General features: G+C 42.9%; 8 protein-coding genes and 2 long non-coding RNA genes across 28 annotated transcripts; 7 read left to right on the top strand and 3 right to left on the bottom strand.

Annotated features, from left to right (window-relative positions):
- Positions 1 to 33,293: 33,293 nt before the first annotated feature.
- On the top strand, positions 33,294 to 48,640 carry LOC105693339 (neuroendocrine convertase 1-like). The gene is made up of 15 exons (XM_012413181.2): positions 33,294 to 33,617; positions 34,709 to 34,889; positions 40,147 to 40,251; positions 41,125 to 41,439; positions 41,974 to 42,120; positions 42,257 to 42,323; positions 42,729 to 43,000; positions 43,814 to 44,026; positions 44,827 to 44,927; positions 45,731 to 45,796; positions 46,810 to 46,962; positions 47,636 to 47,802; positions 47,904 to 48,037; positions 48,098 to 48,229; positions 48,428 to 48,640. The coding sequence occupies exons 1-15, from the start codon at positions 33,595 to 33,597 to the stop codon at positions 48,560 to 48,562; spliced, it is 2,211 nt and encodes a 736-aa protein (XP_012268604.2). The 5' UTR covers positions 33,294 to 33,594; the 3' UTR covers positions 48,563 to 48,640.
- A 1,311-nt stretch (positions 48,641 to 49,951) lies between these two features.
- LOC105693345 (ankyrin repeat and death domain-containing protein 1A-like) lies at positions 49,952 to 64,105 on the top strand. 5 transcript variants are annotated; one of them, XM_012413188.3, is made up of 14 exons: positions 49,954 to 50,175; positions 56,189 to 56,922; positions 58,074 to 58,177; positions 58,282 to 58,380; positions 58,884 to 58,982; positions 60,582 to 60,788; positions 61,116 to 61,313; positions 61,559 to 61,657; positions 61,812 to 61,910; positions 62,013 to 62,111; positions 62,224 to 62,319; positions 62,399 to 62,633; positions 62,915 to 63,043; positions 63,124 to 64,105. In XM_012413188.3, the coding sequence occupies exons 2-14, from the start codon at positions 56,817 to 56,819 to the stop codon at positions 63,207 to 63,209; spliced, it is 1,656 nt and encodes a 551-aa protein (XP_012268611.1). In that variant the 5' UTR covers positions 49,954 to 50,175; positions 56,189 to 56,816; the 3' UTR covers positions 63,210 to 64,105. The 5 variants fall into 5 exon arrangements, with proteins under 5 accessions (XP_048516077.1, XP_048516079.1, XP_012268611.1 ...); XM_020856659.2 differs by having other exon boundaries at positions 62,903 to 63,043; XM_048660120.1 differs by having other exon boundaries at positions 49,952 to 50,175; positions 62,903 to 64,105.
- Positions 64,106 to 65,465: 1,360 nt separating this feature from the next.
- LOC105693414 (heterogeneous nuclear ribonucleoprotein 27C) lies at positions 65,466 to 93,828 on the bottom strand. Of its 6 annotated transcripts, none has more exons than XM_048660123.1 (9): positions 93,667 to 93,827; positions 90,631 to 90,690; positions 88,010 to 88,220; positions 87,731 to 87,917; positions 86,638 to 86,720; positions 84,853 to 85,243; positions 82,596 to 82,796; positions 79,580 to 79,735; positions 65,466 to 66,080 (listed from the first exon to the last, which is right to left on the bottom strand). In XM_048660123.1, exons 1-9 carry the CDS (start codon positions 93,702 to 93,704, stop codon positions 65,944 to 65,946), a joined length of 1,464 nt encoding a protein of 487 aa, XP_048516080.1. In that variant the 5' UTR covers positions 93,705 to 93,827; the 3' UTR covers positions 65,466 to 65,943. The 6 variants fall into 6 exon arrangements, with proteins under 6 accessions (XP_048516080.1, XP_048516082.1, XP_048516085.1 ...); XM_048660124.1 differs by lacking the exon at positions 65,466 to 66,080 and adding an exon at positions 66,355 to 66,880 and having other exon boundaries at positions 93,667 to 93,828; XM_048660127.1 differs by lacking the exon at positions 65,466 to 66,080 and adding an exon at positions 66,887 to 67,807.
- A 3,500-nt stretch (positions 93,829 to 97,328) lies between these two features.
- Positions 97,329 to 108,884, top strand: LOC105693498 (chondroitin sulfate synthase 1). 9 transcript variants are annotated; one of them, XM_048649089.1, is made up of 6 exons: positions 97,329 to 97,457; positions 102,163 to 103,476; positions 105,378 to 105,521; positions 105,630 to 105,810; positions 107,063 to 107,419; positions 107,485 to 108,884. In XM_048649089.1, exons 2-6 carry the CDS (start codon positions 102,631 to 102,633, stop codon positions 108,450 to 108,452), a joined length of 2,496 nt encoding a protein of 831 aa, XP_048505046.1. In that variant the 5' UTR covers positions 97,329 to 97,457; positions 102,163 to 102,630; the 3' UTR covers positions 108,453 to 108,884. The 9 variants fall into 9 exon arrangements, with proteins under 9 accessions (XP_048505046.1, XP_048505045.1, XP_048505047.1 ...); XM_048649088.1 differs by having other exon boundaries at positions 97,388 to 97,521; XM_048649090.1 differs by lacking the exon at positions 97,329 to 97,457 and adding an exon at positions 97,668 to 97,944.
- On the bottom strand, positions 108,773 to 110,701 carry LOC105693499 (lysozyme-like). The gene has a single exon (XM_012413473.3). It carries the CDS (start codon positions 110,605 to 110,607, stop codon positions 110,149 to 110,151), a length of 459 nt encoding a protein of 152 aa, XP_012268896.2. The 5' UTR covers positions 110,608 to 110,701; the 3' UTR covers positions 108,773 to 110,148.
- An 808-nt stretch (positions 110,702 to 111,509) lies between these two features.
- Positions 111,510 to 113,957, top strand: LOC125499746. The gene is made up of 3 exons (XR_007276729.1): positions 111,510 to 112,853; positions 112,945 to 113,308; positions 113,436 to 113,957. It is a non-coding gene; the product is annotated as an uncharacterized LOC125499746 (long non-coding RNA).
- A 3,893-nt stretch (positions 113,958 to 117,850) lies between these two features.
- Positions 117,851 to 119,489, top strand: LOC125499745. Its single transcript, XR_007276728.1, has 2 exons — positions 117,851 to 119,045; positions 119,130 to 119,489. It is a non-coding gene; the product is annotated as an uncharacterized LOC125499745 (long non-coding RNA).
- Positions 119,490 to 124,409: 4,920 nt separating this feature from the next.
- On the top strand, positions 124,410 to 126,634 carry LOC105693359 (glycine-rich cell wall structural protein 1.8). Its single transcript, XM_012413206.4, has 2 exons — positions 124,410 to 124,560; positions 125,156 to 126,634. The coding sequence occupies exons 1-2, from the start codon at positions 124,543 to 124,545 to the stop codon at positions 125,720 to 125,722; spliced, it is 585 nt and encodes a 194-aa protein (XP_012268629.1). The 5' UTR covers positions 124,410 to 124,542; the 3' UTR covers positions 125,723 to 126,634.
- A 2,705-nt stretch (positions 126,635 to 129,339) lies between these two features.
- LOC105693373 (immediate early response 3-interacting protein 1) lies at positions 129,340 to 130,053 on the bottom strand. Its single transcript, XM_020856575.2, has 3 exons — positions 129,893 to 130,053; positions 129,489 to 129,590; positions 129,340 to 129,415 (listed from the first exon to the last, which is right to left on the bottom strand). Exons 1-3 carry the CDS (start codon positions 129,981 to 129,983, stop codon positions 129,360 to 129,362), a joined length of 249 nt encoding a protein of 82 aa, XP_020712234.1. The 5' UTR covers positions 129,984 to 130,053; the 3' UTR covers positions 129,340 to 129,359.
- A 1,557-nt stretch (positions 130,054 to 131,610) lies between these two features.
- LOC105693368 (bumetanide-sensitive sodium-(potassium)-chloride cotransporter) lies at positions 131,611 to 139,954 on the top strand. 2 transcript variants are annotated; one of them, XM_048658582.1, is made up of 19 exons: positions 131,611 to 131,998; positions 132,852 to 133,139; positions 134,769 to 134,928; positions 135,019 to 135,114; positions 135,211 to 135,402; positions 135,472 to 135,648; positions 135,721 to 135,860; positions 135,936 to 136,289; positions 136,346 to 136,571; positions 136,659 to 136,780; positions 136,873 to 137,008; positions 137,069 to 137,280; positions 137,376 to 137,617; positions 137,697 to 137,857; positions 137,969 to 138,016; positions 138,275 to 138,602; positions 138,712 to 138,866; positions 138,945 to 139,053; positions 139,186 to 139,954. In XM_048658582.1, exons 2-19 carry the CDS (start codon positions 132,873 to 132,875, stop codon positions 139,319 to 139,321), a joined length of 3,261 nt encoding a protein of 1,086 aa, XP_048514539.1. In that variant the 5' UTR covers positions 131,611 to 131,998; positions 132,852 to 132,872; the 3' UTR covers positions 139,322 to 139,954. The 2 variants fall into 2 exon arrangements, with proteins under 2 accessions (XP_048514539.1, XP_012268640.2); XM_012413217.3 differs by lacking the exon at positions 137,969 to 138,016 and having other exon boundaries at positions 131,625 to 131,998.
- Positions 139,955 to 143,562: the final 3,608 nt, after the last annotated feature.

The raw sequence follows: 143,562 nt of genomic DNA, 5'->3' as shown, positions 1-143,562 counted from the left end.
CTTGTTTGTTTTTTTATTTTTGTTTCATGCGTTGCATTTTATTTTCACGTGTAAATTTTACGGACCATGAAACTATGCGTAACATACTTAGGCGAGAGTCATTCGCGACACTCTGATTCAGGTAAGACTGAAAAAATTGATGTCGAGTATCGTCGGAGCATCCGTACAACGGTAGGGTGGTCAGACCTGCGAATCTTGGGGAAAAAATTCCGCCGAAAAAATCTCATCGGACGCGGGGCGCGACTCGCTCATGGGGTTGGAACGAAATCGATAAATCGTGAATTTTTAGTTCATCCGGCGGTGATTTCTTGCGATGAAATTCTTTTAGCGGTAGCGAATGTGGAAATTTCGAATTTGAAAAGCCGCGATAGAACATCTCGCCTCTCGCAGCTACGAAATATAGCAGCGGCTGTCTTACAGCAGAAGGAGAGTCTAGTCAGGTCGTGGAATATATGGCGAGGAACAAGAGCCGCCGAGAGAAAATAGGTTGGTACATGAGGAAAAAGCATAAAGAGAACCGAGAAAAGCAAAGAGAGAGAAAAAAAAAAAAGAAAAAATCAACGTAAGCGGGACTGATAAAAATACAATTTCCGGTTTCGAGATTGACATCTTGTGGATCGTTTTTCACGGTTTCTTGCAAACCGCACCGCAACCTCGGCGTATCTATACGCATACATTGACGCAACAATTATCTTTTTTTTTTGACATTGTCTTTTGGAAGTATGTCGTGCAAATTCCATCGGTGCGATGAAACGAAAATATTCCGCACGAACGAATCCTATTTGCATCGCCCCTGACGAGAGAAGAGATCAAAATCTAGGGGTTTAACTTTGATTGCTAATCAACGATGTTTATTTTATCGAAGAGTCGAGGGGGTGGGGGGGACGGCAACAACGATTTACCGAGGCCAAAGCTGGCTCAGAATCGAGTTTTGGACGGTGGACTCCGAGTGGTTATCGGACAAGCGTTTCGCATGAGCGTCCCAAAAAGGTAGCTCGGGTCCGAAACAAAAGCTGAGAGTATCAACAGTTCCGGTACTTGATAAGGAATCGGCGGACCAGGATCAACTACTTCCTGTCGGAACTTACTCCGTAATTAAAACCGGCTGTTTGTCTTGAGCCAGGAAATGACCGGTAGCCGGCGAGTTTCTTCCCGGTGTAGATAAATTGGTAAAACGAAGTATCGGAGCATCCTCGCTCTCCTCCCACATCCCGGCCCTTCATTTCCTCCGCGTCGATCATAAACGACGAGAGCTTGTACCGTGACAAAATAGGAACCAGCCCTTTACCTTGATATTCGATTAATTTCAGAAAACCTCCTCACGAAGCGTACATAAAATAGGTAAATTCAACCCGTAAACGGGGCGAAGTAAAATGCTGACGTCGGGCTTTTTTCGTACGAGAAATCACGATCCGGACCGTCGAACAAAAAGTAGAATTCGTCGATCAAATTAAGCCACCGACCAACATGTCATTTTTTCTGCTCCAAAATGCGAAAAATTACAGTTCAGATCAGTTCAGTCAGCTCGTACGGCTGATCTGTGAGCGGGTAATGTCCATTGGACAATAGCGACGGTTGCAAAAAAAAAAACCCGACTATTTTCAAACTCGTATATCATACGATGTTGCGCGAGTAGAATCGAGCTTCGTAAGAGGATTTTACGTTGGAGGTTGGAGCGTGTAGTTCAAACGAGGCCTTCGCGATCGAGGAAATCGTCGCAGTCTTCGTCGTACGGTCGTTTCGTCGATTTGCCGGGACGTCATTCGGGTGTGACGTAAAACGGGAAGGGACAGGGATACGGAGAAACGGGTAGGAAACCAAGGGGATAACCTCGGTAGGCTCGGAGGATGGTTATGTTACGGCGAGAATCGTCACGTCCCGCGTATCGTCCCCATAGACTCGCGATGGTTTTATTCATGCATCGAAGCTTAGGCGAACGAGAGACTCCGATGAATTCCATACCGATATCACTTTGAAATTTGATTCCAAGTTATCTCATAGGGGATCCGTGAAATTTACATTTAATGTTTTTTCCCATCCCCAACGCCCTTTTACTACTCCTGGACTGACCGCCGCGCAATCGCTGGATTACCGTCGACTATAGATTGGCCCGATCGTATCTCGCAAATGTCGATACGACATAAAAAGAGAAAATAAATAAATGAACAATCGATCGTCAAAATTAATTTCCATTGAAAAAATTTACCCTGCCCCGATGAGATACCAAATTATACAACTCGAGTAATAAATTTCGTAGGACCCGTAATGATTTAGAGGCGAGTAAATCCGTTACATACGTCGTTTATCGTTCGTTGTATTCGTAAAAAGGTATTAAGCAGCTAGAATTTGCATACGTATATGCTCTGATTCGAAGCGCACGGTACATCTGGGATTGCAAACGTTCAAATCCTTCAACTTTATTTCAATTGATTGACGAGGAATCGGGCTTCAAAATACGCCAGGGCTATTACCGTTGGCTGGAAATTTGATTCGAAACCATTTCGAAGGTTGCGCGCGTTAAGATTCCCCGGGTCTTCGCGTCCTCCCCGCAAAAAGCCGAACCGACTCCCCGCTGCGAACCCGAATTCCGATCAAACGACCGATCGACGCATTAGTCTGTAAGGGTGTTTTCTCGCCAGATAAGTTGTGAAAATATCACCGCACGCCCTCGCTTGTTTTTATTCCCTCGGGTATATCCCCGCGAGGACCACGCTATAAAAATATGCATATGTATGTACGTGTACCTAATACGGGTATACGTTAAGCTTTCTACGTCGTACATAACTATGGACGCCTTTATTCCCCCTTCGTCACGAATACGAATACACATCTTTTTGCACTGCCTCACTTGTTTCTACTACCCCGAGCGCGCATCTATATGGGACTATGTGGCAATATTTTCTTCAAATGAAACCACGTGGTAAGCCAGGGTATAATTCGGCACACCCACCGCCCTTGAACGGCGCGAGCTTATTTCGCACCCGAAAATCCAACTCCGCGAACGTTTCTTTTTATTTTATATAGAATTTTTACTCCTCTTCTTTTATCTTTTCTTCCTCTGAACTCTGCGTGAAAGAACTTTGTCTCGTATACGCTTGCACCGCGCGACTCCGTGATTATATAGCTAGCAAAAATGAAATAATATAATAAGAATAAAACAAACATGTACAGAAGTTGGAAAAGTTTACTCATTTCTTTTTATCGTCATTATTATTATTGTTATTATTGTTATCATTGTTATTATTCTTGTTGTTTTTGTTGTTGTTGGTTATTTTTCTCTCCAGCGATGGCACAAAACGCATTTCAATGACCCGCCGGTAAAACTCTTTCGTTCGTTCGAATAATTTGAACACTTCTTGTAAATGAGAAGCGGCGGTAAAATAATTACTGAAAGATTATGGCGGACCATTACAACGTTCACACTCTACCGATATCACCGTGTATACCTATGTTAAAGGCGCGAGAACGAACAAAACGGGACGACCGAGGCGCGCGCGACTTCTGGAGAGATGAAGATTTCCGTAAGGGAGAAAAACCGTCGGACGGACAGGCGGACAATGAAAGGGACAATGCCTGTTGTACTCAAGAACGAAGGACTACGTCGTCGCGCGTTATTTATATATTCCTCTCCTTCCTCCTCGAATAAAAAAAGAAATAAATAAAACAACAGGATATACGCGGTTGAGGCGGTTCACGAAAAATCCCTCCAGCGATCGTCAGATTCGAAAGCGTCTTAATCCTTGAGCAGACGATTAGCCTCGGCGCATCCTTCCGAGGCTAGCTGTAGTGTGGGGTGAAGATTGGTAAAGATAAAATTGGTAAAGATGAAAAATAAATTGGAATTGATTCTGTTATTCTTTGGCAGATAATGGGACGGAGTAACGAAAGAATTAGACGCAGATATCCGTGCGTGCGTAAACATTTATTTTATATGTAACATAGATTAACGTGTGCACGTTGCGCATGACTTCCTTCGGTTCGTGGTCCATCGAGATCTCCTACTTTGAATGGAAAAGCTCCAGCTTGTACGGGCGTACCGCCTGGACTATATGGAGTTACGGAATAAGGAGAACCGAATCATTCGGTCATTTATAAACGGAGAATCGAAACCGATCGATACGACGCACGGAGGGAAACATCGTCGGAGTCGATCTACGAAGGGGAGGCTAGTTTTGTTGTCTCCTTTTTTTTTTTCTCGTCTCTTTTTTCTCATCGATGAATTCTCCGTCAACAGTCGCGCCAGATAATATGAGGCACTAAATCAATAAGGAAGTAAGTAAATATAGATTTATATAGATATATAGGTGCCTATATATGAATAGCGACGTATATAACTTCTATGGGTGGATATTGACTTGGTCAACTTTTACAAATGGCTCCTTTAGCCGAAGAATCCTGTAGAAAATAGCCAGTAACTGGTCCCTCGATGGAAATCTAACGAGCAATAATTCGCCAACGTAACCCCAACAAAGCTATTGGGAAGGGTCGTCGAAGAAACCCGCAGCCATTTTACTCCTGCGAAACTTATACTTGGACTCCGGGAGGCGCGGTGAAGGAACGATGAAACGATGAAAACCAAACCGAACCCTCTACCCGTAAACGTGTGTATAGTTATATGGGTAGGTCTAACCGAGGACGTTGGAGGCGAAATGTCGTAACTCCGTTCTCGAGCCGGAGCTCAGCTTCCGCCGGCGACGACGCGGAGTTTTTAAATCAAAAGGACCAACTTTGACCAGAAACCGGATGTACACCCGGATCAGAGCAATCCCAAACTAGCGGGGGCCCCGAACCGCGTTTACGACCTACGGGAGGACCTGAAACTTTGACTAGCTGGCGGGAAGATCCCAGAACTTGCTCAAAATCGGCTCAAGGCTCGAACGCCGACGAAGTATGCCGCTGCAACGAAGAATTTCCAGAGTGAAGCGATTTTGTTGTCGTTGGTCGACTCGTTCCGAGTCGTTACACCGAAGATTTCGATCACCGAAGAAAGAAGCGGTTAATTGGGCCTAAATTTCGGCGAATTTCGTTTACCTGTTTCTTTGTACTCTTGATTAGTTTTTTGCGCGTGTTATGAAATACTTTTTCACTCGTTCTTTCGTATCCCATTTTAATGATCCGTCCGTTACGACGGTTTGCGAGGAAAAACCGTCGAAAGTTCACTCGGTACGTGTAAAACTTGACTTCGAAAGTCTCGTAATGACACATAAATATCGACGAGTAGAAAGCATCGTTATCCCGAATTCGATCAAGTTCGAGTTCAAAGGATGAGACCCATTGGATCTCATTATAATAATATATTTACACGCGGAACCCGGTCCCGACATTTCGTACGTACGCGCATGCATCGGTAGGTACGTACAACGAACGGTTCGTCGAATTACAAAATGTCGAATGATATGGGTGGTGAGGTCCGATTACTTACCCATACAGACGATGAATCTAGGAATAGGTAAAAGAGGAGTGCACTCAATGGCGAGTTCATCGAGCGGTATACCTGTATACGTGTAACAGCGTCGTGAAAGTTTTCCATAGTTGGAAATCGGCAATAGTGATATAATTGTGAAAATAGGGAATTGAATAATTGCAACGAGTTAGGGGAGCGGAGCCAATTAAACTAAAATTACACCGGAGCTTATAGCTTATCGTTCGTACCAACCTGCGGGTGTATACAGGTATACGTATACCTATACGTGAAAAACTTGAAAATTTCAAAGTTTCGTAAGACCCGTTCGTAAGACCGGCGATAATGTGGGCTTAAAAAATTAATTTACCTTCGTAACTTTCTGCTGGATTTTCATTTTGCAGTTATACAAGAAACTCCACGCGATGCGAATTGATCGCCCTGCTTTGGCACGGGGTATTATCGTTCCCGACGTACGACCAGCGGTATTTTATTCGACGCGAAATTATTCAGCGGTCGAATCAAAGTTTGAACTCGGGGTTTCACCTGCGGCTCGACGACCGCTGGGCGGTACGAAATTTTTCTTCGAGAATTCCGAGCGGTGTACGAGCTGCACGACGGACGGAGCACTTCGTTGCCCATGAAAATTGATAGGTATATTTTCAACCCATTTTGCAAGTTTTTTTTTTTCTCCACAGCTCCCGCGACGACGCGCAATCTCCGGCAGATCCAATCCCTGACTACGCTCTCAAACGATTAAATTATACCTTCTACGCCGTACCGGTGGAAAGTGTAAACAGCGAGATTCGGTGTTGGGACGCAACAACAAAAACACGAAACTACCGGAGCCAATGCTCGGCCATTGACTTATATTGCCGGTGTGCTATACGTTAAAATAACTACACGCGACGTCTTTCGACGTTGGGCGACAAGCCCCGAAGATAAAACATTCGCCAAACTTTCCCAATAAAATACTTTGAAAAAAAAGAAAAAAAAAAAAAAAGAACGAGGAGAGGGGAATGATTCGCAACTTTGACATTGTAAAACTAAATTGCGAGAGGGAATTTTCAAAGACTCGAATATCGGTGTGTGAGAAGCAGAAAAATATAAAAGTTGCCTTATAATAGCCATCTGATAAATCGTTCGCCTCAATTTTGAAAAAATATCATACCGCTGCGACGGAATTGAAATAACTCGGAGTTTTCTTCATTTTATACCTACAAATACTTATCTCGTTTCGAGCGTATTCGGTTTTTCTTTGGGTAGAACCATAGCGGGCCGGTACGCAGTTTAGTTTCCCCTTGCAGTAACTGCGAGAAAAACTTGAGAGAATTTACAACTCGCAATTGCAGCAGCAGCGCGAATTGGAACGACGCATCGTTATATACGTATAGTATAGTACACGGTCGGAAAATGTTTACGAATGATCGGGTTCCGCGAGAGGTGCAAGTATTACAGAAACGGATTCGCTGAAAACGGGAGAGATGTACGAACAAGCTTCGGTGAGCATGGAAAGATAGCGTCTTTCGAGAAGACGTCCTCCCAGCCGTTATACCCGCGACCTGCCTCGACGGTCGGCCGTCTCTTTCTCCCTCGCTTTCGGTGAGAACTTTCTTTCATCTGTCCGGGGAACGAAAAAATTCGAAAAAAATCCTCGAATTCCGTGGTCGGTAAAAAATTAGGCGCTCGGATTTTAAAATCACTAAATGTCTGTAATACATTTAGTAGGTACATATATTTCCCAGTTATATATATATATACTCGATTATCGGAGAAAGAAAATTCCGACCCCCCCGACTCGATCGTTGGCGAATATATTAAATTCCGTTTACATTTCGAAATTGGATTTTGTACCGACCTTTCGCAGACGACGATATACGAATGACAAATTCAAAATTCCCGAATTAATTTATCACGATTATTATTAACTTTCATCTTTCATTAGCACACGTATGACCGTACCGCCGCACGGTCATTTGGATTCGATAATTTCACGACGTATTAACGCGGATTTCATCCACTGTAGAATACAATATTGAATAAAAAATACCTGGAATTCTATCGGACGGTAATATCGCGCGTATCGATTATTGTACGGTCCCGCTGCCGAAATGCCGAAATCAGAGTTCGATGAAAATGTGATGAACGTGATATTGAAAAAGTGCACGTAGTACGGAAGCGGAAAAAACGCGATACGACTAGTTTTTTTTTCCATCCACACCCACCGCGTAGTCGATAGCGACGGTAATAACCCCAGCGCGAATGGGTCGGAGGTGTAGTTTAGCATATCACTGGGACTCGAAGATGGTGGTTAGAATTAATAACATTGCCCCATACCACCAATCACGTGACCTCGCACGGGCTAATGACGTCATTACGTCAAACTAATAGCCAACCCCTAACGGGCCTCAGGGATGAAACTAGTAAACCTGCCACGGCATCCGCAGCGGCAACCGACGTAGGTGTACACACCTGTACGCCGTTACATCACGCGTACGTATACAGGTAAAGCTTTGGGGGGGTGTGGTCGGCAATCTTGCAGCTGAAGTTGTTGCCCCGAGCGACTTATTTCAAGGATTTGGAACCTACTTTTCGCGGGCTGACGCTAACCCCCTCGATCAGACATCAAACGCGGGGGCTGAGAACTCCTCGCTGCCGGTGCGCCGGTTCGCTCGAAAATTACTCTTTATATTCTTCCTCCTCCCGTTGCGTCGAGCTCCCCTCTTTTTCATTTTTCTCCCCGAGTATATTTCTCTCTGTTCCGCTTCACCGCCGGCCGCGACCCTCTGCCCAAAAAATTTCAACTTTTCGAGTTATTTTAAAACTTTTCCTTCATCCGTCCTAATTACCCAATAAGTCACTCCGGCATGGCTGCACGATTCTCGTTACACCGGAATGGAACGAGTGCGGTCCACGTTACGAAGACGTCCGCACCGGAACGTCGAAACATCCGTTGGTTCGATTCGTTTCCGTAGGTACGTCGGATTTTCGAGCAACAATTGCGGCGAACCGGTCACCAGAGCCGTAAAAAAGCATTCAAAAATCAGCCGAGTTATGCGGGTGGTATCGTATCTCCCCGTAGCTTCGAAGTTTTTTTCTTTCTTTCACCCGAGTGACGCGACCAGGTATTTCCAACGAGTGTTGTAAACCCCGGAGTAATTAGGGTCACATCGTAACATACGCCCCCTGCACTTAAACCATACCTCGCTGGGTATATGGACGAAAATAATTTAGCGCCAAGAGCATTTAACGTCATCCACAAATCCGGATAAAATATAAGATTCCGCGATCCTATCTCTATAATACTCGGAGCGCGTTGCTCCGTAGCTGCAGCGGTACACGTGGAAATAATCGTGACAGAGAATCTAGCCCGACCTGCGACGATGGTTCCGGTTCAGCCCCGGGGCAAATACACGGCGTTAACAGACCGGAAACTGGATCTTGTACGGACAATGGTTCTGGCTCACTCAGTTCCTCACGTGAGGCACCTACGTAGAATATGTATAAACCATACGTGGTCTCGACGTTCGATTATGACGAGCGAAGCTACCTTTCACCCAGGAATCGTCCCCGTCATGCTCGATCCGGAACATTTCGAGTAATATTCTCACAATCGGAGTCAGGGTGTCGAGTGCCGCATCGCGAGAGATGGTAGCCGTTTAAAAAAAATTTCGTCGAACGGACGCAGCGGCGAATCTGCGGAAACTCTTTCTAGAACTCGGCGGAGTCGTCTCCGCGTTCGCAAGGTGAATAAATTACTTCCGTCTAAATGCGGACAGGTGCGATTATTCATTTTATAAAGTACGACGACGCCTCCTTATTTGTACCGCTTACCTACTTCCACGGTGCTATCATTGGAACGGAGTATCGCGTGGATCGCAATCTGCGCGCAATTCCGTGCTGGAATAATAAAATAAATTGGTATTGCGTCGTTAAAAATCATCGTCTTTTTTCATCGCCAGTACAGAAACTACCCACTTCAGGGAACACGTTATTTTTCCAAACGAAAAATCCAAAGACGGATGACACGACTCGACTATTTTTGGTGGCGAATTGATTTGGTTTACGTACACCAGTTCGGATTCGAAGCCGAGGATGAATGTAAATTCAGTCGCTTGATTTCATCCAGGTATGGACGGATAACTTTGTCAAGTCGTAAAATCTGCAGCGGGAGTGATAGCCGAACGAATTAGTTTCGATTTGCTCGTTTTCAGGTCAAGATATCCCATTGCCGGGACTGGTGATAATGCAGATCGATGCCGAGCCAAAAGGAATTCACGAGGGGTATAAGAGCGAAAAATAAATAGGTTACAATTACAGCTTCTTATGCCATTTTGGCCGCTTCACTTCGGAAAACAAAAGATCGTCAATTAGTCGGTGGATGAGAATAAAAGGAGGAAGAAGTAGAAATTGAAAAAAAAAATCACGACCAGAGAGCGCGAACAATGAAGTTCGAGTCTTTCTCTCGGTCGACCGGTGTTCCTTCGCCGTATACCTACCTACCTCGTGACTCTTTATTTCAGACGATGAGCGGGCAATTCGGAGGCAAAAGAGTGAACAATTCTCGTCACAAAAGTAACTCGCAACGATTCCGATGTAATTAATTGCTTTAATTAGTGTAACCGCGTAGCTAAGGAAGATACAGGCCGTGTCACTCGCCGAACAACCGTCTACCGATCTCGCTACCGATAAAATTGTTGATGGCAAGAGGACGGGGCCCCGAGCGATCGCCCCTATTAATAATTAAAATCGTTCGTCGTTAATTTTAATTAGTTACGATTTACATTCACGCACCGCTCGTCCCATTTAACGAGCCTGGAGAAATACTTTGATTCTATTTTACTTGTACGACGCGTTTCACCTTCGAGTCAAACTTTTATCCGAAATTATTTGACCAAATTTTTTCGTTCCATTCGCTTCGACGAAATTAATCGATTACCTGGTCCAATTTTTCTCGGGTATACTTCGTGCGCGTTGATCGCGCGCGACAAAGTCTCGGCGAAAAAAGTGAAATCAATAAAAGTTACAGATTAGCGGAGGGAAAACTTCCAAGGAGGAATATTGACCGTAATCTTCATCGAAGCGAACTCGCTGCTGTTCGTTTCATGGCAATGTTTTACACCACGGTCGAACGCCGCTATTATACGTGAAAAAGCAAAGGCCCTTTGATATCATCTTTCCGTTGAATCCGATACGGCGCACATCCACCTCCTACCCGCAGCCAATTTGCAGTGTTTTGTATTGACCGGAATTTTTATTGATTCGTTCTTTCGATAGGGATGTAATTTTTCATCGATACGGCTAATTTATGTAACGAGTATATAATGCCATACCGGTGTGTGTCCGGGTATGTGCCAAGGGCATACATCAAGTTTCTGCCTGGATTTTCCGTTTTCATACGATGGCTCAATTACCGTGTTTACAACCGCTATTTCATCCACAGCTGTATTTACATATAAATGATAATTGAACAAACATGTGCGTCTTTTTTCGATCTTTTTACCGCAAACGCGGTCGCGTGTATCGGACGTTGAAAACCGCACGAACTGCAGTTGGATTCCGGTATCCTTTTGCGCTGTTTTTTTTTTTTTTTTTTTTTTTTTTTTTTTAATTTCAGTTTCAAAACACCGGGTTGCGATCGATATCGCGAAAATTCCCGAATATTGTGTTTATTTTCCAGAAAATGTAATTGAAACGTCGAATCGGAACCGTCGGACCTTTGTAACGACACGGGTCGGTCGCGTTACATTCCCGTACTTGAGTCACGCAAAAATTTCGAGTTCTCCTTCTTCTTTTCGCGTTGCATTATTATTTTATATTTGACATTTCTTTGCCGAGAACCCGTCGACGAGTCAACCGATATAGATAGCCGTACATACGTGACACATACACGAAAGTACGGCTCAGCCAGGTTCATACATGCGTGTACGTATAAAATATTTTTCGTATATTTGCACGGGATCCGTATGGGTATAGATGTTATACATATATCCACAGCCGCTAGACCGAGGAATCCCGGATTTAGTTTTGATGAGTTTTTCCTGCCCGCAGAAAAATCCGCAGTTCAATCGCGACCATTGAATACCAATGTAAACGGTCTGGGGACTGGCAGTTTCTTTCCCTCCATTTTTCTTGCTTTTTTTTTTTTTTTTTCAACCCCCTTCTGTTATACATATTTTTTCTTTTCGATTCTGTTTGGTTTCCATTTTTTTTATCTCGACTTTAACATCTCGCTTTTTAGATAATTCCTCGCTCTTATCGGTCGAAACGAGTCGTCGGTGAATCGGTTGGAATTACAGGTAAGTGTAAACAACAGGTGTTCGCCATTTTTCCAAATCATCGTCTTTTACCGCAGTCGTCACACGACGAACGTAAAAATGGATATGATCGCGCCGCGGCAGCCCGTCGATCGTTACCGTACGTCGTATGGAAACAACCCCTACAATTCAATGGGAATCCCACGCGTACGAATCTCTTTCGATAGCTGCACGCTGTGACTCGTCGGAGTTTGGCAGAAATTAAACAATGTTCGGAGGGAACGATCGCGACAACAATCGCTTCATTGTCAAACGTCATATGTAGAGGTATTTTTCGTAAAAGGGGATGAGTAGTTTTTTACGTAACGCTGCTTCGCATTCCATACTTGCGTACCTATATCTATACGGTGGGTACGAATGCGGCGACGGTCGTTAAATCATGCATCGCGGGGATTTGTTCCGTTGTACGCTCGGATAATTTGGCTGTCGCGGACCGCGGACCGTACGATCGAATCATATTCGACCTACTAGCCGTTAGCCAGATCGGTAGAACCGTCTAGAACAAACGTAAAACTGTACATTGCAACCTCGCGATCTGCGACCAACGAACTAACAAACGGAACGAATCAACAAACGGAGTGCATATTTGCTCAGCGATCGAGTCATTCGAAGCGCTGCAGAGAGATTACTTCCCCGTGTCGCACACGCGATTCACGTCGGTAAGTCACGTACCATGATTTCGGGACAACGAAAAAATTTAAGAAACTGTGAAGAAAAAAAAAAAAGGGGGGGGGGGGGGGGGGGGGGGGTTCGCTTACTTCCGATATTCCACAAGTGTAGGAAAAATTTGGGAAAATCGTCGATTGTTTCTGGGTTATTCCACCCTCGGATTTATAGGGTCTTCCGGCATTCGGTTAAGCGAGGATACGTAATTTATTCAATGATCCAAGAACGGGGGTGGATATCCATAGGTAGTCGGGAGTTCCGTGAGTTGGCGAGTTGCCCTAATCCCTGTCACGGTCTATGTATGTATAGTATTTTTCTGGTAACTTTACGATACGGCAGACAAGAGCTAAAGAGAAAAGCCCCAGGGCCTTCTTTCGCCAAGTTGCTGCTACCGGGCTCAACTCGCGGTTTAAAGCGCATCTAAGCGCGTCTAAAACTTCCCTCCGTACGGGAACGTACGTTCAAACGCAGCAGCGCGTCGCATCGCGTGCAGCAACCACCGTAACGTCGGCAGCGGTAGTTCAGAAACGAATATAACAGCCGACCCTCGCTCCCCAACTGAAATCGCTGCCTCTCATGCCTGGATGTGTATCGTACGTCCCATCAAGTTTTACGACACTTTGAAGCGATTAACCCCCACGAGTACCCCGCCAACATCGTTAACATATCAAGACTGACTTGAAAAAACGAGACAACCAAAAACGCGAAATGAATTCGTTCGACTTTCACTCGTTCGAAAACCGATCGAATGGAAATTTGGAAATTTAATCTTCCAGCGTCGGAGTCTCTCGTCTTTCGAACAAGGACGCCTCGGAACGCATTATCGAGGCGAACCCCGCAGATGTGCGGGAATGCGGCCGGTGAGCCGAGCGCACTTCTGGACCCGTATACGCGTGTGCGTACACTCGGGACGCCGGACAACGCGCAAAGTCCGGCGGTTCACCGTGATGACGCGGATAATGGGAATAGTCGTGGCTCCTAGCCTGTAGGGGAGCCCGGAATTACCGCGGGCGACCCACATAGCGTGGATTATGTCGCTTGGGTGCGCTCGAAGCGATTTCAAATCAAATATACGGGTAGCGGGTAGCCTCCCTTCGAGTCTTGCTGCCTCCCGTCGCGCGACGCCGACGTGACGTACGCGAGCCGTGCAGATACAATAACACCGCTGAATAATACACGCGAATCAGAACGCGCGTATCTCCGAATACGGGTGGGTGCGAGTGTACGGTGTACCGCAGAGACAAACGATCATTTGAATACAGGGTTGGTTGGAAAGCCGAGGTGACGTTTATCCGTCTCTTTGGGTCCGTCTGAAAGCCACACCGCGCCCCGTATATCCATCGAGTCGTCTTTTTCTTGTAAGCTTTTGATATTATAAAAGCGAATGTAGCGGCGGTATAGCGCCACCCTCTCGAAGTATAGAAGAAATGGCAAAGTGGATGGGGGGGGGGGGGAATGGTTGGCGCGTCGTTGATGTTGATTTAAAAGTCTAATGCCGGTGCGCACTGGTAACTTTGTTCGTTTTGAGAAGGTCGGTAACCGGAGCGTAGTTGCGGATACGCGATGCATCCGCGGCTCTCTTTTCTTTCCTGTATTTTACACCGGGAGTCTATCTCCCGTCAAAGGCTTATGAAATAGCGAACTGACTCTTAAATGTCATGCAAACTCGATTCCCATATACCCGGTAGATGCCGATCTCGAAGGGTGGTGTTAGCGGGAAAATTCCGAGTGCACCGAGAGCACTTGGATGGATGGGACTTCGCTTAAAGTGTTCCCTCTCGCGCGCGAGCCCAAAGGTTAGATGTACGTACGCTCAGATCCAGCGTATAAGTCAGCGGCTATGCATATATCCGTCTCTATGACCTCGGCTGTAGGCCCCGACTCAAACCACCCGCCGCGCTGCAAAACCAAAATTTTCCTCGTCGATTCCAACGATATAAAAGAACCTTTCAACTTCCTTTTCACCGACTAGAAACGAAGGATTTTCCACCGGCGGCCACTAGTTTAGCCGCCGCTTTCTACTCCGCCTCGTTCCCTCGTTGCTTGGTTTTTTGCTCCGGACTCGCAATGAATCATGGTTCATCTTTTGAAAGATTCGTTACTTCAGCCGCAGCGGCGTAAGAGCTCCGTTTCAGACCTACGTTTAGCATTTTACCGCCTCTTCCTTCCTTTTATTCGGCTTCACTTCCATCTCCGTATTCGACTCGAAGGTCGGACGTACACCGTACGTATACCGAATAATCATCAAACGGGCCGAGTTGGACACTTTGAATTACTTTTTGCGATTGAATACGAGAGGGTTCCAAATCACGAGTATACCGTCGTTTCCTCCAACGCTTTCGCAGGAGAATTCGCAAAGTCCACGAGTTGCTCGACGCGGCCCCGATGGCACTTCGCCCTTGCGACCCTCGCATGTGGACGCGTACCGATCTCGCGATAACCGCAAAGGTCCTCGACGACGGCTCGAGAAAAAAAAAAAAAGAAAAAAAAAAGAAAAAAAAAACAAAGTGAAAGGACCTCGAGCGAAGTCCTCGTGCCCGAACAAGGGCAATTTTCCCTATGATCAAGGGTAGCGCGGTAGGACTGCGGTGGCGCTCTCGCGCTCGAAAACACAAATATTAAACTCGTCGTTAGTTTTTACAACAGCGTTAGGAGGAGAGGGGGTGAGCGGTAAGGCATAACAGATTTGTGCAATGCCAAGACGTTGAACGGACTGAATAAAATAGGTCGATCAGTATTCAGAGAGGGTCCGCTATCGCAGAGTCCCTCCGGCATGCCCATATCCCAGAGGAGCGGCTCCTCTCTCTTTTTCCATCTTCTTCTCGTTCCCTCTTCTTCCTTCTTCGCACAAATACCGCTCGGAACACCGGCGTCGTCCCCGCGGTACCGCGATAGAGCGAATCCCGAGTCCTTCCGACCTGTCCGACTCGCCGCCCTCCTCCGTCCTCGGCTCTGCGGACCCCGGGCCCCCCGGCAGCCAGCTCTCGCCCTTTATTGCCATTTTGTTTTACTACATCGATACTTTTCGCGGCAGCCCTTGTGTACATGTATTTCGCAGTACGCGTATACCCCACGGTCGCGGTATCGTATTTACTTACGCCCCGTGGCAACAGCTGACATAGAATGCACCCGGGCCAGGACAAGTATTCGCCGCCGTCTATTCTCCAAATTAGATGTACTTGAGCTCGTAGGCAATGAACCCCCGGCTTTATGCACTCCCTGCGTAATACGGATACTCGCCCTTGGGGACAACGGGAGAGGAAATGCGAAAAAAAAAGAATATGTATAATATCGAATACGTCGATAGGAGCGAAAGGTGTCGCAGACGGTGAGGTTCGCGCAATCTTCGAGATAAAACTATACGTCCGGGGTATACGGGGGAACGGTGTAATGAAAGGAACGCGCGCTAGGGTGTAACAACTTTGCGCCATGCGTCATGCACGTTCTGCATAATATCGCCGAGTTCAAGTTGTTCGCGTGTAGTCGGTGTCTTTTTCCGTTTGTTCCCGCCTTGAGAAAGCGATTCGTCGTCCCATTGTCTTCTGGGCGCCTTTACCACGTAGCGAGTTGAACGTGCTGCCCGTTGTACGAACGGGTGAAGAGCAGAAGGAGGAGTGGGAGGCAAAAAGTTGAGACCGAGAAAGAGCCGAGAGGGTCGAGGCAAGTGAATGTAATTGGCTTCGGAGGGCGCTATCTCGCTAGTCAAGCAGTTTCTCAGCGCTCGAGCGCGCTATCAGCGCGAATATAAATTTCACTCTTTTATTTTCCGCCCTCTCGCAAGACCCTCTCATACCCCGGGAATGCGCTCCTCGTCTTCCCATTCCGGCGGATCCGCCAAAACGACCCACCGCTCGGCGGGCCTCCATCTCCTCGCTGCATCTCCATTGTGGCCTGCGAGCACCCTCGGATCGGTGTACGGACGGTGGACGTTATCGAGTTGCACGGACGACGTTAATTAAAGAGTTTTATACGCCAAATAAGTTCGTGTATCTGTCAAATTATCAAACGAGGCGTTCGACTATTTTCGCATCGGAAGAGCAGACCGGCGGTCGGTGCCATCGGCAACGCGAAGCTCTCGCTCCGAGAAGAAACCGCGGTGTGGCCAGAGATGATCGGAGTCAGGTGGATCGATATGGGAGGATCGTTCGCGAAAGATGGGGTCCAGGGCGACGTTCGAATGTTTTACGCGGTTAAGTGAACACTGACGAAGCACCGGATGAAGTTTGTTAACGATTCGAGCTCCTTCGTCTCTAGTTCCACTTCCACTTCCGCTCCTACTTCTGCAATACTTCCATCTCCGCCTTCGAGTTGAGTGACACGAGGTACGCGTACTACGTGTCTATATCTGGGTCAAACTTTGCGGTAACAGCGTGCTGAATTGCTTCCTTACTAAGTTTTGAGTAAATCCGGATCGAGCGATTGAAACATTGACCGGTATGGCGTCACTATTAGCAACGCCTCGATCGACCTCCGCTCACGCTGTGTACCCTATCAGATTTTCATAACTCTGGTCGTCCTGTCGGATGAAAACGAAGTCCCGGGATCTGTTTCAAATGAATAGAGCGAAATCACTCTATTTTTGTGTAATAACGAAGTACAGTACTTGCTTCACCTCGACGCAACAACGATTTAATCGCGAAACGATTATCACCCCGAAATACCCGCGCGTCGCGATTAAGTTATTGAACTCCACATCCGTCGGTGTTGTCAACGTTACAAATATCGGGCTGACCCTACCTACCACTGTTCGTCGAGTGCTTCGATCCGCGCTGTAATCAAGATCGATCTACCCATAAGTGTGAAATCAACGTACAAACGTATAAACGAACGTTCGGTACATCCCGCGGTATATCCGCGCGTGCTCCTCGATTATCTTCGCTCTTTCCACAATTTTGCTCCCATCCATGCGGCGATACGGCATCGATCCGAGTAGAGCGGAGTGTTTGACCTCGGTAGGCACGAAAATTAGTGCGTTGAGTCGCTAAAAGTGGGCGAGGAGTGCGGATTTATAACGAATTCCGGGACCGTTCGATTTATGAATAGATAACGAAACGACACCGAGCACCGCGTAGCTCACTTCTGTACCTTGAAACCGAGTCCCGCACCTACCTATTTAATATTTTATCACCGGTGACCCTTGTCGCGGCTCGGTGAGTCCTCCGCATTTCGGTCAGAGGTCCGAGTTAATTGCGAGCTTCTGCGGTTTTCAACCATGTACGATGTAGCGAATTTCCCAGTTTGCGAGCAATAGGGAGTCTTTGCTCACCGTGGCTGGGTATAAATTATTGGAGCTGGAATCCCCGTGCGGCGGAGAACGACGATCAACGGAGTTCGGGATCACCCGTTAGAATTCCGCGACGTGCGATTCGAAATTATAAGAGATACGACGTTGATGGAAATCGAGCTAGAGAATATTCTATAGATCGGACACCCTTGTAAGCGAGCGTCGCCACATATTCGAGAAATCCGAGCGATCGGAGTGCCCGGCGGTCCGTTTCGCGGCACTCGCTCGTCGGTGATTCACTTTCAAAGTTCCACAATTTCCCTCCGCCTATAAATGCGCAGCACCGAGAACCGGAGAATACCAACGGGAGGTTGCATAGGTATGGGAGTCCCGCTACTGATTGGCAACCATTGAAACCGAGGGCAATTTTCAATCGTCGAATACCCCCACGCGCCGCGACCGTGTCGGAAGACACCGCGATACACAGGGGTAGTTCTGCGAGAAGCACCTCATCCTTTATCGGGAAAATGGCCACTTTTTTCCGGACGGAGATGCGGACGACGATAATAGTTCCCCGTGTTAACGGAATTAGCGAGTGTATAATAAACTTCCGGCTAATGTCGGCCAATTCGCAGTCGGACTATTCGAATTTATTACGCGACACGTAACGGCTTGAACGGTTCTAACGAAAAATTCCCGACTCTCCAGACGTGAATACGTAAAACAAGCGTACATGTAATACAATAATATCTTTGAGGGAATTCGACGGCGTAAAATCTCTCGTTGAAGTGGGTAATTCGTTTTCTTTTTAAACGGAGCGGGTGGCAGCCAGCGAGCGAACGAAGTGGCAGACGTCATATGCGTCTGGAAGCTTTGATTCCCCGAGGAACCGGGATTTTGATCGATTACTTATAGCTCGAAGATCGAGAAATTCATCGTTCAATCTGCACATCACGCCGAAGGCCAGACTCTTCGCCACCTCCCGCTGCTGCCGAGATGGATATATATAGGATTTGTTTTAATCCCGACGGTGTCTGAGAAGATTGTACATATATAACATACATATATACTTTATATATATATATTCATCTTCCTGGCGTCGCACTGTTAGAAAAAAAAAAACGACGCAAAAAATGACGGTAAAAACTTTTGAATAAATTTCTCTTTATAGGAGCACCCTTCTTATAATCTCGCAGGTACACACGCCGTGCAGGCATCGCCGATCGATTCTTCGCCGCTGCCGCTGCCGCTGCTGCTGCTGCACTTTTTCTATCCCGTACATATGTTCGCGAGAAAGGGGGAAAAAAAATAAAGCAGATGAAATTTTTCCTCGGATACACGGTCCTGTAACGATTGCTTATGCATGGGCATCGTTGCATCGCAGAAGCTGCGGTACAACACTCGATACTAGGAACGTAGTTCCGAACGGGAGTTGCCGATGTGCCGTTCAGACAAATCCCCACGCTGAGTTCTGCGCAGTGCAGAACTGTGTTCAACAGCTACCTACAATAATCCATGCCATTTACTTGGAAGTTCCTGGGAGACCGTTGTCCCGTCCGCATTCTACCGATCTGCCTATATCGCGGAGCGTCCGCCGAGGTGTTTCAGAAACTACGTTCAACGTCCGGCTGTCCGGTTGACTGGCAAATTAAAGTCAATCTTGGACGTCCACGGGGGGAAGCCGCGGCCTGCAGGAATCTATTCGCGGACCATCTTGACGACTCTAACTCGGCCCACGCTCTTCGCTCGTTCCCTTCAGTGTCAGAAACTAACCCCGACCCATTATACGTTAGCCGGCGTTGCGACGCTCATTTCTCTAATCGAAATCCGTTGATCCGTTAACGTGTGAAAGCAAAAGTTAATTCGTAATCTACATAAATTTAATTTATTTATATTCTCTCTCTTTCTCCCGCTTCGTTGTCTCATTTGTCCCGTTTTTTTTTTTTTTCCGAGGGCGTACACACGTATAGATTTGATCGCGTCATTATTCCCAGGTTTAAAAAGTCGATTCGAAATGCGAGAAGAGAGGAAGTTTCCTCGAACTCGTTTAATAAAATAAGTTTCGGCGAGGTACGTCACCGGCGAAAAGTTTACTCGTATAATTTCTCAGCGAGCGCGCACTCCGTCTCTGAGATACCAAATTTCGAACGAAGGTGTAGCCGAGTATTTTCGCAGTCGTCAACGATGTTTTTTCCTCGAAATTGTTACATCGCCGGGTTATTTTCAAGAGAATAACGGTAATGACCCCTTGACTCTATACATTTCCCATGAACCGGAGGAGCGAAAAAGAGCAGAAATGGACGGCTGAATCAATTTGCAACGTCTGTACTTGGTCGCGGCGCGGCTCTCGGTTATCCGCAATACGTATAATATTATACCTAGAGTTTGTTCGTTTCATTGGAAATCGTATATAACTGTACACAATGAGACACTGAGAAATGATATTCGCTTAATGGATATTTTCGGGTACGGAAAGGACCTTCGGGAAGTGTTTCCGGTTTTGTTCATGATTTAAGATAAACGAGAAGATACGGAGTTTTGATCGTCGCGACCTTTGCCGGGTGGAGCAATTTTCTCCAACGAGTTTGAATAAAATTATACGAAACGTATCTACGCACATGTAGGTACCCGCCAGAGATAACAACGACCCTGAACGTCGCGAGATCTCGTCGCGAAATAGAAGAAAATACGTACATCATTTCTCTTCGAGAGTCGTCGAATCGGCGAAGTGCGATAATTCCTCCGAGTACGAAGTAGCGGACGTCGTTGACGCGCGACCGATTCGTCGATCGATTTGTATTTACAAAAATTTAATCCCAAAGGATTCGCGGTAAGCGGTGGCGTTCCCCCCACCCCCCCTTAAACCTTAATTCCTTGAATATTCATTACTTCTCGGGTGCGGATTTCATTTCCCGATCGGATCGGACAAACGCCCGGAATTGCTCGCGCGGGGTCTACGAAATGCCATACCTAGCCATGCCTTCGACGAGCGCTCGGAGCGCGTAGCTCGGCTCTCCGCTGCTGCAGATTTATCGCTATCCCATGGGCAACAAACTTCTCATAAAGTACAAAAATACGCTCCATTTGTACGAAGATACTTCATACCGGGTTAATCGACCGTATCGACCTAATACGGAAACACGTACCTCGTACGTATCGCTGTCGTACACCCTACAGTCGAGAACGCACACAGCGACATATTTCGTGAACCCTTTTTCTACGTTTCGGGTCGTTGTGCGTACCTACGTTATCCACTCGAGTGGAGTGAGAATTAGTTTTTATTTCACATTCGTGCGGTACGGATGTACAACTGAAAGAAAATGGAAATTCTCCATCCGGTTGCGGTCAGCGATTGTCGTCCGACGGAAGCGACGCTGTTAAATTTTCACGTCAAGTAGCTGAAAAGATTCGAGATCCGTCGAAGGGGATTTCATTTTCCTCAAACCTGTTCTAAGGACGAATGAAAAGGAGATTCTCAATACTGCGAGAGTTGGTTAGAATCTTGTAAGGTTTTCTGAAAATAGCGAACCCGCGCGGGGAGTGGGAGGGGGGGGGGGGGGGGGGGGGGTAGGTTCGTTTTATTTTATTTCCACGCAAAAGGTTGATCACTCGCTCGGTTGGTTAGACGTTTCGATCCGTCTCACCCCTCTTCGGGCTTTCTGAGAGAGCGAAACCGAATAAAGAAAGCGAGAGAGAGAGAGAGAGGGAATGGCCACTCGATATTGTTATACGCCGCATAAAGTTCTTTGTCAGTTACAGCGCTGACGACGTTCCCGTCACGACGGTAGTTGCGGGGAAAACTCAAAAGACGCGACAATGTTCCGAGGCGAAGAGAAGACAATAAAAGCATTTTCATCTATTCCCACCCACCCCTCTGCTCTCCTTAGCTCCCGCACATATTCGCGCGGCAGACACACACGCGGCGTACCTTCGATGTAAACGACAAAGAGGAAAGTGTGGCTGCACTCGGCTTCGTGCGCTCGCTAAAATGAAAAGGGTTGCAGGGGAAGGGGGAGTGGGCTCATAAAAATATAATTAACTTCATCTGCCGTAAGATGAAAGAGAGGCCTCGGGCAGCTGAGAGGCGAAGAACGCGTAGACCGAACGCGGCTTCGTAGAAAGCTGAGACGGTGGGAGAAATTAAACCAACCCCGCTCGAGTATGGGTACCGTGTCCATTCTTTGACTGCCGACTGAAGAAGAAGAAGAAGAAGAAGAAGCCCCCCTCTCCACTCCGCCCCCCTCGGTTTATCTGTCTCCTTGTAAAACCCCGCACCCGTTCTTCGGGGGCTACTTTTGTCTTCCAGATTATTTAATACCTCTCGTCAACGAAGACGGCACCTCTTTTGTCATTCTCGATGAAGGTAAAATTGAGAAATAACCGTAGGTTTTCAACTTTGAACTACCGCGGTTTCGCGACGCTCCTCGCGAGAGACCGGCAGAATGTCGCAGCGTTTCGCCTCCGCTATTTATTTATCCTCCTTAAAAATCGCCACGATGAGAATACACCCTGTGGAATTACCGAACCAATATCGAGTTTACAGCGCGAAATATTCCGATGCCTCCGAACACCCCCGACGCTCGGGCGTAGTAGGTAAACGAAATGAAATACCTTCGCCAGGGTCACGAGGCACGCCTCTACGCATTTCCGGTTGAGTGACTGATGGTTCAATTTCGAAAGAAGACAAATCCCACGGCAGCTCTTCCCCCGTACGGCGGCAGTCGAAGCATAACTTACTCCCGTTGGAATCGGAAGCGACGCGAGTTCATTCGTCCTATCCCTCGCCGAAAATATCGCAAGTCTTTGAGAGGAAAAAAAAAAAAAAAAAAAAAAAAAAAAAAAGGAAGAGGAATTTTCGTCATCCCCAAAGGGATTCGAATCATTCGTCCATAATCTCTGCGAGTGCAACGATCGCCGTTATCGAAATGATACGCTGAGAATCTGATTATCCGTTTCCGTCACGACGCGGATCGGTGATCGGTATTTAATTGGTGACGCATCCGTGACTCTCGACACCCCCGCCGGGTACCCGGCGTCGACCCGCCCTCGTCGATATAACGCGCGAGGGGAGAGAGCGTTCGGAGCACGATCGCATCGCCCGTTGAGTTTACGAGTTATCGAGGCGGAGAGGCTCGTTCCGAAGCAGCCAGGGCAGAGGAAAAGCAAACGGGAGCCATCGAAGCGAGTCCGCGTGCCGACGGTTAAAGCCCACGCCCCGAGCGACGCGTTTGATCGACTTGACGCCGGGCGTCGGTGTCACGGGCGAGTCGCTCGGGGCCATCGACGACGTTGAAGTCTGCGACGCCGATGTGGCTCGACGGAACAAAAGAATTTCAAACGACAAACGAGGGCGCGACCCATTCCGCACGTGCGGTCAACCCGATGCGTCGTCTCCGAGTGTCTGAGCAAGGCGTTGCCCTCCACCGTCTCTCCTTTTCCACGGTTTCGCCCGAATCGCACCCCCTTCGCCGCGAGTACGAGAGTTCTCGTAGCGAAACGAGAGAAGCCCTCTTCGACGGAATTATCGTTATTAAAGAATTCCGTACCGAGGGGATGTTGGAACGATCGCGCGATAAAATGAAGTTTGGAAATCAAAGTCAGTCGAGGGTCAATTTGTTAATTAGAGCGAAGCTCGGGTTCGCGTGTATCGGGATGTGTATCTGGGCGGAAGGAAGGGTTTTATATTATACGGGATATATTTTCGTCGACGCAGCTCGGGATTCGGCTGCGGGGGTGGTTTTGGTAAATTGTCGCGACGACGTAGCCGCTTTCCGCATTTATTCGGAAACGTAATATCTAGGACCCTCGTCGTCGGACGGCTCGACTATCGCTACGGATCGCTCAAAGTTCCCCTATACAGGTTACGCGCACCTGACATACATACCCCGAAGGTTGACACTCGGATCCCTTACGCGTCATTCATAGGCGCGTGATTCTCGAACACGAAACGGTAGCCGCGCGTGCTCGCGCTCTTATTGTCGGCATGTTTAATCTCCGTTCTCTTCGCTCCGTGGAGAATATTTTACCTACCGAAAAGCGAAACCTTTCCGTGACGAGTGTGGAAAATGGATAAAACACGTATTCCCAAACGTGTTCTGCAAAGTTTTAATTCGACAATGGTTCGAGTAGAAGGGTTCACCTACCGTACGTTCGCGATAACGTCACGCGTGGTATTCGCTGATCCGGGATTCATTTCTTCGTCGGTATTACTTTTTTTCATTTTTTTTTGTTTTCTTCATCACTCGGGGGAATTTCAAAACAATGGCGAACCTCGACGATTCGTCGATATTTGATTTCGTTTCAATTTTAATTCTTCATTTGAAACTCCTCGACCGTGGTGAAGTAGGTGGCAGACTTTGACGGTGAAGTTGAAACTTTTCGACTCGCAGAGTAGTTGGTAGGACCACGATTGAGAATACAGTGGCTTCTTCAGCCCTCCTCCGCAGTTATTTTGCGACCTTTCATTTTTCATGAATTTCGGTTACGTATCGGGCGTCAGGTTTGCGTAATCTTACCCGGGTATGGTGGGAAAAGATAGTGAGTCGTTGTCCGTAAAATAGTCGAGAAAAATTTCCATTATCCCAAAGCTAAAGGTCGCGCGAACGGGCCCTTGTATCGAATCGCGGACCTCACCGGCAACAAATTTAACGAGATGGGCGACGAGCGAGCGACCGATGGACCGACGAAAGATATCTGGGATGAGAAGACCGCGAGGACGGGATACCTGGATACAGCGACGAGCGTCCTTCTCCGGGAGGCTCGAGTTTCTCGTTAGTACGACGGTGTAGCTGTTCGCTCGTCGCGAGATTTACACGATTAGACGGATTAGCCGAGACAACACGCCTCCGGCTGACCCGATCACGTTTGCGAAAATTAGAGAAGTTGGACTAATTGTCAGAGAAATCACGAAAAACTACGAACAACGACCTCCGCAAGAACGAATTTCAATTTGGCCAATATTTGACATCGTCCGTTTATTCGGTATTTGTCGTCGATGTACGATATTTATTTTCGTACGATATGAGAGTGAGGCAAAATGGAGACGGAGTTTTCGTCCGGAGTAATAATGTAATGAGGTACCGATGGCGCTGGGGAATAACTTCTAGCGCGCTAGTACTAACGGATATAACGTTAATTGCAATAGAGGTAATTACAAAACGATTCTTGGAACTAATTGTAGCCGTGGGGGGCTGGCTCGGACACGGATGTACAACGAGCGTAGATCTCTTCAATTCAGAATAATTAGAACTGCGGGGGAGTTAGAGTTACAGTCGGCGGCGCGATGTGCGGCAGGAGCGCATTGTTCTCGCTCCTTCGTTCCCTGCAGCCGCTGCAACACAACGTTGAATTCGACCGCGCGCCACGCCGTGCCCACGCGGACTCGAAATCTGCCACTTTGCAAAAGTGCAGCTACTTTGATACACTCGCTTCTCCGAGAAAACTGGTGCTGAAAAAAATTCTCCGCCCTCCCCTCTTCCAACACCGACGTAACTCAAATGCGTGTAGGTGTACGGTTACGTACGGCGTGTGACTCCGTACCGCCGTTCCACACATCCACTCTCATTCTTTTCCTCCTACCGGTTTCGCCGCTTCTGCTCCACGACAACGTTTACTCACGTCTTCATCGAGATACGTACGAAGTACGTATATATATGAACTCTGCGACTACCCCCACGTCGTCCTGATACATATTTCAGGGTAGTCAAGTGTCACGGAACGGGAGGAGGCCAAGTGTTTGCAAATGCAGCAGCGGCAGCAGCAGCGGCAGCAGCGGCACGACAGCAACGGCGGAGGGATGGGGAGATCTGAGATACCCGCATATGGCGGTGACTCCGATGTTGCGGGACTATAATATCATCCCTGACTGTCATTTTCACGGCGAACGGCGGACCATATTTTGGAAAGCGTAAGAGAGAGCGAGGTCAGTCGCGAAGGTGCCACTGATTGAAGCGTCGCAGACGGAGGTAGAGAGAGAGAGAGAAAGAGAGAGACGCTCTCGGAGGGGGAGGTTGACGGTGCGCGCGAGGCTTCCCTAAAAGAATCTTCTTCCTCTTCGTTTTGTCCGGCGGCGGTGGTTGGCGGCAGGGAAGAGGGAAGAGAGTTATTCGGCGTTCTGCTCACGTCCCGTTGGCTGTACGTGGCCACCGCGAAGGTCGTGGATACGTAGGACGGTCGCGCGAGAGGGCAAAATAGTTAGTACGGAAGCGATCCCGCAAAAGCCGCGTATACGGAAGCAGAAGGTTCTTCTGGGCGGGTGCGGCGGGTCGCTCCGTGCCCGTGAAAGGTTTTCATTACAAGACTCGCACCTCCACCTAACTCTCGGCGATTAGTAGCTGCAGGCGTAACCGCGCTACGGTGGTGAATTAGCGAATGAATTTAAGCGCAGAATTTTCCGAGTAAACGATCGCCGCTCCCACCCCGAGGAGCTGAAACCGGGAGCCATCCTCCCGGTCACGTACGGCGGCATTTCTCCCTCCGTTTTCTCCCGTTACTCCCTTCTCGGTCCCCCTTTCCTTGCCCGGCCCCTCTCGACCCTCAATCGTGGAAGCAGATGCGCTAAATAGCCCACCGGGATACGAAAGCTCGCCTCCGCAGTCGACCCTCAACGCCGACGTCGTGCCATCTACTGTAACTCGGATACCGTGAGGCGTGCAACCGAACAAACGGATTTCAGACTACTTTACGTTACATATGTCGGTAGATGTATATTCATATTACAACCGTGAGATATTGTAACGGAAGTGAGGCGAAACGAGCTCATCGCCGCGGCTATCATGGAATACGTACAGGGCGAAGCGAAGCTCCTCATTCCGGACGATCGCATTTTTTCGATGCCACGACCGCGATTCCGAAGAGTCTTTCGCGAAATTTCGGATACCGATGAGAGGCGATTGATCGAGCTCAGGCGAGGTCCGTCGTTACAAGCGCGGCGGAGGGACGTCCACTCCGGAGGGGTACCACCTCCGGTGGAACGAGCGTTCGAGGGAAGGTACACCGCATCTATGGTACCGCGGAAGAAGAAGATAAAGGCTGGCGAAAGAGTAACGCGGTATATAAGTAACTGAAACGCGGTGTGATTTATTATTATTTTATTTTAATGAGCGGAATAAGTTCGCCACAGTAGGAGAGGAGGATGAGGCAAGAAAGAAGAAGAGCCGAAGCGAATGGAACGAAAATGTGGAGGAAATAAATGTTCGGGAGATGGTAAAGATGAGGAGAGATAAAGGAAGAGGTAAAATTAAAATGGAACGTTGCAAGAATCACCGCGAAGCAGTTGGGACAGCGACTCCTCGTGTATTATAAGGATTTCGCAAAGGTTATTTTTCATTTCGCTGCCAAAGAGGCCAGAAAAGTTTGAAAGTCGCATAATAAGGCGGTCTGAATCGGAATATTGAATAATTTATAATTGGACTTGGTATCTGGAGCAACGTTGACTTTGCCGCTATGGGCAGTCGATCTACCGTAATAACACGTACGTATATCCCTCTCCACTCCGGGGAACTCGCGGATATCGAATATATATAACCAGCGGCAGCTTCGGCCGATGGCAAAACGATTCCGCACGCTGCTGTACGTTTCCAAGTTTTACTCCTTCGACCCCTTTAGGAGCCCGGCCGCCGGGTCCGACTCTAAAATATAAACACAAAACACAGACGTCGCGTGCGCGTCAAAATCAAGTCAGACCTCGTCCCGCGTTCGATGTGCGGACGCTCGCCGGGGTCGGGGGTCGGCGCAAGTTCACCGCGGGGACGTAAATAAAAATACGAACGGGAAAAAGTTCGACCTTCGCACGGGCGATCGCGCACACCGGGTCAATTATCGACGTATCAAAGGAATGCGGAGTCCCCGAGTGTTTCTGCTCCGCGCCATATACACGTGCATACGTACACGATCGTCGTAAAGTAGGGAAAACTTTTCAACAAAACTAACAATAAGTATAACAAAGTGGACGGATGCGAGAGCAGTAGCTGCATTCTGCAACGTACCACCGGCAGCGAGTAGAAGGCGATGCGCTGCCCCATCTCCTAATGATAAATAATTCATAAACGTTCCACGCTGATGTAAAAGTAAGTTAGCTCTCCTTCATATTTCGTTTTTTCAACGAGCGTATCCGATCGAAGTTCGCCGAGTATTTCGAGGTGCCTCAAATCTCTGCCTCCGTCGCATGGATTAGTCATGTACTTCTCGTACACTTGGCTCATACGATATTTGTATAACTTGGATCGTTCCGAGGCGATGAAATTCCTGATAATTCCAATAAATGGAAAAGGGTAGTTGAAAAATTTAATGAATGAAATTCGTACGAAAATCTGTGCAATGTGAGAGTTTAATTAAATAATCAATTATCAAGTATCGATGCACCGCAGCGGATTGCACGGTTTTAATTCGACGAATATAAAATTGTTCAACGACGCTGTTACTCGCGATACAGTTTTGGTCGATGGACGCTGCGGTGCTATCGTCTACCGTGCGCGAAACATATTTCGCGAAAGATGAATCACAGCCGTGCGAGAGCGAGAAATAAAAAGGCAAGGCCACCGTAGAAATTAATGCAAGCATAGATGTAATCGTTTTGGAATATTCACAACTAGCTACAGTGAGAGCTGGTAACTTTATAATTACCAAATAAATTACCCCGCAGCCCCGGAGCGCGAATTTATTGAAAATTAAGCTCGATTTTATCGTGTGGAAACTTTCCAATTTTCCGCGGTTACTTTTATACGCCATTATTAAAATTAGTGGTAAAAATTAGGTAGATGATTTGAGAGCAGAGGCGCTGTACGGTTGGGCAACTTTTTTTTTTCATCATTTTCATTCTCATTCCCCTCAAGAAAGCAGCTGTTATACCGAGCCGGAACGATTACAGGTACGGGTATTCGACTTCGCCCGCGTCGAACATCAAGGGTAGAAAACTGAGTTCCGAAGATGGGATTAAAATTTCCAAATAGATCAACTCAATAGATATAGAATAATAAGTTATTGATTCGAAAATCGCGGTTGGCGACCAATCGGGGGTTCGGTGGGGTAGCGGATCGAAGAAAGACTCGAAGAATCGTCCGCGGATTTTTCTCGAGTTATGCGCGACGGAGGGAGAATCCGGGGTCAACTTAATATTAGTAATGTTAAATCAGTGCTCGCGGGAACTCGTGGAAAGTTTTACCGCTCTGTTTGCATAAAACCGCTTGAAATAAATATTGGCCATCAAGAGAGCCACTGTATGCCAAAAGCTCCGCGTAATTATAACTTCGTAATTACGTATCTTCCGGGAACGAACATGTTTCCATTTTCATTACCTCTGCAATAGCGCCAATTAGAGTCCTTCTTTTGGGCCGGAGTGATAATCGTTTCGAACTATTATTTGATATCAATTGTCAGTACGATAGAGAAGTACACCGTTTGCAAAATTAAACAATCAGTAATAAACAATAAAAATAAAAAAAAAAACGAACGTGGTTTGCGAGTCGAGATCAAGTGGTTTTCAACCAAAACTGGACCCTGCAGCGAGACGGAATACAACGAATTTTCATTACATAAGCTGGCCCTAAGAATTCAATTACTCGAAAATATTCCTATATTATACAATCGAAGTTTGAGCAACGTTTCGAAATTTTGCAAATGCTTCGGAACTTTGTTTCCAGGAACGTCGAACTGTTTGGAGTTTCGAAAATTTATCCAAGTCTTCCATACGTGTATTCATTGCCTGGTATACAATCTGTACCAGCTGATTAGCGAACTATACAATACTTATGTTGCGGAAAAACAAATTCTGCTTAGCAGCTGGCAACAAATTTTGGGACGAAGGATGATTGAAAGAATAGAAAAATTACGAAACGAGGGATGTACCCAAGTTCAGGCGCATCGGTGAACGGTTGAATAATTCTATAGCGGGCACCACAATTACCGGTAACTTTTTCTCATAATTCACTCGATTCCAGTAGGTTATATACATTTACTAAGCTACGAAATACATGTAGCCAATAGAGTTTCATAACGTAATACAAAGTTCCTGCGAACTATTGTAACGAAATTATCTGAAAACTGTCTAGCACAGAGTAGAAGTAGGTAGTACATGCTAACTTACAAAGCTATAACCTGCGAGTAGGTAATGTTATACACCCTAATTAACTCGGTTAGAGAATATTTTCTCATTTTTCGAATTATACGGTATAACGTTTCTCACATCAGCCATGTCCCTACTTAGTGCCTGTGTCAGGATCGCTCACGAAAACAAAAAAGTTTCCTTTTTTTTTGGAAGCCGTTGCCAGAAATAATTCAGTTGGCGCGAAATATTTTGACGAGTCGAACAAAGTTGTGCCGAAGGACTACGATAAACGGAGGATAATTATCGCTTACGGACGACCGCGAGATATCGGCGAAAGCCTCCAGGTGCTCAGACGACGGGGACAAAAAAGCAAATGGGACGAATAAAAAAAAAAATATATATATAAGGAGCGATAAGGTTCAGTCGCACGTAAAAAAGATTAATTCGAATCACAGCGTGTCAATGGTCGGTGGTCGGTCGGGGAAGATGACGGATGAAACTACCGTATCGAATCGCTCGATTCAAACGGAAGAGAAGAAGGAGACAGAGATGGGAAAAAGACCGATCGAATCTGAAGCTCACGGTTTCGCTGGCGCGCGAGACATTCAGCTTTTTAACTAGCGTTACTTTTACGGGGCACGTCACCTTTTACGATCACCAAAGCGACCCAACGCTGTTGCACCTCCTCGACCTACGTCTGCACACATTCCGTACACACACACACACACACACACACACACACACCCGTATAACACAGGGTCAAATTCACTCTCGACTCATAAAATTTCGCCGTAGAATCGACGACGGGGAAAGTAAAATCGAATATAGCACGCGGCATCCTGGGTCACCTCGTAGATCGAACTGTATAAAATAAAAATATACCCCCGTACGCGCGAGATCCACCCTCAAATGGATAAGTGTGCCGAACGATAAATCGATGCGGAGTGTTGTCGACGAATTTGCAGCCGCGGATATTCTTTCAAACAATTCAACGACGAACGAGTCTCGATCTAAAAACGCATTCCATTTCGTTTTTGCCGCTGTGCGTATTTTTTTTCTACCCCTACGCGAGATGCGACTTTATCCCGTTGCGGGTCGATACTATCGCATCTATTCAGGGCTCAAGGATCGGACACTTTGTGAATTCTTAGATGCAGTCGGCGACTGATCTCCGAAGTGTCGAATGCCGAAGAAGTTTGGAACCAATGGCGATTCTTTCCGATGGCAAGCGACTGATATCCCTCTCACAGTGGCTGAGGCTCGATTTGATCCTTTGACGCTTCCATTATCGGGCTCATTGTCAGTTAAAAGCATTCGCGATCCCGAACCACGGTGATCTGAAATACCGGGAATATACCGCGCATTGTGGTATAGCTATGGAGTCGATACACGTATATACTTACAGTCTATGAGGTTCTAGTCTGGAACGCGTTCCTACTATTTCTACTGATTCTCGTATTGGTCTCTTTATCTTGAAAGATGGAGGATAAAAATTGAGAAGAAAATCCAGGATTATATCGTGATATTTCGAGGATCTTGGCAACATTTCGTGTCGGTAATGAACGACTAATCCGATCGTACAGGGATAAGATCGTCATCGGTGTCTTAAACTGCTGCGGGTGCAGGGCCAAAAGTTATAGCTCAACTAGCAGGTAAATAACTATACAGAGCAAGATAAGACGGTAGTCGCCCCGAAAGATTTATGCCTACTGGACTAAGTTTTAGGCGCTTGTGTTTTGTTTTTTTTTTTTGTTTTTTTTTTTTCATCCCCTCAAGTCCGAACCAATCGCCCAATTTCACAGAGACGCAGTCGAGGCGAAAAACTCGCGATACCGTGAAAAAGGAGATAGAAATGAGAGATCGGAATTAAAGACTCTACGGAGCGCCGGCGGTAAGAGAAAAGTGTTTTTTTCATTCGATGCGTTCGCGGCGTTTCTTTGCGAAAAAATGAATGAAAAAAACCCTTTTTCTATGCAGAGTTTGACGAAAGTAAGGGTTGACCGCTGAAGCGTACCATCTACTCTAATTGAGGGGGTAAAAGACCATAATTTTCCTCTTGTAACCGCCGTTAAAGTGGATTCTTCAGAATTGAGATCCGATGGTTTGTTCGGCGCAACGGTGTCTCACGAGTCATCGTTGCGACCTCGGCATCTGGTACGGAGGAATGAAAATTTTTCCCATAATTAGCTAGTGCTGGTAAGTGGTGAGAGAAATAAATTTGCTTAAAATCTGTCGACAGCTGCATCGAGATACAGGGAAAGACGGCCAACTGGTTCGAAGGGAAAGACCGTAGCCATGGGAAAGGTACGTTCGATAAAGTCTTCGGTCGGTAAAATTTTATCAGAGTTTCCGGAAAATTCACGAGCGGCAGCAGCGACCGTACGAAATCACACGATTGAATTTATCACGGCGTGTATAGGGCGTCAGTTTGCGATCATTCGATACCGCGACGACGATTGAAAATATAAGGAACGCGATATGAAAAAATAAACCAACTTCATTTCACCCCGGCGAATCCCTCGTGACTCGCGGTCTTTTTAGATTTTGAGATAAGAAAATGGTTCGCTTTTTTTTTCGTCAAATTTCAAACGTGAGTTTGAAACTTTACCCCGAAGAGTACGGGGTGAGAGCTCTTCGACGGACGGTCAATTCGATGATATATTCGGCTTTCTACTTCAACCATCGTACGATGAAAAAAACTCGTAATCCAGGCCGTTTCAAAATCGCGATTAGGTGAGCGAAGTAACGATGAACGAATGGTAAATGGGTTTTGAAAGGTAGAAAAAGTGGAGCTGAAATCCGAGCATTCGAGTCGGCCGTCAACCTTGTTGCGGATGACAACAGCGATGGGCCGTGGTGACGAACGCAATCAACATTTCACCCGACGGTCGGTTGCGCACGGTGTACGAGATATTGCTCGTATTCCCATAGCTATTACGGGCGTCTCTGATCTCTGAATTAAAATTTTATAGGAAGTAGACTCTTCGTTCCTATATTTACCCTTCCTTTCTCTTTCGATTTCCTATCTACAAGGTATATGTTGTACTCAGTTTTCTCCCGCGGGTTTCTTGATACAGGTTCGTCCTTTTTCCGAAATACACCACGCTCGGGTAAGATGCTCGGGTGGAGTGCTACGATCCCACGGGACGGAACAACGCCGCTCCTTTTATTTTTACTCCGACAATAGAGTTTCGGAATTCTGAATAAATGATCCCAACAGCTAACGGCGTCATCCTATACCACAGCTGCAGCGGTACTCGAAATAAAATAATTTCATCATCCTTGCAGGATATCTGCCGCGTCGGCCTACCGATTTTCATGAATTTTACCAACGACAATATGATCCTCCGTTCTTTGATATCAGAATCAACTTCGAGATGCTGTTGCGCGACTCGTGTCGCGTTATTCGGACGACGCGATATCGGGTGCTGGGAAAAGTATACTCCCGATCGCGACGGAGGTCCATGCGAAGCTATAATTCGTTGAGGCGATTTCTCGAACGATTGCGCAACGTCTGTCGCAGATGTGGACGTACCTGCTCCACCCCCACGATAACATCAACCCCCACCAGGAGTCTCCTATCAACAGGGTGAAAAAGTGGGGGTTCACATCCGCGAGAGACAAAAGAACATCACGCTAATTGCTACACGCATTGTTCGATCGCTTGTCTTACGGAATCGGCGTCGCTCGAGCTTGGAATCGGAGTAGAAATCGAAAAAGTTGATGAAATGAGCACGATTAAACTCACGTTCGGAGATACGATAATTTGAAATACCAGCGAATCGAGAAATTTCATCGGAATCACCTCGGCCGATTTTTAATTAACCTCTGGTTATCGGTCAGTGCGCTGGACAAATTTGTTCGGACTTGCCGTTGGAAATTTCGCGAATATACGTGAACGAGTGTGTTGATTCGATTTCCCCCGACTGCACCGATTATTCAAATGATTCGTATAACATCTTTTCAGTAAGTATAATTCTACAGTCGCCAGTTTATTTCTCACGAGAGCTAAGGGCGGTAAATCACGACCGAAGTAATAATTAGGAAGGTTATCGTTCGATTCTTTTTTCTATTTCTACGTCCGATTATTTCACGTTATACAGTTATCGCAGCTCGGATAAAATTCCTGGTAAATTTATACACGCGCGATTGAATTCATCGTAAGAAAAGAGTAATATTTCCACAATAAAAATGTATCCAGTAATATCTAAGAAGACGACTGGAACTGACAAAGAGTCGTTGAGAATTACAAAGATGGAATGACGGGACACTCGAAGTATCCGATAAATGAGTAGAGCATCGTCATGAAAATGGGAAGTAACGAGAATCGGTAGGTAGGTAGGTACGAACGTAGGAGATGGTTCGCTGTGAGCAGCAATAGCATATTTCTCGCAGCGTTAACGGTTCGCCAGTTCGATCGAGTCGGAATTGAAATAAATAAGCGAGAAATTGAGAAACGAATGGAAATTCGCGTTCAAGCACTGCTCTGTACATCAGATTCGCCGTAACTGTAATGTGAGAACTAACTAGCGACGGTTCTTCTTCCGCATCTTATTTTCCAACAATCAATGTGCACGGGATTAGATAACAATTTTACGCTTCGCTTCTTATTTGAATGTTTTTTTCTTTTTTTTTCCCCACCCCGACGCGGATAGCTGCCGCGTTTCGTTCCGTCGAGGAACGCGCTGTGATATACCACGATAAGCATTATATACCAAACGGTTTAATCAATTCATAAATCCTTCCCCCGCGAGAGTTTGCTGAATCATTTTCAATCCCCTACAGCCTTAAGCCGACAAAGTGAATCTCGCTGCCGTGTAATTTCACATTTCGACCGTCAAGAGGCTGAGCATATAAAAGACTCGGGGAATAACCAGACGCTAATTAAATTGACAAAGTATCTTAGAACCTCAACTTCATCCACATCCGCAACAAACTCGTTACGTGACGAAAAATTTTCAATCTTACTCTCGCTGTTGGGGAAAATAACACCCCCAACTTTTGATGCGCCATCAAGAATCGCAGTACATAATTATGACGCGTTTCTCCGTTTCCAGAGCTCGTACAATTTGTCTGGCCAGTCTGTGCCTACGTCTGTCCGCGACGACGTCCACCGCCGACGTCGAGACGTCGACGACGTCGCTGGACTATCAGAACGAATGGGTTGTCAGGGTAGACGGAGGTCCAGAGATCGCCGCCCTGTTGGCTTTGCAGTCCGGTTACAAGCATTTAGGTCCGGTACGTATCCCACGCCCGATGCATATCGTACGCGAGGGGGAGGGTAGGAAACGTCGGGTGCACCACGAAAGCTCGACAGCTCGTAACGTCCGACAACCGTTGTAATTTTATGCCGCACCCTAGCCGGTCCATTTGTTCGAGAAAGTTAGCCTCGTACAGGTAGAAATGAAGATGATTGGCTCTTCGAACGAAATGGCGGTGCAAAAGTTTCACTATAGAGATGAAACGGATTCAATTGTGTAAGCATTGAAACGAAGGCGACGCGAAAAAATAGAACGCCCGTAGTACACGCGGCGAGGCGAATCGTCTTTGTGCGTAATAATCCCAGTCGGGGTCCGCGGAGCACGGAGAAGGAATTTAACTATGTACGGATGTGTGATTCTAAATCGAGGCGAATCGCTACGGATACCTCACTTATCGAAATACGTGATTGGCAAACGGAGAGGAGTGTGAAAATAACGCAATTACAACGACGAAAAAGGGATGACGTGGGAACTTTCTTTTTTCATTCGTCGCCAGACGGCCGTTCGATGCTGCGGGCGTTAGGGTAAACAGATATCTTAAAGTCTTACGATCACGCCACACGTACTCCCGCGGGGGTGATAATCCGATAAGAGTCAATTTATTTTCAAGTGTTCGCCAAACACTCTCAACGCTCGACAACCGTGTATAAAACCGACATCCGCTTCGCATAAATTTTTCCCATAGTGAATATATTATCAACGCGTGTGCGAAGATGTACAATCGATAAATGCAGATTGAGCGAGATATAGTATGTACGTGCGAACGCCCGCCCGCCCCCGTTTATAAATATATATTACATACGTTATACGTATTGTTTTTCTATTTGTGATTTATTTCGTACGGCAATTTCGTATCCGCAGACTCCGGCGATATCGCGCAACTTGCTTTTGAAAATTTATATCCATAGCGTTTTAGTGGTAGAAAAAAATTACGACAGCCTCCGTGTATTTTACCTATATCGCGAAGCGAGTTGTTGTTGTTGTTGTACGCTGCGGATGGAAACTGGAAAATCACTTGGATTACTTTTCCATCACGAACCGCAAGGCCTGTGATAATCAATTTCTATAATTGGCAGATCCACGACTGCTCGTCGTTTTCTTTTTTTCTCGTAAACTCATTCCCCTTCGGGCCAGACGTAAGAAGAAAGGGTCCGCAAGTTTTTCCCAACTTTGATGAACGAGGATCAAGTATTAATGCAGGCGACGCGAGTGCAAAAATAGATGGTAAAATTGTCGGTGTTCTACGGCGCATTGCGGTATACACGTAGCAGCGGTGCACGGTAGGCTTAATCGCGAGAAATAAGCGCATACTCCCGCAAGATGCTAAGCAAAATATACACAGTTGGTAGGCGAGCGTATATTCAATGCGCCGAGCAGATTGCGGTTTCCAACTACTCGTCTGCCGCGTATGCCGGCTGCGGTGGAATTCCGGAGCAATTATGTGGTACCGTGTAGGAACATTAATTAGTCGAAATTTCATCGAGTGACTTAAATCTAGGTCGACTTTTTTCATTTCACACTTTTTCCGGTTCTCCCGTCTTTCTCGAAATCAGCCGGAGATCGTATCGCATATATCGAAAGAACAGAATTGATTCAACGTGGCAGGGGTGGGTCGGCATCACCGGTCATCGTCGATGTACTTTGGAATCGGAATACGGTTGAAACCGTGACGCGTACCGAACGGACTACATTCATTACAGGTCCGACGTGAGATCTCCCTCAACAAAACCCGTTGAGCTTTGCAGGATCGACGGTACGATCCGGGAGCGACTGTCGTTCGTTTCAATTAGAGCGGAGTCGCTGAATCAGCTGTCCCTGCTTTGCATTGACTTGTTTCCGAAGTATCGCGTCGTTATTAATTGGGAAGCGAATTCGTTTGCCTCTGCTCTAGACGGTCGAACGAGAATCGAAGCGATTCCGAACGCGATAAGCCGAAGCTGAGCGACGCCCTCGGACACCTGTAGTTTGTACGGCAAATTAACACGAGCGGGTTAGTTCTCCGTTTGGCAAAGGAAAAGTTGAACCGCGATTTAGTCAAACGTTTATACAACCGAAAATAAGACAAGCGAACGCCTCCGTTCGACTATCTTCCCCATTTTAGCCAGCTCATTCATGTTTATACGACTCCTTAAGCGCCGCTGCTTTCGCAAAGTTTGCGGGGATTCCACCTCAGTGCCAAGAATTCTCGAAGCGGCGGACCGGAAGGACCGAACGCGGACAATAATAAGGAAAGCTCTCGGGATATCTGCTCCGTAAATTGTAGGTACGACGAACCCTCGCGGACTCCTCGTGCCCCCTCCAGAAGCGCGAAAAATCTGAAATGCCCAACTTTTGGAAGGTATCGAATTTTTTCTACCCTCGTAAAAAAGGCGGCCCAAAGATATTTGTAACTTTCGCGAAAATGCCGTACGAGAACCCACCCGAATCGCTAAGATTTGCATCTCGCGGATGACGATGCGCAACGCGAGAGTTTATCAAGTTCGCATAAATACGATAAATACGAATACAAAGAAAATGGAGGCGAGCGCGACGCTCTACGAATCTTCGATTGAAATAAGAAAAGTATTCTCCGATTTATCACTTGGGCTTTAATTCAGTTTCGTAGAAGAAAATCTCATATCTAGTTCCCAGTGGAATAGTTATACGGGATTCGGAAGCGAGAGCGTAAATATTGATTGTAGGTAGAGGATCGGAGGAAGTCCCTAATATCGGTCAAAGTATATAATCAAGAAAATCCGCGAACCATGCGAAAGCATTCACAAACTGAAACACCGAAGTTATATTATATTTGGCAGCCGAAACAGAAGAGCGTACGCGCTGGACCGTAACGTTATCGTTATACGCAAGTATATTTGATAAACGGAAGACCCGATCGAGTATCGGGCGCTAAGAGCCGCACCGTCGGTTTTCCAAGGGTCTTAGTTTCGAACGTCGATCATCGGACGAGTCGGGCTAATTGCCAGCGATGGCCGACACTTTTCGAATGAACCGAACGGAGCATAGACGACCGTGAGACGTAGCCGTAAGACTTCGATATCCTCGTCGCGGGGGTCGGAGACATCGGGCGAAGGGGGTCGCGAGTTGGAGATTATGCGCGGCAGTTGGAAATTCGATCAAAACGAATGGCTGCCGCCCGTAGCGGATCTGGGTCGATGGAATTCGAGGGAAGGCGAACGTCCCCCCCCCCCCCCTCCCAGCCCGTCCCTTTTCCCCTCGGTTTTTCGGGGGATCCCCCGACAACGGTGATCTCCGCCAAGGTCAAAGCAGTTCGAAGACGATTGATAAATTTCGGTGATTTAATCAATCGCGATTCGTGAGGTTTTACGATCGAAGCTTCGATACTCCATAAAGCCGAAATCCATAGCCCATTATACTCCGCTCAATGATTACACAGTCAATCGACGGTTGGGAGATATAAATTGTGTTCCAATAACGGAAAGTGAAACACGGAACAATCGGGGAGTAAAGAACGAAAGGGAAGAAAGCAGAGCGAGCTACGTTATTAGACTATACGAACGCCGTTGCCATTAGGTTTTTCATGGGAACACCGCGTTTGGGTATGGTTAATCTTGACTAGGCGCTGGCGGGGCCGAAATGGTAAGAAAAGTTGGAGCTGGAGGAAGCGAGGACGAGGTGGCTGGCGGCAGAGGGAAAGAAGGGAGAGCAAAGATAGAGACGTTCGGGTTTTCATTGGAGGCTGACGACGCCTGCAGGGGGCTTAGGGATCCGGGATTACGAGAGACAGTTGGGAATCCGATCAAAACAAATGGACTGAGAAGATACTCGGCGGGCGTTCGGGGGTTGGAGGTGGGCCGGGGTGGGCTGGGCTGGGTATACGTATATGCCGCGCTTTCGGAGGGGGATGAGTCGGCGGTGAAGGAACAGAGAGAGAGAAAGAGGTGTATAAAGTAAGGTGGGAAATCTGAATACCGATAAGAGATATCACGCTGATGCAGAAGTAACGACTTTGCCCGATTCTCGGCTACCCTTGCTTTCGTTATACTCGCGTCTCTACCTATTTATACGACGTTTCTTCGTATCCGGCTCCGCGAGCCGGTGCAGCAACATCCGATAAACTCGCCTCCACCCGGAGTCGTGGAAATTTCCATTTCACCCCTTACGCGATCATTTCCTGCATCGGAGCTAGGTGAGAAACCAATGAAGGATCAAGCTCCGTCGACTGCGATCCCAGCGTTTCGACGAGGCCCACCTTACGTACGACCTTTTTTTTTTATTACCGCACCGCGACGTACCGTACCTACCAGGAGCCAAGTGTATCCGTAGCCTTTCGGGACTGACGTATCGCGTACAGGAGGTAGATCTAGATTCGAGAAGCCCCGCGTGGGATTTTCATCCTGCAAAAGGGGGAAAAGGACAGAGACGCGGAGTCAGACGGCGCTATATCGCGTATCGACGCCACAGCTGGTCGGTACACACCCGACGTATCCGCGTTACGGTTGGCACGCGACGCCAGTCCCTCCTCCGTCCAAAGCCCCGACTCATTGCCAGGTGGCGTCGCGTGGGCCCCCTGATGGGGCGAAGGGTCGCCGAAGGGAGCGGAATGGGAGAGGGCGAGGAGAGGCACGTGCGCCCATACGACACTCGGTGTAGATTCTATGATGTATAACGAGTAGATATACGATAGGGTACGTGTGTGTGTGTGTGTACCTATAGGTGTACGCTACATTCATTGACAGAAGCGCGACAAGCGGCACTTCGCCAGCTCTGTACGTATACCTCGTAGAAAGCCAACTAGCGGTGGATGATATCCTGATGCGAGCGTCCCTGGTATGATCGTAGAAAGTCGAGCGTCGGGACGCAAATTTCACCCCCAAAGTCACGGAACCATCCCCAAGGCGGGCCAGTTCCTACGTACCCGCTGCGCCCGGTCAACCCTGCCGGTGAATCGAATATTGATTCAATTTAGGGGTAGGTAGATCGCTAGATGGGTGAGTAGCCCGGAGCGGAATACCTTCTCGCATTATCTACGTACCCTGAATAGGCCGCGGACGACCGATCGATTATTTCGTTTTGAATTTTGTTGTCGCGAGTCGATGTTGAACATGCGTACGCAAACTTGAAAGCATACGGAATAGTTTCGTCGTCAAGTCCAGCCGAAAGAAACCGGTCGCCGATTTCGAATTCGCGAGGTAAAGACAAGGACACAATTTTTGTCAACGCGGGTGAATTTTACAACCTCGATGTTGTACAATATTATGATACTGTTAACGAAGGTGCTGGGATTCGAGGACACGTATTTATGGCACAAAGACAACCGTCCTGCACATCAGAAGCGAGGACAACCACGGTTCGAAACGACCCTCAGCTCGCATGCAAAGGTAAAACATTTGTTGAGTTTATCTTCGGCATTCGTGACGCGAATGAACTCTTGACGGATTCGTGTTCCTCGGGTGAAAATACGTTGAACATCCCCCATACGATCAATTTTCGAAATACTTCATTTTTGGCCCAAAAATCGAAAAAATACAAAGGGGTACCCCTTGGATTTTTTTCGATTTTGAGGTGAAAAATCAATAATTTTTCTACGCCTGTTTTGTATGCTATTCTTATGTATTTTGATCTCAGGAATCCCATTTCACAAGTTAAATTGATCTATCTGTAAAATTGATCGAGTTATCGCAAATTTTTCACTTTTTGGAGCAGAAAAATTGAGATATTTTGAAGGGAAAAATTCGTAGCTCAATTTGGACGACGGATTCGTGTTCCTGGGGTCAAAATACGTTAAAAAAGTGTCATACGATCGATTTCAAAAATACTTCATTTTTGGCTCAAAAATCGAAAAAATCCAAAGGGGTACCCCTTGGAGTTTTCTCGATTTTTGGGTCGAAAATGAAGTATTTTTTTCAATTGGATTTTATATGCTATTCTTACGCATTTTTACCTCAGGAATTCGACTCTGCAAGCTAAATTGATCTATCTATAAAATTGATCGAGTTATTCCCAATTTTGGATGCAAAAACTAAAATTCGAGTATACCTCGATCAGATTTATTTCCGACTTTCCATCAAGTTCAAAAAATATTTTGGAGAAAGTAGCTCGTTTTATGTGGAATGCCCCATATGTATATGAAATCTGCCGCGCACAATAGTTGTGAAACAAATTTTACCGCTCTTCCGGATTTCATTTCCAAAATCAGCACAACGGGAGCTTCTTTAAATGGAGTTTCAGAAAATATCGAACAAACTTTTAAGGTGATTTGGGCGGATCAACAAAAGGTTGTACACCGAGACAAAAGAGATCACCTGCATTTGGTCCAAGACTTTGAGGCTGAACGACCGTTGGTCAGGGAAAAACGACTTCCACCGGAATCGAATGCAAATGAGTCGACCGTCAACGCGAACGGCACGCTTTCAAAAAATCTACCGAAGTTGAAAAAGCGTAAAAAGAGGCTCACGATATGGAATCCCAAAAGAATCGTGGGTAAAAGACGCGACAAACGTTGGTACCGAGACACGAAGGATTCCGAAATGTTTAATGACGAGCTTTGGGGACAAGAATGGTACTTGGTAAGTTCTGTCAGCAAATTCTATCACATCGCACAAAAGTCAGTCAAATTCCAGGAAATGTTAATTTCAACTGAGGCGCGACATTTGATTTTTAGAATATTCCAATCGAATAAAGTCTGCTCTTCGTTGGCTACGAGTTTCCGACCGTTTTATTCGTATTTCCATAGTTACATACCTGTCTATCTTATCGTAAAAATATCAGTGCCAACGTCAAGGGCGGTGGTCAAACACGGTCATATTGTACGTTTATCTACTAAACTACCAAAAGCCGTCAAAAGCTGAATAAAGCTCGGGTGCGATATGCGTCTAAATTAAACAATGATCGATCTTCGCCGAAATGAGTCAGGTCCTCATTCCAGATCTCCACCAATTTCACTAGTTTCAGCGATCGCGAAATGAATTGCCGTACGCCGATCGCTATCAGAATTTCAAACTTTTCAAATTTAACAAAAAAACAAAAAAAAAAAAAAAAAAAAAAGGCAGAGAATCATCCTTCGATAACAAGCTCGAAATATCGCCCTCTTTCGTACCTAGCAAGACACGCGAACCACGAAGGACCTTCCAAAGCTCGACCTGAACGTCCTTCCTCTTTACCGGCTCGGGATAACGGGTCGTGGTGTTCGGGTGGCGGTACTGGATGACGGCCTCGAATATACCCACGACGACTTGCGCAGCAACTATGTAAGTATCATGCAGAAACTGATTTTCACCGCTACCGAGAAAGCTCGGAGCTTTCTTCGAAGCTGCCGATCACAAAACAGGGTGCGAACTAACTCGTTGTCCCTATCGGAGCTTCAGATGGAATTTTTATTTCTAGGACGCGGAAATCAGTTACGACGTCAACGAAGGTGACCCGGATCCGATACCACGATACGAGGCAACAGGTGACTATAAATTACAGGATCGCAGCATTTGCAAAACTGAGAGAAAAATGTACAGGATTCACCTGGAATTACCATCCGCTGACAGAAATTCGGTCGCGAAAATAAGCTCTTGCGATTCGAGTCAAGAGAGCTTTTCGACATTTTTCAGATATTTGCTAATCTTCGGTTATTTCAAGCTTGCATCGAGGCTGGTTGAAAAAACGAAACTGCAGTGGAAAGAAGCTTACCAAAAAGCATTGCGTAAACATCGAATGAGAATTAAAAATAACGCGGAGGAGAAAAACCCAAAGTATCAAAGCTTTTTTCCGCCCGCTTTTACAATTTCTGGAATTTACCGTAAGATTGTACGCGGTACGACTGGAGGTGGTCTAATCGAATCTCTGTGCGCGCGTAATCTCATTCCAGGAATAAACGGTCACGGCACAAGATGCGCGGGAGAAATTGCCATGCGAGCTAACAACGGGAAATGCGGAGTCGGCGTAGCTTTCGGAGCTTCTATCGGCGGTATCAAACTCCTGGACGGCGTGGTGAACGACAGGGTCGAAGGAGAGGCTCTCGGGTATCGCGCGGACCTGGTCGACATATACACGGCGTCCTGGGGCCCAGCGGATGACGGGAAGAGCCTCGAGGCGCCCGGTCGACTCGCCTCCGAAGCTCTCCGCAAGGGAATCACCCAGGTGCCGTAGCAGGACGGAGTACTCCTTCCAGCTGTTATTTTATTACTTTTTTAGTTGCCATTACACATATAGTATAACATACGTAATACGCGTCGTTGCTCAACGGAAATGTAAGCCGGGGGAAATCCTTTACGATCCTAAAGGGATTCACTCGCTGGTTTAATATTTATAGAAGGACTTGCAGAATATCGTCTCTGGCTCGGTAGAGCGCAGGTATATACCGTTACATACATATTTATTTACATGCGTACATATAGACACGTGGCGAGTACCGGGGCGGTTCGCGGAGGGTGATGATTTTTATTCGCGTAGGTAAACTTTCGTCAAAGCGAAACTCCCGACTCGACGTTACGTACGTACGTACGTACCACGTTTCCCGCCCTACGTGATTCGTGAGACAAAAATTTTTAAACAAAAAACGTCACTTCATCCGTACCCGAATAAAATATCACGGAAACATCTGCACCGAACAATTTCAACCGATGAGTTTATCAAGCAAGAGGGAAAAAAATGGATACTCGGGAATGACGAGCGAAATGTTTTCGTTTCGTTTTTTCACCTTTTCTCGGAAAACCAATATTTTAAAAGGATAAAAACTGACGGGAGGCTCGCAATTATAAAATATCGCGCCTCTCGCGAGTCTCGGAGCACCTGCAATTCCCCACGGCGTACGCTACCTCGTATTTATAGACGACGAAACGCACGCGTGAGAAATTATTCACCTCCAAGGTTCATCGCAATTACATAAATTACCTCTATAGATAATCGTAGAACGTACAAAGGTCGAGTCGGGTTTCAATTAGTCAATTTTAGGGGCGTGACGGTAAGGGTAGCATTTACGTTTGGGCTTCCGGAAACGGGGGATCTCGAGCCGACGATTGTGGATGCGACGGATACGTTGGGAGCATCTACACCGTAGCCGTGGGTTCGGCGAGTCAAACGGGGAGATTTCCATGGTACGGCGAAAGGTGCCCCGCCACCCTCGCTACCACCTACAGCAGCGGAGCTTATCACGATCAGATGATAGTGAGTTGACGATATTGTTACTACGTATAAGTATACCGCGCAATACGTACAAAGGAATCGCTACGAATATTGTCAAGACTCCCGTCTCGTTCAAAGTACGAGGAATAAATATTGCCTCGCGTTCGTCGAGTCGGCAGAGATAAAAAAAAAAAAAAAAAATGATCCCGGTCGTTGTGGCGTACGGCCGCGGTACGGCTCGGAGTCGGTATACGTGATATTTTCACATTTTCTTATCCGCGAGCAGCCGGAATATTTTATTACACTACACAACGAGCTTAAAGACACGCCACAGACGCACCGACGTTGCACAGAAGTTTTACCAGTATTACACGTACCCCCGCGCACGCGGAGTGGGGGTTTTATGAAATTCTTTTCCTCGACGAAGAAAAGACGACGCAACATATTTTCTTCGACTTCGCCTACCCTATAAAACTGTAAGCCACCTCTTCTTTCTTTATTTTCTCATCCCGCTGCTTCGGTCGTTCCCTTCAGCTCCACGTACAATCGGCGAATATTTCCTAGCTCAACTTTTGTCATCGTTCCTTTTTGTTTTCCTTGAAAAATCAATCTTGCGCCAACCCTCTCAGGGACAAAGTAGTTCCGCCGTATACTCGATGTACGTATGTAGGTACAGCCGTGTCGAATGGCATATCATACGGTGCGACGAATCGCTCGGGAATTTAACCGATGCCGTTTCTTACCTTCGACCGAATCGTCGCGAAGAAGAGTCCTCTCTATCCGATTTAATTCTCGACGTCCCGTTTTCATTTTCCAGTAAATAAACGTTACGTATTTTTCAGGCTACAACCGATTTGAGGAATACCTGTACCACGAGACACACAGGGACGTCAGCTTCGGCCCCTTTGGCTGCTGGAATTCTTGCGCTCGCCTTACAAGTCAAGTAATTATACACATACGCCGTAGTATTCCGATATCATCGTCGAAATTACCCCGAGGCGGACGACGTACCTAGAAATTAAACAGACCCAGACATGTAGAGGCGGAGAGGACGACGTAGGATCCCGTTGTAATTACGTCAAATTATATACATACATACATATACGTAAGCCTGTGGGTATTTCGTACCACCTGTACGTATCAAAATTCTCACCATACTTACAAAGGCGAATAGCAAATTATCCCGAATAAAATTGTAAGGGGCGAAAGAGTGAATTTGTTGAACTTGGATGAGAAACAAAAGCATCAAAGCGATTTTCTTACGAAACTGTGAAACATGTAGAGTACGTTGAACGATCGAACTTCCGTCGGGTATAAAACTTGGATTACAAGACGTAACGCAGCTATGGTTGAAATAAGCCCCTTTGAAGATCGCGAGAAGCCCGGGAGATAACAAGAGAGTACGCCGGTTACTTTGTGGGATAATCGCCCGAGGTAAACGAGCCAAGTTGCATCTTTAAAGAAAAACTTGAAACTTTCGGTATACCGCCTATATGTTCCCATGAAAATTCACAAATAACTCGCGCTACCGCGATGCCCTACCGGAATCAGTACGGGACGCGTTAGATCCGAAGTTGCTTTCGGTCCGCAGCAGCATCGACTCATTCCAAAATTGCGTGGGCTTTGAAATGCCCCGAAATATTTCGGAGCCAATTAGTAAAATAAAACGATGTATCGTCGGGCCGTGCAAGTGTTCAAAGTTCATTCAATTGTTGTGATTTCTATTTTCGCTTTGAATCTTTTCAGCAAGAATTTAACTTGGAGAGACGTACAGCATCTGGTTGTCTGGACTTCGGAGTACAGCCCTCTAAGGTAATTCCATCATAGGAGAAACATTAAGATGCCTGTTCCCGATGCGTAGAATCGAATAAGCCTTCCAACCGGAAATCGTTACACTTTCTCAACCGCCCGTTCAAATATCGCGACACATTCCGTTCCAAATCCTACCACGGCTTTCATGGTTTGCAGGTTGTTCCGTGTATACGCACGGGTACACGGAATATTCGGGGTCCTTTGTCGCAAAACTCCACAAAGGACTCCGGGATCTGCCTCTGGCTGAATAATCTCCCCGCCAAAACCGTACAATGTAGTTTATTATACGCATCACGACACGCGAAGCGTACACGCGACGTACACCCGAACATCTCGGGAGCGGAATTATCAAATTTCCCTGAGCATTGATCGCGATTGTCCGAAAATCAGGTGAATTTTTTTACACAGCTATCGACGGATCGACGCTTCTTGAGATTCGCATTTCGAAGAATAATAGAAAAGTAACAACGCGACGGTTAGAAATGTGAACCAATCGAACGGAATTGAATCCATCTCGAGCTTTTCCTCTCCGGGTCCGCGTGCACCTGTAAACAGCGTCGACATTTTTCTCTCCGTGTACCCAATTAACGATAACAAACTTCTTTGTGGTTCGAGCGACAATAGCAAACCCGTAACACCCCCTCATTATTTGAAATGTCCGACCGACCGTACCTCTGAATCAACGGCGTTGATAAAATAAGCCCTGTTGTAAAAATTGTTACCGAGGAACTGAAAAAACAAAGAGACGAAAAATATATAACGGCGGTGGTGCCGGTGGTATATACTCTCTTCGTCTCTATATACGCAGCATCTGAATATTCATTTCACTGAAAGCGTATGCTCAACAAAGGTAAACGTAGCCAATCCCGAACTTCCAAAGTCTTAATTCGGAAGGACGAACGATTCCCCGTGTGCTCGTCGGTTCTCCAAAGAACTCGGCTGTGCACCATATTCTATTCCGACGAATGAAACCAGGTTATGGATTTTCACAATACCCTCGCTTCTTCGCACAGGGAGAACCCCGGATGGTTTAAAAATGCCGCTGGCTTCTGGTACAATTCGAGATTCGGTTTCGGACTGATGAACGCCTTCTCTTTGGTTACGACCGGATACAACTGGACCACCGTACCGGAGAAAGGAGAGTGCAACGTGGAGCCAGACTACGCGTGAGTAGAGCTTGGATGCTTCCTTCGCCCTCTCTTTTCAGGACGAACGTTACATCCGCACGTGTCGGTGATTCGTATATCGTATCGAAGCGGAAAGCATGATTTCTTATTAATTTCCAACGAAACAATTACAACGACGAGGGCCTCTCCGTTGGAGTACAAATTTAGAGTTATTTATATGCAGAGGGCATTCGCAAGCCAGACGAGCTGTTGGGGGCACTTCGCAGCACCCACGCGGGAACACGGGAATCCTCGACGCGTCAAATACTGATGGGAAGCACCTCCGCGAAGCTCGTGTACGGAGTAGCTTTCCAAGTTTCTGAATTAAACATACCCACCAGGCGATATATTTCATACTTCACTCCACATCTCACCTCATCTCCATTCAACTTTCCACAAAACGTTTGCATCGACGACGAATATTGTTCTTCGGAAATCCAATTATGTATCGACGCGACCCGATCCTATGTCAAAAAATTGACGTCCCTAACGCAAAGTGAATAAGGAGAGCAAACGAAACGAAATCGATTCCTCTTTTGCGCACCCTCACTCGGCGAAAGAAAAAAAGCGCAAATGTAACTGATAATTCAGTCACCGTGAAGTAAACGTCTCACATTTTTAACCACATTGTGTCGCGTTCAGACCGACATTGATTTTTTTTTTTTTTCATCAGGGCGAACAAAACCCTGGCACACGACAGTCCGGTCCACGTTACATTCGCAACAGACGGCTGCCGAGGAACTAAAGATCAAATAAACCACTTGGAACATGTTCAAGTGGAAGTGAACATCCGGTACAGCGTGAGAGGTGCTCTGGAAATGCATTTGACGAGTCCGTCCGGTGAGAAAAGTTATTTTACATTTTCTTTATGGTAAAACAATGGAAAAGAAAAAGGAACACAAGTTCGACGTGAAATATTGACTCAATTTACGAATTCCAAGGAACGAAAGTCCCAATCTTGTCATCGAGAAAACTGGATGAATCCGGAGAAGGTTTCGTCAAGTGGAAGTTCATGTCCGTCGCTAGTTGGGGGGAAGACCCCCGAGGTACCTGGCATCTTCGGATCGCGGATAGGGTGAATAAATGATCGATTGTAAATTGTGATTTAATGACGAAATCCGGTATTCGCCTCTAGGTTGGACCGAAAACCAACAGAGGAACGTTGGGTAATTTGACCCTGATTCTCCACGGGACCAAAACGCTACCGAATCACGCAAAAAAAGGAGCAAGAATATACGACGACGAGTACAACAGGATCAGAAAAATGGTAATCAACCTAATCCCGCGAAAAATATCATATTCTCTCGCACGTTACAGAAAGGATGGAAGTCTGCACTGATTATTGAATTGCCTTATAGTTTTCAAAAAACTCAATTTAACTTTCGACGATACGTTATTACCCTATCGTTAAACTCAACTTCTTTTATGGAAAAATTATTCTCATTACGGGCATTTTCATACGTAGAACCAGAAGGATTTACCGCCCGTGGATGACGTACCGAATTGGTTGGAGAGAATAACGAAGTGGGAAAATGGACCCGAAACGGAGGAGCTTTTCGAATCACCAATAGAAAGAAGATGGTTGAACTATTTAAGATAAATCAATAAATCCAGAGTTGTGATGTGCGTACTTATAATATGAAAATGAATTGAATAAATTAATAAAACGACAACCGCACGCGCTGGCGTTTCATTCGACGATTGACGCGACTCATCGTACAGTCCGCATTGCTCCAGACATGCGGCGAACGTTTGTTTACCCCAAATATATAACACGCGTGGTCAAGCCTCTCCGTAATCGCGACGCTTGTCACGGTCACCGAACAAGGTCGACGGCTCACAATTAGTTTTCCTTCGTGGGCAGCGCGAACTTCGCGTCCAAATAAATTGTAAAAATGAGGAACGATCTCGGAACTTGATCCCAACATTCGAAGTTGCTCGGCAACATCTGACGCAGGCACGTCGGGCCGTTCGGTCACCGTCGACGTCAAATCATCCCCTTCACCGCGTTTACCGCTATAGTACGAGCTATCCACGTGCAGCTCGTATAATCGCTGGCGCTACTCCGTCAAGAACGGCTGTGCAACGACCTCGAAGTGGTCGTAAAAATGGCTTGAGCAGTCTTCGACCCTCGCTACGCGTGCCCTCGGTAAGCCCGCACGCGTAAACACCCGTTGTAGGTTGTAAGCGGCCTTTGAGTCTTTATTCAAAACACCGGGGGGTTGAATTTCGCCACTGAGTTTTCAACGGGTGTAGTCAAGGGGTAAGAAACTCTCCCGAGCTTAATGTCGTTATGGTAAATGTATGAAAGGGGTGGCGAAGACGTGGATCTAGTTTGCGAGTGGAAAACATCCGGTCGCCGCGTATGCCGCAAGTACAAATGGATGGTAACGACAACCGAAAGCAAAGGTTGCGGCATCGAGAGCTGGGAATATCGATTTCTCAGGTATGCTTTATAATATTCGAACGCTGAGATCTCCCTACCGCGATTCACTCCAGATGCAACGTGTAAAATATGGCCGCAGGCTACAACTGCAGCCGTTTTCATTAAGCGAAGAGCTTGCATAACGAAGGCAAATGAAAATTATTACGTGGCTCGTATATAATATAAAACTGCAGCACTCGAACTCTTCCCTCGATGGTGTGTTTCCTTAATTACTCCGGGTGCTTCGTTTCGTAGGTATAATTTGTGAAAAATCGAGGTCATGCACGTTACACCAACGACACGCGCAACAAATGCGCAACGATCACATTTTCAAATCGGGCGGAAATCATCCTACGAAATGGAACGCATTCGATACTTCCGACGTCGCTGACGGGTGATCATCGCGCGACCGTGCAGGCACAGATCGCACTTTTTGGACGATTATTAATTCCATTCGCTACGCGATCCGCACCCCTGTATTACAATAAATATTGCAGTCGCAGTTTCCACCACGTGGTAGCGCACGTATCGACCTCGGGGGTTGTTGGGGTTGCGGGGGTGGCGTTCTCGGGTCGCATCAGTCGCGCGTTACCTCGCGTTCGGTCTACATCGCGCCGCTCCACCTGTTATTTGTCAACCCTTGGGGCGCCAACCGCAACCAACTACCCTCGTGATCATTCGGACTTGGAATCTCATTTGTACGCGAACCGCGACGGTCTCCGGTGCAGGTGCAAGTGGACTTGGCCGGTAACGACGCGCGTTACTCCAAAGTTCACTCCGCTTGTAAGGTGAGCAGATTTATCATTTTTACTTTGAAGAAAAAAACAAAGAGAAACAAAGTCAGCTAAAACAAACAGATCATATCAACATTTCTGTACATATTTATATTTTTTCGGTTATTATACGAAATGAATTTTGGAATAAATCGAAAATTCTTCGCAATTTTCAAGAGCAAAATAAATAATTCACGTGATCGGATATCGTGATTGTTTATCGCCATCGGTTTGATCGAAATATCACGGAGGGAAATTATTTCAGAAGTTTCATGAAGATCGTTCTTCCATGCATATGTATGTACGACGTTATAACGTTGGGAGAACGAACGAGTGCTTTAACCCTCTGGGATCCGGTCTAATTGTAAAGAGCAAAACCAACCCGCCCCCGTGCATAAAAACGTCTCGGCAGCTGACTCTGGATGATGTTATACGTATATTCGGTCGGTACATGTAATAATGAATCGTGCCAGCATTTTCGAATGGAGAATTTTCGTCTATACGAAGGCGCAACGAATGGCAATAATTTACCTCCGAATGATACGTATCGTGAATAATTACTCGATTTTTTTTGTTCACGTCACCTCGCTGTTTTTACGCGAAAATTATTATTGTTGCCGGTGTTTGGCGTGCCTGAGATTTTTAAATTCCCTCCACTCGAAAAGGTAACACGCGACGCGATAGTAATTTATCTCATCACTCTGAATTTCTACGCTGCAAGCACATTGTTCCATACGATGCCATGTAAATGAACCGAACGTCATGAATTTGAAATTGGGACCGACCCTCCGTTATGCGGTATATATGTACAATCGAGGCGCGCGGCTTGAAAATTGGAAATCCGTCCGAACAGTCGAGTTTGAAAATTAATTGCGCCTGTCGATTATATTCAGTCCGAAGTTCCGCAATCGACGATTGATGAGAATTTATTTTCCTGTTTCTAACGTATTCAAAAAATACCTACCGCGGCGCGTACGCGACTCGATGGTACGTTAGGAGGTTCAATCGAAAGAAAACTGATAAAGTTATCGAAAAATGTACAGAGGAGAGGAAATGAATGTTCAAACGAGAAAATCGAGAGGACCGTAGCCGGATCTCGCACGCACGTACAAGGTCCATATTACGGCGGTGGTAGCTATTTTTAGCTCCGCTGCTCCGTTACGAGTTACAGGGAGTTGTTTACGGGGGGCAGGGGGTGAAGTGGAACCCTGAGCTATGTGAAGTTAGGGTAGGTTGCGAAGGGATGATAGAGTTAAGGTGAAGTTAGTCTAGATAGCACTCGAGTATAATGAACGTGTCGCACGAGGCGAGGGGATGAGATAATCTGGCAATTATCTTACGGAAGCAGATAGTAGTACATGTACTTAACGCACTTGACACGTGACCCTCAACTATTAAACATTAATTCGAAACAGTGTTTGTTAACAGTGTCGTTTCGCACACGTACGCGCGACCGCATGCTCCAACGATGGTAGATATCGCAACTTTCTCAGCAGTGTTGCTGCTATATCGAACCTTCGAAACTACGAAGTAAGATAAACTCGGCCCTGAAGCCCACCCGAGGCATTACCCCTGTGACATTACCCGTCAGGCGGATAAATTCGTCAATGCAGGAACATCGTTTGCTTTGATCGAAAATCGGAAGAAACGGTACACGAGGCTCAGGGGTGAACGGAATTCGAGGTCGGAATAAATAAGCTGCGAATAAATACCTAATTATTTATCAGGTAAAAGGGGATGAAGAGATAGAAATACAAAGGATCAATTGAAATGCCCCGGGGCAAACCTCCGGAGCTCGGCACGTGACGGCTGAAACTTGGGAACGGAAATTCTGATCGAAACGAAACAAAGTCGATATCTACGAAATAAATTCGGGAGATCCGAATTCCGGGTCGCGCAGGGACCCCCGCGATTCTCCGGCGACACGTTTCGTCCATAAATATCGCGTCGCCCGCACCACCGTAGCAGCGGTAGTTACGTTACACTCGTCTGTAGAGAACCAAAAAAAAAAAAACGCCAAACACGGAGTGATGATAAAAAAAGCGCGGGTATACGATCGACGATGACGATATGAAAAAACCAAACGAATAAGAAACAAAGAAAATAGGCAAAAGGTAAAGAATTGAAACGGGAAATGGAACGGACGTCACATACAATCGTGCATAAACCGGAGCTTTTTTTACGCTGCCCCGCAAAGCGCCTATCTCAAGTAATACGAGTCCCAAGGGTCTCCATGGCAACGGTCAAATGTTGCACGCGACACGTGGCGCACGCACAATGGGTCGGGCAATCTTCGCATGTACGAGAGAAAGTACCAGGTATACCTCGCACGTGTTGTACACGCACGTAGTGTGAGTGGCACAAGCGGCGATGTTCGCCAAGTAGCTACGGGGAACGGAAACGGATCTTTGCAGGGATGAGAGGCTCCGAGTGTTTGAGCCGTAAGATTTGAAACACACGAGGGTTTATCTTGCCCTCTCCAACCCGTTGTTGGGAGACCTCGTTAACTCCGAACTCTTGCGACTCAACTCCACGGTACAGTAATCCCGCAACGACGAGGCGTACGGCGCATAAATCGGAGAACATCCGTCGAAAAAACATATCGGGATAGAGGAAATAAGAGAGGAGATAATCCTCCCTCCTCGCGTGTATCCCATCCTTGAACCCGAGGTGGACATCTCTCGGCGCTTTATTTCCTCTCGCGTCTTCTCCCATGCGAATCGAACGAGCTGATGCGATTTCTGTCGAGCAAATATACTCGTACGCGTACATACGCACCTGTACACACGTGTACAGATGGGCGACGTTTCGCAAATGTACTTCGATACAACGGGGAATCGGTGAAACGAATTTCCGCGAGACGCAGATTCTAGAAGATCTTATTCGGGCGACTCGCGAGAAAAAAAACAGCGAGACCGTGTGTAATAGGATGAAGCTCGGGATGAGGGTACACGTGTATATTCAGGTTTATCCCGAAAATCGCTTCGAATAGGATTTAGCGGAGAGGTTTTTTATTTTTTATCATTTTCTCCCGTACAGCTGCCTCCATCTGGCAACAGGGAATCCCCGGCAGGCTTTAAAACGTCTCGGTTTGTTACCGCGGATGGATAGACATCTAATTGATTTCCGGGTACCGGGCGGTTGAAAACGATGTATCTTCGCGCATCGCCCAATGGACCAGGTGGAGGCACTCCACCTACACCAATCGCAAGTCTTATACCCTGTGTTTCGCGAAAAAAAGAACAATTCTCGTCTTGCGATTAGATTTAAACGAAAGTGACTATTGTTTCACGCTCTATTGAATCAAGTTATCGTTGCGAGCATAAATAATCCCACCCAGTAAAGGATGTTCCACTCGCGGCCACCGCATCGAAAAAGCGGTCCGGTGCAAGTATAGTATATGAAACAGTGAGTTCCTGTACAATTTGGCCTTAATTTCACTTCGTTACGCCATCGATACCGATAACAATAATGATATCGAATCAGATGCAAGTGCAGCTGGTATAGTTATAGGTACGGCGGTGGCACATGCGGTTGGTGCAGAGGGTAATATCAGCGGAGCGGTTGAGATTCAATTAGGAGCACTCCGATGATGCGATAGAAAATCGCGCACATAAAGTTCGAGTCGTTTCGACGAACCGGCGAAGTGACAATTTTCACTTTGCGATGGTCACATAATTATGAAGAGAAAGCGAACAAACGATGTGAAATATTCAATCTATTTTTTCCCAGTACAGGTGACGCGTCGCGGACTTTCAGCGCACAAAAACCAGCACGTAGGCAAAAACATTTCGTCGAGGCTTGGCTTTGTCTCGGATTACTTTCGAGGATATTCTCGCCGATTTTATAGACCATAACGTCTGCGAAAATTTGTTTTGTGTAGTACGGTGTAATATTCGCATCGGAGAACGAAATTGGACCGCGCGTTCTACTCGGGAATACGCGATACGTTCAATATATCTGTGGTGATACGTTCCTCGCTGTTCTTTGAATTTTTTTTTTGTTTCATCTACCGTTTCTTTCATCTCCCACCCTGCTGGTATGACTTCCTCATCCCAGGTTACCGCGAACGAACCAAATTCGTTTCATGATTCGATAAGTCGCTAACGAGTAGCGATTTTCCTATCTCCGGTTCGGGACATTAACGTTCGTGCACGAAGTGATAACCGGTGAACAACGTTTTATCGTCCAAAACTTCCTCCGATACGTGGAAAACAACAAAAAACAAACAACTCTTTGAAAGTCCTACGCGTGACCTTCCAGTTCGGTGTGGGATTTCCCACCCTGTCGCTCGGAGGACGTTACGTGTTACGATAAACTGATAAAATTGGAGCGTATATATATCTTGCAGATAAGCCACCCTGCAAAACGCAGTCGGCGGTCCAGCGTACGGTCTAGTGGGGTTTATATCGACCTCCCGCAGGTGTGGGACACGCGACCCCGCCCAGGTAATGCTCAGTGGCGCAACATCGGACACCCCCGGTAACTACCACGGGCGACTAGGCCGCCTCGTCAACTTCAATTGTTGGAGCTTTTCAACCCGCCTCAAATATCAGACATCCTCGGGAGTTTATCCAATTAAATTAACACGGTGATCGAAGCAACGCGCCGTCCTGCCGCAAAGCGTCGATGCCACTCGGAATAATTTGCCCCACGGCCCGCCGACCATCGACTATTTTCTTTTTTCATCTCGTTCCCACGCATTCGCATCCGAGCCCGACCCCGATGACGTGCACGTGAAAGTAATACGCGCCACCTTCTAATTACACCTGTGAAGGGAGTTTATTTTTTTTTTTTTTTCAATTCGAGCGCGAACAATCCGAGAAGTTTCTAAAAACGAGAGAAATTGCAGAGAATATCGCACGATCGGATGTTTCTCATGGAATACTCACGGCGTCACCGCATTGGCTTTTCCGAACAAATATCAGGAACTATATCTGCGGCGGTATATACGCGAATAGAAACACGATATCGCTGTACACCTGCACCGTACGAACGGTATATTTATTTATCTAGTTTCGCATCGTACCGTACGCTCCCATGAATATCGCGATGTTTGTTTTTTTATGATAAAAATTGTGCGTTCGTCACGGAGAGACATCGACGATGGGTATCCGTCGGGCTTTATTTTATGTGCGATGGACATACAACGAACGAGAAACTCGAATTCAACGGTGATACGCGATCCTTTGAATTAATGAGTACGTGACAACCAACGGTATAATTAGAATATTTAGCCCCTCCTCGCTCAGCTCTCGTCTGTCTCTTACAATTAGTTTGCAAAACCTTCTCGTTTCGGCGTCCCTGACAATGAGTAACCTCGTAATAAGGATCTACGGCTCGCAACATTTCTCCCGGAAATCTGTTATACTAATTTTCGGGGTAGCGGCGCAACGCGCGCGTTCGTAACCTTGAGTTATTACGACCCGAAATGAAATTCTTACCGGAACTAATGTATGCCTGTATCAGTTGCGACGAATCTCATAAAACGAATTATCTTCGCACGGTATGCGGAATTATTTCGCCCAATATTCCACATCTATGATCGCACCACGCGCATCACGTGGTAGACCGCAGGAAAAATTAGATCCGACGACGAGAATTTCGGTAGCTTTTGGCGATCCTTCATGGAAGCATCGTCGAAGTACCGCTATCGATCGCGGTATAACAAGAACACGTCGCTGTTCGAGGAGACTCCGTCTTGTACACATGTTACATACACATGGTCGGTCCGATTGTTCAAACCAGATCGACACCGCCGCTTAACGTAACGAGATGAGAACGATCGGTCGAAATCTGAACGCGGGGACCCGAATGATACAAAAAATAGCGAGCTTCGCGGTATACCGAATTTGGATAAATCATTTCGACGAAGGTAAGTCTGGAGAATTTTTTTATTCCAGGCTCGCGCGACAATTTTAGACCGCAAAAGTTTGCGCTGTTCCGTTTGCCCCCACACGCCGGGACTCAAATTTGATATTTTGAAGATGATACAAGTTTTGACAGATTTGAATTTCGTTCGTTGCAGGTAACCCGAGCTTGTTCCAGATTCCGGATGATCGAACACTTGGAAATGACCGAAAGAATGGAAAGCGGTAATCTGCTACAAGCCGTCTAAATACGTACGTTATCCGGCAATCACTGGAAAACTAATTTAGAAGGTGCCCTGAGGCTGAAATATTCGGTAGTGCAAAAGTGAAGTAGCTGCGGGAAAAAAAACTGCAACGATAACAACAAAACTGTGGCTGCATGAGGGGCAGAATTCGGACTTTTTTCAATATTTGTCGAGAGAGAAAATGTAGCGAGAGGATAGTCGCGAAATTAAAGTGAATGTCAGCAAAGGAAGCAGAGAGAAGTAATAAAAAAAGAGAAAGAGAGGAGAAAAATGGTAAATGAGGAAAAGAAGGTGAATCAATTCTCGCAAAAAGTCGTCGTGGAGAAGGGCTCCCGGAAACTTTACCTCTGCACCATTTCGCTGTACGTTAGATAATGGAAGTGTGCGATATACGATTCAATTCCATTGTTGGATGTCGATCATCGCGCATATTTCATATCTATGACAATCTACTGAATAAAAGGAGCGTATAAAAGCTGAAAATAAAATTCATTCTAATTCAAGGCAATGTAAATATACCTAATTGCGATAATTATCGATAATGTCGGACAACGAAGACCTCAAGGTGACCAAAAACAAAGTCCCGCCTCCTCTCAATCTATCGGAAGCCATAGAAGATGAGGCGCTGAATCAAAAGACTGCTAGAAGTGAGTACCCGGTGCATATATCGATACGATTCATTCGGAATTGAATTTCCTAAGTCTGATTCACAAATTGCTTCCAACATACCCGCGGTAATTCAGTAATTGCGTTACCAAGTTACACATCAACAATTGATATTGCGAAGGGAAATTAATATCGCAGCTAAAATTAAATCGGATCAAGTAACTCCCCGAGCGCTGTCGTTCAATTTCGATATTCGAATCTCTTATCTTCGGAAAGTTCAACGCGCGAAAATTGATTTAGGATTTCGTCTCATCGTATAAGTGGGAAAACCCGGCACTTTCTAAATCATATTCTTCGACAGCGTTTTAATATTTTAATAGGACACCATCCGTGTACGTGTGCGCGATTATAACTATGGTCCTTCCAAATGTTAACATGCATGAATTTACATAATTCAATCCCGTCTAATCACCATACCATGGATATACCGCGTAGTAGCAGCGCTAGGTTTCGCAATAGCATACAAACTGTGTTACTTTTCCCAATTAGATAGCGAGGGTTGGGATTACGTGGATGATCAAGAGGGTGTATAATTATGGTAAAATTATCGTTATCTCTGGAGCAAATTTAACGGTTGTTTGAACATTATCGTCATTTCGGTTTCGTCCGACGTATGAAAAAGACGGTTTCCAAATCTCGCGATTCGTTGGAAGTATGCATATTCGTAGAGATGGAGGGACGAAAAAGATCGAAAAATTCCGTTCAACGTCAGCCCCGCAAAGTAGCAACCTTCTCGCTGATATTGCCGAGCTGAAAAATTCACCTCCATGCGTCATAAATTTCCGCGTATAACAGGAGAGCAGATGACACGGCTGTACGGTGTATTAATTTTTCACTCGTGTATGTACGTGACCCTCGTCTGCTTTACCCTTTTCCCCAAACTTCGTTGGTTTTGGAGATTCGCGGCGCTTTCCGGCTGAAGATTCTCCGACGTTGATCGAATTAGATCAAGTTGTAACGACTCGTCGGGACTCGTGGATAATCCACACCGATAAGTTCCGTGATTGGTAAGTCGATCGGATCGGTGTAATCTCGCCTCGAGTTTCAACATAATTCTGCCCTTTTGCCCGTCCCGTTTCGTTTTACAATAGCGCCCATATTGTGCCGATGTGTAAATTTGACTGAATTTCAGTACTTAAGAACGACCTGCTTTTACACGAAGCTGTGATAAAGAACGAAGCTGACAGCGTCAGAAAGGTGCTCAAAGAGACTGTTGACGTTGATTCGAGGAACAACGTGAGTTCCATCCGGTTGTACAATAATTGAAATTTGAGAGTGAAACGCCATTTGAAAGAAGAGAAGAACTTCCAGCTTATCCGTAATTTTCTTCTCATTGTCAGTACGGACGAGCGCCGATTCACTGGGCTGCATCCAAGGGAAATACCGATATAATCGAGATGCTGATCCAAGCAAAGTGTGACATCGAAGTAAGGGACAAGGTGAGCATTCGAAATTCATTATGAAAAGAAAATTCCGCAAGATTGTGCAACGATTCGTCGTATGAAGGGCTGAGTTTTTTTTCATTATAACGCATCGAATTTTCGCCATTCTTTGCTCTTATGTGACACGCGCCGACCCGTATTACTCGCATTTTTGCTCCACGGTAGGCTTGATATGAAGTCATTTTGATGGCTTTGCCGCGTAGGCGTGCACTCGAGCGTTATTAATGAAATTACGCGGGACGTGAAATACATCTTTCCTTTGCTTGCCAGTTTAGCGGCTATACGTAGGTATACTTGGTGGGAAATCAAGGAACGAAGCAAACGATAGAGAAATTACTTCCCTGCAGCTCGTCGTTGTCGTTATCGCCACAAAACAGATGCGGAGAAATCGAAGCGTCGTTTCGACGAATTTAATTGATACAAATCGCGTCTGTTATTCTCATCAATTCCAACTTCAGATATGACGAAGTTTCGGAAATTTGTCACGTTTGTTGTTCCAGTTTGGTATGCGTCCGTTGCACATGGCGGCGTGGTACGGCCACCGGGAAGCTGTCAAGATGTTAATTAATGCTGGGGCAAATGTTTCCGCAGTAAACAAGGTAGGAACTATCAATTTACCGACAAGGTCACACCGCAAATTCATTTGTTACACGTACACGCATGTAATAGACTTTTGCTTGCAATGTACTTTGAAAATCAAAACTATTCAGCGATATCGCGCGATCGAATGGCTCACCGTATGCCCGATGAAGCACGAGAGCGTTTTCCCTCCGGCACTTGGATTTATTTTCAGTTGAATTTCGCATAGGGTGAATATCGTCCGGACGGGAACGGTGCGAGCGATAATTTCTGCGTTCGTTCGTAAAATATGAGTTCAGAATTTCTATTTATTTCGTCCGTCGACAATTCATACCGACGGCATACGTGCCCTGGAACGTATCGCTGCGTTTGTTGGGAGGAGTTCGTTGAATCACCAACGACGAATCGATATCGTATAAAGAGACGGGCAAATATTTCATTCGAACAAACCGCGGCGTAGTAATGAAAATGACACGGTCGTCATCTTCTCCTCGTTGTCTCGGGACCGTCGTTTTGTCGTCTCTTTTCTTACCGTCGTGTATTCTATACGCGTACCTGTGTACATTTCATTTACCCTTCGTCATTTAAACGTCGCGACGGCATCTCAACAACGCTCAACCGAGACCGTTCGCGCGTACGAGCGTCAGCCGAGTATTTATTTGATCCGATAAGATATGAAGGGTGGTATCTACGCAGTTCGATGGAAGAAGTCGTGCCATTCTTCTGGCGGTGTATCGACTGACGAAAATTCTTCGGAATTCAATAAGATTATCATCCTTAAAAATTATTATTCTCGTGGTTATTATCGCACCGTGTTCTCGAATTTGTTGGATGAGTCCTTCGTCTCGGTAGGGACGAGACTCGTCGGTCCGTACATGATTACGGTACAAAAAAATGTTATCTTTCCCGTACCAGGGTATACACTCAATTCGCGTAACTCGCAGCACTGGATAGTTTACGTCGAAGTATGCTTTAGGTGAACTTTCGCTTATACGAACGATTCTTGTTATTGCATGTATTTACCTACGTACGTATGCACATACATACGTAGCAGGAAGTTGACCCAGGTCGACCCAGATTTGCCGTGCAATCCAGGTTTACAATTATAGACCGTACAACGAGCGGTTAGCTATTTTTGCACCTAGTTTTAACCTCTTGCCTCGATTTCCTTCTACAGAAGAGCGGCAACAGCAGCTAGTGGGTGTCGAACTACTTCCGGAACATCGATTTTCCGGTTATAAATTTAATGAACGCGTACAATGTGACCACGATCGGAAATTCCGTATTTCGGTGGGTCGAGAGGGGCTGCCGAGAGATTCGATATGCAAAGTATTCGAAAAGTTGGATTATACGTGGAAAAACGGTGTTTCCTGACGAAGATCCTGCGGAATAACGACGGAACTGACAATGAGTTTATACAATTCCGCTACGTTTCATTAATCCGATTATCCCTGCTTCCTTTCCTCTGGTCCATTGTCTTATTTTACGACGGAATAATTAAATTCCCTGCAGAGTTTATGCAACGTTCGATACCTCACTCCTCGGGAACTAGGCAATAATCAAAAAATCGAAATGTAGATCCCTGAGGCTTGTTTAATTTTTTGAAAAATCATCAACAGAAGCATTATACTCTTCTGATGTGTGGCGCCCGTGGGAACAGCGTGGGTGTTGTCGAATACCTCGCGGAAGCTGTGGAATCGCTGAGCGGCGAAGCCACGGATTGCACGGGAGCCACAGCACTCCATCACGCTGCCCTCGCAGGACATCCCGCCGTCATCACCGCTTTGGCGAATGTCCCGGGTGTCAAGTTGTCCGCAACGGACAAGGTATGTAACCATCGCGATCTTCGTCGCGTTTGTGCTTCACTTGCGGGGGTAGTAAAATTTTATCAAATTCCATCCGAACCTGCGGCTCTGCTTCAACTTTATCAATTTCCCGTGCTGAGCATCCGTGACGAAACGTAGGTCGTTGCCGATTGCACACCCCTGTGCGATAACGTAACGGAGAGTAGGTACTTACAACGAAGCGAGGACGATCAATGAGATAAATCACAACCCTGATTTTTTCACGTTCCCGAGGCTGCCGCGTGACCTGATCGGCAGTTATAAGCTAGCGAGATATTAGGATCGAAAATATGTGAAAATTGTTTTCAGAAAGGTCAAACTGCGATCCACTGCGCTTGTGCGGAGGGTCACCTCGAGGCGGTAGAAGTTCTGATAGGGCTTGGAGCGAACGTAGACGTCCAGGACAATGAGGGCAACACCCCTTTGCACGTAACAACCCTTACCAGACACACGGGTATCGCGCAACTTCTCCTACGTGTCGGTGCGAGCACCGACCTTCGGGACGAGGTAATTTCACGCCTTCAAATAAACGTGCGTCAAACGCGGAAGTGGTTGAAAGGGCGACTTTTCGGGTCGCATTCTACATCCGCGGTATGTTCGGATCTACGGACAGGAATGTAATGGACGAAGCTGCGATGAGATTTCAACGTATTATACCGATAAAGCACGGTTTCGTCCGTTTTCACGACATGCGTAGGATCTTGATTACGCCGTCAGAGCTATTCTCTCGTTGTTAATCCTGTTTTTCGTAGGCTGGGCTGACCGCTTTGCACGTTGCGGCTAGTCAAGGGTGCAAAGGAATTCTCGAATCACTCGTTCAGCAGGGCGTTGTTCTCGACAAACAATGCAAGGTGGGTATACAACATCCGGTTGCAGGGACATGTGCCTATGCTAGTACACACGAGCTTGCGGCTCCAGATCATACTTACACCCTGCATACGCTTCTCGTAATCGATTTATGACAGGTGATGAAAAAAAACACTCAATTGATTCATTCGATTGCAGAAAGGAAATACCCCGCTGCACATGGCGTGTCAGAACAACGAAGTAGACACGGTGGAAATACTCATCAACAGAGGAGCTGACTTGAACTGTCTGAACACTGTGAGGTTTTTCATTGATTTATTGTTTTTCCCATCTTCTTCGTCCATCCGAATCACAGTAAAATTGTATTTTATCGACTTTTGTCTCATCACGCTGTCGCAGAGACTCCAATCACCGATTCATATAGCTGCGGAGATGGGACACACCGATATTTGCAAACTGTTACTAGCCGCTGGGGCAAACATCGAACAACGAGAGCAGGTGAAGAACGATATTGATAAAAATCCGTCAGAAAGTGACGCTCGATACTTTGGAGAATTTAATAACTTTTTTGCCGAATAATTGTATTGAACGAAGGAACGTGATTTTAAAGGGCGGAAAGACACCTCTCTACATAGCAGCGCGAGGAAGTTTCACGGCGATTGTAGATATGATAATCAGGACTGCTAGATTGGATTACCCGACACCGGTCAGTCGCCGTGACGGAGAAAAAAAAGAACCACCGCGGGCGTTGACCAAGTTCCCTTAAAAATGAAAACTCTTTGCAGGAAGATTCCAACTCGGACAAGGAAGTCAGGGAATTGACGCCAGCCAGGAGACGTTGGCGAGAAGAATCGAGAGGCGGAAGTGTTTCGAGCGCGAGTATCAATCTGACCGAAAGAGTAAAGTCCATTCTTTGGAGATTAGCTTACAAACAACTCGCTCCCCCCGACTGGAAGAAATTAGCTCTGCACTGGGCATTCACCCACGAACAGATCAGAGCTATAGAACATCAATACACAGGTAACTCCCGGGGGTTGAATTTGACGAGGACTCTCTTTAGAGATCCGAAAATTCTTTAGCATTTAACAGATGAGTTGGGTTTTTTACTATGCGGATGCACGTCGTCCAAAAGGGAAAAAGGAATTCGATCTTGCGGGAGACCGAAGAAGAGCAAAGAATTTTTCAAGCTCGATGTAGATTATTCTATCCGGAATAGAGGATTCCTTTTTCCTTATTGCCCATCGCCACTTTTGGTCTCGGGACAGCGTTACGAAACGATTGATTGATAGAATCAATCGCAGGTCCATCCAGCTTTAAAGAGCACGGTTATCGAATGCTGTTGATCTGGGCGTCGGGTTTGCATCCCGAGGTCAACCTGGTCAAGGAATTGTACGAGGCTCTATCCGCAATCGATAAAAAAGCTGTTGGTGGTAAGTTGCGAGTATTTTCATTCGCGCCCATCAAAACTCTGACACGTTACTTCATTTTTCGTAAAAATTCCCCGCTTCAGATGCGATACGGAAGAAGTTGGATCAAGAAACCGAGAGCAAATCGAAATCGAACAAACGAAGATGTCACAAATGCACGATAACTTGAACATTCCGTCTCGCTTATAGGCCCGATAATTTTAAATTTGATCGTAATCGTACATCAAGGTATAAAGAAAAGGAAAAATGATGGGATGATGCGACCGTCGGACGGCGGTTGAAGGAAATTCGATTCTGGAACTAACAATAAGCGCGCATTGATTCTCGTAGATATTGTAACGATATCGTTGAGAGAATCACGGAAATTCTGATCGGATCTGCGACACAATATTTGTACGTAAGCAAAGTATCGGGTGAGTATGACTGGCGTGCGATAATTTAAACCCAAGACAATCCGTGACAATGAGTCAGTTACCGATCGTATTCATATCTTGACATTATAAAACGGAGATTATACATTCGCGACAAAGACACGTAGACGTTCGTAAGATCCTCGTAGCTACACCTAGGTATGTTGTTACATCAGCGAACGGACCAAGCAAGCGATGATGGATGTATTGAAAGCTCGATCTTGAAGACGAGTGCCTTTCATTATTTCATTTTTTTGCATAAGCTTTTGTAACCCTCATCCGTGTAGGTACTTCCCTCTCCCAAACGCACTGTATCCGGCCAAATCTAGATACGTTATACGATAATAATTGTCATGCAAGTATAAGAAGTATTTGTATTACTGTACGTTAATATGGATCAATAATTGAAAACCAGATTATCTGGAATGGAACAATCAATCCAAGACTTTGAACTATTGTATGTATGTACGAATCGATTGCTATGAAATTTTCTGAATAAATTTTGACTTCCAACGTAAATTCGACAAATCAGTAGAACATGCGATGAATTCATGAACGTGCATATCTTCTATCTGTGTAATAATAAATTCTTAAAATTTTATCATTTATGTCCAAAATATGCTGTATTAATAACTTACCTCATAAGCGAACGGATCGAGTTTCTTATGAAATCGGAAGGAAGGACGATAACTGATTTTTCGCTAATCTTCAAAATTCCTGGAATTGAGATTGGTTGCTCTGGGGGAATTCGTGTGAGACATTATGTGAGCACATGGTGGATGCAGATATCTGATTCATTTCATTTCTATTAAAATGTTAATATTTATTCACTTGGGAGGTGTTTTTTTTTTCTTGTCAATCTTAAGCACTAAATTAGTTTCGTTCGTCATCGGATCGGAATCGAAATCTACTTCCTTAATAACAAAATAGTTGCGGTAGAGCTGTAATAACAACACTCGTCAATTTTTCGCCGTTGAACCTGCGAAATGATCACGCACCAAAGGGTCTATTTTTAATTATTCATAACATTATACATATTATCATTCGAAACCAATGTTGAATCAATTAATTGATACAAAAGATCATTTATATCTTATTCTACACACGCATTTGGGACCTTTTTCACTTGATCGCGTTGACTCGTGTTTTTGAAAATAACGGTTATTTGTCTGATGAGAGAAATCAAAAGATCGACTTCGTTTGGGGATAATATTCGATAACTTTTGTGTTGGTCGGTATATATATATATATGACGGGATAATCGGATCTCGAGTATTCGATTATTATGGAACATAATGTCAATCGACAGACTCGCATTTCTACACTAAGTTTTTCGTTATCCTACGTGTTAATTTTCTAAAACACGCACTACTCGAATCGATTAAACATTACAGAGAAGCCTTTCTCCGTCAGCACTTGACATAAATATCACGACTGAGGATCAGAAGAAACAAAATGAAAAACTCACCATGCGAAGAGATTTCTCTTCTCTCAAAAATTTGATCATATTTAGTTTAATATAAATTGGTTGTTTTATTCGTACGAATTTAACAGGATCCCACAAAATTATCAAACTCCGGATCAAAAAAGATTTGAATGTGCGGTATTTCCGAAAACTTTTGAGATATGATCGAGGATTTAGGTCCATTCTATACAAAACTTGACACTTCATCCGCGTATCATCAACGTTATAGCAGAATCATCTTCGGTTCGCGAACAACACAAATCAAAAACGAAGAAACAAAACATTCACGTACACTATTACAGATAAATTGGGAAGAGCTTAGATCCTAAACCTTAAAAGCGCACTCGGTTGATCTCACCGGTGAATTATTCTGGTTATTTTGGTCAATGTACGCGACTGATCTAAAAAGTTCAGGCAAGTCGAAAAAAGATTCAACTTTAGCAGAAACAGTCGAATTTTAGAACAGTACGTCGAGCGTGAACTCTTCATAACTAGCCATAATGATCGCATCGTATCAACCATATTTGTAAATAAAAAAAAAAAACGTTTCTTCTCGTGAAATAGAAAAATTGGTCCGGTTTATTATACACTGAACAAAAGAAAGGAACCTTTTCATGTCGATTCAAACAATGGATACTTGTTGGGTTGTTTTCTTCATTTCAGCACAGTTTTCCTTCTTGTTTGGAGTTTCCCTTTCGCTTCCAAGGACCGATAAGCTGGCTGTCTTCGTTGATTACTAGCGATAGCCAAAGCTCTACCTTGTTAAACAAACGCCACATCGGATCGGAACACTGTTACACTTGGTATTTCTTTCCCCCTCGATTTGCATAGAACCACGTGACTCAATGTAATTGGCAAGCGAAAAATATTGCAGAGAACCAATAAAATAATAAATACATTTCAAACTCTCGTGTTATAGTTATCCTTCTATCTGTGAATTTATAATAATATATAGTAATGAATAAACGTATGAAAGACTTTTTTTTCTTTTGTTTTCTCTGGTTTCTCGTTTTTGATTCTATAGATCTTTAACGACGGTAAGGGTGATAATTGTTTGAGCTGGACGTCGAACCGGAATAACCCCTTTGGGGTCCGCCGCTGTAGCCGTCGTTCGTTCCTGGAGCAACTGGAACTGGGGCTGTCGATGTTCCATAGCCTGCACTGCCTGTCGGAATTTCGTAAAACATGGACTATATACTACGCTGCAGCACTAAACTAGAATTATATTAATTTATATTATATACGTGTAAAGTGGATGAATAAAAGGGAATTCAAAGTACAAGGATACTATTGGTGGATCTCCTTGGACTTAAGCCGATGTTTGCAACGCGATCATTCTTAGGAAAGAACAAATTGTTTATCGTTGTAATGTGAAAAATTTGTTTATAATCTCTATAATCTCTATAGATAAATGGCGGTATATCGGAGACCTTTTTCAATAAATTTAAGTAATAAAATTTAATGTCAGCCTTAAAAGAATAATACAGCTAACAATATAATACAAACTTCTTGGATAATCTTAATTTAACCGATTCCGTGTGATCGTATTTTTGGGATTAATTAATTCGAATAACTATGTATTCCTATACATACTGTTCCTGCTGTAATTATCCAAGCGTTTCAGGTATTTTGTGTAATATTACAAAAAAAAAAAAAAGAAGACCAATGTTCCTCCGTATAAAATAACAATTTTCGAGAACGTAGAAATAGAAAAAATCTCCTATAGCTCTAATCCAAATAGATCTAGGTATTACCTATCGCATAGCGTGAGAGGAACGACATGAAGTTTCATGCTAGGAATTGAGAAAAAAACGTAACTCTAAACTCTTGGCTAGCGTCGATAGGGATGATAGTTCGAATGCTGGGTCAGGGAGAAACGTTGAGGACCTGGGGCGGCGTCATCATCAGGCCTGTATGAAGGGCTGTCTCTGTCAAATATTTTGAACTTGGAAGTCGGGGACAATTCTGTGGGAATAAGAAAGTAGGAATGGAAAATTAGGTGCAATTCAGTGGGCGAAAAAAAAATCGAGGACATCTACTACCGACCGATCTACGTTAGGCATTCACGACACCAGGTAAAAAAACAATTTGAATTGGTTGAACTTGAAAAAAAATCAAGATTCAACATTACCTTTTTTTCGTTCACATGGTTTTTTACCTGGTGCAACGGTAGTTGAGATATTTCATGTAGCGAGGCGCAACTGCAGCAATTTATTATTTGAGATGGAATTCAGATAGCCGTTGCCCATCGAGAATTAAAATATCTCATTGAACATATTTATATGTACGTATATACATCTAAAGGGTGAGTCATTTCCAACTCCGTCAACGGAAGGAGCTTCATCCGGTTTTCTCGCCCACTGAACGTCGACTCGAAAATATAGTACGCTCAACAAACGAGGGAGTCGAGCAAAGGTCAAGCGCATGTCTACCGAATGAAGCTCCTCCCAATCGTGAAGTTTGGAAAAAGTCACCCTGTATATATAATGATAATAATTTGGAACGTGGACATGCTTCCCAAACGATGGCGCACGTTCTAACGAGATTCAAAGAGTTGCTGAATCATAAGTAGATTGAGAAGGTATTCCGACCTAATTAGAAAAATGATTGTAATGATAATGACGACGATAATAATTTCAATAGTGGCAATAATCGTGAACTCTCATGCCACCATTTGTGGAAGCTTGTACATCTTTTCGGTGTTGGGAGGCGCATAAAACACTGCACCAGTCACGCAACGCTACTGTTTTCAAACTGGAAACAGTGGTCCACCTCTACACCACTATTTTCACTCAGTTTATCTTATTTTTAAAAAATTCTTTTCTCATTCCATTTCATTATGTACCGCATCCGAATCAACGATTTAAGTTGTGAGTAAAGTATATCTTTCATCTGAAACCATAAGATATGAAATGTAGTAACAACAGAAGCATCGGCAAAATAAAGCAGACAATAGATATCATCAATTTAAGCATCAATTAATTCGGTAAATGGATAGAAACTTGTCCTTAGAAATCTGTTTAAGCTTGTGCAGTGTTTTAGGAGTCTCGTTTTTTTTTTTTTTGTGGCAGTGGGTGACGATAAGCTTCGTAGTAACGACGCAGTAACGCGGGGTTGATAAATTTGGGCAGGCATTGGGGAATTATATTTAAAATGAAATTCGTTATTTAATAATTTGTAACTATACCAATGTATTTCATGAATAAGATTCGTTTTTTCTTTTTTCATTTTCATTTATTATTTATATTTTATATTATATTATTCTTAATTAATCCACTAGAAACACCGTTAAGTATATTATGTTTTGTTTAATAATAATTATAATAGTTTTGCAGTAATGCAGTATTCAGTTATTAGGATACCTTTACAATGTACCTAACACTGTGATTATTATTTTAAATTGTAGCATATTACAACAGGACATGAACAACTTGTGTATTATTATTTATCATTTTCAACTACAGTTAGAGAGGAGGATCTACTATTTAAATAATTATATTCAAATATCTTGCATCATTTAGTTAGACAGTATAATTAATTAATTACGGCTATAATTATTGGAACATTTTTTCGTTAATTACTCAACTTTATTTCTTCTTTGCTTTTTCTCTCTATCTTCATATCGCGCGCGCTCTTTCTCTATTTCGTTTCTAATCGCTGTACAACTTAGGGCACTAGTCAAGGATTGTTTTTTCCTTTCGTCTGAGCATCGAGTTACAATCTATGAGCTGCGTTTATCATTGCAATTATCATTATTTCTGCGTCATTTTATTTGGTTTCATATTTCAGTGATTTTCATTTTTCATTATTTTTTTCTGCTCTTTCTTTGCGACACTAAAATTAGGTAACGACTGTTTAATTATTTTTTTTTTCTTTTATACATTTCCGGAGTACCTACGGCATTTTAAATTTCACCTATTGAAATGTTACTAAAAAATAACATTATACCGTCAGTATCTGTACAACAAAACTTTTCAAGCGAAAAAAGTTGATAAGATGGCTAAATCCCAAATAAAAATGAAAAAAGAAGTAAACCGAATAAACATTCTTTGACCCTCGTTCTTGAGTGCTTCGATCAATCAACGCGAATAATTGACGCCGTCATAGTCATCGGCGTCACTTATCTGGTTCTTCTTTCTCGCAATTTGTAACCTCATCGTAAATTGCTATATAAGCAATTTTGCTTTCTATATCCATTTTTATCTTCTCCATACCTTCGCGCGTTGGAGGCATGATACTATAAGTAAAAAAAATTTCATTGTACAAAATAGACGGAAGTTTTTGTAGTGCAAAACCGCGGTAATTTGAGCTTCGATTTGGAAATATTGCGTCAACACATTTTTTCAATTTCAATTCTTTTTTTTTCGCGTGTAATAATTTCATCGCACGTCAATCACCAACAACTTAACTATCTACTACAATTTATATGCATGTAATCAATACTTCTTTTCGGATGACAATCCTAATTGCAAGGTAATCTGTGTGGCTCACGTTTTTCGATGTCGTTTGTATTATGTAATAAAAAAAATTTATAAACTAACCACTTGTGTACGTATCAGTACTACTGTAGTAACGATGCCACATGTATATCCTCACGAATAAGAGATGCCAATATTTCCTTTTTTGTTTATTCGTCATTCTCCTTTTTTAACTAATCTTCTGCCTTTTTGATATATATGTATATACATATACATGTATACATACATATAAATATATAAATTGCATCCTTTGAAACCATGGGGTCAGATCATATAACATCGGATTTAAGTTTTACTTTTCAAGGATTTGACGCTAACTGTATACTTTCAGCACTGGTCTCAAAGTATCAAAGTGCTTAACGCATAGTTTGACTACCGTTAGTTCCAAGTAAGGTGTTGAATATAGTTTTTTCCTAAATTTACAATAAGTGGTGGTCGCGTAGCGAAGGGGATTTAGTGAATAAGTGACCGGCGTGATTGGGCACCGAACATTTATCTCACCTCTAATCAGTTATAGGGTCAGAATAAGTTCGGCTAAGATCGTAAGTAAGGGCCCGAATAGCGGGTGGTCTCAAACTATACATTGCACATGTTTAGATATATCTATATATATGTGTATATATATAGTTATTAACTTATGATCCTTCTAAGAACACAATAATTGGCATTTTGTTTATTTTGTTTCGTTTTTTACGTTATTTAGTTGAACTTTTATATATATGATATTTTTCTTCAGTTAGATAGTGACTCGCAATAAAAAGTAGATAAAAGATTTAAGGTACTCTGGAGATAATAATAATTTATAATACATATGTACATAAATTATCTTAATCAACAATTATCGATTTATTTCTAACATTATCACGGCGTTATTTCTCTCATTTTTATTCAATTTCATTCAAAAACTTTTTATAATCTATGTAATCCTGGATATCTTAAATTAATTAATCAATATATGGCCGTTCTAATTATCTTTACAGTCAACAAAATGATCAATTAATCGTACAGAGTAGCTTCTTATTTATTTATTTTTTTTTATTTAATCCTAGTTTAGCCCAAAGTTTTGCCAATCATAGATCACAGTGTCACTTATTTCATAGATACAATTATTTTGTAACTATATATTTGTTTCAAGTTAGTTTATTCTTACTGTTTTTTCTTTTATTTTTTAATTCATTAATTATTATTATTTTTTTTTTAATCATTTCTTTAAATATAAGCCTTCGTAATGATATAATACCGATAACTTGTATTTAAAATTAGTATCTTCAATAAACTTTAGTTTGTCGTTATCTTATGCTAAGTTCTTCGTAGCCTCAATGATAGTTAAGTCTAAATGAATACGACAATATTTCCAAATCTTTCGAAAAGCTGCTGAATTCCTATTTAAATAACGTTGTGTAAGCGAAGCCTACTTTTTTTTAATTTCTATCTTTTTCGAAAACACGGGATGTACAGAATCTATCATATCTGACATTGATGTACCTTTCTTCTTATCTCTTTGTTTCGGTTGGTTATAGGGGGGGGGGATTGGTTTTAGATATGCAGGGAATTGAGTAGTTCAATTTTCATTTTTACGTACGCATGAACAGATATATATAGATATAGAGTAAACTAATTGGAAAAAGTACAAAAAAAATATAGGGTCTTACTTAAATATCAATGAAAATAGAAAAAGAAAAGAAATTAAATTTTGTTTTCACGTTAATTTTTCAACATATATATTTGTGTGTATAAATAATTGAGCACACTAACGCCGTTCAGTTCAAAAGGACAAGTTCTATCGAGTCACAAAATTATTCACCATAATTATAGATGTAATCAATTAAAGTTTCGCATAAGAGTTGTTTTTTTTTTTTTCTTGTTTTTAATGTTGTTTAGCTCAAAAGAACAGTTATATTCATATAATGTATATAGTTTCATGCGAGTGGTAGTGAAACTAACAGCAACTTCCAAAATGTCTGATTATTGTGAATTATATTACGATATACCATACATAAGTCCAGTGTTCAGTGAATGGGGAATTAAATGAAAGAAGGAGCTTGCTTTATCGTACAAATTTAACCCGATGGTCAGTTGATTAGAAGACTGCAAATCTTCCACTCGAGAGATCAATTCGCGTATATGCATTAGTATGTGCAATAGCGAATTAACATTGGATCTGTTGTATTTTTTTGGCTGTTCAAAAATATTTGACCGAATGAAAAATTTGCAGACATTAAAAGAATCTGAACGCATTGAATTAAATTCAGAGTATACAAGGAACGTCATTCACTTACGACACCTCTTAAAACTGTGGTTTGTCGAATGATGAAGCAGTCAACTTTATTCATCTACTAGTATACAGGTTTCACGACAGAAAGAGGGATCTTTTTTTTCTTCTAAATATCCGTGTAATTTCAATATCTCGCAATTTCAACCTTTGCCTATACAACGAACATTAATTTCTCCAACCGAACAAATTTAGTCTCAAGCTGAATACGTATGTATATAACATTCAACCAATGGGGGAAACCTACTCGACTCGGAAACCCTCTGAAAACGCTGATGATTTGAAAAACAAAAACAAAAAACAAAAAACCTGAAACTCCGACTCTGACAGTCAACCCTGTATACGTCAGTCCGGTATTGTGGTGGTGTAATTGTGAATGTTTCTGTTAAAACGGTAATTAGTGAAACGTGGTTACCTAGTGTATACAGATTACGCGATCTACCATATCATATTAGGGACAAGTAACATATATATAATAATGTTTGCAATAAATATTTTTTTTTGTTTTTGTAATATTTGTTTTTTTAGAAGTATATGTTATGTTACGTTATGTTATATCCTAAGTGTCACAGCTTGCGTATATTATGGTCATATTTACCCGGACCTTAAATGCAACAAGCAACTTAGCTTATTTCGTAATCATAATCAGTAATTAACATTTAGAGTAGGTTTTTTTTTCTTTACGATTATTGACCGTATAACTCTTAATTCGAAAACTTATCAATTAAGGCTTATTTGAGTTTGAGTTAAGTAAGGCTTCGATCATCCACTTTACATATACAACTAGAGATAATATTTCGGGTCCCGACTGACTTAGAAACGTACAAAGTGCCTATTGCAGATAAACAGTACATATACGAGCTATGTTTAATAATTTAAATTTTAATGCAATTCAATAATTACTATTTCTTTTTCCGTTATTATTCTTTTATCATTTATTTCGTTTCGTTTCATTTATTTTTCTTTTTTTCCCCTCTTAAATTTAAATACGAAAAAGTAGATAAGTTTGATACACTGTTGCTTAGTGTAGGGCTAAAATCAGAAGTATTTTGACACAAAAGCTACAGCTCTATGAGGTATATTCGAAAATGCTTAAATTATAGTTACGTGCTAGGATGAAACAGTCGTGTTTTGAATCATGTTTATGCGAAAATATTGACATTTAATTATCCGATTATAATATTTTGATTCTGTACAACGCGTAATTATAATTAATATAATTATATATTTAACTAGGGTTTATATATGTTTAATTTAATTCTAAGACTTTTCTTCCTCTTCTTTCGACTATTATAATTATCATTATCGCAATGGCAAAATGCCGACGATATTTTTCCGAGACAGATTTCACTGTACAACAAGATGACAATTCTCAGAAGATGATAAACGAGAATGAAAGAATAAATATCTTTGTTACTCGGATGAAATAATCAATCATTTAAAATACTGACTCGTTATTCGATGTGCTATCAAAAATCCTCCGATATTCATATGCGAACAACACAGACCGTAAACATTGGTACTCGGAATGAATAATTGAAAAAAAGTCCATTCATACGTTATGGGAGTGATATATTATCGACGAGATATTTTCGCTATTTTGCTTCTTGTATTTTGTTTTTCAAATTATTTATATAAATTTAGATGAAAAATACTATACAAATATATTTTGATAAAATTATGTGATGCTTCAACTTTCGCATAAACACGACGATTTCCTTAATAGTTTAATAATCACTGAGCCAAGACCACACAACATTGCGGTCGAATATTATACAAGGATCTAAAATAAGGGGCACTTGGGGTAAATATGACAATAACATAATTTCAAGAAAAATTTCCTACTATGTAGTCCTTACAACCGTTTATTACTTTAATTAATAACCTCAACTCTAACGTAGTGTAATAGAAGTAATAGTAATAGTGTTTTGCTTTCTTTTTATCCGTTACTGCTAGGCTTACCACATACATAATAGTAGACATTAGTTATTATATTTTAATCTTCATATGATTAGTAAATAGGTATAGTAATAATAATTCATTAATTAAATCCTTATGGTTTCAAGCATATACCACATCGTTTTTTTATGATTCCATCTAATATATGTATATCCATTAATATTTGAATTATTGAAAAAAAAATTGAAAAAAAATATTGTTTAATATAGCAGTAATGTAATTATTATTCAAGTAGTAATCATACATATGTTGTCGCAATAATTGGACAGAGAACATGCGCTTTGGCCAGGAGCATGTCTAATTTTCATTATACGGGGCCAACAAAGAGAATGTGATTTTTTTTAATTATACTTTTTTTTAAATTTTTTTCGTCATTTTTTTACCCCAAAATCCAACGTGGTCGCTCTTCAATTGGTACAGAGTTGTCTCAAATATCCCCTCCCTCTCCCCCACTCCACTCCACCCCACCCCCTTCCCAATCCCCACCCTCCGCCCCGCTCTTCGACAAATCAACCCATTAACGGATGTATAATCCCAAAACCGTTGCAGCCTTGTAATTGATTAACTCTGTGGTTGCAGAAAATTGCAGACTCCACTTGTTAGTCATGCTATAATACGCAACGGTCGAGATAGGTGAAATGTTTCGGATATAATAAGAGAAGACTCTGAAGCCGTTGGATGCAGCGCCATACTGGATATTCGAGTAATTTTGAAACATTCTAATAGTTACCCTTCGGTGTATTTTGAAGGGTATTTTTTTTATTTTTGCTTGTTGTCAATTACAACAATGGATATGGAGGTCGAGCGAGCGAGCGAGCTGAAGAACTTTTGTGTTTCGGGGACGCGATCTTACCAATACAAAGCTAAAAGTACAAGTAGTTCATTACAGTAATAATTTTTATTATTTTTATTTACCGACGTAACGTTACCTTACTTCTCATTATAATCTGATAAAGTCAATCAATCTCTACCCAAATTAGACTGTACGGTCCTCATGCCTTATTCGTGCAGCAAGTGAGAATCATTTTTCGAGTCAATGACGATACACCGTATCCGCGTACAACGTTACGTATGTTTTTGAATAGCCGTATACCGTGAGATTCTGGTGAAACTGCTTACCCATTCACGCATGCGTCAGAATTTTTGAATTTCTCGGCGACGAGCGAACCCGAGCGTTGCCGCGGTCAGCGTAGCCAACGGCGTAGGCGTCTTGTTGCGAGATGTCACCTATGGCCGAATCTGCTGTCGAATCAACCCGCACAGGGGACACCTCGCAACAAGACGCCTACGCCGGTGGTTTCGCTAACTTTATTGCAATAAGGCTTGGGCTCGCTCGGAGACCGAGAAATTCGAATATGTCAACGTATGCGTGGATCGCAACCCGTTTCACCAGATTCACACGGTATACATGTATAGATGTATGTATATATTTCATAATTTGTAAAGAGTTTATTTTCATCAAAACCATAATTATATGCACTTGGTACAATTTCAAAAAGTCATCAACCTGAAGGTACGTTGTATAATTAGTTTTCCAAAACTCTCGGCACAGAAATTGTTAGTTCTTTCCTTTTTGTTGCGTAAATGTATGCATATTGTGAGACAATTTCGGACTCTTAGTCAAGGGCGAATTTGTGGAGAAGAAAAAAGAATAAAACCCAGTTGTTGCATGTATCAGGCACTATACTCGATATCTTCGATGCCCCCTTTTTCCCCAGACCCACCCAATTATTTGTTTCTTATTTATCATGCATTTCTTTTGTTTTTAGCCATCTACTTCTATATTTTTAAGCGCGTCGTTCATCACTCTATTATTATCAATTCCGATAATTTTTTTAAATTGATTATTTTGTTCTTTCTGTTGTTTATATGTTTTTCATTTACCGGAAAACATTCTGTACATTTGTATTATATATTGTTTACGTGTCAACTTCGTCTTAAAGTCCTACAACGTAATTTAGAATTTGCGTCTTCCTTGAGTCTATATTATAATCTGCGTTCAGCATAACAATTCCAACCGGATGCCTCAATTAAATGTTATATTGATAAATCTTCGAAAAGATAAAAAAAAAATTGAAGGAAATTGTCATATGTATATAAAGTTATATACCTATTCAGATATTGGTACACACTTCGAAAATCATATCGATTTTTATTACTGCAGAGAAAAGAATGACGAGTAAATTAATCGAACGAAAACAAATACTAACATTTTCAGCTGGCGGCGCTGCGTATTGAAATGAAAGTGTAATCGTGTTTAGCCTGAAAGCGGAGCTTGTATAGCCATTTTACAGGCACGCTGTGTTATGTAATTGAAAATGTCAAAACTTTACTAATGGTTGGTATACATGTTTAATACGGTCAATGATTATAAAAACCACAGACCGGTATAATTATCCAGTCTTTGTGTGCAGGTTTTGCTAGCTTTAAGAGCTCGCATGTCCCGGAAATATTATTCAAATATATATTAACTTCGTTTAAATATCAATATTTAATGGACCTAATAGTAGCTAATTAAGTTTAAACAATAACTAACTATCTGGCAAAATTACGATTAGTCAACACAAAACAAAAAAAAAATAAACCATAGCAAATGAAAAAAGAAAACAATTATGATTATTCGTACAATAAACTGCCCTATTCAACGTCCAAGTATTAACGCGATATGAACTATCATTGTTTTATTATTATTACTATTATCGATGATGATATTTCAATTCTACCGTCGAGTTATTATTTATTTATTCATCCATTCACTTATTTATTTTATCAATTATTTATCCATTTATTATACCCTCGTGCGGGATCTTTTGTTTTTTTGTATGAGTATTGAAATACGTGCAGCTTTATGTTAGATTGATGCAATTATTATTACCTGAGTAAACCTGAGAGAAACTATACCTGCTGTATAAATTTAAGCAGGAAAATACGTCCTGATTAACTTAGAACTACATAGACATATAAAGATTAAATTTTTTCCAAAGTACCAAATACTAGATGTTATCGTTACAGGCTTTGAAAAAGAGCCTTCGTTTCATATTGTCTGACTGAATGCTGCTCAGTCATCATTAATTGAATTTTCAAGAATCACTAGATATGCATTAAATAGATACACAAATAAATTGCACCAGCGCACTTTGAAAATGCCAATTTGACGGTTTGTAAAACTTTTATACTGATCAGTGCAAAGGTAAAACGTATTCTATTCATTAGGTAAGAGTTGATCTTGCATTTTTTTCGAATCGTTGGATCGCGAAGATGAAAAGTAAAAAATTGTGAAAGATAAATCAACGGTGCAAATATACGAATAGGGCAGAATAACAACAGATTGATTGAAGAAATTGCCTATTTTCTATCTATTTTAATAAGTCGTTTTTCTCTGTTTAAACATACTAATAATATTGCATTAAATATAAATATATTGTTTATACCATTATCAATTTTTTAATTATTTATTTTAATAGATTTTCTCGTCTCATAATCCTTTTCTTTCATTTCGTATTTTTCATTTTTCTCTCATTTAATTATTATTATTTTTATTTTAATTATAACATACTGCAACGCACCCCAGGGTTTTTCTTGTTTAAAAATTTATGTACAATATGGAAAAATTCTCTACAATAATTTATTTATTTCATTTAATTAATTATTTACCGTTAAACTTACGTGTTTCTCTCGTCACTTTTTTCATGTTTTTCTACTATATGCTTAAAAAATTTTTTTTACTTCATTATTAAGGTAGTAGTAATAATAAGAATAATAATAATAATAGTAGTGCTAGTTTTCATTTTATCTTTCATATTTTTTTTACACATTACAGATAGCCTTAGTTAATTTCACTATTATTGTTTAAACGCATGATCTCGATCGTTCGTTATTTCATTTCCTATGTTTATCTTTATTTATTTACTTTTTTCTTTTTAAATTAAATAATCAACAATGGACAGTAATTATTGGTAAGGTTGGTTTGATTGAGCTCCCCTTAGGTTTCCTTGTTGTGTTGATCCCAGAAAATGTTGCGAGCTGCGTCTAAGTTGTACACTCGAAATGATTCCATTTGAATTTGTTCAATTATTTTTATGTTTCAAGTATTTTCGATTTTTTACGGTCAGCGAACAGAACTTAGAAAAGTGCTGGACATACGAAGCCAGAAATCAATGAATTTATCCCGAAAATTTAGCTAACCATCGACACGAATCAGAAACCTGACATCTAACAACGAAAAAGTACTTTCACCCTCCGAAATATGCTTTGGACTTCTATCCAGCACTGCACTTTTCAATACTATTACAACGCTCAGCTCGAGGTAAGGTGGACCTCTATCTCTTCGGTTAGTTTATTATAGATGTTAACAAGTAATAGGCAGACAGACGCGGCTCGTTGGTTTTATACCATGAGTGGACAGCCCACTAGATTATTTTTATTTAGATCTATGATAAATCCTCTAGAGTAAATATAATTAAGCCATATATTTAATCAGGTAGACTTTTCAGATCAGCCCCCTACTCGTTATCATTCCGTGCCCATTTAAAAGTCCCTCCGTTTCTTTTCTATTTTAAAAGTTTACGTACCTAACTATTATAACCCCCGATAAAAATTGCCGCTGCTTGCATATTCGACAAATGGCTGTCATGCCGCAGTGGCAGTCAAGTTCTTATTGTACAATTTCTTATTCTGATTTTTATTGATTCATTTTTTTCTATCAATAGTATCATTATTCCTGCTAGACATAAAACTCTGGGAAAAAATCCCGCAGTCAAATTAAAAAAAATATATATATAACCAAACAACATTAATTATTTCATTAAATTATTTTCATTATCTCTAGCATTTATATTTATTAATAATAAAAACGGAGGATATCTTAAATACGCACATAATTGACCATTAATCGCAGTTATGCGTCAAAGAACATTAGCGAAAAATTTGAGGTCTGCAAATAGGACTTCTCGAAATTTTATCAACTTTGTCTGATCATATCTGATATTCCTGCTACTTCAACGCTCGCTCAACTACACTCCGCATCCAATGTTTGGTTCGGCTCGCATCTTGCATCATGGGTAAATCGGGGTTTTCGTACGTATGCCTTCGTGAGGCATACACACATTCCTTTTTCTCTCTCATATTTTTTTTACATTTTCTACTTTTTTCTGCGTGAACATCAACTCAAAATAACTGATTGATTAATAAATTGAATAAAATATTGTAAAAATCGGTATGACAAGAAAAGTATAGTATAAATTGTATATAAAAAAAGGAAATTATTGAATGATTGACGGATCCAACAACGGCAACCCTATAAGGGTTGTGTTAAACGGAAAATATTCCGAAATCATCACGACCACAATGTTGGGTGTCGCGTTGATAATAAGATTTAGCATAAATATTCGATCAATTGAACATATATGAACAAAAAAAAAAATATCTCTTTGTCTTTGTTTCAAATTTCACATGTCGAGTTTCGAATTTCGCGAGTTCAAATTAAATTTCTTCTATTTTTTTTTTTTTTTTCGTTTTTTTCGTTTTTTTCAATCGTTCATGGAGTGGCAACCGTAAACCTGGTACATCGAATTTCTGACACCTACTCCGCACGATGATAATGATAGTTCAAGAGAATCATGAACTGTAGCGTAAGAGATCTTGCTATTTCAACTGACTATACTTGAATATTGTTGATTGAAATTCGACCGATCGTTAGGCATGATCTAGAATCTACCAAGCTTACGATGCCACGGCGTGGTAAACTTTCGACAAAAGACAAGAAAGGAAAAGTGAAGAAAAAGATTAAAAAAAAAAAATGGTTAACCAAATACATGTGTAAGAAAACCCACGAGCAAGGCCAGGCCATTTAGCGCACTTCTCTTTCTTGGGTCAAGTAAAATGGTCATGAGGTGGGCCACTCTTTGAAATCAAAGCCTTGCTGGCCAGGTTTAGGCGCGCTGGCGGCATACCCACCTTGGTTGCTTTCTCCACCCTGGTAAGATCGCTGGGGATAACTAGTTTCCGCATAACTCCCATATCCGGAATACCCACTGTAGTCCGGAGTCTTAGCAGAGCTGCTGCTCGAACCTGGAGCCCCAGAACCAGTTGTTTGCCTCGAATACATATCACCTGAAACACCATCGTCGTACCGTAATTTTCACTTTAGTATTTTACGAAACATCCAGCTACTCCCTCTTTATACTACTAACACTGCGGTAGTCTTTTCGGAATCGATGGCGAAATACATTATTCTTCAGAAAATGAACAAAAACCAAACAAACGAACGAACAAATAAAAATATAACTGAATTCTATGAGAAAAAAAAAAAAAAAATTCCCCAATAACCGTGCCTGTTGTACAAATTATATCGTAGTCGAATGATTATGATATAATAACTGTGAGAAATTAACAAGTATTACTGGTAACGTTGTACAATAATAATGATTAAGAAATTTATCTGATATCGTCATATAATTAACTATTGGAGTGAATAAATAAATGGAAACTATTACACAACACGCAACCCACATTCCTAAATTCTACAATGAACTCTGGTTAATCTATGATTGGATCAATTAATGAGAATAAGCTCGTCGAGAATTTTTCCCCACTAGTACTATAGTAGGGCTTCTTAGAATAACCACCCTCAGTGTGGGAATATTGCGTGTATCACAATCTTGTGTATGCTAAATGTAGTGAATCAAGGCGTTGCAATTCATAAACTTTAACTGATCGAAAAAATCGTTCATTATATTGTATATTATGATTTCTAATTGTAAGCAAGATTGATTTTTGTATTTTTGTTAATCATGTCGTAAAAAAAAATCAATGTACTAATCAGAAGAAAAGAGCGAGTATAGATTAACAGGCGCACATCAAGCAAACTAAATAAAATACTGGCCGAATTAATAGGAAGAAATGGATCAATAGCACGAGGTGTGAATCCAACATAGTTTCTTTTTTTTTCAGCGTATCTTTAAGATACCTGAAAATATATTTTTCAGCTATGTAATGATAATAACAGTTGCTGGCAGTGATTAGCCGGAAGAGAAATCAGAAGACATGTGAATCTATTCCAAACCCCATAACAATAAATTAGCGGCGGATTAATAAAGAATAAAAGTAGATAGGATTCTGCAATGCCAACGAACCGAAGGGTTAATTTGTTTGAAGTATGTGACAAAACTAAGTTCAAAAATTTACGCACTATGTAAACACAGCACAGCCTGTTCTGGCCAACTTATTATCATCCTGTAATAGTCTATTCCAAATTATGAAAACTAGAAGCATTGGTCAGCGAATTTCGTTAATCTGTTAAATTACACTGTATACACAAAATTACATTTAAATTATCGGGCGCAGCAATTTAAAAAAAAAAATCCATAAACGAGAGAGCAGATAGGGACACATAATTTTTTCGTATAGTGTTCAACAGTTTTTATTTAATGATTCGCTACGTTAACGAATAATGCAATTGAAAAATTTAAAAGAAAAAGAAAAAAAAAAAAACAAATCAATGAAGGTACGCCTACTTCGTGTTATTTTGCTCATATAGAATGTTTGCTATTAATTCGGTCCAGAGGATGATATGGGCTTGGGAAGGGAACAGGAGTGCACTATCCTACACTACCAACTAATTTTTGATACAGTTTCAATAATTATCAATCTACTTGACAAGAATTCGATGAGGAAAAGAAATCATTTAATATGTTCATTATGTTCACACAACTACGATCTGGAGTCAACTACTCATTATCCATCAATGTAACATTTACCGATGATGAATTATTTGTAACACCGTACATGATGCTCAATTTTCATTATTTTCTATACTTTATACAGCAATAATTGAATGTTGTTATAATGCAATTATCAAGCGCACAGGCAGCCCCAGACACCTTTCATGTATATGTATATTTTTTTATGCCTAACAAATCACATAATTCCCTATTCACAATTGAATGAGCAGCTACCAACTCGGCGGTGCTTTTTTCCGATTCCGTTGCTTTGTGTAACAATTTTTCAATGAATAATTGAGCCAACAATGCAAAAAATAATGCCAAGATGCAGATATTCAAATCACTAGCTATCGACCATTACCAAGCTACAGATTAAGTATACAATAAGTTATATATTCATTTGACTCATGAAATCATAAAAGTGGGATTATAGCAGAGAAGAAACAAATATTAAATGAATAAAAACGAAAAAAAAAAACAACTACAATACTGACATTTCTTCGGTTTTTTTTTTCTTTTTTTTTTTTTTTTTTAATAGAGACGAGATGTTGAATTTCGACGATTCTACCGTCACAATGGATGTGTGATAAAATAATAAGTCCCTTTTAATAGTATCTGATTCAAGTTAAGAAAAAAAATCTAGCAAATTACACGAAGTAATAAAATATACATATAATTTAGAATTGGCAAGTCGCAAAACGGAAATCACTTACGGTTCAACCTCGTGTATGTTATACGTTACGTAATGTTTTGATTGGACTACTGTATACGTATGTTAATTTATCGATACATAATAAATGAGAATTGGGGGCTGCGTGTAGACGCAGGGTAACCCCTTGAACACACATGACGTATGCAGGTATTGTAATATGATAAATGCAAGTGGGCCTGGTTATCGTATTCGATAGTGAACATAATTTTGAAGTAATCTTATGATATTCAGCGAGGAAGAAGGATTATTCAGAACCACGGATATCGTAGAATACGAAAGAAATGAACACCAGAGTCCAGTTATACCGAGCGGTTTTATACCAAACATTTCACTACGACGATCTCGCGAACAAAAAAAAAAAATCATCAGCGAGTTATTGTTATACGAGTAAAATTGCTCGCGTATTATACGTAAGGCTTCCTCTTTATTTTTTTCTTCGTGTTCACGAGCTCTTACACACGCCACGACTTAATATGTTCAAGGGGTTCTTCGAGTGAGAGGATAGAGGAGAGACTTGACTTTACTGAGTGAGACTCACCCTGCGGGCCAGAGGGGTTCGAGTTGGAGTTGGGCTGCGAGGAGTTGGGCTGAGGGGGTTGGGGCGGGGGCTGTGTACCGGGGGGTGGCCCGTTTTGTGGCATGTTCCAGGAGTTCCAGGAGCCCCCGGGCCCTCCCCCCGCAGCCCCCCCCGTTCCCGCAGCCGGCCCGTAGCCCCCTGAAGCGGGTGCCGCTGGCCCACCTGCGATCATTAACCACACAACACGTGTCACCGACGACCGTCACCCCACCTTCTTCGTTCCTCGCATCAATCGTAATAAATATATGTGTATCTTTTTTCTTCTTTTTCAGTCAATTTTGTTTCATCATTGAGCACCGCGTTAAACTATTCTCTCATACTGCCCTAATTAAAACATACAAAGTCTACTTGTTTTTACAATTGCCTGATCACTCTTGGAGATTTGACTTGCGGTAGGTATGTGGGATTTGGAGCTTTACGACATGTAAGGACCCATACTTGATTATGTTTGAATTAGGTCAAAGATATCCAAGATAAGGGATTAAGTGAGAAGATTGATCGAAAAGTGGTTGTAATTTTCTACACGGCAGCAGTAGCGTTAATTAGCCTTATTGAATTAATTGGGTAGATATTAATTTCTAATTCAAATGTTAGTTCAATTCCAAACGAATTTAATTACGGCAGAGTGGGAGTGAAGGTGAACACGGTGCGATTTCAATACTCAAACGATAACTACGAATATATGTATATAAGGTATATTTGATAAGTGTGTGTATATATATATACATATATGTATCTTTCTACGATTCTATTATGTCTTCTGATTTCTTCGCATGGACAATGTCATTAGTAGTAGACGATGATATGTATTCTTTTTCTATAATATATATAACACCGATTAACTAAACCTCTCCAAGCAGGACGGAACGGGAGGGGATGGGATCGAAAGTTCCATGTGTTAATTTTGTTATAACTTTTTTTTTCTTGTTTTGTATTTTATGCACTAAAACCGAGATAACGCGAGAGAAAATCGCACAAGTTGACACTTACTGCAATAGAGAATAAAAATCAGAGTAATTTCAGGCGTGCTAACGCTGAATAAGGAACTCAGAGATGACCACCGCATATACAATACGACACGCATCTGAGAAAACAGAAGTTCGTATTCCATACAACTAATCAACTTTTGCAGTCAATTACAAGGATTACCATCATGTGATCGGTACCTGTGTATCTACATCGATAAATTTCACCTGCAAGGTTTCTAACGCCAATAACGTTGGTCAGCCTCAAAGGGTGGCAAGGACTGTCGTCTCGTGTATGTATTCACGTATATCATAGGTTTTTATGTTACACATACGAAAATCAATGTAGAGATTTGTCTGTTTTTATTATTATTCAGCCAAGAAGCAACTCTGAGTCCTCGAAGAAGAATTATTTTTCAAACATTGTTTTCTGTTTCAACAATTCTCGTCGTACAGTGTGACAATCGTAATTTGAAAACAGCCCGAGCGCCGGCTCTTACCTTTTCCTTTTTTGAAGTTGAACGTGAGAATAGGGAACATAGTTAAAATCGAAAAAAAAAATATATATATTTACGGTTTTTCCAAAGCTACAATCAATATTAAGCAGTGTGTGTAGTAAGTTGTGCAATTTTTTTTTCCCAAAGCTTTGTGAAGATTGTTGCTAACATCTTGTTGTACCTTGCAATTTCTTATTTTTTGGTAAAGAACGAGTAAAGTTTCGATAACGATGAAATTGATACAAGTGCAAAATCAGTGAAATAACGTGACGAGTGTATAAAATATGATAGAAATATTGAAGGTATGCGAGTGGCCAAAATTCTACAAAATTACGTCCATGTTCCATATCTACGATGACACGGCATGATATTATGGGATTCTGAAAGGAAGGAGTTACAAAAACGCTGATAAGAATCGAGATTTGGCGATGTCGACACAAAGTTGGAAACTCCATAAGTAACAATCTTGTAATCTGATTTAAGAATGCATATAAACTATCGCTGATTGTGAGAGTTCATTCGTCATTGACAAATTCTCAGAGATGCTCAAAGTTATCAGATTTTCAAGAAATCGCCATACTTTGTGGACGCTTGTATGCATGAAGCTGTAATGACCATAGATCGACGCATTGGATGCGATGTATGCATACACAATAGTTTTGTCGAGTAAAACACAAAAATATTAATAAAACCACACCTGATTCATGAAAATTTCTATAAGTTTGGTTCAGCGGAAACGGAATTACAAAAACTTACCATAGCTTCCGTAGCCTTGAGTCGCAGCAGTTGGTTGAACGTTGTAGTTACTTCCCCACTGGTGGGGTGGCGGTGGTGGAATTTGTTGCTGCTGAGGAGGCCCTGGCGGAGCACCCCAACCCTGGGCATTGTATTGGGTGCTATAACCCGCGTATCCGCCAGTTTGGGGACTTGTACCCCATCCCTGATACTGTTGCATCATATTTCCAGGCGGTCCCATCGGACCTCCCATCATCGGACCTCCCATTTGCCCACTGGGGCCACCCATCGGCCCCATATTACCAGCCATACCCATTGGCGGGCCACCTTGTTGCGGGGGTCCCCATTGACCCTGATGACTTTCGTTCATTTTACTCGAAGAATCACGAGGCTCTGCCCGCTTTATCTCAACCTGAAATCAAGAGAAATGACCATTCTGTAGAATGAGAGTGTCAAAGAACGCGTCAACATATTTTGGAGCCACTGATATAACCACAGAAATGAAGAGGTAGTGTAGATTGTGGTGTTTCTGTTGCATGGACAATTGACAGAGATATTTCAGCAACTCGGTTTCAGATAGTTTGATTTACCGGTAGCCTTAAAACAATCACAAGTCACTACTACCTCTTTGATTGAACCAAAATACTACTAGTTGACTTTGGAACCATTACTTTTCAATGCAATGTATAGAATAAGTTCCGATTATTCAGAAGCTAAGAATATTAAATTATTTTACAATATTCGAATGCTACATAAAACAGTTACAGCTAGAGACTGATTTTTGTCTGTTATTGAAAGTTTGCTATGGAACTGTGATGATTCACCTGCACGATATATAAGGTACAATTTGTAAGTTGACAGTGACCTAATATTATTTTAGAATATTTTACAGATTAGGGTAAAATAAGAAATGGAAATGCTTTCAAAAAATAATCGTAATTCGAAAAGAAGAATAAAAAATAAGTTAATATCTTAGACTCTATTTAACCAGAATCTACAGTTATCTATCGATTAACTTATTTAAGATAAATGTATTCGTTATGGCCATCATGGTTTCGATAATGGTCAGGAGTGGAGAAAGAGCACCTACATTGAAAAATTGAACATGACCAGGGTGCTGAGCAAAACATCATAGCTCTGAAAATTCAATATGTACTCGAAAAAAGAGTAATAAAATCAGCTAAACCATCGGAATCACCTCAAAGTGTGTCATTGTTGCAATATTATAAGTTTACGCGAATTTGCGCAGTGTGTTTGAAATGATATAGAATGTTAATGTAATGGAAGCAAGAAGAAATCGAAAAATAAAGTAACTTTTGAATGAGGTGGGTTTCAACTGAAAGGGAACATATTTCAAAAATGAAAATAATTGGAGCAACATCTGTGGAGATTATTTTCTCTATGAACTTTTTGAAAAGTATAATTTCTGAATAGAGAGTAGGAAAAATATATTTTTAGCCTATTCAGTAAGGAAATCATGATTTTTGTTTTGAATTTTGCGAAATTAAATTTTTCACAAATTCCTTGGGCCAAAAAAAATTATTAATGTAACTAGTTTAAACGTCGTAAGAATATTTTCAAGGCGTAAGTTTAATTATCATAGTTACTAGAGCACGTAAACAACCGAACGTTAATGTTCATATTGCACTAAATATATTTATGTTCATTAATTCTATTGAAATGTGTCCCATTCCCTAATCTAAGATATTTATTGCGTGACCAATAGTTTTTTTGTTCATTTCATCGTCTTTGATTGTATTTAAATTCTTTGTTTTAAATATATTTTGTGGTGTGTGATTGCTATACCTGTTTTCCATGCAAGTTGACGTAATGCTCGGTGACACATCGCTCCACTGCGTCTTCGTCCTCAAAGCTGAGAAAGCCAAACCCTGTCGTCCAAACGTGACATATTGTACATCAAGTGCCCAAAAAAGAGGTTTTTGGTTTTGAATTTCTTGTAGTTTTATTTAGTTATTATTTGTTTTCATTCCTTGATTTATTTATTGACTGGATTTTTCGTTTTTTTTCACTCTTGTAATTTTCGCTCATTACTTGAACGATATTAATGCAAGGTATAGATTTCAAGCTGAATTATATAGTGTGTAAGTATTGATGATTCTTTCATTGCCCTACACTGCTGATTCAGGCATGTCACGGACAAATATTTTCAGATATAGTATTACCCCGATAACACATTGAATTGTATATTTTTGAAACCTGAAGATTTGCACGCAAATCAACTTGGTAATTGATTGATAGAATGGTAAAAATAAACCGGCACGGTTGTCATAACAGGAAACTTTTCTACAAAGTTTTTTTTACAAGATCTTATCATAGCTTAGCCAACTTAAGCTAACTTACAGTAGCATTAGCCTTACGGAACCTTAAGCTAGACTTAAGATGTACTTAGCTAGACCAATAAGTAACGTTATCGTAGGTTTAATTGTAAGTTATAAAGTCTAGTAAATCATTAAGTTTACAATATTTTAGATAAATTTAAGTAGATATATGATACAGAAGATATTCTTCTGTTTTCTTGAATAAAAAAATTACGACAGCAGTGCATTTTTTAAGCATGACAAAATTATCAATAAAAAATGTTTCAGCCTTTGACTACTTATACAGACTAGAACCACCTTTCATACCACACGAACTCTTCTAAATATACAAAACAAACTTTTCAGGGTATTAGTATGAAAATTTAGTCAAATTCCATCCTTCCTCTACTTGTAAACGGTCTTTGAACGTTCAAGGATGAAAACGATTGGAAGTAGAAAACAAAATTACGGTAATAAAAAAATTATAAATGTGGATATAATTTGGTGGTCTAGATTTTTTTTTTTATTATCGATTCAGCAGTAAAAATAATCATAGATTACTCATAAGTGAAAAAACTCACCTCTGGACTTCTTCTTCTCCTGATCGTACATGATGACCACTTCCATGACTTTACCAAAACGATTGAAAAATGTCCTTAGATCAGTTTCAGTTAGGTTACTCGGCAGTCCACCCATGAAAACCTTCGGGAAACCGCCGCTGCGCTTAGGCTTTTGCAGAGTACGTGGATTGCATGGCTTGGGGTCAATCTGTAAAAATGTGAATAAAAAAAGAATCAAGTACGGTACAAACCGAGAATCGACCTGCGAACTGTAAATGGTTTCGAACTTCTTCAACTCACCGTGCGCCCGTCCAGTTGATGTGGCCCATTCTGAAGCACGAGGGCAACATTAGCAGGGTCACTAAACGTGACAAATCCAAAGCCACGACTGCGGCCGGACTCGCTGTTTTTCATAACGACGCAGTCAATGACCTCGCCATAACGGCCGCTAAAGTAACGCTGAAGGTTATCCTGTGTTGTCTCCCAAGAAAGACCACCAACGAATAATTTTCTGCACATATAAAATTATAAAAAAAACCATAAGTAAAATACGACTGACGAATGATACCAGAAATTAACATACCGAAGTATTAAATCTATGTTAGCTGATTTGAAATAGTTTGTCTTATTGAGCATATCTCATTTTCATAGAATAAACCGCTGGAGAACTTTTGCTGCGAAAGTGTATATGAGTAACATATTTGTGTACGCCATAAGAGTATGTTTCAGATGATCAACTGGACCATCTATATCCCATATAGAAAAGTTGCTCGTGAAAATTTAGCCCATCATACATTATTTGATTCACAAATGTTTCTGTTTCATAAAAACTAATAGTATTTGTACGGATCACGCAAGTTTTGAATTCATCTATGGTTTTTCTATCCCCATTGCCACGCTATGGACAAAGTTATATTTGTTTCACACAGTTAAGTAAGAACATTAAGAGACATAAAGTAGAACCACTTGAGATAAAATCACCAAAAGATCACAAAATTGAAGTCAGAAAAAGGAAAATTTCTTCCAAAGAGGGCAGAAATAAATTTTGCGTCTACACAATTTATCAGATTCTATATTTCTGATTTGGTGATAATAAATTTGAGGGTTCCAAATAAAGCGCCACTCAGGGAATTGGATCGGTCGTCTGGATGATCACAAATCATCAACACACGATCCACATGCAGTTTTCTAGGTTTATTACAATTAGTGTAATTGTTTTTCGTAACTATTGTTGTTGTTTTATTGGTTTTTAGAGCAAAGCAATGACTATACAGATGCTGCGAAAAACTAGTAGCTGCAGATGTTCAATCCAGGAACGCAGAACAAACGCAAAAAGCAAAAACATGCATTAAATAATGAAGTGCATTTCAATAAAAATTCTGCACTGCAGATGGTGCAGCTTTTTACGAATAGACTCTTGGAACTCCTCCTGGAAGGTCATGGGTTCGATCTATACAATCAGCCGGCAAGAGCGTTTTGTACAAAGTCCAATCATCGTAGGAGGATTGGTTCAATGTTTTTGTACGCCGATAAGTTACGCAAATAATCGAAATTGGTAAGTATTTCGAGTAACTGAATTATGGCATTCGTTTGAAAGACAAAAAAATCATGTAATTTGATCGACGCATATTCTTCGTCTGATCGGTGCCAAATATCATCGCGAACTGCTTGTGCGACCTTTGAATGGTGAATCGATTCGCGGCGTAGTAAAAATTGCACTTTCATTGAAAATCGCAGATGATATCTCAATGCTTCTCCCGTTTCCTCAAATCTCATGAAAACACAGTTCCCTTATCATTTTTGTTCGCATTTTTTGAACATGACAGAACCTAAAGTCCCAGAGTTCCATTCGATATACCTAGTTAGTCAAGTGCGTGTATATTCGGAATTTCCAATCCTACGCTGTGCTGTGTATTTGATAACAAAATTTGTAAATAACATTTATGTACAATCATAAATGTCACCATTAATACAACACATCGGAGCAAGGGGGAGCCAACAATTTAATAAATTTTGATTGATACGTCGTAGGGGCTTGGCGATTCAAAAAGAGAAAGAACAACACTAACCAATCATATGAAGAGTTATCGTGACGGGACATCAAGAAAAGATAAATAAATAAATGAACAAATAAATAGAAACAAGGAATTGAAATTCGTGATATCGCAACGTTTAATTGCGTAAAATGAATTGAATAAGCAGACTTATTTTTTATTTAAAATTAGTAACGAAATAACGTTTCTTGGATGAAAAAAAAATATATATATGAAAGAAACAATGAACAATCTTTGCGTCAAGATGTCAATTCAAAACTAATTTCCATCAGATATTCCGAATGAGAAGGGAGACGAGAGACATTCAGGGCAAAGATAATTTATTCATCAAAGCGGAATAGATGCTGGCGTTTTATTACTCTTAACCCTAGTAATATTAAGCGTGATACTTTCAGATCAAAATTGCTGATAAAAGAGAGAAATTCATCAACGGAGGCGTTACACAGGAAACATATGGATTACAAGCTAGCCCTCTATCGGGTTTACACCACACACGACGTCGGGAACAAAATCAAAATAATAATCCGACCGATTGAGACAAAAAACATGAATTTCTTATGGTACGCTCGAAGAGTAATAGCGCAAAAGATTAATAGGACAGTTCTTCGAATCGTCAACCCCATAAATTCGTAGTCTACGATACTAGATTCAGATAAGGTGCAAAAATTTCGTCGTCAGATCTGAAAGTGTCTGAAGATAGTAAGAGAAATGTATAGATGAATAATTAATGATTAATTATTAATTATTAATTATCATAGAAAGAGATAGAAAAATAAAGAGTGAGATATAGAGAAGTTAGGTATAGACGTGTGTAGGGCAGAGGTAGGTGTACTTTATTTGCTATAAGGATAAGAATGTGCTACTGACTCGCTTGCATCGGAGTTTGACTGGGAGTTGTGCCGCCCAGGGCGCTCGTCCCCCCTCATCCTAGACAAGAGACACAAGAGACAATCTCAAAGCATACATTGATATTATAGGCAGCCTTCTCGCTGGAAATTGGGTGGTGGAAGGTGATGAATGGAGTAATGCACGTGTATAGATATACTTTTCATATTTGTGAAAATGCTAGTCTGCGATTTTATCTGGGTACCCACGTGCCTGGTCAGTATTTTCAAGTTTAAGCTCGCAATCGGATCAACATTACCAATAACAGTTCTCTTTGAACGCAAAAGTCACAAATGTATGGCATCTATTCTTCTTCGATAAATGAGCAATTATTGCTAACTGATCGATCGCGTGTACTAAAATAGCATCATTCCCCAATTAAATCAAAACCTGCACATTAAATATATAGGTAATTGTAACTGAATATGTATTCTATAACTACATGTAGTACCTACAGCTATGATGATGAAGCGACTGTGCGAATACACGGATATCATACGCGGGGCAAATTATGAATCATATCTACGATTTATCTGTAACAATAAGCTATTCGTTGTCGCATCGACCAGTTATAATAGTAGACATCATCAACATGTTGTACACAACTGCACAAGTTTAAATAACTGAAATCAATTATCTATACCAAATAACGGCAATACACTATAAGCGAAATTACAATGTTTATCTACAAATTACGTTATCTCGCATATACTATAGACTACAGCGTTAAATCTGCAGTTAAATTGTTGAGCGTCGGTCTACGGATTATTAACGGATGATATTACTGCTCATCGGAACAATGGATCGATCACTACTATTATGTGTCAGTCTGAAATACTTTGGCAGTTTCATTCTCTATTTCGTTAGTTTGACGAGCAGCGGTAGTTCAGAGTCAGCGTGAGTTAGGTACACATCATTAATTTAATAATCACATTACATATATCAACGACAACAAAGTCTTAGGATTAAGATGAACTTAAACAGCATGACGAAGACGATTTATCGTGAGTCATGAAAGTGACGGCAGATGCTTGAGACGTCTTTGAAATATAAATAATCAGCGATTTGACACTGCCAACAAGCTGAATTGTTAGGTATTGGTTTAGTCGTGACGTCGAATGTTTGAGTTTGTTCAATATACTAAAAAATTCCGTGTATTCATTAGTTTATTTACTAATTTTTATATCCGAGTCTTCTATTCTCTCGGTATTACACAACTGCCAGATAAGTAAAATACCACGGGAACAAAACTGTCTGCGGAGGCTGCGAGCAGCTTTTTGGAAGAGTCCCGGCGACCGGTATCTCATGAATAAATAAATCTCAAACACGACACGACTAAATAGAGAACAGGAGTAATAAAAAAAAGAAAAAAAAAAAAAAGATTCGGCCCAATTTAGCAGAGATAAGCAACTTTAGCGCGGTGAAAAAAGTTTTCCATACATTCACTAGTTAGAGTTGGAAGTTGGGCGTGCGAAAGTTTGCCAAGACTATAATAAATTCATGCGTACGCAAGCCATTCGCTCTAATTACTCGTCGAAATATTTATGTCGGGTAATGAGAAAAAAATCTTCAATCAAGGGATAGACGATTCGACATTATTCTGCAACGTATCTTATACTCTTCGCGTATAGAATTGCAATGTTCTTCGAGACAGGTTCTAAGTACGCAGCTGTACAATTCAAATATTTTTCTGCATTTGTAACACGTACAAACATTAATGGCTGAGGTGCAATATTTCTTGGGTATTTATCACATTGAACTCGGCCTCTAAATCGAATTCTGCAAGGAAAACTAATAAGACACCACATTGCGACGGACTGTCGTTAGTTACGGCTGCTAAACAATTTACAACAATTGCCGAATATTAAAAGAACAAACGCCAAGTTATCATGCATTCGAGAGAAAATTACAGAACGATTTCGAGAAATCTTGAACGTTTGATCTCCGGGTGTTTCCAGTCAAGCAAAACTATATTTTCTCCTCAAATTGCGTTAATTTCGAGTACGGTATGTAGATGTGTATAACATGTACGATAAAGATCTACCGTAGCTGTGCTGCTGCTGCTGCTGCTACTACTGCTGGTTAGCGCGCATATGGCCGCCATATTTAGTCGAACTCGCTAAACTAACTATAGTATGCGTGCGTCGGGATGATCACGAATGTTCCAACCCATTCATTAATGATATGGCAATATTTTGAAAGCGTACGACCAACGGATCAACCATTTAATTGATAAGTCGTTTAAATGCATGCTGGCTCAGCACTTTCTACACCTAAAATTCACTACCGAAAATAGAAAAATCAGAATTAGATCTATCTGGGTGAAAATATATCGATGTCGTCTCCACGAGAGAGAATAATATGCAAATCTGTCTTTCATTCAGACTGCAATTGTGATAGAGGAAATGGTTCGTACGTATTTTTCGCTGACGAATGAATCCGTGTGTGTGTTGTATAAAGGAGCGTGTGATAAACATCAGCGACAACCGAGCCAAAACTTCATTTGCGTCAACCTATTTTCAGAGTAGATAATTTTTAAATATGATGGAAACGAGCGATCTTCGACTTCCCCAATAATCGAGTCCATGATAATGAATGATATTATTAAACGACGTTTAAGAACGGGCGGGCGCCGGGTAGGCGAGACAGGTGAGGGGAGTGCTGAGGTGAAAAGATACGCCGTCTAGAAACCGGCATCATTGAAACGCCACACCAAGCCAGAAGAAATTTTAGACCACAATCGTTCGAAAAACTTCCGTATTTCGTGCAGGCGGAATATACGCCCAATATGACGATAATCGAATAATAAATGTACGAGACGATGAGACGAGAACCGTTAATCCGACCGGAATCGAGCCACGGTATTAAAATTATTGAACGTCATCCTGCAGGCGAAACGCAAATGGTCACATCGCGCAGAATTCGTCTGATCCGGAGTCGAATTCAATCTATCACAAGCGTACCTAGCCAAGGGCCAACTTTGAACTATCTTAATGCTTAATAAGGAACTAGACTCACCCCTTTTCATCGTCGTCCATTTCGGATTTCACTCTCATAATATTACACTTAAAACTACAAAAATGTTGTTACTTTTAGCGCGCGTGTGGGAATATGGCACGATGCTAGCGCGGACGAGGGTAATGGCTCCTCACAATGAACGCGACTCCCAGAATGTAAACGTAACGAAGCAGCGCCCGTCATTTCCGGTGGTTCAGAGTCAAATCAGCAATCAAATGACGGAGTGAATCGTGGAAAAAATAATTTCACTCACCTTTAAGCAGTTTGTAATTATTTTTTAGTTTTAAACTTTATACCGTTTTATTGCACATTCAAATTATCCGGAAAAAATTGAATAGAAGTAATTTTCCGCAGATACGCTGCCTAGCGTCGTAGTGCTGGGTTCAACGATCTGGCGTCACGGAGGCGATGCTTACTGCCATCTTGATTCTCTCTACCCCGCGATATTTTGAACGATATGAAAGGCCAGGAATTCGTTGCAGTTTTCTTTCATAACTATTCTCGTAATTAGCCGAAATCATCGAACTGGACACTTAAATGATTTCAACTCCGACAAGACTCATGAATATTCGCTCCATCAACGATATTCGTTTAGCCTCTTTCAACTATCCATGTGCGAAATAAATATCGCGTTACTAATGCCAAGAGGGCGTATCTCAAAATCTGCACTTTTGGCATTAGTAACGCGATATGCCCGTAGACCCAAACTTTTATCAGCAGATTTCCATGTGACGACCTGAGTTTTCATATCTATCTAGGCTACATTTCTCGTTGAATAATTATTGATATAAGCAAGGAGATAAATGAGCAGATGGTTGGCCCCTGGAGACATGGATTGCACGAATTTCTCAAACAGGTCGAAAATTGTCTGAATAAATAAGACGTAAAACTAACTTTGCGAATATGATTTCTGTTATGCCGGCGTTTTTCTGTGATGTACGTACGTCCACAGTTCGGTCAGTCATCGTAAAGATTCGAAGACAAACTGTGACGCACGAATGCCAATTAGACTCATCGGTCTATCTGGCAAAACAATCATGCGAGGCGTGTTTAGCTTGAAATCGGAACACTATAATTAACAACAGCACGCGTCGCAAATTATAGCGACCTCTGCGTCACATATTGTAACATACGCGTTTATTTCTAATAATGTAATGATATGATAATTTTCAACGTCTGCACATTTTCATATTCACAATATTGCTAATCAAAGTGGACATCTTCCGTTCGAGTAATGACAAATTTGACACGCAACCTTATCCTGCGACTTCCGGCTTGTCAACGCGATCATATTCCGCACGTGATTATTCCGTCAAGCAGAAGATTACATCGACAAGCTTCACTTACTCCGCCTTTCTATACAGAGCGTGATTCCAAGTTTGATTCCAAGTTTTTCTCATTTGAAAACGTCTGTTTTCAGTTATTGGAATCATCACCGAGCGTTGTTACTTATATGTATATCTAGTTGTAAATGGAATGGAAATCAAGAAATCATTCAATCGGAGCTTTTAAACAGAATGGAAAATATTTCGTGACAAACACATGGAGGTGTTGATTTTTTTTTCGTACAAAAATACGCAGTCTGTACCATGTATTATCATACCTTCGACTCGGCGCGGCGTCTCTTTCAACAGCCATTTTCCTTCGGTTCTATCTCTTTTCTTTTCTCTTCCTCTTTCTTCCTCGCTTGTGGCCCCCGAATCCTATCCTGGCTGCATCCGAGGCAACCGTTGCAGGGGTTACACCGACCCTTACGATTTTTGAAAGACGCATCTGTTTACCTGGGATGGTGGCATGCCCGAAATACAAGCTACGGTGGAGTTGCAGTCCACGCTATCGAGATTACAGAGGCGCGGTTTAAAACCGGATGGATACATCGTAGATTTACGCATGGGTATTATATTCATGATCATGCGGTAGGGTAGCTACACGTACAGTTATATACACGCATCCTTCTTCGGGTTTTCAAAATTGCATTACATTGAGTGTAGAAAATCGAAGTTAATCAGGTCTTCGATTCGAGGATTACAATGATGCGAATTTTGCCAACATCATTTTACCGTTATCGAATGGTTTTCGAAGGTGGGAATATCGAGACAGTCCCCCACTGGTGATACATCCGGATCCGGGTTATGACGAACTTTGAAGCTAACCATTGAAGCGGCTCTCAACTGGCCTATGCGAGTGCTTACATTAAATAGGTATTTGAAGAAGTTTTCGTACGCACCTCTTTCCAAAAAGTGTAAAACGATAATTGTTATTGCGTCATTTCTATTTGGATCCTACGGTATGCCCCGCGGTGGGATTCATCTGCATTTTGACGGTCGCACCGTGATCCGCAATTTTCTACGCCGATATGAGAATAACGCACACGCAGAAGCAATAGATGCATTGTGTATATGGCGCCAGTTCGAGGTGCAGCGTTTTCAATAACGTGGGAATCTCCCTCATTGGCGGTGAAAGAACACGAATGTAAATTCTACTGGAAATAGGTGTACCCATGTAATATAGTAACATCATAGATATATAACATAAAGCATGCACGGTGGCGGTTTGATATAATCTCGAAGATTGTGGTAGCTGCAAAGCCTATATGAACTGCAGGTATACATATGTGTACGTTACATATTTATGCATTCTAACGAAGATACCAAGATTATCTCGAAAATTAGAGACATTGTTTTAACTTTGATATTGATGGGGAAATTCATCTATCCACATTATATTCTTTGAGGCGAAAAATTATATTCATATATTTACACGGTTACCGGTCATGCACGAGTACCTCGGATTTATAGACGTAAAGTGGTTTCAAGGACGAGTTATGCAATGTTTTAACTAAATCGATACCTAATCCGACTCTCTGGCATCATTCGACGCTTGATAATAACGAGTATAAGTGGGTATACCTTATTTTAAATCGTACGTAATTTCATTACAGCCCCTTCACTTTCTTTCCACCTAAAAATTTACAAAACCTACGTTGTTCAAATTCGGCATTTTCCACATTCATATCTAAAATTTTCCACAGTACATGGTTTTACTCTTATGTCCCGGCATATAAGCTTTCCACGATTTCATTATCAAAGGAGCTCTAGGTGAGCACAGTGTACCAGGCAACGGAGTAGCTCGGGCTGCTCGTGCAGGCGCGCCAGCAGGACAGACTGGCCGAGAGGTATGGCTGGATAGATGAAGCCCAACGTCGGGGTCGCAGGCCTCACGAAGTACCGCAGGGAAAAGTCAAGACTCGAGTCGACTCACCATCACCCAACGCACGACGAGCGCGGTCGCAGGTAGTCCGAAGGTTTTCTACAGGATTCCCGGCTGCCTGTTCTCAGCTCCAAACCCGAGAGTTTTATAGTCCTACACATGTACCTGAAGGGTGCACGTGTTTCCGAAAATTCGGTAATTCCGAAGCGGAAGGATCGAATTCTCTGTACGAAACCGCCGTGTTCGGGGGTCCGCACCGCTGCACAAACCGTGGCGATCCTTCTGCGGAATTTGCGGATTTTTTTCGACAAATCGAGTCGCGATGAAGCGCGGTGTTGATGCCGACTGTGATTCGCCTAACGGTACTTGCGACTCGAGTCTGTAGTTCGCTCTTGCTCTTATTTTCTTACCTACGCAGAGGATAAACGGGGATCAAATTTTGGATGCGCCCGCCACTGTTTCAGTGTTCCGTGCGTGGATCGAACGTGCGTGTGAGTCGACGTAATCGCTTTACATGAGTGAGCTGCTCGCTCGAAAGAGGATCGACTTTTATAAATGAACGGAGCCAAACAATCGTCCAGGTGCGCGACTTCGACACTTGTTCACATTAACGCGTACCCATTACAAAATGAGCCGTTGATTCGTGTGAGTAAAAAAATATCCAACGGTTCCCCGGTGTCTGTACGTACAATCTTTGTGCTGGTGAATCTTCTCAATTATGATTTGAATATTACAACACATGGTAATTTTCAGTACACTCTCTTCAACGGTGGAGATTATCGCTGTAGATTCCTCGACCAACTCGCGTTTGTATTATAATTTAATTGGTTGTTCGACGAGAAGAAAGAAAAAATGAATATATGGAAATTTGCAAGTGTGATAAAGGCAATGGAATATTTCATTGCACCGGGCATGGCAGTCGGAAGAATTAATCTGGATTATATTATGTGCAATTACGGTGTACAGAACTTGAGCAGCGCGCATACCTAAGCGCTCGCAGTACGATGATTGTCGGTCATCTGAGTAGGAAGTAAAAGAATGCGAAGATTGAAAAATCGACTAATATATGTACGTACGCGTGTATTGCTTCTTTATTTCTACCACCTTCGTGCATTACAGACTAAAATCTATTCAGCTCGTACAATCGCAATGATAAATTTATAGAACTGCCCAGCCTTACGTCAACTGTTGAGTAAAAACGGAATGCTCATACATTAGCCTCGCGGGTTGCTCGCGATCTTTTTCTCCGAGGAGATGTATCATCTATACCTACCTATATGTCACGCCATCGATCGTATGATTTACATCGCGGACATAATCATCGACATTCGAACGAGTCAGTCAACCATCGTACATACATACTATTAGGCTCAGCGACCAGCCGCGGTTACAAATCGATGTCGAATTACATCAAAGAACCGACCTTGTACATACGTACCCCCAATCCAACGCTGTAACACGACTATATTACGACTCTTGACGTCATTATTATACGCTGCGTGATCCAGTATCGGGAATACTGGTCATCGGGTGAACAAATTTATTATATTGTACCTACGTGGATTTCACGTTGACCGAAAAATACATCACACTTTGCCTCTTGCCTATAGTTCACGAAATTTGCTCAACAGGACGGAATTCCAGAATCGGCTGATTCGATTCAGCTTGTGTCCGCATTCGCAATTCAATGCCTGGCGATGGTGAACGATAAGAGATACCTAGAGCACTGCCTGCGACTTACGGATATTTGAATTTACGGTACTTGAAATACGCACGTGATTTCAGATTTAGTAATTTGCTGGGATGCTTCAGGAAACGAAGAACCAGAATTTTCATTTGTCGCATCTCCTCGATACATAAGTACACTGCTACCATAAGTATACAGATTGGATTTCGTGCAAATATCTATACCTGTACAGACGACAATCTTTAATGAGAAACAGATGAGACGAAAGAGATCGGATGATCATTGGTATACCTGCTTTCGTTCGAGCCGTAGAACTCACTTTACGGAATTACTGTTACTCGATGCGAGAACTTTGATCGCGAGACGAAGTTAGCGGGAATTTCCAACTGTAGACCACACCGCGTACGACACGGGTCAATTGAAAATCGACCGACCCAGTGACGTCGTCGGTCCCGATCCCACTGCAGAATATTCACTTATACGTACAGGGCCGATTCTGTATTCACATGTCACATCCTCGCCTACAGTCGAGTGGAAATTATGGAAGGAAATTTTTTCGGATAAAATTTGGTCATCGGGGTGAACATCGCTGTGAGAATAGGTAACGTTGACGATAAAATTACCAGAGTATTAGCTCCGCGGTAACTCGTATCAAGAGGAGACTACCGATCGAAGTACAATCGTCAAATCATGAACTTTATTCGTTCGAGTTTCCTCGAAAGTACCGAGCGTTTCAATCGAGGCTTTCTGACTAAAATCATCGGAGAAAATGTCGCGTAGATTCGATCGGCGTGTGAAGTCGGACGAGAGAGGGGGTTGAATAAACGAAGCATACGAAAATCGGTTTACCGGGAGCTCGAGTACAACGATCATTGTAAGAACGTGCGCGGAGACCGCGACCTCATCGTTACGAAAAAAGAACCATTCGTGGTTTTCTGTCGTATCATCGTCATTGAAAAGCAGGGCCGCGAACGGGTTTAAAAAAACCATCGACGATCAAAAAAAATGGTATCATGCAGATGAAAAATCAAAACCGCTCAGAAAAGATCTCGCGCACCTATGCTCTGGAGGAGTATCACTGTCCCCGTGATATTCGCCCCATGAAATTCATGTAAGGAAAATCTTTGACTTCCGGTAATTTGACGTCTGGTCCGAACTCCGGTAGCTTGGGATCGGTTCAGTGGTGTGTCGCGTTAAACCGGAAGTGAGGGAGGCGAGCACGGGCATCGGCGGTCAGGGAAGCGGCGTTGTCTAGGTATTGAGGTATCTCCGTTCCAACGGACTCGCGGTACCTGTGCACGTACACTGTCACGCTATAGGTACGTAAACCTAGGGCTGCGCGTCGCGATAAGGAGGGAATTCCGTCGTACCCGACGACGCGCATCATCCGTGTGATGAGAAGGTAATGGATTGATCGTACGACGAAAAATTCAGGTGTGCGTCCGTGGGTACGGGAGGTACACTCGTTACACCTACGACGCGCTATTCAGGTGTGCCCAGCGGAGTATCTCCGTTTACGCCATGTCTACGGTTCGAACACGGTAACGGAAGATTTGTCACCGCAGTTTCCACCAAGAGAGAGATCTTCGGCCAAGAGTTACGCGGTTTATTACGTCAGTTGTACCGGCTGCGCCCGTCCTATTCGGTGTACGCTTCGACGGTCTACAGTTCAGTCGTCGCTCTGGCTTCTTGCCCGCAACGTGTTCGGTGTACCGATTGTAACGCGGAATCCAACTCGACTATTTCCTCGGATTTCTTTAATAAATTTCACAGATATGCCCACGTATGTATAAGTAAGATATCGACTCGACCGAATACTTATTATCGCATCGAACATAATTTAATAATAATTTATCAGGACTATCGGAGTTTTATCAAAAAACCGGTATTATCATAATTGTACCCACTCGCAGCCGAATTCGGTATCACGAATCACCTCAATCGCGTCGATCCCCTCGCGGAGATGGGTATACGTCGACCCGGATGAATGGAAGATAAAGATGTGTTCGGCCGAACGGAATATAATTAATCGGAGATTCAGTTTCTCGCATTTTGCGGGATACGAATTGAAATAATCAGTGTTGAAAAGTGGAGTTCGGCGTGAATTCAACTACCTGCAAAGTAGGCGGACGGGCACGTACATAGGGAGTAAGTCCGTTGCGGTTGTAGAACGAATGAAATCGAAGCTGCGTTAGGTGTGTTTTGTGTCTGTACGCGTAACGGGAACGCAAGTTATGTACGAACACCACGTTGTGCAGCAGCGGTGTCGGACACAGAAGTCAGTCGGCGACGTAACATTGACAAAAGTTTATTAGTATCAATTCAGATCTGTTAAGCGAATTAATTTCCACCACTGGCCTATAAACGTACGTACATATTTTATATTCGAGCGCGTTTCTAACCGCATGCAAAGAAACTATACAGAGAAACCGGTTCCTATTTCAAGTTTGCCAACAAAAAATTGAGACAAAGGATCGGCCAGCCTCCGATTTCGCTACTCCGAAAATCATGGAAGGACGAGTCCGTAGGAATCGGAATTCTCTTTGCTAACGACGGAATGCCGAATTCAGTCTTGTTTTTCACCAATATTTTAGCTGAACCTGTTGCATGATCGACGGCGAATTTCATCGTAACGTATCATCCTTCCTATCGAATAGGCGGGCTATGAGACCGATGAAGCGTACGAGCCTTGAATAAATTCACACGCTGAGGTGAACGTAGTTTCATTGAAAACTGGTCAATCTTGAACCCTGCTCGACGTTGGGGCAAAACATACTCGCGAGAGTACAGCTTTTTTTTGTCGCGTTCTGCTCAGTAGGTAATTCAAAGCCTCTTGGCGTAATCAGCGATGTGAAATAGCATAAGATTAGTACGAGTTTACAGAGCCGCGATAGCAATACGTAGTGGTGAATTTTTTTGTTCATCTACTCCTTCCCGTTCGGCCTTATAAATATCAGACACGTCTCGTTTGTCAGACAAGTCACCGGATACTTCTCATAATTATATCGATCGAAAGGTACTCGGCTCGGGGGAAAACTCAAGTGTCGAATACCTCGAATTTTCACGTGATATTTTTCACGGGTTCCAGAAGAATTCGGATGGCTATCCGGACTGCGGTTTTCATTCGCTCGATATTTCGGATTCAGATTGGCTAAAGGGATTTCCTATCCGATAGTAAGGAAGGGGGTTGTTAATATTATCGATATTAAAGATGATTGGACTAATTGATTCGAAATTATCGTTCCATTATTTTGCCGCATGACGAAGATTATTCCTACAGTGCACGCACATCCACCGCCAACGCTCAATCTGTGTGCAGCAAAACTTTTAAACGCGATTTTGCATAATGAAACATCATCTTAAATTTCGTCACCTCTTAACTCGGGCTCAATTACGGGCGAGTACAAGTTGATTAACATGATTTAACCGTACATAAATCATGCCGCAGACGTTGAAAAACCATTCTCACGCACTAGATTCGTCGAAAAATCATTCTAACGCACGCCTCAGTTTTTCCGGTATGAAAATTCATCTGGTATTTACCGCAGATTGATCATCAGTAAACTAAAATGCTATTATGCGTTGTTTGAATTTTACAGAAAGTCCCGTTCGATACATTTCGGAAAGAAGATGTGACGCGATCGATTCTCGCAGCCGTTTATACTGGAATTTACTCGTAAAAAAGGAACTCTTCTCCTTTCGAAGAAGGAAGATAATATCCTCGGTCGTCCGTGTCCCGTTGGAATCCCGGGGGATGTAGTGTGACGTCGAACGGTTAACGTGAAAGCTAAAGAGGCCCGCACAAGTCGACGATGCCAGACGGCCCCATCTGGAGTCCGCATGGATGTGGTCCTCACGAAAATTGGACTCGAGTTTGAATATTTGAGCGGCACCACTTTCGTCCCTGACGTCGCATTTGCCATTGCCATTGCTTCCCGTCGTCTCTTCGACAGAGCTGGTTAAAGTTCTCGCTGAGGGCGCCAAACGATGGGGAAAAAGTCCTTGGGGCGGAGCGGTCGAAGAACCATGTCGAAGTCGCGCCTCGTGTCCCGCCAAAAGACGCGGAGATGTCCATCGGAGAGGTGACGGTTCACTCGGCAATGCGAAAGAAACGAGGTCCGAAGAGTGCCTTGTTGGGCCTGATTTTGGGTTTCGTTGGTGGCTTTTTTGTCGCGAATTTCCGACTGATCGTACCGCTCGGAAGAACGCCGAAGAACGATACCTGCGGTTACCCGGGGTCGCAGCGCGTCTTCCAGGGTCTCCCGATCAAAATAAATTCGATGGACCCAATGGACATAGTGCATCTTTCCAAGGACGACAACGTCAATAACAGTGCGACCAATTTGGTTTTCGTCGGTGTTATGACGGCCCAAAAATACCTCGACAGTCGAGCCAAGGCCGTTTTTGAAACTTGGGGCTCGGAATTACCGGGGAAAATCGCATTTTTTTCATCCGAGACTTCAACTGTGCCGGATAATTGCCCGGATCTTCCCCTGGTCGCGTTGCCCTACGTCGACGACAGTTATCCTCCCCAAAAAAAGTCGTTTCTAATGCTTCAGTACATGTGGCAGCACTTTGGTGATAAATTCGAGTGGTTCCTGAGGGCAGATGACGACGTCTACGTCAGGACCGATCGTTTGGAGAAACTCCTCAGATCCGTCGATTCGAAATTGCCCAGGTACATCGGGCAGGCCGGAAGAGGTAATTCCGAAGAATTTGGACTTTTATCGCTGGAATATGACGAAAACTTCTGCATGGGCGGTCCGGGAGTGGTTGTGTCGAGGGAAACTCTGAGAAGAGTTGTACCACACATCAGATATTGTCTGAAAAATTTGTACACCACACACGAAGATGTTGAGCTCGGAAGATGCGTCCAAAAATACGCGGGGATTCCGTGCACGTGGAGCTACGAGGTGAATATCTAAACTAACATTCATTACTACCTACCAGAGTGAATTTTCTGCTAAGAAGTTAAATTGAGTTTATTTTCTCGTCGCTCTTGTTAACGACCGGTTAGTCCTCCGAGACGGTAAGCAGATGTCTCGGACAATTTAAAATACTTTCCCGACTACGTCATCTTAATTATTTTGGCAGTCTCGAACGGCTACTTTATAATTGCCGACATTCATCGTTCGACGTGTTTCAAACCGACGAACGTGATTACGCTCGCGAAGGAGTCGTTCGTTTCATAGAATATTTATCCCATTTGCGCACGGGGATAAAATAATCAGGGTGATGATTTCTACCTCTCGAACCGCCCGCATATGTGATACGTTAAATACAATACAGCGTGTATTTATACACGTGGCGAGCAGGCGGTGGGCGTTTCTGTCCGAAGCATCTTCCAGGATCTCTGAGAAAAAGAAGAAAAAAAAATACGCAGACGAAAAACGTTATCGTAACACAATTTGCCTCTCGTAGCAACAAACGACGTAAACCAAGCAAATATTTCAACTCTTTATCGCGCGAACGCACGTTGTATCTCTTACAAGAGGAAGTATCGAATTCAGCTGGGAATATCACGATAAAATGTCGAATAAAAAGCCAACGATACACGATTAGCGTATACGCTTCGGTCATATTTGTACCCCGCATCCAACATTTGTATACGTGTCAACCGTGAACATGTGTGACGCAAAGTCGATAATTGAGTATTTTTCCTCAGAAATTCGTAAAACAGCCCGATAAATTTTTTCATCCCGGAAAATCGTCTGGACGAGTTCGTTGAATCCCCGATTCACGTTGACGACACACCGGCAATGGTTGAGCGGAGTGGCTGTGCGCGGCTTACTCGTAAGTTACAGGAATAAATGAAAATGAAACCTCTACGATGACGATGACTTTGCGTCTGGTCCAGGGGTCTGGCTCGGTTACTTTTACGCACCTCTAAACAGTTTACGACAACCTCTACTTATATCGCGGCACAAGGCTTGCACCTATAAAAGTGTAGCTGTGTGCTGCAAAGTATTCTGGGTCAGACCAGCCCTACGTCATTACGTGCGCACGTATAGGCGTACACCACTCTTTGCCTATGTAACAGAGAAATTTGATAAAACGAGAGACCAATAAAAAGAGAATTGTATCTACCAAAAAAATCGTCAGCGAAGGTTACTGTATATGTATGTACGCATGTATGAGGTCGCAGATAGTAGCAATAATTCAATTGACATATATGCGGCTATAATATTATACCAGATATATATTTAGCGATCATTGAGGCAGTCGAGAGCACAGCATGTTATACGTATAGGATGTTGGTTGTTAGTTTCAAGTGAACTGTACCCGGTTAACCTAATGCGAGCCGGATTGTGTTGTTCTCCGGAGCAGCCTAAGCCCACATACGGCATCTGCATCCTAATCCCCTTCATCATCGCTATCGGACTCGCTCCGATACCGTGGTCCGACATTATATCTTATTATTTTGGATCGTATCACAGTCGCGAACCTTCGGCGACGATACATTTGAAATTACGGAATCGCGGGTCTTTGAAGAAAATCTGCAAACCTCTAACACAGGCGTTATCCCGTGCTGGATATGATCGGCTTTGTCGGGTATAATTGATAATTATTGCCCGATGGTTAAACAAATACTCTTCAGATATTAACCGATGATCGCTGATTGATGCTAACGATGAGCGAAAACAACTCTCGTCCCCTTCGAAGCTTCCTTCTGCGGCGAGAGTTGTCGACACATAAAACACTCCTGAAAATCAGACGAATTGAACGCGAGGAATCTGACAAATAGTTCGAATAATTTTTAGGATTTCGGTTTTTATAATGGTAATGCTGGTGGTAGCTACGATGATTTGTGTTGCAGATGCAGTCAATACTTTATCACAACAGTAGCGGGGATCAAGCGTTCACCGGAAACCTGAAGCGTAAAGAGGTCCACAGAGCCATAACTTTGCATCCGGTTAAAAGTCCCCCTTACATGTATAGGTTACACAATTACATGCGGGTGAGCAACGACTCGACTTATTTTTCGTCAGACTCTTACTCTTAATTTGATGCTTCGTGCTATTTATTTATTTTTTATTCTTTTTTTTCATACAACTTCGATCCGCAGGGCTTACGCATACGTGAACTGCAGCACCTCAAAGTTCAACTGCACAGAGACATACGGTCGATGATGACGGAACTTCGAATCAATCCCGATGCCATTCAGGAATATGAGCTGGCGAAAAATTTTTCACTCTTTCCTCAAAAATCCGGCACCGCCGACTATCTCGGGGACAACCAAGTGCTGGGTGAGTTTCGTCGGTGAATAAAATCTGTTTATTGCCGCGTTAGCGGTAATTAGTGGTTTTGCATCGACGTTTTTTTTCTTTAATCTTATTTTCCTGCCGACGCAGATAACTCCTTCTACGTTATAATCTGAGAACGCGGTCTCCAGGCGTTCCCTGAAACCTCTGATACAGTTTAAAAAGCGTAGTCTGGTTATTCTTAGAATCCTCTATACATCCGTTCAGCTTTTTATGGGAGGCTAACCAACCATAATGCTGCGATACATCCCAAAGAAAGCCAAACGCGCGTGCGGCGAGTACTCGGAATTTGCACTTTCGCGTAATCGGACTCCGCGACGCGACTTTTATCTTCCTATCGAATGCGTCCATTTTCAAGACTCCGTCAGCGTCTGTGAAATCTACCGAATGGCCAGCCGTTCTAATTAATTCTCCGAAAGTCTAATTCTAGCCGCACGCAACTAATTGCGAGTAAGCGAAAAGGTTCCCGAAGGTCCTCGAGGGACGATCCAAAATCCAATTGATTCCGCAACCGATTGGACAGAATCACGGTTCACCGGTAGGAGTAGCGCGTACAACCACTTAGCATAATTGCGGCGCGTTGGATTGAAGTTATAGAAGCGAAACATACGTACACGATACGAAAGGGAAATACGCGACACGCTCTGTTTCGGCCAATCAAGCGGGTCGTTTTATATTTACATTATTTCGTTCTCGCACAATTTATGTACGTATAAATAGTCACGTTCAATTTAACAGGGGGGGGGGGGGGGGGTCGGGATAGGGTGGCGCATGAAATGGAGTTATAGACTGTGTTTGCTACGTACGTTCGAAAATTTCATTCACATACGCTACGCACAGCTATCTGTTTATTGGACTAAATTTGTCTGGAGAACAAATCCGTTTACATGGACTCTGTGTAAACGCCGGAGATACCCTCCAGCTGATGCTGTTGAAAAATCGTGTGCACTCATTTCTACTTATTTTCAATTACTTTTGAAAAAATAATCGACGCGCTTTGATTCGGCGGCGTTAGTTTGCCGCCTGAGTCAGAATGACGAACAGGAACGCCGCGTCGAGATCGAGATGTAAATATTCCCCCGGGAGCCGGAGGCGCGGATGATCGAATAAAAGGAAGTCGAAATGAGCTTGAACCGGGACATCGAACTCCCACGCCTATACTCAGTTTCGGATTTATTTCACTCGTTCGAAACAACTCCGTTGAATCAGTCGACGTATTGATTTTCCACATTTTCAGGCGTTTCAGCTGGGCTACGCGCATTTCGGCCGAAAAAGGCGAGCGAAGTTATTCCTTGGGACTTCATATCCAGGTCGGAGTACAGTTTACTGGACAGTAATCCTAGGAGAAGGATTCACAACGACGTGAAAGAGGGTTTGGAGGATATCACCAGGGAAGTTATGGCTTCTATAAACGCCTGTTCGAGGCAAAGGGGTCGCGTCGTTGAGGAAAGATCTATTCTTTACGGCTACAGACGCGTCGACGCTTACGGGGCAGACACCGTTCTAGACCTCTTATTAGTGTACAGGAAATACAGGGGGAGGAAAGTTACGCTTCCCGTACGAAGGCACGTCTATGTCCACCAACATTTTACCGGTACGTAGCGAAATCTTGATTCCGATTAAACCGTTCCGTCACTTTCAACGAGCTAATCCCTTCAGGTCTGGAAATTCGAGAAGTGCTAGACGGAGTCGAGGTGATTCCAGAGGCAGGGGAGGCACAGGAAGAACAAAAATCCCTGCAAAGCGTTCTCAGAAACAGTTTCCTCGGCTTGAAGTTCAACACTTACCAAAACGTGGACCCTATCAAAAGCAAAGTGATACATTTCTTGCTTCCGTTGTCCGGTAGATTTGAGATTTTTCGAAGATTCGTCAAAGTTTACGAACAAATTTGTTTGGTGCCGAGTGAAAATACGGAACTTTTGATAATATTGTTCGCTCACAGGATTGAAAATACCATGAACGAAACGATATCTCTCGTCAACGACGTCAAAAATAAATACCCCGGTGCTAAAATCGATCTGATCACATCGCACAGAAACTTTTCCAGGGCTGTCGCCCTTGAGATCGGTGTGTCGAAATGTAAAGACGACGATCTTCTGTTCTTCATCGACGTCGATATCGTCTTCACCAACTCAGCCCTGCACAGAATTCGTCTCAACACTGTTTACATGAAACAATTATACTTTCCGATAGTTTTCAGTCAGTTCGATCCGAAGGTGGTGTACGACGATGCCAAAAGACGAGACAGTTACGTGATCAGTAACTACAACGGATACTGGAGAGAATATGGTTTCGGTATAGCGTCGCTTTACAAAAGAGATTTTAGGTTTATAGGTGGGTTCGATCTTTCCATTCGGGGATGGGGAAAAGAAGACGTAGATCTTTTCGAAAAAGCAGTCCGCTCGAACCTTACGACATTCCGAGCACCCGATAAACATCTCATTCACGTTTTCCACGATGTTGATTGTGATCCGAACCTTTCGGGATCTCAGCTGATGATGTGCGAAGGATCCAGAGCGGACACTTACGCCGGAACCGATCAGTTGGCCAATATCATTTACGGACACCCGGAGTATTTGAGATATGCGAAAACCTTGAAGTCCAGGATCACCACGCCAGCTGCGTGATCGGTGAGGAAAATATCGATATTACACGTAGAGAGTATCGGCCTATGATTCTATCTTGTAGAAGTGGATTTCGGTAAATCGAAGCGGAAGAATAGGCGATGTTCTCGGCCTACGTGCATTCTGATTTCTATATAAATCACACCTATAGAATAAATTAAGTCAGTTTCTTAGGGAATTTTTTTTATGCAAAGGCTCCGGATTAAGCGAGTATTTAGAATAAGGAAGATGCATGAATCGATTGTTATCGATTGATAAACTGTGTTAGGGACAATGGAAAAAAAAATTTCATTGAACGGCGCAGTGGAGGTAATATAATAATATAAGGTCTATATAATTGTATATTTTACACACATGAAATAATTGTTATTGATCAAAGATAGAACAAATAATTGTAAAATGAAATAAATGTGATATATCGTGCCTCGCCTAAAACACTCGCAGTGTTGCGTGCTTATAAAAAGCAAATTTTGAAACCACACCACCCCGTTTAATTAGCAGAAATATTTCATGCCGTCTTATCATAAGTATAACGAACACATGTTTGCCGTTGATTATCATTATAACAGCCGGTGACAAACATGAGGCCAGAAAAACAAGTTTTAATACACATCCGAACGCGATCTATATTATAACCATCGACGGATGAACACAGTTGTAACATATAAGAAATACATGTATTTATATGCGTTCTAGAATGCTGGATTAATAATTACACAAACCAGATCAAATGATTCAGAAAAATTAACAGAGATTCAATTTCAAGATTTTTTATCTCTTCGCAACGTTGCGGAACCACGATTTTTTTTTTTTTTTTATGATCGGTAAATGTACGTACCTAATATAGAATCATGTAAACTTTCTATCAAGGCTCAATTTCCGATTACGTTAATAGCAACGCTTGTTATTCGAATATTCATGTGCTGTAATTCGAATAAAATATGCAGAATTATGCGTACCCGTACAGTCATACACAATAACTTTCTTCTTAAAAAAACATTCGGCTATTAAAAAGACAAAAACCGAAGAGATAACGTAGTTGAACATCGACTGTATCAGTATCCTTAAATTTTCACGACTCTCTAGTTACCAATAACACCGAACCGCATCGATGTTTACACTCACGCTTGCATGCGGAAGTGTTTACATTAGCGTTGAATTCGAATGACGACTCCGAGTACGGGATATCGGATGTTTACTTCAATTCTCTTCAATTTTACATCGAACAACACATGGTGGCGCACAAGTTGAAAATAACAGTTTTATCGCCGATGAAAGATCGCAGAAATTCATCTCGATTTAAAAATTCTCCGTTCCAGTTTTCTGTAGAATCAACCCGATATATCGTGAAATATTACATCCCGGAAGATATGGTTAGCGAATCCATGAATGCACCGTCTCTGCTACACCGGCTGCTTTCAATCAGCTCTACCATCCGTCAGCGGTAATTTCATTTCCGGGATTAGTTAGTCCAAGAGTTGTCATAAGTAGGAAGTTATAGTGTAGCGTTGCGGCATCTATTTTCACATCACTGGCGAATCTCTGAATTCTGACCTTGCTCACTAATCGCAGTTAAAATATGAGGAGTCGAGCGATCGGCGAAAGGAAAATTCCATTCTCATCTGCTCGCGATGATCGTTCGCCTCTGAGCTATGTATACATAAGTATAGTGAAAAAATTGCGATGACGAACCATAAAACTAGCGTCTCCGGCACTGAGAGACGTTTGGCAATGGTTTGTTCATGCAAGATCTAGTCCAGCCATCCCAACCCCCGAATCCTCTCGAGTTGAAGATGATTTGGGCGCACCGGATATCGTCCTGAAGATTATCATCCGCAAGATCCTCGCACCGAACATTGCACACTCCTCCTTTCCGCCCCCTCGCGCACCACTCTCTGCTGTTGATTTGGAAGATGCCGTAACTGTAGCTGGATTGTGTAAGGGGTCCCTTAACGAGTCCTGTATCCAACCGGCTGGTGTTTTCCATCAAACAAACCCAGTTGCTGATCCACGTTCTCGAAATACCGGCTGTTTGCAACGCTATCGCGGCCTCACATCTCGTCAACACCCGCGCTTCCGTCTTATGAAGATCGGCCACTAAAATCAGCGGCGCGATTACTCCGATAATCAGCGATCGGAACGACAATGAAATAATCATCGTCGTGCGTCTAATTGCCGCGAACCGTTCGGAAGCACTAACAGCTTGAGCAGGAAAATCACCGCGATACGGGTGTACTCATGTGAATATGTCGTATGCGCGACATTCCATGTTTATATTCCAGGGTGGGCGGTTCCGTGACCTTGAAGAATTATCATAATATAATAACAATACGAATAATAATTACGATTCGATCGTGTCAGCTCTCCGTGATTTATATTCTACGACGATGATAAGCGGAAACAGCGTCGTTGATTCGGTCGAATAGTTCGGAGAGTCTTATCTGCCGCCTCGGTCTTTCAATTGACTCGCCTTTCGACGGGCAAAAATACCGATTTCAAATTGAATCGATAATCGGTACTTTTTGTACACCGGAAATTCGGGTGAGGTTGCGAGAGGGCGAGGTCAGTACTCGTTGGCGCTGGTCGACCGGTCAGTCTGTATTCGTCATATCAAACTTCCCGCAAGTGCGTAGGACAATGAGAAAGGAGAAAATTTCTCGGATTTTTCACGCACGATTACGGCCAGTTTTCGCAAGATCAATCATCGACGGTGAATGCGACGAACAAAACGTTTGCAGCGATACGATATCTGAGATATTCGCAATAACCGTTTTATTGTTGCGCTGTGTAACGATAAAAAAAATATTAAGCAACCGCAGAACGATGGAATTATTTCGTCATAATTGCCTTGTATAGGTGCGCACAGTTCGGCATAGGAATGGCGTGAAATAAATGTTTTAGAAATTGAGAGCATTAGAATAACAAAACACAGACGTGATCGGCGTCGGTAAATTCCTTCCTGATTTCATTACTCGGTTCATTTCGCCATATTGTTCCGACGCCCGTCTTTCTTCGTACAGGTAGTATACCTTTGCATTTACACTCACCTCATCTGTAAGCGTGACGTGGAGATCTCGGTGCTTCCCCTAGTCGCGTCAATTTGTTTCCTCGTTCGGTCGCATCCGTACAATGTACACGAGAAAGTGAACGATGCGCTGGTATTTCATGTCTGATTACTTACGGCGGAATGCGTTTGATTGCGGTAGAAATTCATTCATATACCGAAAAATTGCGTCTCTTTTTCGTTACGCGAATCTTTTCTTCTAGAAATCGTTGATGTCACTCAATTTAAAAGTAGGGTCAGCTAAGATCGACCGATCCGAGGTGGGAGATCGAGCTAGGTCAGTATCACACCGAGTGAAATTTGATCATAAAAATTTACGAATGGTTCAGACCGCATCTGTTACGTGTGTTTTCGAAGGTTTTCTATAATTCCGTCGTCAAATTACGCCGTCTCCGAATCCCGAAGGGCGGCCTACCTTGGCGAAAGAAGTCAAATAGAGTCGTTACCTATGAGATAGTCTAATAGCAGACAAATTGTCGGCACGACCGGCATTATAGTTGCGATTCGATACCGAGTGCCGTCCACGCGCAGGTGAAACTTTAGTGATCCTTGGCAAAGGTCGCTCCCGCACGAGTTCGAAGAAAGTATACCGATAAAGTGCACCAGGAAGTGGATAGCTCGGCGTAATAATCGTTGCCGAAGGTGCTCGCTTCGATTCCACAGCTCATTCGAACACGGATGTCCAAAGTATAACTGACCTTTTATTCCCAATATTTGATGAGTCTTACTGCTCAATTATTGGTATTGAAGGCGTAATTGGAGCTTTGCATTGATTTTATATTTACGCCGTCATTCGCGCGCGTCCAAGTCGTAGATCCGTAATAAAAATCTCATGGGATGTTCCGGACTACTCTTTCCGCACCGTCGTCGTCGTATCGATAATACATGATTGACGGTAAATACTTCTGGTAATCGATGGGAATTGCTCAATCAATTCCACACCCATGACTACTAATTGCTATTCACTATTCACCAGAGACGCAATGACGCAATATGTTGAATTGCGATAAACGGAGTGCAGCTGATTTTGCATGGCTAGTCGTCGATTTCAACGAAATTTACCGCACGCCATTCAGTTATTTCTTCTATTTTCGATGCGCCACATCAGTTGGTTTAATTCGTGATTAAATGACCAGAAAAATGAAATATCATCGAGACGCAATAACGCAGGAATTCTGTCAGACGAGTCCCGAATCAAGGCCACCGATGAGTTAGGTGAATAATAATCGGGACTTCGATTTTCGGTATATGTATATCACATTTACGAATATCCCTCGAAATCTCCGGGGTCAAGGATCAACCGATCGTCAAACTGGGTGAATAATTGTTACGCAACTGATGTAAGTTTGAAAGACCAGTAAATTCCGTTTACGAAAACCCTGCAATATATTTTATTGTGTAACTTGGGCGAGTTTGCTCGGCTATTCACAGGCGAGAGGGGGCAGCGTTGACCCCACCGAGTGCGAACGTATCGTTCTTCGGGAACGTCGCCTGAAAATTAAGCGTTGTCCATTCTGCCCCGGGAACCGTTTCGCCCCGCTCTTCCCTGTCCATATTAGAAAAGATGTGCTGAATGTTGGTCACCGTTTATTACCGCAGTAACGGTAGCAGCTTGCTGGACGAACAAACTTTCTTCGCTGGTTATCGTTTACCAGATATGCCTGGGCATACGTGTCGTATACGTGTGGTATACCTATACCTACGTACCTTTCACTGGTAGCGGTAGACTCACCGTGCGAGAGCTGGCCCAGGTCATCAACTCGTTCTGCACGGCGATAGTTCGCTATTATAACACGTAAGAGTATTCCCATCGGCCATCGTAATGTAATACATATATAGCAGCTGAGATACATTTGAATTTTCGTATCGTATCGCATCGCCTGAATTGATCCGTCGCAATGTACCGATGTTCACCTGCACAGGTATTTCACCGAGATGAAGACTGGACGGCCAGAATTTCCGGAACTAGAAGATCAACTTCCTGAAATCCCCCTATAATTATTTTTATGAAAAATGTCCGTTACGTCTGACATCCCACCAAGTCTCAGTCCGTAATATGAACGATTTCAGATTCATCCAACGGAAAGTGTTGTTATGTCGAGTTGATGGAATGGTGAATAAAAAGCAACAAATATGGCGACAGATCCGAACGATCGTCAATTTTGTGAACTACTGCGTCAGAGATTATTGTTTATTTATTTATATCTATTTTTTTAATACCGATCAACTTTGATAATTTCGATCTGACGCTTGATATTCGTAAGATTAATTTATTTATGCACGAGGTGTAACGGTGTATTCAATAATTTAATGATATGAGAGTAAATTGATTCAAACTGATATGAAATTGTAGTTTCTCTGATTTGAATTCATCAGTTATATAAGTTAATCAACTTTCGGGGAAATATTCGAATAATTTCGTGTGATTTCTAATTGCTGGTATGCCTCGGTAGACTTTTAGGTTTTTTTCTTTCGGCTCGGGTATTTTTCCGGCTTTTACCGAGCACCGCGATAATTGCATGGTATAAGAGCTGCTCCGTTCCTTTACCACGCAATTTACGATTCCATTGCAGCATTGTAATCTGGAGCAAGACGCCGCGTCACCGACTGCGAACGTTCAGGAGTCGGACGTTCTCCCAGCTGCAGCCGATTAGTTTAGTAAATTGGCCGAACGTAAACCTGCAGGAATACAGGGTTTCAGGAGTTGAAATTTTCGAGCAACAATAAGGTCTGTGGCCGTGGTGTAAGTTTATCGCACGAATCTTTCACCGTTCGCGATCGTTGTCGAATCATTTTATGAGATCGTTAGAACGGATGAGAGATGGGAACGACGAGATGTCTGCGGAATGTAATTATAGCGATATACGTCGATGCATTAATGCGAATGGATAATTTATCTGGAAACCTGGTATAAAATCATCGGATAAAATCCTTGATCGATCGATTAAATTGAGCTTGTTCGCGGCACATAAGATCTGGACCATCGTCATTGCCGAAAAAAATATCAATTCTTCAATCAAGGTTAACGTGACAGCGTAGGTTGTTGTAGCAATTTGGCATATTAGCTGGAATTTACCGAGTATGAAAAAACATTTTCGAGAAACAGCTTACAAGGTCGCTGGAGTCCCTGGGGGCTAACCGCTGTGCTTTCTCAACTTGTAAAACTAATAATATTGACGAACGATCGTCGCGAGCAAAAACCACGACGTACTGGAAAAAAAACGTCATTCGACTATAATTTATCCCTATCGCCACAGATTGCTATACGATCACGGGTGACCCGAGACATGACACAATTTCTCGCATCATTTTCATGGTGACGGTTCAGTCGTCCTCCTCAAAGTACCTGCCATAAATACGAAATTCAGAACTCTGACCTTCCAGAGATTAGAGGAGTAATAAAATACTTTGCCGACCGAGACGTATCGCAGTGTCGGGAGGCAAGTTTATAAAGATTACTCGGAAATTTCTGACGCTTGAAGAGAACAAGTGCTGCGTCTCTACGATTAGTTACACGATTAAAAGTGCTCATCATTGACGATAGGAGAGCACGAAAACTCGCAGGTCAAGAAGCCGATATAACCGGAAAAAAAAAACACACGCACACAAGCGACACCTCCGTAAGATTATTGTTCGGACTTGGAAATCTAAAGAAATGCGTAATCCCGGTAATTATTCACCTCGATGAACTGACTTGAACGTGTTGCCGGATCAAATTTTCATGCGAACAACTGAGTTCAAACGAACGTAAACGATGAGCAGTTTCGGATTTCTTTGAACAGAAGCACTCCATTATCCTCCTTGAGAAGAGTTTCGAAAGAAACTTCCTTCCCGACGAGGAGAAATTGAATAATGTAACTTTATGATGGTATAATACGCGTAATTCGAAGCAATTTGCGAGGGGATTTTCTAAAGATTCACCCGTTTTATTCGCAAGTAATCGCACGGGGTTCCCCGCAATACAGGCGTAATGGCTAATGATAAAGTTTACTTTGGGTCAGGGTTCACGTCACAGGGGTAAAAGATCCTTCCGAAAGATCACGACGATGGTGCACCTTCCGCAGCTATTTCGAAACGGACTTTTTTTCTCAGCGAGAAACTGTTTTTGCGCTAGTGTCGGGTTGATACCTGTAATGGCTAAATTACAAACTTTCTTTTCCCCTCAATTTAGGTTGCGCAACACCGATATTTTATCCATCTGCAGACTATCATACTTTCCGATGATCGCAAGGACATTTGGAACAACATATTCGGAGATGTCTTCCATACATCGGATGCAGCCTAGGTCATGAGATGAGGAATTTGAAACGAACCATAACTGCGGTCTTCTCTGCTTCCAGTCATTCGTCGCGAAGAAAGTCCGCCGAAATTCACGGAGGATTATGTTCGGCCTTCTATAACAGATAAATCAGGCAGCCTTGGCTCACAATCAGTCGAGTTATTTACGACCATCGATTTTCAATTCCAACAATATTACAGCGTGGGCGCTCAAAAATGATGATTGAACTTTTAGCCGGTATTCAGGATTTAGAAATTCTTGTCCGACGAACGAACGTTATGCTCTGAGGATGGTGTTCGTGCCGAAAAGTAATCCAGGGTCACGCTAATACGACTAACTGTATTCTAACTGTTTTTATTTTCATCGCCACGTGGTTATCAAGGCAAAAGCAGCGACTCCTTTCGAAGTCCGTAAAGTTCGTTCGCATTGTGCCTGTTGAAATCATGTCTCTCGGGTCGGGTCAAGTCCGGCCGGGTCAGGTTGAGTGAGGTTGCCGTAACACGGCGATACCGTCCTCGTTCCATGCATCCTGCTCTACATTTTCTTACTCAGGAACCGCAATCTCCACAGGCCAAGACCCACAAAACAAGTAGCGTGAGTCCGGATCGAGGATATACTCGTCGTGTCGCATATGCGATCGTCGCAACAAAAGCTGGAGAATTTTACGTCCGATTGTCAGAATAGTCCGTCAAACTGCATGGTTGAATGAGAGAATCCAACGAGGATGATACCAAAAATGTTGGAAATAAAATTACATCGATACCGTGACATCTGGCAGAAAGGTGCGCTTACGTCAGCGGACCCGATGAATCGAGCCACTTTAAACTCGACGTTGTTGAGATCACAGACCTGACCTGATACACGCAGGTACGTGTATAATGACATACGTGCGTTCGTACGCGAGTACAGCTGTCCATGTAGCTCAAACCTCCCATTTAAGGTAATCCTAAAAACGCTACAGACTCCACTTTGCTTTCGACTCGGGAGGCATTGTAGGTACCCGGTATACGAGATGTACACCTACCGCGAAAGAAGCGTGAGACAAAGAGGCTGCACCTTGCGCGAGTTAATTTTGTTCCAGTATTCGATACCCTCGTTTCGTGAAAGTGAATGAGCTACGGTCGATATTATTACCCGTCGAAACGGAAAGCGATACTCGTCATTTATATTTTTCATCGCATAATGTAGGATAAACCTTGAGGAAGAATGCTCGTGGGATTTCGCGCCGACCTCAATACTGACCTTTTCGTATCCTTCTCGACCGAAACGGTACTCTTAACGCAGGATAAAAAAATGTAAAAAGTGCGGCGAAGGCCCTATCCCTGTTGTTCATATATCGCGGTAGTTTTTTTCCAACTTTTTTCTCCTTTCTTCCTCCGGTCCACTTCCACATCTTACGGTGTAAACCACCACCACCACTCTGGCGCATATTCTTCATGATCTCTTTACTCCGGTATACTCGGCGCCAAAAATTCATCAACTCAATTCCCAGCGTCTGCGCAACCTCGCGATTTCCAACCGTGCGCTCCCAGGACGTACTGTGACACCCGGTGCTCGGCAGCCGAGAATCGGTAGGTAATAATTGGCGAAAACTGCAGAGGTGAGGGTAAGAGTGCAGCCAAGGATTACGACGCGAGAACCGATCGTACGGTCAAGCGAAAGTACGCCCGAGGCCCCGAGGAGGCTTCTCTGGATCCGCGAGATGTATCTTCGATCCCGCGCGAACGTACCCGCGCACCGACATCCTACGTACGTAATATATAATACGCGTACCTTCGTCGACGAACAAATTCAATGTACTCATCGAAAGACGTAGGATACCGATGTATAAATGCTCAAAATTAGAAATAGATGTGGACGATCGACGCGATACACCGACCTCACCCACGACCTGGCCACACCTCAACCTTCTCCCGTAGTTTTCGCTCGGGTTTCAACAGAACTCGATTTCCAGTTCGAAAATTGATTCACGTGAGGCTTCGAGATCCTCCGACGACTGGATCTCGAGTTATTACCGCGTTAGCGTAGTCAACCGCAGAGTGTTAATTATTATCTAGAATTGCGGTTATCGTTCACTCCACAGAGTTGCAAATGGTAATTTAGTACCTACGATTTTCATACTCTTTTGCCAACCACGTGTTCTAATTGTGTAACGCAGTGCAGAGAATTTGACTTTGTTGCTCGAGGGTTGAATTCTCGTCACGCGCCACTGGTGAAAATTAACTCAACGTTATTCGATCGACGATGAACCGCACCATCCTCAGCTCCTGCGAAATACGTACGAAGCGTCGCGTCTGAGAAGAAAACCGTCGAGACCGTCGACGACCTTGATTCCGAGTTGAAATGTGGAGCCGAAAGATACAGGGAATTTATTTTGGTACAGCTGCAGTATCGTCATTTTCAACGGTACCCTTTCTCCGGTGTGTCGGATGACGTCACGCAATATTCAATATTTGACTTTCTAACGTCGGCCGCGGTTCTAAAGACGACAAAAATAATTCACACCTTTAACAATCGGGCACAGACTAACCGATGCAGATCGACGGCATCGTGTACACGCGTTTCAGCGAATGAAAAAAAACCTGTGCAAGAGGTCCCGGCGAATTCGAAAATAATTTTCGACGATGCGAGAAACCCAACACCGTAACACGGACGAACGTTTCCAGCTCATCAACACCGGATATTGTATACGCGAGAAAGTTTCGTACCGTGCGGCGGTTCATTCGATCGGTCGGTTAATCGAGACTATTCGACGTTCATCCGTTGAATCCTCGTCCCCTCGCAGTGAAATCGTGAGTGAAAATACGAACTTTAGGGCAAACCCGCCGCTCATCCCGGGTTGCCGCCGCACATCGATTGACCGGGAATGTGTTCGGTGGCCCCGCGGTACCACCGTGCCGGTAAAATAACTACTACTCCACCTTGTTGCAATGGACCGTAATGGTTACTGCGCCATTACGTAATATGCATATCGTTGGAAAGATGTGTTTTCTGCAACTTCGGGTCATAACGTAGGCCGCAAAACTACATATAATCATTCCGCTGCAGTCTACATGTACACCGTATTAGCATCACGCAACGATTCCTGGCAAACTGTGCAGGTAGTACCGCCGTTTACAACGTGCGGTACAACCGTACCGCCGTTTGCATGGATACAAAAAAAAGTACACATCTGCTGCACCGTTTCTTCTGCGGTGATTATTGCAGCTAAACACACGGAAGCAACGCATCGAGGATGGCTACAATGCTGACGGTTCGAGTATTTCTCTTCCTGATGGTAGCAACCCTTCTCTTTTCTACCCGTGACTGGAATATTGCACGTTTCTCGTTCATAAAGCTGTTACAGGCAGACGCGCGAATACTCACGCTCTGGACTAGATGATTGTATGCGACGTACGCCGGCTCATCTTCCACGTAATTCGCTTTCGATCAGGAAGTGAATAGTTGGCACAGTAGCTGTAAGGCCTTCCCAAAGTTTACGAACCGGCGAAGTGGCGACCGACTCGAGTCGATATCCCCGCCGGGACGAATGACCATAACTTGAAACTGGAAATGATTTTCCAACATTCCGTCGGTCGTGCCGATCGGAAGATTCTCCGCGCGATCGCTGAATTTCCTCGCCGAATAAAATCGCTAAAATTTTCCCTCGATCCTTCATTTTTATGCATCGCAGGAAATATTCAAATCTGAAAACAGAGTCGTGTCTTTTTTTTTCTCCCATATAAATCCTCGGCACTCGACGTATCTGACCGCCAATCTCCTTACCGTTGTCTTCTGATCGTGCCGCCAGCGAGGACCGCTTTTGGATGAATACCGTCCGTGCATCACCGGTAGCTACGAAGCGCCAACTTTCTCGATGAAAACGTGAAATTTTTCGGGATGTTTCACGGTCAGAGGTAATCTCAGTATTGTCATAGACGCACTTCAGTTGTGGTAATCGCTCGATATGGAGATGGACCCATTGAATGAATTCTCACTGCAGAGGCTCCGACAAGAGAGAAGGGCGACAGACTTGGCGACCCAATTTCCGTGGACTTGTTACTTTAAAACCGCGATCGTTGGCGATCATGTGGCCGTCTCGAATCTCAGCGACGGTGTCCAGCCCGGGCGGTATAGACCACCGGCGAGTGACGGTAACAACCTTTTCAAATTTCGCTTTTTCGTGACCCAAATGATTGTCGCGCTTCTCTTCAAAGCTGTTCCAATTGTCGATTCGAATGAACAAAAAATGACGAATAAAACAACAAATGAAAAACCTTTATCGGAAAATTTCATCAGCGGTCCACCTGAGGACTCGGCTACCCGTTATCGACTGCGTCTAGCTATATACGTCTGTGTATTCGCACACCTGCACCGCGAAGGAACAACTTTTAAAGTGTCGAAGCTCGGATGATTTGAGACCCAAAGACCAAGGTTACTATCAACGAGTCAGTTTTGTCGCCGTTTCGTTGCTGCATGGCAATAAAAAAAACCAATTAACATTCATTGATTAACATTACCATTTTCGGATGGCCTAATCGATGAGTTGGAAGGAGTATTTAGTACCTATACATTAAAATAAGCATGCGGTCGTATCTTTGCAGCTTACTCGCTACGAGCGTGATTGCGATGCTTTAACGAAAAATTTAATCGATGAGGAAGACAGAAATGTAACCGGGTCGAGAATCAAATTCTACACCACTTTGTCTTGACGAATTTAGATAGACCGTTTCAAGATCACTGGGCTACGGTAGATTCACAAATTAGAAAGAAAAATAAAGTGGAATGTCTAATCACCGAAGACTGGCCTGATACCGCGTCAAAGGTAACGCGGTACGTGTATGTAGCAATGATCTTGGAGAAAGTCAAACTTGCAAATGAGGCTACAATGGGATGCAACTGTCAACAGTAGGTAGTGTTCGCCGAGAAACAACAGTTTCTGTGTCTCCCTCGAAAGAAACTGGATTCCATCAATATTTACTTACCGGCTCTGGATATCCATTTCAATAATAAGCCCAAAGCTCATAACTGCGAAAGAAAAAATATCAGGCGGACGACAATTGAAACCAACTCCATCCGTAAGCTACGTACGTACGTACGCGGTGACAAAACTCTAAAGACTCGAGGTAATTGCACTCGTGAGATTTTCGAAGCGCTTTGCGTGAGTATAGGTATGACATCCGTGTATGGAACTGATGAAATCGCTCCCTATTTCAGTTGGGTCACGTGCAGAATTAGCGACAGTTAATTTCTTTTGATAATTATTAATTATAATTTCGCTGAAGAGCGAGCGTCTTGCGTGCCTCGTTGTTATCTTATTGTGCGCGGCGTACAGAGTCAGGCATACATAGACGCGTTGCGTGCGATTCCGTCGCCAGTTGCGTAGTTCAAGCTCCGTGTTACGCTGGTAATGAAACGATTGAGGAATAATTTTTTTCTTTTTTTCATTTAATTTCTTCTTCTAAATTGCCTCGGAAAAAAGAGAGAGGTAATGAGGATAAAAATTTTGACGCGGAAGCGAACTTATGTCGGTTGGAACAGATAAGCGGGTTTGAGTTTCTCCGATTCGAAGATGAGCACAGTTTTATTCGACATTAATACGACGTGAACTTTACCGAAATATCAAAGGATGTGGGTTTTGGATTTGTATCAACGCCGATCGTTTCGTCGCGATATAAAAGAGAAATTAAAACATTTCGGAACTTTTTTATTTTACTTTAATTGGAGTCTGGCACAGTAATACCTATACTTATGCCTGGTACAGAAAAATTGTCTATCCACGGCACACGGATGATTTCAATGACGATAAATATGGTAATGACGAACCGAAAGTATCAGTTTTCGGACTAATACTTTTTTCTTCCGACACCGTCGAGAGATGAATAGTTAATTATACATTCATAATCGCTACATAGATGAATATCACAAATGTTACACAGCGCCGAGATGACTTTAACGTGTAGAATACCCGTTAGTGACCGTTCAGTGTCGAATATCGTTTGTTATTTTATTCGCACATATTTGCAATGCCGTATACGGCTGTCGAATTTTCATTTTCAAAGCTGGAAATGACTCTAAATTTTCGCAATTTTGTAACTCGGACCGATTTCACGCCTGTCTTATTCAGCATTCATATTTCTTCTCTCTGTATTTCAATCCTCGTACGCTGTCTACGGTATGTGAAGCATTTTAATTTTAATTATTATGATAATTTAATACCAAGAAAGCGAAAAAGTTCCCACTTGCTGCACGGGAGCGAGAGATCGCCATACACGAATGGTACAATGGGGAAACGAGTTTTACTCGACCCAGGTACACTTCCGGTGACGACACAGTGGTGAGTGAGCCAGCCCATCGTTGCGCACACCTCGTTCGGTCCGACTTCGTACTCCATACGTGAGTTTCATTCCGTATAAAAATATCTAGAAAAAAAGCAACGAAGAAAGGAAAAAACTCACGGGATGCAAAACGATATGAAATCGAATCCTACGGGGGGAATTTATTCAATCGATTGAACGTTCCCCGTTACGTTCTTAATAAAGTTGTCGCTGCTTCAATTTTCGTTGTCGTTACTCCTCCTCGAATTTGAATGTTTTTTTCTATTCTCACGAGGTTCACCGGTATAACGAGCGACGAGTTTAGATGTTTCCTAATACAACGAAATTATCTGTTTATTTTTTTTCACTTCTATCCGGGTGAGAGTTTCATATTGGCGCAAGATATTTTTATGGTATAATCGTCTAAATATTTTACTGACATCTGATGGAGTTATACTTGAAGAAAAAAAAAATAGTAGGATACACTGTAGAAATTAGGTAACCATTTCGACGACGATCACCGTTACCTTGAAAAACTCACCGACTACATGGATGACCAGAAATAATTCGTAAGATGATTACCACAGGTGATGAAAAAAATTTCATCTCGTACCCTCGTTTTCAACTCCCCGAGCGTCACCAACATCGATTATCTGCAGCCGAGAGTTGCGTGAAACCAGGTCAAATACCAGCAGAAATTGGTGTGATTTCCCTATACCCGGTGAAGACGCCCGTTTCACCTTTGATATTAAGCTCATCCTTTCTACGGAACTAAATAGTCAGAATTTCATTGTTGTTTCGTATTTTTAACTCGTCGGCCATTTTATCAAATGGAATCTGGAGCGTTGAACTCTCCGAGAGTTCGGTTCCTCTTGCCCAAAGATATCTTTTCATTATCATACGGATGGGTAGCAAATTTTTCAAACGACTCGCGTAAGAAATATTATGGATATGTTTCGGGATATACTTGGTGCCTCTATAAAATTCATACTCGTGGCAAAATTCGTTCGCACCGCTGACGTTCTTTCCGTTCGCGGCATTTACGTAGAATTAATTATGAAGCAAAACGTAGCGGCGTCGAGTTAACTTGGTTAATTAGGTCCGTTACTTTTAGAAGTTACGCGATGGCGGACTTTTCACCAAATATACATACGTATACAATATCAGAAGGTAGAAAGTACCCACGGCTAAGTCGAATTATTCGTCCCAATGAAAATTACCTATACCGGCATTCGTAATACGCGATGTAACGATTTGAGGGGACGGCAATCGTCACGAAGCAAACGTTAAAATAACTACATCGAACCTCTCGACGACCAAATGTTACCCAACGTAATGTTTTATAAATTCATACCACAACAAGTAAGATTTAACTTCACGGTCTTGTTGTTATTCTGATATTAAACTCGCTTCAATTTCGTGCCTGCACCGTGTCACGTGGTTCGAGTCGAAATCTGGGGGGGTATTTCGTCATTCGTCGTTTCAAATTAATTCAAGTGTAACGAGCAAACCTTTGATCCTCAACCGGTGGCACAGATTCTCAGCTCGGCGATCTTCCCCTCTTCGACGCATTTGTCCACCTGATGTACGATTAGAATCGGAGCCGATCTGCCCACTGGAATGCACCTCGAAAACGAAAAGTACGCGTAGAGGAAAGACAACGAGTCAATGTTTGGAGACCTCGTAAATCGATTCCCAAAATTGATGAAATCCCAATAGCGAAAGAGTCAGGATCGGGTCGGGTATGGAATACGCGTCGCTGTTTTCAAACCAATCGCACGTTCGAATTGATGGAAAAACGCGGTCAACTTCATCATCAAGGACCATTAATTATGTCGATGTCGCAACTCCAGACGCAACGAGTACCATTGCTGTGGGAGATCTCCGGTGCAGCCTTCTTTCAACTGCAATTCTTCGCGTCGTCGTATAACCAACCTGGAAGAACCAAGTTTCACGTTTCGTATACTCACTATTATGCGACGGCATTGTACAGTCATAAGACGGCAGCTAAACACCTGGAGAAAATTTACCGTAGAGGTCTAGGACAGTCTCGGCGAACAGCCGACTGTGCGTCTTCTGCAGAGGATTCGATAACATGAAATTCGATTCCAACAACACCTCTCAGCTCATGAATTTCGCAATGAAAAAGATTAGTCGATAATTAGGAAATTATTCGAACAAAGATAATAATTTTCTGATATTGCCGCGGCGATTCGGTCTCAGTAATACCATCGCGACGCGCCCCGGGGCGCCCGAAGAAGGAGGCGACGTAGGAGACGAAGAGGAGGGCCGCGATCGCCTCCTTGTAGAAATACTCTCACTCTAGAGAGGGCCGCGTAGCTTCTTCGGGGGGGAAAGGAGCCTCCGAATGCCCCCCACATCCTCAAGGGGGTATAAAGGTGGCGCAGGCTCATCCACAGAGTCACAGAAAGAGGCGGCATCGCAGAAGCCGACATGAATCCATTGATCGCGGTAAGGAATTACGACCATAACTAAAACAGCCCTCGTTCCAACGGGATAATAATAATAACGATAATAATAATAATAACAACAGTAATAGTCGTTGGAATTACGTATAACGAAGCCCCCGCGCGTTGAAAAAGTGAAAGAATAATTACGAATAAACGAACACCGCTTGCATAAATTAAATCGATGAGAAACAAGAAGGATTCTACGATATTCTATAATATTTGAGTGTGCGCAAAGATGAAAATCGAAGAGTCCGAATGCAACGCGAATATTGTTGCCCCATTTTTATCGAAAAATGGAAAAAAGATAAATGATAGAAAAGAAAACGCTGCAGTTTTTGTTCCCATAGTGTGCGATCGTTGTAACGGTTGACCGAAACGAGGATTATCGCGTTGAAGGATTTATGAAATATAGTATTCGCGTACGTCTATAAATTCGCTTGATGCGCACGCGACGAAAACGGGAAAATGAGACAGTGAATTTCCTTTCGACCGATGTAACTGAGGAGACTCTTCGAGATTTTTCGCACGACCGTCGTTGCGGCGAGAATGTACAACCCTCGATCACTCGAAGACTAATCTTTTTATCTCTGTTACAGTGTATGTTCGTGGCCCTGGCCGGGGTTGCTCTAGCCGAGCCCCCAGTATCCTCGGGATACAGTTACAGCAGCCCAAGCATCGGGGGAGGCGGTGGTTATTCCCTCGGCGGAGGAGGTGGATACTCCTTCGGCGGAGGCGGAGGTGGCGGTTACTCCCACGGAGGCGGAGGTGGCGGTGGCGGTGGTTACACTCAAGTCAGTACCGGCTACCAAACGAACGAAGGTGCTTCCGTCGACGGAGCCCTCCTCGAACAGATCCGTCAGATCCTCCTGAAGGAAGAACTCCAGTCTCAGCAGAGCGGAGGCTTCGGCGGAAGCGGATACGCTCCAAGTTCCAGCTATGGCGCTCCCTCTCCCCAATACGGAGTCCCCAGCCCCCAATACGGAGTACCGAGCTACCAGACTCGCGTCGTTGGTGTCGATCTTGAGGGCATCAGACAGGCCATCCAGGTTGCCCAGTTCAATCAGATCAGCCACGGACCCAGCTTCGGGGGATACCCAAGCGGGCCAAGCTCTGGCTATGGTGCGCCAAGCAAACCAAGCGGCAGCTACGGATCCCCGTACTAGATAAAATTCACCAAACTAATGAAACTTATCGTTAGCTAACATCAGGCCTGGCAACGATCGACTTTACAACCCTGGGCGAAACATCCAAGAGCGATGATCGAGAGTCTATTTTTTCACCATCTTCGATCATTGAGGGTGATCATCCGCACCGACAACGAAGGAAGATTGTATCTTCAAGGTCTGCCTTGCTGAAGATTGAACAGTCGTAGCTTCATCAGGGCAGATAGTGGAGAAGTTCGCGAATCATCGATCTTGGTTTTTTCAACGGTACATCGTTGCGGAACATCACTTTGAAAAATATAAAAATATCAACACCGAAAGTCGATTCGAACTAAGGAGGAAAAAAAAAGAATAAGGAAAAAATACGTTGCCGGATGAAGAATTAACGTAGGAAAATTCAACTATTCTTACCGACGAGAATACAAATACGAAAGATCACCTGATTAAATATATATTTAAAAATGCAAGAATTAAAAAGAACGACCGAATCGGGTCTCGTCATTTCGCGCCTTAAAAAAGCGCGCTGTAAATACAGCGGAAGTTGTGAAGTAATGCTGTTTGGGTGATAGATTCTTCTGGGCATTCCAAAACTATCTGTACCAAATTATTTTATTTTTATTTTTTTCATTATTATATTGATTTTTTGGTACAAGATGAACGACATACGGAAAATACTTGAATCTAACCCAAACGCAAACACACACCCATAACACTCTTTCACACACACACGTAGACACGGACACGCAAACACTGCACACTCATGAGAAGTACACGCGAGTGCGATATGTTTTTTTATACCTTATGTAATAACTCTCTCTGTCTTTCTCTCTACTATTATACGCATTTTTTATACTTGTATAAAGGCTTTTTTTGTAGAAAAAATAAAAAAAAAAATACGTCGCCACCGTTAAATCCCCGAGAATTTTCATTTTCGACTCTGTTCCAGAGTTTTGGATGTTCCCACATTCGGTTATTCCCACCCCGAATCGGAATATCCGTATAATGTGACGATATCACGTCATCGGTTGATATATTCACATCCCGATCCTTGTTGCTTTTTTTACGAGTACGTATAAGCTCGCATTTTTTTCAAAGATCGCCTTTCTCCTTTCACTTGTGACTGACCAATGAGCTCTCTCGTTGCCTGCAGGCACGATATTCACCAATCTTGTAATTTGAGTTCGAACATAAAATACCTTCTTGCGTCAAGTATAAATGTAGGTACACCGTGTAGAAATTTATTCAATGCGTCTACGTGTAGGTACGCCGTTCGAACAGTTGTGTAGGTATCACGGATCGATATCTTCTCTCTTATCTGGCAACCGACGACGTACAATGTCCTTCCGAGTGACTTTCATCTGTTCGCGAGTCACCGCGTGAGCATTTAAACTTTTGCGCTGACGATCGACGATATTCCACTCCCACGGATGTAGAACAGAGAAAGAAAGAGCTTTCCAACGGTACGTCGCTACACTCCTTCAGCCGGCACTACACTTAAAATCCACCGGCCGACATTAATACTTCGAAAGTTGGATGCGAACGAATTCGTACGAACGATAATTGTACGTAGGTTCTTCGTATTTCTTGAACTCACCTCACGTCACAACGTTGAGTATGGCGAAATTATTTCGACCGTTGCCTGCGTCGAATTACCCGTTTCTTTTTCGCTTTGTACGAGATCAATCTGCCAGAAGGTAGAAATGTTGGGGAAATCAAAAAACGGAAAGAATACATTAAGATAGCGGAAATGCTAAGGCTCTTTCTCTTTCACTGTATAAATTGAAATCTCTCCAGTCTTTCTCCGTAGGTGAATCGGGTGCGTTGGGACAATGCGTCTTCTCGCATTACGTAAGTAACTATGGGACATGAAACGCGATGCGAAAGCCGTTGTAGCGGTGGAATTTGAAATGGATGTTGAAGTTGAAAAGTTGAAAATAAAGAGAGCGGTAGGTATACATCGCCACCGTATGCTGCGCAAAAAAACCTTTCCGCTGGAAAAGTCAGGACTTGAGGTCAGGATGCAGGTTTTCGATATTATTGTCCGCGAGTAAACGGATCAACCGGGACGACGCTCGCACATGCGAAATTGAGCATAGCGAGTACAACATTCGTTGGGTATTACATTCAACTGCTCAATTCCACGCTAATTTCACTTTACACGTCATTTTGCTACCGTATCACGACAGTCTTGACACGATATTCAAACTTGTAAATGGATATACATGCGATGCTTCTTGATTTTTCACCGCTGCACTTGTGGCATATTCGCGAGCATGCGGTAATTCCTAGATGAGTAATTATGGCGATTGTGTCTTAAGACTGGCTAACTAATTGTTACTGTACGTAATTACGCCGGAGTATTAAGTTGAGAAAAAGAATGGTATATATCTACTACGTAATGCTCCGACTGCACCTGCTGAAAACGAAGAAACAAATTCTTAGGCGGTAATAATTGGAGGGTTGAAATTTTGCTAATGATTCTCGAGGATGATTTAATTGCGTAATGTTTTTTATTGGCGTGAAAAAAAAAAATTAGGAAGAATAGCGATGCGTAACAGACGTAAAAAGAATGTGAAGCGTTCGTTCGAGAAGGCCTCAATCGTCATGCTCGCAAGCAAGTGCCGAGTCGGTCGAGCTGATTACTTCACGTTTTCGATCCCACGGAGGTGAAGCTGGAAGTCAGGTGTATTAATTTTTCTCGCTTGCATCAAACCAATTAGCGAAAAGTGATGTATTGTACTTGGAAAAATTTACACATCGTCGTTACACAACAGCGTATCAAGAACAAGCAAAATTTGTGAAATTGTTCCCCGTGTAAAAAGATTTTCTATTTTCTATTGTTTCTTGTTCCCTTTTTCATGATAACATCGTTTTTACTGAATTTCAGATATAGATGTAGGCAAACATGTACAGATATGGACGTTCTGGAAATAAATTGTAAGTGCTCGCGGTTTGGAAAACGAATCAGAGAAATCGGTAGAAAAAATTTAGATGATATTTTCGAAGCAATTGTAACAACGACGCCATTCTCTGGGTCAGTTGGTTGTTGGCTTTACGGTGTGGATGCCAAACGAAAGTAAGGCCCCGAGATCTCCCACCAAGATGCGGTCAAGATGATTTGAAAGTAAGAACCAGCAACTTGTGGAGATTTCGTAAGAGCTCTTCATTTTATTGAAATAAATTTGAATTGGAAGGGAATATTCGGTTTTGTATTCGTCATTTAAATCCCCGCTTTTATTGCAGTAAATCGCGGTAGGTGAATATTCGAAAAAAAAAGTTGCATTACTATAAATACAGTTGACTAATGGACTCTCTACGCGACTTCGTGAATTTTATACTTCGAACGAAGTGAAAAATATAGACAACTCCTAATAAGCGGTGGACTTTCGACCAAGATTCCACTAGTTTTTGCTACATTATAATTCAGCAGAGTTTAAAGTTGTTTCAAAAATATTCCGCCACTACGTTGTGAATTGCCGCGGTTAAGAGGTGGGAACTGAAATAAAAGAGGAGGCACGTTCAAATTGATAACTTTATTGCAATAAAAAAAATCCTATCGTTCCATGAGTATAGACATCATGTTACAGGTTCTTGATCGGAGGATGCATTTTTTTTTCCCTTAAAATAAGTCTTAGGTTCATCCGAGAACGAGCTTCACAATGATTGTTAAAATATTTAGAAATATCAGTGGAACTGTAACAGAAAAGTACATTAATTGATAAGTGAAGTGGAATTTAAAAGAAATAATGTTTATCAGAACACTTACACCTCGCGACAGTTCTGATGGATCTAACAAGGTTCAAAATTTGAGATCGCATTGTCGGTGGTTCCCCAAATCCTTGTATATTTTGTTGCGCGCTCCATCCCACTGCACATGCGTGGAAAATTTGTATTAAACATGGCATTCGACCAACGTCAACAACACTTTTAGGTTAGATTCGAACGTTACACGCTTATGACTTTATTTCATCGTAGTTAGCCTATTCAAAATTTGAGATCTGGTATTATTTGAGGTACAAGAAGCGTTTCAATGAGTAGAAAAAATGCCTATTAACTAGGAACTACATCCAAGGGGACTGACACGTCACACAACAAGAAACCGAAACCACGAATACGATTCGTGAAGCAGATTGCGATGGCATTCGTTATTCGTGATTCCTTGATACTTACTCTTAGCTAGGAATCTCTCTTCATGTAATACACACACTGCATTTAGACATAATAATGTCGCTTCAAACAAGGTCCATAACGTGAACGCCATGGTGATATCATATCGTCTACGTATGACGTTTCGCTGCACACCGCTGAAGAAATTCTGGTGTCATGGATTTTACTGACATCTGGAGAAGATCAGACAAACTTGGTCCAACCGAACCTTCGGATGCATCACACTTGATTCACTTGTTAGAGACTGGTACGAAAAGATCTGATAGCGAAGCAGATGGTAACATACCATTTCTCGAGTTAGTAGCATCATCGTGGATCCTACGAACGGTCACGTAGAAATCGACGACAAAATTATTACAACTTTAATGCAGCAAGGTCGATGAATTAGAACGGGTACTTTGCAGTCGCTATCTGTAAGATACAAAAAATGAATGACTTCGTAGTGTTTCTGAAATTCTACGTACAATCTTGAATATTCTTCAGGGTAAAAATATCTGCGATTAATTAATAATCAGAAGCGAGCGGTATTATATCTACTTGTCGAATCGATTGCATAGATTCGGTCGGGAGGTAGTTGAATTATTCACAAGTTGTTGTACCTCAGAATTCCACGAGGATGAAATTCAAAAGATTATTTCGGACCTCGTCACGTTATCTCATCAACCGCGCCAACTCATATTTCGGTTTCATTTAACGTTAGACTTATTGTTCGAACTGTTACGCTGTTTGTCTCGGGTAAATCGATAAACTCGACTGTCATAATTCTAGCTTTGCTACGACTAACCAGATTTATGGAAAACTTATATCTTGAACGAAAAAATAAGAAACAGTTGCTGCAATCGAAGGGAAAAATACGTTGCATTAAATTTTTCATCTTCATCGGATACTTTTTGGATGTTTTCATCCTAAGTCGTTGAATAGTTTCGTCAACAGAACGAAAAAGTATAATTTTCAGCGTTGATTTTTGTTTTTTTCTCAACCTTTCGGAAGATTTTCAGCTCTATTGCCAAAAATATGGCAATAAAGTCGACGAGCAGACCGAAACAGGCTTCACAAACGACATTCGACCGGCCAACGAATGCAGCGGAACGCAGAGTTCTGTTGCAATCAATAATGACATCCCACCATGAGATCTCCCCATTCTAAATTTTACCCCATATTCTATCTTCCCAGCTCCTGGCCGTTTCATGGATGAAATGTTGGAGTGAAAAATTTCACAAAAATACTATGATCTAGGAATTTCCATTCTTAAGTAAGCCTCCGAAAGAATCTTGCGGTTGATTTCACGTGGGCGAACGCTTGCCGGTATAGGGCATTGAGTGCAATTCGTAATGGGAATTTATTATGAATGCATTCAATGTGTCATCATTTGAACATTTAACGTCCGTCGAGGGAACTGTAAAATTTTGCAAGACAATTATCAAAACGAAGCAACTGTTGAGTCGGTTTTTAATAATTAATTCAATTGTTTTATAGATGAAAAATCCATTTTGATTTTCATTTTCACAACAAACCTAACAACTGACGTATCCGGTATGTACGTATTCCATGCATAATACTCATCGTGTATTGTGCAAAGACTAATCATACGGATGAATTGCACCTACGCGCAAATACAAAATTCTTCGTTCGAGATCGTGTATCTTATAAAAAGAAAAGGGGAAAAAGAACATATGAACATTGAATAACGCAGCCGGGTGCTCTTGTTAGCTTTTATGGCTCTAGCAAGTCGCCTCAAAATGGAATACCGTCAGTCTGGACTGCGCGTTCAGTAAAGTCTGACGCTTTGTCGTTAGACCTCGTCGACGTCTGAACATGTGACGCCGGATCCGCGATAAAATTAACTGAAAACGACTTCAGAAAATCGATAATTACCCGAACTTTTGAAATACTTCTGTCCACGATCTATAAAAAAAATCATTTTGCCAATAATATCCCGATGAAACAATTTATTCGAAAATATTAAGACCGACCGATATGAGTACTCGACGAGTGTATTTGTTGCACCAGATAAAAAACGATTTCCTTTCGTGGTGCAGTTTCAGAAATCGTTAACCGAGACATCGTTGGTAAACTCTGCAATTGTCGCAGCTTGGTTTTTAGTTCCAGGTAATTATTGGATCTTACAAATGAGACCACTTATTTTTAACTTCCCGACACTCTAATCGATGGACTTTCGAGCTCTGGACTTATAATACCCAATCACTGACAGATTCTCCATCAGCCAATATACTCCCACTCATCAATCACATGTCTATACCATGAATCAACAAATCTCTGAAGAAGTAAATATTTTTACCCGTGGGAAATAACTCGGTTCATTCTACTCGACCCGAAAAGTACGCGAAAATCGTTTCAAAACAGCAGTTCAACAAAAAAAACAGGTCATACAGCTACACGACAATTACACCGAAACACTACTCTATCGTCAAAGATTATTCCCTAATTTATCATCCATCTCTTCGATTATCCTTGAAATCTGTCCCGAAATTCATCCCTCGTAACCAGTGCGAGTGATCAAATATTTGCAGGTCATACCGCACTTACTGTGATTATCGCAAGTGATGGACTATAATTATTGCAACAATCGTCCAGTTTCGTTAACAATCTTGCCTTGAGATGCAGATGAGTTCGTTGCTGTCCTTGTAAGCCAGTCCACCAGTCATAAGCTGTGCGTGTTCAGATGCGAAGATATTATCTAACTTTGCTCCGAAGCCTTTCCGGCGTTTGAGGTCTGGAACTTGTACGTTATACTTCTGTGCATTCAGTCGATCCCCCCAGACGCCAGTCGTATGTTGTTCTTTTGTCTGGTCAACCCTTTCTGCGTTTCGGCCGCAGTAACCGGTGCCAGTTGGTCCTCGGATTGATTTTTTCTCATCACTTTACCAAAGTATCTTATCGTTAGATCGGGGTCCGCGACGATCGCAGGTTCAAATGTCATACAGAGGTGGTGTATTTGCAGAGTAAATATCGAGAAGGCAAAATGTCTTACGAAAATGGCAGGACGAGGAGCATCGACCTGGAAAACATGGAGTTGAATCCGATTCGGCGGACGCGTTTTCACGTCAACCGTGTGGACAGTTTGGAGGGTCGAGCCAGCCTCCTCGGGGAACAGGAGACGAAGAAATCCTTGAGAAATTTGACGCGAGAGGCACTACCACGGTTGGATAATTACAGAAATATTCTGAGCATACAAGCGGTGCATAGGCCCACCCTGGAAGAATTACACAATTCTTCTCTCGTCAATAAGGTAAACTATGAAATAATTGTTCAACTTATCGCGTTCGTTGCATCGGAAGAATTTCGCTAACGATTCTTCATTATAATTGAAAGGTTCGTTTCAACAAAGTCCGAACACGAGGGTCAGGACCGGCGGCAGACAAAAAAATGATAGCAATTTAAGCTTCGTTGAAAATTTTATTAGAAAATTACTCGAAGAGGCACGGGACTGGTTCGTGTGCTGGCGAAATAATGATTTGCTACTTCTTGTCCAGGCTAGAAATCTTGGCGATTGTTCGCGCCGTTCTTCGATCGTACGTCAATTTTACCAGCAAACAATTTTATTCGTACGATTGAAACCAGGTCCTCCGTAGCGAGTGAAATTTTCGTAGCGTCCTACCCGATAATATATCTATGGGTCGTTCCCTCAATAAGACCTCAAGGGATTAAATCCGTTCGGCAATGACTCGAAGCACGCGATATGCTAAGCCGGTCGAAGTTTAACTGGATCGCAAATATGAAACAATAATATGCGTGTGGTGGACTACGGTAGTGGTTCATTTTTCAGCACGTGTAATATCTAGCTTTCAAGATGTTTCAGAGAAGAATTGAAACACTTCAAGTTGAAGCCGATTCCATCGGAGCGAATTACGACGCTTAGTGGTTGATTAGATTAACCTGAGCTCGTTGAACAATGAAGTGTAATTAACTCACGTACGTGGCCTATTAGCGGTATAGGGCAAATAATATCGAAACAATTAGTTCTCTCGAAATTTAAAAAGGCCCGTAGGTCAGGTCAACGGAAGGACCTTCACGCACTTGAGGGTAATTAAACAATCAGCGTTAAACGACAGATGCTCGTCATCGGACATAGTACCGCATCACAAAAGTATGAACCGGTTCAATCTGAAATCGTGTATCGCAAAGCTGAAGAGGCGTGAGGCCGAAACGATAACGACGATCGTTCTCCGAGTAGCACCTGCGACAGGCCTAGGAATCGTTGAGCGCTGACTCGCCGATGCTACGGAAATTCGAACGGAGAGCCGAATACGGTCGGCGTCGCCACCCCCGTGGTCAAAAATCGACGAGTAATTACCCTTTAGAGGGTATAGCGCAGTCACGATCAGATAGCATTAATTAGGTGCGCGATACTCGAGAATTTATGCGAGCGTGTAAACACGTTATCTCAGAGTCCTGCTCGTGAGTTATCGCCACGATTCTTATTCGGATAGAGAAATGTATACGTTCGTACAGTTGAATACAGGATCCTGAAGTTTGAGCCGAAGCGGGTCAGGTCGGTGATATCAGGGGTATACACGAGGCAGCATCATAGACGTATACTTACACGTCTACGGTCAGCATAGTGTGTGACATATGACGTTATTACATAAATCGTTAGCCTTCATTGAACTGATGCGCGGGACCCTTCTTCCATTAGTTACTTTACCATCACCTCTCCGTCTCCTCCTACCTCCGCTCACATACCGTTGCAGAGATACTTTACCATCTAAATTTCAATCCGCTGCGAACACGTAGGCTGCAAGAAGCAAAAAAGCGTAGGAATTTATTCGACGATAACCGACGATGTTCCAAGGATTATGAAATAGCTGCAGCTGCACACCTGTGGGTACGCGAGACTAAAGCAGCCAAAATATTTCAGGGGCACGTAACCAACACGCTGCCACTGTCTACCGAGAAGCCATCGGACGCTGGTATTAAATTCGGATGGATCCAAGGCGTCCTTATAAGATGTCTTCTCAACATCTGGGGGGTGATGCTCTTTCTGCGCCTGTCTTGGGTAGTGGCCCAGGCGGGAATCGGTCAGTATTACAACGGACTATAAATTTTCAATGTCTCGTCCGTTACGAGATTCTATTTTCGTCTACGAACTGCATATCTTCATTACATAGGAGAGGCGCTCCTCCTCATAATTACGACGACGATCGTCACCACGATTACTTCTCTTTCGATGTCTGCCATCAGCACGAATGGTCTCATCAAAGGAGGTACGAGTGAATTATTTATCGAGATATGAGTAGCTAGGATAACAATTTCAGAGACAAAGATTGACGTCGTCTGTTCTGTTGCTCGTCCGTGTGCAGGTGGAACGTACTACATGATCTCGAGGTCCTTGGGCCCCGAATTCGGTGGCTCTATCGGCTTGATATTTTCACTGGCAAACGCCATCGCCTGCGCCATGTACGTTGTGGGCTTCTGCGAAAGTCTCGTTGATTGTCTCAAGTCCTACAACGTCTGCATCGTTGACTGCGACAGCACGGACATTAGGATAATCGGTAAGCTCAACGTGTCATCGTCACCATTTGCCTTTGAAACGAACGAATAATACCTACGTCTTCCAACAGGATGTGTAACGATAGTTTTACTGCTGATGATCGTGGTTATCGGAATGGAGTGGGAGGCGAAAGCCCAACTGGGTTTGTTGGTAATCCTCTTGGTAGCCATAGCAGATTTTGTAATCGGGACATTCGTGGGGCCTAAAGACGAAGTAGAAAAGGCCAAAGGTTTCATCGGCTATAACGGTGAGGGAGATCGGACTCGTACCGAGCGAAAATATCCCCCCGAAAATTTTGAATCCTTATTTTAATTTTCAGCCGAATTAATGAGGGAAAATTTTTACCCCGACTACAGATACAGCGAGGGTGTTGATCACAGTTTTTTCTCAGTACTAGCGATTTTCTTTCCCGCTGCAACCGGCATACTAGCCGGTGCTAATATCTCCGGGGATTTGAAGGTAAAAAAAACTATGGGTATATATGCAGCAGTCCAGGTAATGAGAAATACCTTATGACGATTAAACCATTCGCAGGATCCTCAATCCGCCATTCCGAAAGGGACTCTTTTGTCAATTCTTTTGACGACGGTTTCTTATCTCTTAATGGTGGTCATGGTGGGAGCTAGCGTGCTAAGGGACGCGTCGGGGAATGTGACTGATCTGATCTCTTTCGTAACAGAATCCCCAATCCTGAATTCAACGGTGACCGAAACTGTGATCGCTATTCATACCGCGAGTGTTTTCGAGAACGAGACTTCGACCGCAATTCTTGAAAATGTGACCATGACTCCCGTGGAAAATCTAACGGATACGAGAACGTTTTCCATCTATGGGACAAACTTCAATTGTTCGAAAGGATGTGCGTATGGTGCGCACAACAGTTTTCAGGTACAATTAAACGGCCAGCTCTGGATCTTTGAGATTTTGAAACATTTGAAATGCAGGTAATCGAACTGGTTTCCTACTTTGGACCACTGATATACGCGGGCTGCTTTGCAGCAACCTTGTCGAGCGCATTAGCGTCCTTGGTATCAGCGCCCAAGGTCTTCCAGGCTTTGTGTCTCGATGAATTGTACCCAGGAATCGCTTGGTTCAGCGGACAACCAGGAAAAGAACCGGTCAGAGGATACATTCTCACTTTCGTCATCGCTGTTGGGTTCATTCTAATCGGTATAAGAAAAACAAATGTCATTACTTTAGTAGTCCTGTCGCATCGCTGCACGTTTACAAACGAATCACTCGTTACTTTTCACGCAGGTGAACTCAACGCGATCGCACCCTTGATATCGAATTTCTTTCTCGCTGCTTACACATTGGTCAACTTTAGCACCTTCCACGCCTCACTGGCAAAGCCGATTGGTTGGCGACCAACTTTCAAGGTATCGCAGGAGGTTCCTTCGCTAAAAAACATCGGAACTCGTCGCGACAAAAATTGCTCAACCTGATCCTCGATTTTTTTTTTTTTTTTTAGTATTACAATATGTGGCTTAGTCTGGCAGGGTCGATTCTTTGCGTCGCTGTGATGTTTCTAATCTCATGGTGGACAGCACTGATCACTCTTTCCGTAGTCCTCGCCCTGTATCTCGTCGTTTCGTACAGAAAACCAGGTAGAGTTTGATGCATTCGATAATCAAGATCCGGATGAAAAAATAATCGCAATTTTTCAGACGTAAACTGGGGCTCTACCACGCAAGCTCAGACGTACAATAGTGCTCTAACGGCGGTGCAACAACTCGACCGGGTCGAGGAACACGTAAAAAATTACAGGCCTCAAGTTTTGGTGCTCAGTGGCCCTCCGAGCGCTCGTTCGGTCCTAGTGGATTTCGCTCATCTCGTGACGAAGAATCACTCTTTACTGATATGCGGGCATATAGTCGAGGTGATGATTTTAGCTCGAATATGTCCAAAGCGAAATAACGCAAACGTCGAGAGTGATGTAAATTTTCGAATGATAAATTGATTTGATAATTTCAGTCGGTCCTTCCCCACAGAACGCGCGCATCTCTGATAAGTAAATCGACTTCGTGGCTGAGAGCGAATAAAGTCAAAGGATTTTACTCCATGATAGACGCAGCGACCTTTCAGGAAGGGGCAACTGCGATGCTGCAAATTTCAGGCCTCGGTAAACTCAAGCCAAACATTTTGCTGATGGGTTACAAGCAGGATTGGGCTACCTGCTCACGCCACGAGCTGACCATGTATTTCAACGTGATGCAGTGAGGTTTAGTCATCCAATTATTTCATGCGATTCTTCGACCCTCTGATTACTCTAAAACTGTTCTCACGTGTGCGCAGCAAGGCGTTGGACATTCACGTGGCGGTCGCTTTGCTACGCGTTAACGATGGGCTGGATTACAGCTCGGTCATGTGCGACGCTGAACAGCAGTCGACGTCACCGAGAAAAATATCATCGACCAGCATGTCGCAAGATCGAAGTTTTTCGCAGTTGAGCCAAGGTAAATCAGTCCGCGTGTCACTTCTCTGTTCCTACTTTTATCGATCGGCTGTACGGCTGCCGATCGACTACCACATCTCTGACGATTAATACAGATTTATTTTTGAGACAGAATTTATCAGATTTGTAAAAATAGGCGCTCAGGTCGTTAGACCAAGCGGTGAGTGACGTAATTTTCGTGATTAGGAAAATTATGCCTAAAATGCAAGCTCCCGCTGGACGCAAAATATCGCCAATAGAAGCTAGAAACCTCTGCCAATCTCATTCGCGTGGTCGAGCATCGCGAACGAAAAAATGTAGGCAAATAATAGGCGCTAGTTATATGAGAATTTGAATCCCGTTTCAACTCACAGCTTGATGAATTAATCCGTAATCCGAAAAAGAAATTGAGAATTGATTCGTTCTCGTATATCCGCAGCGAGTAGTTCGTCGGATATTTCTATGCCCGGAAGTCCAGCGCCTCGAAGATCTCACGTTGTAAGTGAATATCCAAATCCTACAACGGAAGAGCGTAAGGAACTGCGTCCACACACGGAGGGTATCTCGAAAGAAATCCTGACCAGCGTTACGAGGTTCCAAAGAAAGCAGAAAAAAGGTTCCATCGATGTTTGGTGGCTCTACGACGACGGAGGTCTTACTTTACTCATGCCCTACATCATCAGCACCAGAAGTAATTGGTCCAGTTGCAAGCTCAGGGTTTTCGCACTCGCGAACAAACATTCGGAACTCGAATATGAGCAGAGGAGGTAATAAGCGAATGCAGAGATTGGAGATACTTTCTGGTTTTTCGAAGTTGACAACATCTATGCAGCCGCATAATATTTCCTGTGGTTATCAGGTTTTCCATAATTTCAGTATGGCGAGTCTACTTTCCAAATTTCGAATCGATTATTCCGCGTTGACGGTGATTCCGGACATAACTAAGCCCGCGCAGTCATCGACAACGAATTTCTTCAATTTGTTGATTGCGGATTTTCAGCAGCCGGAAAATCCGCAGGACCCCAACAGCGGTCAGTGCACCTTACGCTTCATCTGGAAACCTGGGAAACGCGAGCAATAATTATTTGATCGACTTTGTGTGCTTCTAGTTCCTCTGAAAGATTCGGAGCTTCTAGCGATGCAGGAGAAGACGAATAGACACCTGCGTCTTCGTGAAATACTTCTGGAAAATTCGATGGAGGCCAACCTGATAGTAATGTGAGTTGAGGCGACGAATGTATATTTTACAACTCACGCAAAAATACTAACAATGAGAATTCCAACGCGACAGAAGTCCATCAACGCACGGAACTTGACCAATATTTTTCAATTTTTTTTCCATGCCCGAAGGACGCTACCGATGCCGAGGAAGGGCGCCGTTTCCGCACCACTGTACATGGCCTGGTTAGAAACGTTGACGAAAGATATGCCACCTTTTTTATTAGTGCGAGGAAACCACACATCAGTTCTTACTTTCTACTCGTAATAGCGAACGATGGCGATGGATGGGCATCCGGAATTTTCGTTTGATTCGATAGGGTATCTGACAATGAAGCGGTGCAGCGCGTATCTGAATTAACCCGTATTCTAAAAACCGAAATATTATCACCTGGTAATCAATCGTGCAATGTATTATAGTACCGAACACGACGCGCCACAATGATATTCGAAAAAAATTGTGCGAATCAAAAGTATGCATATTTTCGCGGTTAGGCGTATCCTGTCGACCTTTGAGGATAGCAAATTGACAAAGTCAGGAAGCCGTAAAACGGTTGTAATGAGCAGCTCGACATTGACTTGGAATTGTCTCTATACTGCATTTATTCGCATATTATCTCATGGTCACGAGCAAGGCTATTTCAAAATTATTTATGCTTCAGATAACTAATTCACAATATATTCTCCTCGTCTGTTCGACCGTCATGTCACGGTGACAGTTGCATTATCACATATCGGTAAACAGCTGGTTCTTCGAATTTGAATAATTTTATCACCGTCCAAAGCCCACCTAAATCCCTGATGAGAGATATTGAAAATTTGAAAATGTACTTCCATGTGGACGGTACATTATTATTCCGACCTCCATTCTGCGTCATTAATAAATCATGTGTGAGTTTAATTTATGTAATTTTGATGTCACATTTTTTTTTCATTCATTGCCGCTTGTACCATAGAACAGAAAAATATTTGACGCCGGTTAGTATTAAAAGATCTCATATGGGTATGATGTTATTTCATATAATAATTTGGCGAACTTTTTGTAGTTAATTGATTTTGCGACAGTATATGACGAACAAAGAGCAAAAAAGCTGTAGAAATGGAAATCACTCGGCGTCACCAGCGAAAATTGTATTCAGCTTGGCACGCGCCTTCAAAATAACTAATTGAGCGCATTACTAACGGGCGCACATAAAGGAATATGAGAAATGACGCGGCGAGATCCAACTTCGCTTGGATTCCGTGGGCGATCAATATTCAATTCGATCGAAAATGCATGTGAATGTCGAGCCAACGATGCAGCATGCGAACATGTGAGCGAAGATTGAGATATCGATGATTATGTGCAGCGGGTGAGTAGTTCGAATCACACTTCCGATTCTCGGATCACTTATTAAAAATTACAATCAGATGTAATAATTATCCGTTAAGCCTTAAATAGCCGCAGCCTCGATCACGCAATTAAAATAATTCGGAACACGAGTCACGCTTTTTAATTTGACCCAATAATACGAAACATTGCGGTAGAGCGAGTATAGCGATTATTTATATTTATATAGCATACCGTGAATTCTATTATTATTTTAACTGCAGAATTTCTAGACTCGCAGGTAATCCTGGTGCACTGCAATGCAGCACGCGAGATCTCTTGCGTCAGGTAATAGAAAGCTATATCTATACGGGTTTCGATTTTCCATCATTATTATAATCTTCAGATCCGCATCTTATGTCTCACCGTTTTTGTGAAGCAAAAAATCATTTCATCTCCCTTTCCTAAAAGTTGATGCCCGATCGACCCTCGAAACGCGAGGTGAAAACTCGGAAAAAGAGTTCTGCTGGCGAGCATTTTATTCCTTTGCTGATCTGCTGAGAGAAATTTGAAGACTGCGATCGAGCGTCGTTCAAATAAGTCCTCATCATTCGTATTTTCACTACCCGATTATACGATGTGAAATTAGAAATGCTGGGAAATAAAAACCAAAAAATAAAGCAATGGGAAAGCACTGATGGGCGTAACAGTTAAAGGGTCTCAAATGTCTCTGTAAAATTTGTCTGAAAATTTTCAAAATAATTACTCGCGACGTACACCGGACCGCAAAAAAGCCGCAAAAGTCTATCGACGATCGCATGGCAAATTCAGACTATAATTTTCAGGAAACAGATGATCAGCAAATCGCGTTAATTTGAATTTTATTACAGCGGCTTCTCTAATTTAATGCAGCGATTATGTATAACTTCCCACGCAGATCGCGGTAGACAAATAATTGTCAAGGAACGTAAGTAGAGCGGCGAAAATTTCTGTATGCGATATACGTGACAACTTGCACAAGCGTGATAACCGATTTGCTACATTCTCGGTCAATCATTAATTCGGTTTGGTAAAGTTTTTATAAAATGTTATTCGAACGAATTTAATAACCAATATTGCACCACACGTTGCGTTTCCATTTCGATTACGAGTTAGAAGTTTCAAACGATTGGTAAAGGTTGTAGTATTCGCCAAGCTATAGGTCCAAAATCTCGAAACTACTCGAAAATCTCTGCAAACGTCTGTAGTATATCGAAATTTGACTCGATGGATTTGAGACTGCAGTATGGATTCTAATCACATGCGATCACACCGACCTGATAAAGTTTCATCGTAATTAAATCTATAATTTCAACGAGAGTGAAAGTGTTGCCCGGCATTGTTCTCTTGGTTCGGCCGGCGGTACGACTAACTCGGAATAGAAATGAGACACGACCGAAAGGGTAACGGTACTGCCAAGACAAATCCAGGCCATGCCAGAGGAAATATACTCCTCGCTGAACTTCAATGTCAGCATCTGAACCCGTCGACCCACGCCTTGAACCCGCTCGAAACGCGTGCGGTTCGTAAAAATAAGACCTCGGGACGTGACGAAGAAAATTCCATCGAAGCAATTTTTGTTTGCCTGAAAAAAGACGAGTGAATTATTCGCGTCGGTATGTTCGAATGAATTCAGTGCATTGGAATCTCCCTAGAACATTGCGCCTCCTTTCATTCCGCGAATCGGAACGAGTCCTTCTCATTAGACTCCTGAAGCCGAGCTCGATGCACCGTACTTAACGATAAATAGGTATACCCACACGTATTTCTAACGTTCGCTATTGTGCTCCGAAGATCGATAACCAGTTGTGGCAAAGTTCCTGCAACGCGTACCTCGGAAGTCCTGATCAATTCTCACGTAAACCAAACGAAGGTCAATGCACTGAACCGGAAATGTGGGCATCCAGATTTGGTAGAGCTTTGATGAGCTGATCAGGCCAATAATCAACAAACTGAAATTTAACCACAAAGGTTGATTGCGACGCGTAAACGATCAACGGAGTCCGCTGAATTGGTTGTTAGATATCAATGAATTCAGACTCGAGAGCTCTGAAGTTTGGGTTCCTATTATTTTCTTAATTTTTTTTTTTTTTACTTCTTTTATTTCTGCAAAGACGTAACAACGTGTTTCCGTCGCGCAACGTTCGCGGAGTGCCGTTGGCCTGTCCGTAGATTGTCGCAAACTCGCTGACTTCACGAATGTATTATGCATGAGAGTGTATAAAACGTATTTGCAGTACAAGGGTTAGCTCTACGACCGGAAGTAGGAGCGAGTGAAACAACCATTACGCCAGGTAGAATTTCGTCGGTGAAAAATGCAAGAGTTGTGCAGAATTTCGTTCGCTGCAGTATTCAAAAACGCAGGCATTTCAGAGTTTTGATTCTAGGAAGAAGTTTCTCGCTCCCGATGTTCGGGAACTCGAAGTTTCGGAACTATTATAATCAGGAATGGAATGAATGTCTGAAGTCGGGTGAAAATAGGGGCTGTAGTTTGTTTTAATATCGAAATTAATTGGGTGAGAACTGGAAGCACCCATAGAGTTTTCTCTCGCGTATATTATATTCGAATTCGAGAAGTAAGTGAAAGAAAAATCCATTTTTGCATCGTGCGCTTCGCGACAGCGATAGACAAAGAGTTTCTCCGATCCGCAATAAGAGAGTTTATCAACCGAAAGGATAATAGCCAACGTAAAATGACGTACGCGGTCGCGTTGGTAGCGGTGGTAGCTGAAAGACATTTAAGGTTTCCCTTGGCTACCGCTCGTTTGCGGTTTCTTTGCAAAGCTATAGTACGTGGCGGAGCGCAATTTCCTTCTAGATTGGTTCTTCGTACGACGGATTTAAGCAGATACTTAGGGGATGGAAATAGAAGACGAAGGTTCAAACCTAGCGTTATTCTCCCGCATCGCCGACTCACCGAACCACACAACGCTTTCATCCGTACCACTTTATCTTTCAGAATGCATACTTAATCCTCTCATCTTTTTTCTTCCACTGGATCAAATATTCGCTTCGCGTTGATCCCGTAGTCCTGCGTATAGTCGTTATTCCGAGGACGTGGCAGCGAGCTTTGATTATTTTACCTTTTCACGCTGCCGTTCCTAATTAATCCGGATTAGCGATTCGCCGATGTATCTGGTATTATTGGCTCTGAAGTCAAT

This window comes from Athalia rosae, chromosome 1 (genome assembly GCF_917208135.1).
Source record: "Athalia rosae chromosome 1, iyAthRosa1.1, whole genome shotgun sequence".
Taxonomy (NCBI): Eukaryota; Metazoa; Arthropoda; class Insecta; order Hymenoptera; family Athaliidae; genus Athalia; species Athalia rosae.
Note: the sequence above shows the minus strand (reverse complement) of the source record. Positions and strands in the feature narration are given on the sequence as shown.

What these genes read in the sequence shown, in the direction of transcription:
- LOC105693339 (XM_012413181.2), top strand. Translation starts at nt 33,595, where the DNA reads ATGATTCGTATAACATCTTTTCA. An exon ending in ACGACTTGCGCAGCAACTAT is followed by an intron (nt 42,121 to 42,256) that starts GTAAGTATCATG and finishes TTTTATTTCTAG; the next exon opens with GACGCGGAAATCAGTTACGA. An exon ending in GCATTTGACGAGTCCGTCCG is followed by an intron (nt 47,803 to 47,903) that starts GTGAGAAAAGTT and finishes ACGAATTCCAAG; the next exon opens with GAACGAAAGTCCCAATCTTG.
- LOC105693345 (XM_048660120.1), top strand. Translation starts at nt 56,817, where the DNA reads ATGTCGGACAACGAAGACCTCAAGGTGACCAAAAACAAAGTCCCGCCT. An exon ending in GAATCAAAAGACTGCTAGAA is followed by an intron (nt 56,923 to 58,073) that starts GTGAGTACCCGG and finishes ACTGAATTTCAG; the next exon opens with TACTTAAGAACGACCTGCTT. An exon ending in GATTGGATTACCCGACACCG is followed by an intron (nt 62,320 to 62,398) that starts GTCAGTCGCCGT and finishes AACTCTTTGCAG; the next exon opens with GAAGATTCCAACTCGGACAA.
- LOC105693414 (XM_048660123.1), bottom strand. Translation starts at nt 93,704, where the DNA reads ATGAGAGTGAAATCCGAAATGGACGACGATGAAAAGGG. An exon ending in TCAAGGCTACGGAAGCTATG is followed by an intron (nt 82,797 to 84,852) that starts GTAAGTTTTTGT and finishes TAATGATCGCAG; the next exon opens with GTGGGCCAGCGGCACCCGCT. An exon ending in GGGTGGAGAAAGCAACCAAG is followed by an intron (nt 66,081 to 79,579) that starts GTGGGTATGCCG and finishes AAATTCCGACAG; the next exon opens with GCAGTGCAGGCTATGGAACA.
- LOC105693498 (XM_048649089.1), top strand. Translation starts at nt 102,631, where the DNA reads ATGTCCATCGGAGAGGTGACGGTTCACTCGGCAATGCGAAAGAAACGA. An exon ending in CGTGCACGTGGAGCTACGAG is followed by an intron (nt 103,477 to 105,377) that starts GTGAATATCTAA and finishes TGATTTGTGTTG; the next exon opens with CAGATGCAGTCAATACTTTA. An exon ending in TGTCCACCAACATTTTACCG is followed by an intron (nt 107,420 to 107,484) that starts GTACGTAGCGAA and finishes TAATCCCTTCAG; the next exon opens with GTCTGGAAATTCGAGAAGTG.
- LOC105693499 (XM_012413473.3), bottom strand. Translation starts at nt 110,607, where the DNA reads ATGATTATTTCATTGTCGTTCCGATCGCTGATTATCGGAGTAATCGCG.
- LOC105693373 (XM_020856575.2), bottom strand. Translation starts at nt 129,983, where the DNA reads ATGGCGTTCACGTTATGGACCTTGTTTGAAGCGACATTATTATGTCTA. An exon ending in AGAGAGATTCCTAGCTAAGA is followed by an intron (nt 129,591 to 129,892) that starts GTAAGTATCAAG and finishes ACGCATGTGCAG; the next exon opens with TGGGATGGAGCGCGCAACAA. An exon ending in CATCAGAACTGTCGCGAGGT is followed by an intron (nt 129,416 to 129,488) that starts GTAAGTGTTCTG and finishes TTTCTGTTACAG; the next exon opens with TTCCACTGATATTTCTAAAT.
- LOC105693368 (XM_048658582.1), top strand. Translation starts at nt 132,873, where the DNA reads ATGTCTTACGAAAATGGCAGGACGAGGAGCATCGACCTGGAAAACATG. An exon ending in TCAGGTCGTTAGACCAAGCG is followed by an intron (nt 138,017 to 138,274) that starts GTGAGTGACGTA and finishes GTATATCCGCAG; the next exon opens with CGAGTAGTTCGTCGGATATT. An exon ending in TCCGCAGGACCCCAACAGCG is followed by an intron (nt 138,867 to 138,944) that starts GTCAGTGCACCT and finishes GTGTGCTTCTAG; the next exon opens with TTCCTCTGAAAGATTCGGAG.